At 48.0% G+C, this 133089-nt stretch overlaps 4 protein-coding genes across 15 annotated transcripts; 2 read left to right on the top strand and 2 right to left on the bottom strand.

The window, feature by feature from the left end:
• Positions 1 to 15077: 15077 nt before the first annotated feature.
• On the bottom strand, positions 15078 to 31224 carry AIRE (autoimmune regulator). Its single transcript, XM_039489081.1, has 15 exons — positions 31023 to 31224; positions 30459 to 30770; positions 27797 to 27971; positions 27297 to 27449; positions 26065 to 26136; positions 25038 to 25151; positions 23629 to 23762; positions 23085 to 23162; positions 21853 to 21968; positions 21134 to 21230; positions 19450 to 19641; positions 17741 to 17862; positions 17183 to 17279; positions 15791 to 15859; positions 15078 to 15178 (listed from the first exon to the last, which is right to left on the bottom strand). The coding sequence occupies exons 2-15, from the start codon at positions 30675 to 30677 to the stop codon at positions 15098 to 15100; spliced, it is 1719 nt and encodes a 572-aa protein (XP_039345015.1). The 5' UTR covers positions 30678 to 30770; positions 31023 to 31224; the 3' UTR covers positions 15078 to 15097.
• A 10753-nt stretch (positions 31225 to 41977) lies between these two features.
• LOC120372169 lies at positions 41978 to 48374 on the bottom strand. Of its 3 annotated transcripts, none has more exons than XM_039489014.1 (2): positions 48304 to 48374; positions 41978 to 44459 (listed from the first exon to the last, which is right to left on the bottom strand). In XM_039489014.1, the coding sequence occupies exon 2, from the start codon at positions 44423 to 44425 to the stop codon at positions 43562 to 43564; it is 864 nt and encodes a 287-aa protein (XP_039344948.1). In that variant the 5' UTR covers positions 44426 to 44459; positions 48304 to 48374; the 3' UTR covers positions 41978 to 43561. The 3 variants fall into 3 exon arrangements, with proteins under 3 accessions (XP_039344948.1, XP_039344949.1, XP_039344947.1); XM_039489015.1 differs by having other exon boundaries at positions 48236 to 48311; XM_039489013.1 differs by lacking the exon at positions 48304 to 48374 and adding an exon at positions 47142 to 47171.
• A 50-nt stretch (positions 48375 to 48424) lies between these two features.
• On the top strand, positions 48425 to 71684 carry SCLY (selenocysteine lyase). Of its 6 annotated transcripts, XM_039489006.1 has the most exons (14): positions 48456 to 48555; positions 51916 to 52018; positions 54373 to 54484; positions 54974 to 55086; positions 57561 to 57661; positions 58572 to 58755; positions 59582 to 59709; positions 60384 to 60548; positions 61716 to 61822; positions 63421 to 63457; positions 65600 to 65683; positions 67516 to 67618; positions 68082 to 68157; positions 69651 to 71684. In XM_039489006.1, the coding sequence occupies exons 3-14, from the start codon at positions 54384 to 54386 to the stop codon at positions 69808 to 69810; spliced, it is 1359 nt and encodes a 452-aa protein (XP_039344940.1). In that variant the 5' UTR covers positions 48456 to 48555; positions 51916 to 52018; positions 54373 to 54383; the 3' UTR covers positions 69811 to 71684. The 6 variants fall into 6 exon arrangements, with proteins under 6 accessions (XP_039344945.1, XP_039344940.1, XP_039344946.1 ...); XM_039489011.1 differs by lacking the exon at positions 51916 to 52018 and having other exon boundaries at positions 48425 to 48555; positions 59582 to 59700; XM_039489012.1 differs by lacking the exon at positions 51916 to 52018 and having other exon boundaries at positions 48525 to 48555.
• Positions 71685 to 107708: 36024 nt separating this feature from the next.
• ESPNL (espin like) lies at positions 107709 to 126435 on the top strand. 5 transcript variants are annotated; one of them, XM_039489045.1, is made up of 6 exons: positions 107764 to 107814; positions 117203 to 117376; positions 118660 to 118753; positions 120474 to 120589; positions 122175 to 122372; positions 123505 to 126435. In XM_039489045.1, exons 2-6 carry the CDS (start codon positions 117338 to 117340, stop codon positions 125065 to 125067), a joined length of 2010 nt encoding a protein of 669 aa, XP_039344979.1. In that variant the 5' UTR covers positions 107764 to 107814; positions 117203 to 117337; the 3' UTR covers positions 125068 to 126435. The 5 variants fall into 5 exon arrangements, with proteins under 5 accessions (XP_039344982.1, XP_039344979.1, XP_039344983.1 ...); XM_039489047.1 differs by lacking the exon at positions 107764 to 107814 and adding an exon at positions 112589 to 112672 and having other exon boundaries at positions 117221 to 117376; XM_039489048.1 differs by lacking the exon at positions 117203 to 117376 and having other exon boundaries at positions 107709 to 107814.
• Positions 126436 to 133089: the final 6654 nt, after the last annotated feature.

Below are 133089 nucleotides of genomic sequence, written 5' to 3'. Positions count from 1 at the left end.
GGAATATTCAATGGCTCCTAATTGTACAATTTTGTTTGAAATGAAATACTGGTGGTTTTTTTTTAGCCATCATGGTTGTAGAAATAAACATACACAAACATGAATATAAAGGGACACAGCTGCCTTCTTGAATTTGCAAACAACCTAAAGCAAATGTGCCAAATTCTCCTAATAGACTGTTAATATATTAATGGTCAATTTTAGGTGTGACAAAGTGGGGGGGTTTCTTAGTGTTTTGCTATGTATTTGCTATGTGCTGCATATTTAACGAGGTGGTGGAAGAGGGTGTTCGTTGTTGCAGAGGACCAGGCATGATCTCACCTAGTAGCCTGGATCCCAGACAATGACCTGAATATTATAGAACTTAGCAACCAGAGGCCCAGGGCCAGATTCATTTTTTGTGGGCCCTGCGCCAAACATATTTGTGGGCCTCCTGGGGAATGATTGTAAAAGGGGCTGGGAGCAAAACCACAGTGGGGCGGGAGCTAGGGTTGGTTCCTGGAGCAAGGGAGGGACCGGGGTAAACTGCAAGCACAGCAGGGTTGGGGAGGGGGTAAACAGGATCTACCCCTCCCGCCCACCCCTGCCCACATAGAGCGGGTGCCTACCTGGTTCTAGCCCATTCTCTTCATCTCTCTGTGCACTGAGCTGTCCAGCCCTCTGGGGTGGGTGTTGGGGGAGGGAGGAGAGGAGGCTAATGTGGTTACTCCTATAACCGGACTTTTAGTTTCCAGTCAGCACTGCTAACCCCTCACTCAGGTCCCATTTTCTACTGGAGTTTCCAGTCTAAAACTGGATACCTGGCAACAGGGCTGTCAGAAAAGACTGAGGGGGCGAGCAATCATTTTTTAAAATGAGAGGGCTAAGCCTTACGCAGGCAGGGAGAGAGGGGAAGCAAGTGGTGGGTGGGCTAGGGAGTGGAGAGGAGCTAGTGGGCAAGGCCAGGTCTGCTGTAGGGCCCAGGTAGGTTGGAGACTGGGGGGGATCAGTGGACACAGTATCCCCAGCCCAGGTGACGTGACAGCCAGTGGTGGATTTAGAGTTAGTGGGGCCCCTTGGCCCTGTGCTCAGCTTCATTTTTGGGGCCCCTCCTTGGGACCCAGCCAAGAAAAAGAAGGGGGGGTGTTGTGAGCTGTCAGTCTCCACCCCAAACCCTGCTTTGTCTCCAGCATTTATAATGGTGTAAAATGTATTAAAAAAGTGTTTTTAATTTACACGGGGTCACACTCAGAGGCTTCCTGTGTGAAAGGGGTCACCAGTACAAAAGTTTGAGAACTAGTGATATAGAGCTTCCTTGCTGGGTCTAATGATTGACCAGGGACTGGCTGGTGGAGAACTTTTGTTTTGCTGATGTTCAGAGTTAGCTCTAGACTTTTGTAAGCTTCAGAGAAGCAATTAAGGGTGTTTGATGATCCTCCTTTGAATGTGCAACTATTGCACAAGCATCTGCATACTGGAGTTTGGTTACTGTTGCCAATATTACTTTAGTTCAGGCACAGAGACGAGAAAGGTTGAAGAGGTTGATGTCAATCCTATATTGGATGCCAATGCCCTATGGTAGACTGTCTTGGATTAGTGTTTTCATAGCTGCTAAGTAAATGGAGAAAATGGTGGGTGCCAGTACACAGCCTTGTTTTACGCCAGTTCGAATGACAAAGGGCTCAGAGGTAGAGCCACTGCACAAGATGGAGGCAGTCATCTGGTCATGGAGGAGTCTTACAATGGTGACAAATTTGCTTGGGCAGCCAAACTATGACATGATTTTCCACAGAGGCTCACGGGTGACAGAGTTGAAGGCTTTGGTCAGAGCCATAAAGGCCATATACAGCTCTTGGTGGTGGTCTTGACATTTTTGCTGGATCTGCTTGGCTGCAAAAATCCATGTCGGTTGTGCCTTGTGATGGTCTGAAGCCACACTGGGACTCTAGATGTACTTCCCTTGCAACAGGGAGCAGGCAATTCAATAAGAGTCTAGCAAAAATCTTCCCAGCAATCGAGAGGAGGGCAATGCCTCAATAGTTGCAAAAGACTGGCTCCTAATTGTGTCCCTTTTTGAAAATAGTGACGATATTAGCATTACATAAGTCAGCAGGGATTTCTTCAGTGTGCCAGATTTTGAGGAGCAGCAAGTGAAGCTTGTTAGTTTTTCTTCTCTCATTTTCAGTACTTCAGCTGGCATGCCATCAGGGCCTGGTGATTTATTGTTCTTCATGTGTTTAATTGCTTTGCAGACCTCCTCAGATGTTGGTGGGTTGGCAAGAGTTTCCCAGGGATGGAGTTGATGGTGTTGTCACTCACAGTTGAGTCTCAATTTAGAAGCTTTTGGTAGTGTTCCATCCAGTGCTCTTTGATGGGTTCGTTATCTTTAAGAAAGGTACTACCATCTTGCATATACTTAACACCCTAATAATGATGCTGTCTGTAGTCTTGTACTTCTGGTAGGGTCACCTATGGCAGTGTAACCCTTCTGCCTGTCAGAGTTGGCAGCAACAAGGGCTGGGTTCAGTATCTAGGGGTTCCTTTTCAATAACACAAGGCAAAACCGGCTCGAGCCCCCACCCAGTGACGTGGGACAATTACATACCACTCCCCTGGGTGCCTCTAAGTGGCAATACTTCCCCTTTTGCAAGCACAGAGTCTGAGTGTAGCAAAAACCTTGTTTCGCTCCTTTAGTAAAATGTGGCATTATGTGGGGAAACACCACAAACAAGCTTCATAACAGAAACCATGAGCAAAAGACCCACCCCCAAGTAAGTTTGGAAGTGTCCTTTTCCCCTCAGGGTCTTAAGTCACCCCCCCCTCCAATTTCTGTCCTTGGTCAGTGCAGCCCCAGAGTTCAGAAGTTCATCTGCAGGGTTTACCTCCTAGCCTGAGTGGAAGGGGGGGAGGTATGGGGGCTACTTACATGCTCCATTGCTTGGGTCAACGGCCAACTGCCACGCCTCTCTGCCAGCCATCCTGCTAGCTGCTCACCATGTCTTCAGCCCCCCCCATGCTTAACACATCTCTGAGTGACTTCAGCTTTTAGTAACTTTAACTCTTTAGTGATTTCAGCTGTTAGTAGGGGAGCCTCAGTGCTGGCGCACCCAGAACCACTAGCCCAAAGTATGTCTAATACTTAGACCTAGGAATTAGCCATTTCAGCTTTGCAGCACATAACAAGACTCCTAATAGAGTCAGAATTAGCTCTGTTGTTATACTGTGGAGAGAGGAAGAACCAAAGTGGTGTTTAGGGCCGACCCTACCAGGCGCACATATCCATCCCCAGCTTATCTCTATTCACTGGGCTTTGGAACCCATGTCCCTTGCAGAGTGAGTGCTACTTAGTTGAGGGCGAGTCCCTCCGTCATAAAATGCCAAGTACAGTTCTACTGTCCTTGATTCACATAACCAGGATAACAACACTTCATTACTCCTGCCCCAATAACAAAGAGACTGGGGATCCCGCAGCAGCCAAATTGACCATTTGGGCAAGCAGTCTCATTATGCTAGGCAGGGTGGGTGTGCCCGTGCAAACTTGATCAGCCCCTGAACTCCTTTTCCATAGCTCACCACCAGATGTCAGGGTAGAGCTCATTCTGACTCTCCTTACAGCAGTAAGGTCAAAGGTGAAGTACTAGACAAAGTGCAGCCTAGCACAGCTCAACCCAGTATAAGACCTCAATGTCAGAACAGTTGGATGAAGCAGGATCACCTCTTAATGGCTGCAAAGGCGGACGAAGACTGCAACGGAGGAGAAACCCCCGGTCATCTTGGACCTCCTTGCCACCAGACACAGATGCCTCTTCTGCCAAGATTTGTGTGGCTGCTGGTGCACATCAGCTCTTCCACATTAAACTACTCACGCACAGGCTTCTTTCACGGGAAGAACTTTTTTTCCCACCCCTACCCATAAAAGTCCTGCGGCAATGAGCAAGTGGCGATGGGAACAGGTGAAGTGAGACACACACACAGGCGGTGACCGCAAGATGGTCGTCATCCCTGTACTGGGATGGGGGGCATTTTCAGCAGCAGTGGTCATGACTGAGCAGGCCTTTTTAGGCACCCCTCTGCTCACCCCATATGGAGATGGGACTAAAAAAGGGATATAGGCTATATCCCACGATACCTGACTGGAGAACCATGTCCAGAGGCATCACTTCCCAGTGTGGTCAAAACCAAAAATGTTTCTTGCAACTTGGAATGTCTGTACTCTACTAGATGGATCAAAAAGTGAAAGACCCAAATGCAGATAGAGCAATTGTTGATCGAGAACTCTCGAGGTACTACATTGGCATTGCTGCGCTCAACGAAACAAGACATGCAGATGAAAGCCACTTGAGGGATGAGAGTGGCGGATGTACTTTCTTCTGGAAAGGAAACCAGCAAGCGACAGGTGTCGACTTTGCAATCAAAAACCTGCTAGTCAACCACCTGACTGAGCTCCCTGTTGGCATCAACGAGCGCCTTATGACCCTCAACATCCAATTGGTTAATAAGTCATTTGCCACTATGATCAATGCATATCCACCAACTGTTGATGCTGAAGAAGAACAGAAAGTATCCTTCTAAACTGACCTTGATAACATTTTGTCATCCATTCCAAAAACAGATAAGATAATGCTTTTAGGAGACTTTAATACAAGAGTTGGCTGAGATGCTAACATATGGAGTAGCACCACTGGGAAGGAAGGACAAGACCAGTTCCAATGGCATCCTTCTACTCAGCAAATGTGCACAGCACAACCTTGTGGTCACAAACACAATCTTCAGACAAAGCAACAAGTACAAAACAACTTGGCAACACCCCCACTCAAAACAGTGGCACCTCCTAGACTGTGTCATTGTAAGAACACAGGATTGAAGAGATATCAAAATCACCCATGTCATGGGAAGAGTCGATGATTGCTGGACTGACCACCGCCTGGTGAGGTTAATCATGTACATCAGGATTTCAATGAAATATAGAACCCAGTCCAAATCTCACAGACTGCAATACTACATCCAAAGATTTCACTCCTCAGTGCACCAAGAGAACTTCCAAACACTCCTCAGTGAAAAACTGGCCATATGCACACCTGGAAATGACAGCACAAGTGTCAAAGAAGACTGGGAAGCCCTAAAACAGACCATCCATGAGGTTTGTGAGGAATCCATTGGCCTTGCTACCATCAGGATTGGTTTGACAACAACAACATTAAGATTACAGCCCTTTTGGACCAGAAGAGAAAAGCTTTCTGTGATTCACAAAACCAACCACTATCCAGTCAGAAGCAGCGCTCTTTCCATCAAGTTCAAAGGAGGATCTGAGAAATCAAAAACAAAAGAGTTGGAAAGACTTTGGCCTGCTTGGCCTCCGTAAGGCTGATGAGTGACATCTGGTAAGTTTTGGGCATATGTATAGGAACTTTTATTGTTTTGCATATGCTTTCTCTGAAATGCTTTAACCTTAAGAATAAAGCTGCTTGCTTAGAAAGAGTTGCATAGTAACTTGTAATTGCTGGGAATATGCTGTTCATAGCCATCAGTGATTCAGTTAGGCAGGGTGGCTTGCTGGGGATATCACAGCGTAAGGCAGGCAGCTGGGCAGCTTTAAAAACCTGGTCGTAAGGAAGTGGGACATGGGTACCTTCCCAGAGACTGATGATGGTTGGAGGCAAAGTTCTGCACATTCCACTATCTTGCTCTCTGTTCTCATGTCACAGGGACCAAGGCCAATAGTGTGGTAATGCCAATCAGTTTGACTGAGCCATGTGTTTAAATACTAGATGGATGCCAGTGGAGATGGTTGGATTGCCAGACTCTGAATCAATGAGGGGGTTGAATACAACTGTAAACTACCCAGGTGATGGCTGAGATCCTTGTATGAGCTGACAATGAATCCATCATTGTATATTATTTATTATAAAGGCACTGGGCCATTATGGTACTGCATAGGAATCCCCAGATTTCTATTTAGATAAGGGTGCCATTTGGGTATATATTTTAAAGACTCAGTTGAATAGTGCTATGATTGTACATTCATTGGGCAGCACAAATATGACATGCTGATGAGTGAGCTGATTGGGAAAATAGATTGGAACAGGAGTCTCCCATCTTTTGCATGGCTGTTAATGCTGGACAATCAAGGCATCCAGCCCCCAGTCTCCCACCAAGGGGTTCCCTCTCTGCTTATAACACCTGTAGATCAGTGATGCTGAATTCTGTGGCAGCAGACAGAACTTTTAAAATAGGGATGTTTTGACAGAAATGAATACAAACATGTTGGTTATTTTGATACAAAATTGAAAAGGGCCCGTATCCTGATTGCAATCTCCAATTACTACAATACAAGTCAGTAATAAAAGTACAAAGTGACTACAAAATATGTAACAGGAGTGTGTTTGTGACATTCCTCAGGGTACAATCTGGACAGAAGGACAGCTGCATCCCCTCAAATCTTCTACCTGGGGAGAGCAATCATGCCTGGTCCTGCTCTCACACAGCCTCTAATATGCAAAAATCACTCCCATCTGAATTGTAAGCATGTCATAATATTACATTACAGGGTGACAGTAAATTCCCAGTTCCAGGCTTGTCCCCAGAAAAGTGTATCTTGTACTGCCCAGCTCTTTCCTTCTGTGCATTACGAGCTCATAGAAAGTCTGTCATTTCAATAATAGAAAATGATATGCACAGATCAGGTAACCCCAAATAGAGGTTCCCAAACACTTCACTCCAAACATACAGTGATAAAACAATAAAAAAGTGTATTAACAAGAGAGAGATTTTAAGTGATTACAAGTCAGAAGGCATAAAAGTCAGAATTCATTAAAAAGAAAATAAAATATAAAACACAAACTAATAGCTAATGTAGCAAGCTAAATGAAGTCAAAGCAAAAGCTTTTCTGATCTCATGCTTTTTGCTGAAAGCCTCCCAGTCAGGAGTCCGCCCCAGTTCAGTGTTTCTTCAGGTGGTGTTGCTGCCGTCAGCAGAGAGGAATGGAGGAGATAGGTAATTTGTGTTGAGTGGCCTCTATTCTTATACCTTTCTCTCCTCTTTAAGGATTATCTCCTGGTGGGGTACAGGCGACAGCGTCTATCACACAGGAACCCTCAACTGTTCCCTTGTCTAAAATGTAAATTTCTTGTTCACACCCTACTTCCTGCCACAGGGTGGATGTTTACCCAGGTGATAGTCTATTTGATTATACTGATACCTAGCTGAGGTGCTTTTTGTCTCTGAGGAACTGTTTTGGGCTGTTTTTCTAACATTGGAACATGTCACAGCAATGTTATAGAGTAGAATCTTATAATATTACATACAAAGTTGCCACACATTTTACCAGGACAATAATGTTTAGCAGATTATGAGTTTTCAAATGATACATTTTGTACAAAGTATGCCTTGTGAAGTATCATTGTCTTGTAAACGTGATGAACATGGAGTACAGGCTGTCACAATGTGTGCAAATGTTTGTCTATGCATGCAAAACAGCACTAATTTCATTGTTACAATTAACATATACGTTGTAAATGTCCTAATGGCATGTACGCTTAGAAGTTGGTCTGTGTTTCAGGCAAAGATAGCAAAGGAAGACGCAGGGGCTGTAGGAAATCAAACTCCACTCCTGAGATTTATATTCTGCAGATAAATGTGCTTAAATGAGAGCAGATAAAAATAATAATGTTCAAAAAAATCAGTCCAGTTGGTTTTATTAAGAAAATTATAGCAGAATGGAATTAAGATACAGAGGTAGGAAAGGAAATTAAATCAGTTTCTTTAAATGTAGCCAAAACATAAAATTTCAGTGAGTTTTTGGAAGGAAAACTGTATCTTCAAATAATTAGAAATGTCAGACACTAATGTCTTTGAGTTTCTTGTTTGCTTTTAAAGTATGGATCTTTCATTGAAAACAGGAATTCCCAAACACAAATGTTAAGGTTCAGCATATTTATCAGTAATTCAACCTGAAACACATGGTATAGATGGTGTAGTTATCACAAAAACGAGTTGTCAAGGGTGATCCCCCATTCTGGCACTTCGAGTGCAGGAGGTGGGGGCCCACAAGGATTTTAAAAATTAATGCTGGCCACTCCAGGCTTGTATTAAACTAAAAATAAAATACCTTTTCTCTGACCTTGGCTTGGTAAATGCGGCCACCACCCAAATGCAAACCCCCTCTCAGATCCCAGGAAGGCACACTTGGGAATTCCTGCTTGTGGGGTATCCTCAAGCCCTTGCACACACACACCCCCTCCGGGGAAGAGCTCAGAAACAAAACAAAGGAAATTAGCTGTTGCCACCACGTAATTTAACAACATATGCAACAAACCTCTTAGAACACCAAAAATCCAATCCTGTTCTTAAAAAAGGAAAATTTTATTAAAAACAAAAAGAAAGAAAATACATTTGTAACTTAGGCTTTTATGAGATTTTAAAGGAGCAATTCCAAAAATTAAGCACCCAAAATAGCTCTCTTGAGGTTCAGCTTAAAGGTTACAAGCAAAACAAAAGCATCTGACTGGTTAACCTAGCGAGGAGGGCTTTAAACTAGGTTCAACGGGGACAGGTGAGCAAAGCCCACAGGTAAGTGGGGAACATGGAAACCTGGGAGATGGGTCGGAAACAAGAGGGAGCATGGGCTATAATGGCAGAGAGAAAGGAGGGTCAGGGCAAAACTGGGAGGCAAGATCAAACCAGTATCTTAGATGCCTATATACAAATGCGAGAAGTATGGGTAATAAGCAGGAAGAACTGGAAGTTTTAATAAATAAATACAACTATTACATTGCTGGCATCACTGAAACTTGGTGGGATAATACACATGATTGGAATGTTGGTGTGGATGGGTACAGCTTGCTCTGGAAGGATAGACGGGGAAAAGGGAGGAGGTGTTGCCTTATATATTAAAAATGTACACACTTGGACTGAGGTGGAGATGGACATAGGAGACGGAAGTGTTGAGAGTCTCTGGGTTAGGCTAAAAGGGGTAAAAAAACAAGGGTGATGTCGTGCTAGGAGTCTACTACAGGCCACCTAACCAGGTAGAAGAGGTGGATGAGGCTTTTTTTAAACAACTAATGCCTAACATAGTGAATGCTTATGGAAAGTGGGTAGGTTTAGAAGATAAAATAAAAAAAGAACAAGTTAAAAATCACTTAGAAAAGTTAGATGCCTGCAAGTCACCAGGGCCTGATGAAATGCATCCTAGAATACTCAAGGAGCTAATAGAGGAGGTATCTGAGCCTCTAGCTATTATCTTTGGAAAATCATGGGAGACGGGAGAGATTCCAGAAGACTGGAAAAGGGCAAATATAGTGCCCATCTATAAAAAGGGAAATAAAAACAAACCAGGAAACTACAGACCAGTTAGTTTAACTTCTGTGCCAGGGAAGATAATGGAGCAAGTAATTAAGGAAATCATCTGCAAACACTTGGAAGGTGGTAAGGTGATAGGGAATAGCCAGCATGGATTTGTAAAGAACAAATTGTGTCAAACCAATCTGATAGCTTTCTTTGATAGGATAACAAGTCTTGTGGATAAGGGAGAAGCGGTGGATGTGGTATACCTAGACTTTAGTAAGGCATTTGATATGGTCTCGCATGATATTCTTATCGATAAACTAGGCAAATACAATTTAGATGGGTCTACCATAAGGTGGGTGCATAACTGGCTGGATAACCATACTCAGAGAGTAGTTATTAATGGTTCCCAATCCTGCTGGAAAGGTATAACAAGTGGGGTTCCGCAGGGGTCTGTTTTGGGACCGGCTCTGTTCAATATCTTCATCAATGACTTAGATGTTGGCATAGAAAGTATGCTTATTAAGTTTGCAGATGATACCAAACTGGGAGGGATTGCAACTGCTTTGGAGGACAAGGTCATAATTCAAAATGATCTGGACAAATTGGAGAAATGGTCTGAGGTAAACTGGATGAAGTTTAATAAAGACAAATGCAAAGTGCTCCACTTAGGAAGGAACAATCAGTTTCACGCATACAGAATGAGAAGAGACTGTCTAGGAAGGAGTATGGCAGAAAGGGATCTAGGGGTTATAGTGGACCACAAGCTAAATATGAGTCAACAGTGTGATGCTGTTGCAAAAAAAGCAAACGTGATTCTGGGATGCATTAACAGGTATGTTGTGAGCAAGACACGAGAAGTCATTCTTCCGCTCTACTCTGCGCTGGTTAGGCCTCAACTGGAGTATTGTGTCCAGTTCTGGGCACCGCATTTCAAGAAAGATGTGGATAAACTGGAGAGGGTCCAGAGAAGAGCAACAAGAATGATTAAAGGTCTTGAGAACATGACCTACGAAGGAAGGCTGAAAGAATTGGGTTTGTTTAGTTTGGAAAAGAAAAGATTGAGAAGGGGACATGATAGCATTTTTCAGGTATCTAAAAGGGTGTCATCAGGAGGAAGGAGAAAACTTGTTCACCTTAGCCTCTAATGATAGAACAAGAAGCAATGGACTTAAACTGCAGCAAGGGAGATTTAGGTTGGACATTAGGAAAAAGTTCCCAACTGTCAGGGTGGTTAAACACTGGAATAAATTGCCTAGGGAGGTTGTGGAATCTCCATCTCTGGAGATATTTAAGAGTAGGTTAGATAAATGTCTATCAGGGATGGTCTAGACAGTATTTGGTCCTGCCATGATGGCAGGGGACTGGACTCGATGACCTCTTGAGGTCCCTTCCAGTTCTAGAGTCAGAGTCTATGAATCTGGGGTTAGCACAGAGGAGTCCACAAGCCTTACAGAAAATAAAATAAATAAACCTAATCACATCTATCTAAACATTCCCTGTCCCAATGAATCCTGCTAGGTATGGATGATGATTTTTCATGCCTGGTCCAAACTTTACACGGCATTGCAGCTGCCCCTGTCTCTTCAGCCCGTAGAGAACAACAGAGACAAAGGTGAAGCTTTTCCCCCATTTTAAAAAGTTCTAGCCTTCCTATTTACTCTTTTGGTCAGGTGCCCACTCCCTTTTCTTTACCTGGGGAACTTTTTTAACTCTTTACAGTACAGGTAAAGCAAGCAGCCACCAAGAGGGACTTTGTAGCTAGTTGGCTGGCTGGGTGTCCATAAAAGGGAGCTACCTCCCCACTTCATTTATCACACAAGCAATATATATGCAGGAAACTGTGAGGTGCAGTTAAACTTGAGCAATCCAAAGATGTGAAGGTACACCTGGCCAACCTTCACACTGCAGTGATGCCACAAGACAAATAAAAATGTGTCTTTAAAAATCAGTTACAGCTAATTGGGGACTAAAAGCAAATGCCTTAATCAGACTGATGTTTGCATGGTGTCACTCCAGGACAGAGCTATGGTTATTCGGGTGCCCTAAGACAATACCACATTTGCAATGCTCTTGCAGTTAGGAGCATTAGGCTGCAAATACTCAGGGACATGAATGTGTTGTTGAACAGTGTTGCTTTGCTCTCCAGGTGGCCCAGCTCCCTGTCCTTGAATAGCTCGGTATTCCCCAAGAGGCCTCTCTCACAACATCCTTCACCAACATTTTTGCCACAGACGCAGGTATGCTTGTGGCTAGTCACAGCAGCTCAACTCTCAGGCTCCCCAGTGTCATGTGTGTGGAGGCCACAAGAGAATGTTGACGTCTGTGGTGGAAATGCACCTTAATCATTGCCCTCAGCCCAGCTCAGTGCTTTCCCCTGCTACAGCCCTGCCATGCAGGGAGGAGGGAGAAAATTCCCTCCGAGCAGCAGTGGAACTCCCTTCCCCAGGTGAGGGCACAGTGAATATATGTTTGCATGGGGCGGTTAGTGGAGTGAGGTCTGGGCAAATGAGTAAATGATGGGGTGTCCAAAGCAATGAGAGAAGAGACTGCTAAGGAGACAGACTGAAATAAATTTCCCCTTAGAATCATAGAATATTAGGGTTGGAAGAGACCTCAGGCGGTCATCTAGTCCAATCCCCTGCTCAAAGCAGGACCATCACCAACTAAATCATCCTAGCCAGGGCTTTGTCAAGCCAGGCCTTAAAAACCTCTGAGGATGAAGATTCCACCACCTCCCTAGGTAACACAGTCCAGTGCTTCACCACCCTCCTAGTGAAATAGTGTTTCCTAATATCCAACCCCAACCTCCCCCACTGCAACTTGAGACCATTGCTTCATGTTCTGTCATCTGCTACCACTGAGAACAGCTGATCTCCATCCTCTTTGGAACCCTCCTTCAGGTAGTTGAAGGCTGCTATCAAATCCCCCGTCACTCTTCTCTTCTGCAGACTAAATAACCACAGTTCCCTCATCCTCTCCTCGTAAGTCATGTGCCCCAGCCCCCATATCATTTTCTTTGCCCTCTGCTGGACTCTCTCCAATTTGTCCACATCCCTTCTGTAGTGGGGGGATCAAAACTGGATGCAGTACTCCAGGTGTGGCTTCACCAGTGTTGAATAGAGGGGAATAATCACTTCCCTCGATCTGCTGGCAATGCTCCCACTAATACAGCCCAATATGCCATTGGCCTTCTTGGCAATGAGGGCACACTGCTGACTCATAGCCAGCTTCTCGTCCACTGTAATCCCTAGGTCCTTTTCTGCAGAACTGCTGCTTAGCCAGTCGGTCCCTAGCCTGTAGCGGTGCATGGGATTCTTTCTTCCTAAGTGCAGGACTCTGCACTTGTCCTTGTTGAACCTCATCAGATTTCTTTTGGCCCAATCCTCCAATTTGTCTAGGTCACTCTGGACTCTATCCCTACCCTCCAGTGTCTCTACCTCTCTCCCCAGCTTAGTGTCACCTGCGAACTTGCTGAGGGTGCAATCAATCGCATCATCCAAATCATTAATAAACATGAACAAAACTGGCCCCAGGACTGACTCCTGGGACACTCCGCTTGATACCAGCTGCTAAGTAGACATCGAGCCATTGATCACTAGTGTTGAGCCTGACAATCTAGCCAGCTTTCTATCCACCTTATAGTCTATTCATCCAATCCATATTTCTTTAACTTGCTGGCAAGAATACTGTGGGAGACTGTATCAGAAGCTTTGCTAAAGTCAAGGTATATCACATCTGCCGCTTTCCCCATATCCACAGAGCCAGTTATCTCATATAGAAGGCAATCAGGTTGGTCAGGCATGACTTGCCCTTGGTGAATCCATGTTGACTGTTCCTGATCACCTTCCTCCCCTCCAAGTGCTTCAAAAAAACCCTTGAGCACCTACTCCATGATTTTGCCAGGGACTGAAGTGAGGCTGTAGTTCCCCGGGTTCTCTTTCTTCCCTTTTTAAAATTTGGGCACTAGATTTGCCTTTTTCCAATCATCTGGGACCTCCCCCAATCACCACAAATTTTCAAAGATAATGGCCAATGGCTCTGCAATCGCATCAGCCAATTCCCTCAGCACCCTGGGATGCATTAGATCTGGACCCATGGACTTGTGCATGTCCAGCTTTTCTAAATAGTCTTTAACCTGTTCTTTCACCACTGAGGGCTGCTCACCTCCTTCCCATACTGTGTTGTCCAGTGCAGCAGTCTGGGAGCTGATCTTGTCTGTGAAGACTGAGGCAAAAAAAGCATTGAGTACTTCAGCTTTTTCCACATCTTCTGTCACTATGTTGCCTCCCTCATTTAGTAAGGGTCCCACACTTCCCCTGACCTTCTTGTTGCTAACATACCTGTAGAAACCCTTCTTGTTACCCTTCACATCCCTTGCTAGCTACAACTCCAATTGTGCCTTGGCCTTCCTGATTACACCCCTGCATGCTCTAGCAATATTTTTATACTCCTCCCTTCTCTTGTGTGTTGTCGTGTTCCCAATTACAAAGGACTAAAGAACATGAATGTGTCAGTCACTCTAGATGCCTTTTATTTCAGATTAAGGGGAGCATACAGATTTATTTTAATGGAAAATGAGAACAAATCTACATTCTATACTCAGGAATAAATAAAACTGAAAAATCCTACTAGCTCTTAAACAATTTTCCTGTGAGATAAATCCAATAACATATTAGCAGATAGACTGTGAATACAACAGGGAAAGAAAGGGAAACAAAAATCCAAGGGATGGTATATAATCCTTTGTAGATTAAGGAAGTGAAGTTTTTGAAACCCTTAGACCCTGAATCCCTCATTATATTAATTTGAAACCAGCTTAGCACTGTAATAAAGAGGTAGAAGTGGAAGTAAATGAACAGGGATTCAACTTGGGAGAAGGGTTAAAATCCATGTGCATTTTATATAACAACCTGGTATATGGATTGTGCCAGCTCTTTTTCAGACCCAAAGTCCAGAGTTTGGTCTGAAGACCAAAGGCCTAGCAAATAGTGAATAGCTAAGAGAAAGCTGGGGTAAACAAGATAACATTGCCTTTGCTAAGATATGCTTGGTCAGTAGCAATGCCAGATGTTGAAGCAATAACTGAATAATTATGTTTCATCCAATGTTTCAAATTGAACAAAGGATCCCTGTTCCTATTGTGTTTCTCCTGAAGGGAAACAGTCTTCCCACAGATCCAGCCTTGAGTTTATGAAAAGTTGGCACATGTCAGTATAAAATATGGCATCCTTCTACCTCCCTTCCCAGGGACCAATGCCCTGCCTTAAAACATAAAGGGGACAATCTTTATTGCCATATACTTTCACTGTTTCTTTGCTTTAACCCCTAGGAATGTACCTGTTGGACAATCAAAGGAGTTGCTCCATTTCTATGGACCCCAAATCAGAATTCAACATATATATTTTATACTAATAACATTTTATCAATTTATTAATTAAATGTTAACTTGCTAACTTGAGACCATGGGCGGAGACATTGTGTAACCTTTTAACCATTGGCTAATGTGCTATCTCATCTTGCTGCAAAACCTATCCCGGGGTGTGGAACTGCCTACCCTGTCATTTTCCCCCACACATGGAAAATCTATATATTCTATTGTAATCAATTGATTGACAGTGTCTCTGAGCCTAATAAGCAAGGTGACACTCCGCCTGCACTGTGTGTAATAAACTCCTATGCTTGAAATCTACCTTGTGGATTTATGTCCTTCAATGGGAAAATCCCGTATGTCCCAAGATGTCGGCACGAGACATTTAAAGATGATTAGTGTCAAGTCCAATATATGGAGGGCAGCAAGTCGGCATGACATGTCCACAGTTACAACAGGAGCTAAGAGAAAAATCCGTGAGTATCTGAGAGTGGACGAGACATGTTCTGGAATGCCCACTGCAGGATCCCATCAAAGGAGCTCTGGAAGACAAAACAGAGGCATCAGAGGGGTAGTATGTATTTAGGGCGTCTCAGGAAAGCAAAGGAAGGGCTTCATGAGGGCAGTAAGAAGGTTTTCTCCAAGTGAGAGAGGAAGATTAGGAGAACATGTTCATCTGGCTATATGAGGCACTTGCATGTGCACGCCTTTGCTCTCTGTCCCCCGCTTTAATGGGCATCGATTTCAAACACAGTATACAAAAATAAACCTGCTTTACGCATTATCAGCCTTGTTAATGGGCCTGTTCAGACTCTGACCCTGTCTCAGCCTGTACCCTGGCTCCCCAGGAGCCCTAACCTACACCTTTTGCCAGCAGGGGTTTCTGATGGCACAGCAAGGCTTACAGGGAATACTCATTGACACAGGACTGCCCATTCAGTGCAGTCATATCTGGACTGCTGAAGGTGTTGCAGTATTTCTGTACTTGGACCCAGCTGCTTTTAGGCCTGGATTGGGTGAGAAGCCTTTGCAAACAGAGGTGAATAGAGTGTCTGTGAATTCCATGACCTGTAGGAACTGCTCTGTTCAGATTGTGGACTATTTTCTTGCATAAAATAAAATCGGAGAGATGAGAAGATGAAATGGTTTATTACCTCACCCAGGAGAGAGTCCAGCTCTTCTTTATTCAGGATCGGGTCATTCCCAGTAGATTCTTCCACTGCCTGGAATCAAGAACATGGCCAGACTGCTCAGTTTCCCAACATGAAGGTGAAATGTTAAACACAATGGGTCTGAGTCTCTACCCAGTTACACTAGTTTATGATGGAGTAATACCATTGTCATCAATGGAGTTATACCAACATAAGCCTTCTGTAACCAAGAGGAGAATCAATTCCAGTCAAGCTCATCTGTTACTGAGAATTAAATACACTTGTTGCTCCATGAAGTTTGTTTAGAAGACAGTTGGGAATGGGGAACAAAGTAGTGCTAAACTCACAAGAACCTAAGCCAGAGCAGGGATGTTACACAGATGATTATGCCAGGCATGGCCAAACTGTGGTTTGTGAGCCACCTGTGGCTCTTTTACAGGTAAAGTGTGGCTTGCAGAGCCCTTGCCCCCATTTTCTGCCTACCAGACTGGGCAGGGGGAGGAGGAGAGCTCAGGGCTCAGGTGGGGTAGTGAGACTAGTGGTTTCTATTCTGCAGAGAGGGAGGTCTAAGGGCTTTAGCCCTGTTAGGGGGGATCAGGGCAGAATCCCTACCCTCCAGCAGGTGCTGCCCTTTGGGCCAGATTGTGTGTCTTGTGGCTCTCAAACTTCTGAAGATTATTGGAGGGTCAGTAAATGTGACCACTCCTGGTTATGCTTTCATTACTTGGATTAGCATGGTGGTCCCTTCTGGTCCTGAATGACTAAGGTTCTTGGGAGTGAATATTGGCACGGTGACTGGCTATGTCTTCTCTGCAATTATTAGAGTGGTTAGTAAGTGTGGCAGTGTCTATGAAGTGATATACTGCGATATGTGCTTCTCTGGTAACATTCTCAAAAGGGCTTCTAAAAATTTGACCTCCAGTCTATACCAGGCTGTACGGGGGATTCCCTTAACCAGATGGACTTGGAACTGTGTACTAAGTTCGGGGAACTGTGAATCTTATTACTCTTATGATAAGCATGTTATACTGTAGCGCTAGGCATGTGTATGGTGCTTTACAGAAGACGAGGATCATCTAGGAAGGTTGGGCTTGTGGTTAAAGCACATGACTGTAAGTCATGTGATCTGGATTCTGTTCCCCCACAGATCCAGGTAGAGCACAACTTCTCGCTGCCTCCATTTCATCATTTGTAAAAGAAACTGGAGCTTTCCTACCTCACAAGGCTACTATAAGTATACCTGTATTTGTGAAGTGCTTTGAGAGTCTTTGATGGAAGATGATACAGAAGGGTAAGCATCTGCTGGAAGAGGTTGCTCCCACTGATATGCACTTTGCTAAGTAGCCCTAAAAATGTCATCTAGGACTTCCACATGCACTGCAGAAAAGTACTGACCTTTGCTGCTCTTAGTGCATGGTTATTTGAGGTCACTGTTCCCTCCAGGCCACTGGTTCCAGAGCTGCCAGAGCAGGACTTGCATAGCAAGATTTCACTGGAACAGAAGATAAAGATTATGGATCCTAGTCAAAGCATCACCCTGCAGACTGGAAAAATTAAGGAGAGCCTTTGTATATGTTGCTATTTCGGATCAGAAAAGATAAGTGAGACAGAGTACTATGAAGGATTTAAGACAGTATAGAGAATTTCAGTGCCATCTTTGACAGCAAGCCAGTAGCCTTCAGCTTCTAAAGACTGGCCAGACCCCATAGTGGAATATAGTGTGTGTGCATGGGGTCGGGAACATAGAGCATGAGTGCAAAGTACCAGAGTCATGGGAAGCTACCAGAGATTTGAGAGAATCAAATGTACTTTTCATCTTGAGAAACTGGAGAACAGAGTGTCCAGCGAGTGTAACTTATCCCTTGTAAAATAATAGACAAAATACCTGTTTCTGGATTAAATCAGGTACACCCAGGTGGGAGATGGCAATGACTTTGCAGTCGTGCACCTCACCTGAGCCGCTCTGCTTGGGCAGGGAAGTGGCAGTTGGCGTGGAAGGCCTTGAAGCACTGGGCACAGTAGGTCATGTCTCCTCCTCCCCTGCAGACTCCACATCTCTCACCAACTGTCAGTTTCTGTGGAAAGGAAAGGTGGAGAATTTGGATTTTATACTCAGCCCCACTGTGACATTCTATACCTTGGGGGAGCGTCCTGTAACCCCCATATTCCTCATTTTTATATAATTGTGATCTTACATATAAAGCATGCCTTGTAAGGTATCAAGTTATGATCTGCTGAGTCATTTCTCTGTCTATATATGTATATCATTAATGCGTATAAGTCATGAGAATTGTGTAGTATGGTTGTCACTAAAACATGCTGTAAATTGGGGAATCAGCCAGACATTAGCTCCCCAGAAGCAACAGCAAGAAAAGTAACCAGCACCTGGGCAGGGTTTCAAACAACCCAACAACAACCTTTGTCCAGCAAGGGAACTACAATTCAATGACTCACCTGCATGAGGCCACACCAGGGGAATTGTTCAACCTTGCCGGGAGACTCAGCAATGCTCTCAGACATGCCTGGACTTGTGTTTTCCAAGCACATGGACTGAGGGTATAAAACAGGCAGAGTGGACACATACTGGGCCCTTCTCCTGCCCCCACCCATTCTGCAAGCAACTAAGACACTGAGACGACAAGACTCCAACAGAGGAGATTGGCCCAGATTTCAGGGGTGAAATCTGTATATTAAGGACTGCAATATCCAGTGGGGTGAGAAAAACTGCTTGATCTAGTTGTTGCCCAGTCTAATAGGGTTGAGAGTTTAGACTGCATGATTATTTTATTTCTTTTGGTAACCAACTCTGACTTTTTGCCTATCACTTAAAACCTATCTTTTATAGTCAATAAATTTGTTTTACTGTTTATCTTTACCAGTGAATTTGTATGAAATGTGTGGCAAATCTGCTCAGGTTTGACAAAGCCTTGTGTATATACACTTCCCATTGTTGAAGTGGTGAACCAATTAATAAATTTGCACTGCCCATCTTACAAGACAGTATATTCCTGAGGTACAGTGCTGGGAGCTGGGGGGATTTGCCTCTGGTGCCTTTCTCTGTGTGATTCATGGGTGACTCTGGGAGCATTCATGCAATCTAGTTAGGTAGGGGCGCCACATGCTTTTGTGCTGAGTGATCACAGCACTTGGAGGGGTTTGCTGCTGGTCACTAGCAAAGCATTGTGAGAGACAGCCCAGGCTGGAGAGCGTTAACGGGACACAGCGGTCTCACAGTCCCAGGCTGTACACTGTGTGGGATCCCATCACATTCATATTCTGGCTCAGTCATGGGGCCTGCTGGGTATATGTGCTCTGACCATCCCTACCAGCCCACCTCCTTTTTAGGTGCAGTGCCTCCTCTGCCGCTGGCCCCTTCTCCTTTCCCTGCCTTCTTTCCCCCTACTTTGCAGCAGGCATTGTGCATGCTCTGCTTTACAGGACACACACACTGACCCCACACCTGCTGCTCTGAGCACTGGGGTGGCAACTCCATGGAGTATTTTGGGGTACATTTGTACTGCTGAGGATAAGCTGAATATGCCTTATAGCCAGCTCAGATATGCTGAACATACTCTCTGAATCTGAACTCTGTGCACACCATGGTTTTAAAGGCCCTGTAGAATAAGGTGGTTGAAAATCACATGGAAAGCAGAGCCACAAACTAGCTGTCTCTCCAGGCCCAGACTTGACAGAAGCTGGAGGGTTGAGGCTGGCATTACCACTGGCATTGGTGAGTGGGAAGGCGCAGTGGGCAGAGGTTGTTTGAAGGTGAATGAGGCATCGGAGCCTGGCGTGGGTTCTTTGATAAGAATCCTCTCTCTGTCTCCAGCTGCCCTCTGTCCATACAGACCCTTCTAGGCACAAACAGAAGTGTCGTTAGTTAGTCCCTCCAGAGGAGACACCTCAGGCCCCTGCAGGTGGATCTGCTGATGACAGTTCTGTATAGAGGCACTTCAGTCTCCTGGATGGCTATACTGAGTTAGACCAATGGTCCCTCTAGCCCAGTATGCCAGTACCAGAGCTTCAGGGTGAGTGCACAGAACAGGGTATTTGGAGTGATCCACCCCATCTTCTCTTCCTGGTAGTCAGAGGTTCTGGGTTGTCCCAAGCATGGGGTTGGGTCCCTGACCATCTTGGCTAATAGCTATTGATACCTTATCCTCCATGAACTTATCTAATTATTTTTTTGATCCCAGTTACACTTTTGGCCTTCACAACATCCCCTGGCTATGAAGTCCACAGGTTAATTGTGCATTATATGAAAAAGTACTTCCTCTTGTTTGTATTAAACCTGTTAAGCCTATTCATTTCCTCGAGTGATCCCTGTTTTTTGTATTGGGGGAAAGGGTAAATAGAAGTTTTCTATTCATTGTTTCCTCACCATTCATGATTTTATAGACCTCTGTCATCCCCCCTTAACCATCTCCTTTCTAAACGGAACAGTCCTAATCTTTAGTCTATCCTTGTATGGAAGCCTTTCCATTCCCTTGATCACTTTTGTGCCCTTCTCTGAACTTTTCCAGTTGCACTATAACATTTCTGAGATGGGGAAACCAGAACTGGAAACAGTAACGTGGCATAACATGGATTTATATAATGGCATTATGGTATTTTCTATCCTTTCCTGGTATTTCCTAGCACTCTGTTCACCTTTTTGACTGCTGCTGCGCATTGAGCAGAAGTTTTTAGAGAACTGAACAATGACTTTAAGATCTTGATTGAGTAATAACAGCTAATTTAGAGCCCGTCATTTTATGTGCAGTTGGGATTATTTTTTTCCAATGTGCATTACTTTGCATTTACCAATGTTGAATTTCATCTGCCACTTTGTTGCCCAGTCACCCATTTGTGAAAACTGATCATTTATTCCTATCCTTTGCTTCCTATCTTTTAATCACTTACTGACCCAAAAGAGGACCTTCTCTCTTATCCTATGACCACTTTGCTTCCTTAAGAGCTCTTGGTGAGGGACCTTGTCAAAGGCTTTCTGAAAATCCCAAGTACACTGTGCTGACTGGATCACCCTCCTCCATGTGCTTGTTGACACCCTCAAAGAATTCATCCCAACTGAGGGAAGTGAACCATCCCAACAGACTGGGAAAAAACTCTGAGCAAAATCTTGCCCACCCTTTCTTGTATAAGTAGAAGGGACAGAGGAGGGTGGCCGTAGGGGGGTTCACATGTCACATTACACACAAGGCAGGGTAATCCCAACAGCACCTGGAACATAATCCTCCCATTTTGCCCAATTTCTCTCTAGGGCACAGAAGAAGAGCGGTGTGGGGATATCGATAGAGGAGTGGTTGGACGTGGCTAAGTTTGGTGAAGCAAGGCTCCTAGCTATACCTGTGTCTCAGATGGTGGCTCTCTGGCCCGCTCCTCTTCTATGCGCTGGTCCTGCTTCACTTTCTCAGTTGAGCAGGAGATGCATCTCCATGTCCCGCTGTCCAAAGTCAGACGGTAAAGAAATAGGTCAGCAAATGTTTAGGGGGAACAAAAGAAATGAGAAAGCAAAGCCAACCTGCATTTACTACAATGGTGCTTTCCTATAGATACAATGGATTTTTTCCTGGAGACTCAACTGATTGGTCACAGTTGTGTAAAGCAACAGTACTGGCTAGTGGCCAGTTCTGTGAACAGCAATGAATTACAATGAAGCTATGCTGATTTACACCTGCTAAGGACCTGGCCCTGCATGTAGGCTCCACAAGTACCCAAGGTCTCTGCCTCTGTAGGAATCATAGAATATCAGGGTTGGAAGGGATCTCAGGAGGTCATCTGGTCCAACCCCCTGATCAAAGCAGGACTAATCCCCAACTAAATCCTATGTTTAGGGAAGAAGGAAGCCTTCCTATATTTAGGACAATAAGTTTTGTTTTTTATTTTAAATGTGGTTAAGAAAATCAGGCAAAATAATGCAAAATTATTTCAGCATTTTTTTAGCCCAACACTGAGCACTTTGAAAATCCTGCATCTTCCCCCCACCCTTGGACCAAAGTGAGCCGATGGGGTGATAGAGCAGTAAATACTCTGTGGGGAGTGTGCCTGGGAGTGCTTGTTGTTACCTTGGAATTTCTGTCAGTGGGGGCACGAGGCAGGCCAGATGGAAAGCTTTGGGGCAGCCGTCACAGCAGATCAGCTCCCCACCATCCCTGCACACTGCACATTCATCATCATTCTTCTGACCCAGGGAGGCAAATAGCGCACGATGTAACAGAAAGCAAAAGTACAGAGACTCAAAGCCAACTTCTCCCTCACTATAACTATGGTGATCTGTTACACTAGCGCAGAGCAATCCAGGATACTGCAGGACAAACTGGACTTGGTCTCTTATAAAGGGTCATGTTCCAGCACAGGTGACCAACTGGTGAATCCTTGCTATCAGATGTCACAAAACTAATAACTGGAGCAAAACATTAGTATCCTGGACTTCAGAAAATATCTCTCTCTTCTCCCTACGGGATGACTAAACAGAATACAGAGCTGAGCAGCCAAGGGAGGTGAATGCTCAGGGGACAGCATGTAGTACAGCTGGCTGGCAGATGTAGCATTATAACAGAAGCCTCCTGACTTCTGTAGCCAGGTACTGTCTATGGTATTTCAGAGACATTACACCTGGCAGGTGCTTCCTTGTTGGGGATCTGGCAAGGAATTAAAGCAGTGAATGCTTCATCCTTAATTCCAAGCTCCAGAATCCCACAAATTCAACAGACACTTGTTTCCATTGGGTTATACAACACATCTGACAGTCTGCAGGGAAGCCCTGAACCTCTGAAAACCTTTCCGCATTTTATGCTTTCAACATGTAAGTCTAGTGCCCACACACAGACCATCAGTTAAGCAGGGAGCTCTTGGGCTGGGCAGTGGATGGAAATGGTGGCTGTTTCACTTTGGAATCTTCTGGGGAATTCCAGTTTGCCCGAGGCAGGGGGCTTTTCGCTAGCAAATGTTTGTCCTGACCAAGCCCTTGTGTCTCCCCCTCTCTGGTAGCAAGACTACCAGGCTGAGGAAACCAGAGACTGAGGAAACCAGAGACTTCCAGGAGTCATGTACTAATTCCATGCAGCACCTTGAGGCTCAACAGGAGAATCTCACTCTCACTGAGACAAGGTCGTGCAGCAAAGAGGCACACTGCTATCCACCATGAGAGAATCAATGAAAACAAGATGTGGGCCCTGCACAACATTTGGAAAATTCGCCCTGGAGGAGGAGGAGGAGGGAGTGACACGGGACAGAAACAGTTTGCCTGCTCCTGGCAGAGGGGAAGAGAAGCTCAGCTCCCTAGTAGGGTTTTTACCTGGTGGAGGGTTTGATCCACGGTGTGAACAGGGGTGACATGGAGGCTGCTCTGTGAGTTTATTTTCAGCTCCCCATTCTGCAGAGTGAGATGGACAGGGGGTGAGGCAGGAAATGCTGCTGTGATCAGTCTGGCTGTATAAATGCACATCCCATAGATGCATGTCCTGTCTCAGACAGATGCTAGGTCTAGACTCTAGAGCATCCTGTGTTCTCCTGCAATGGAATCTGACTCGTGCCAACTGGCTGGAGAAGCTGTTGTGCTGCGGGAAGAACACTGCTCTGAGAGCACTTTAGGCCAAGCTGGTTCAGAGAGTAGGGAGAGGTTAGAAAACCACTCACACCTTTCACATTCAGCACAAGGTCTGCCCAACCTGCCCAGGGCCAAGCCAAGCACAAACCTGCTCAATAGTTTATGAAGAAAAAGGACAAGGCTGAGCTGAGCTGTATGGGTGGAACCAGCACAGCGTGTGAAACCCCTTACTGCAAAGGGGACTCAAACAGGACAAAGATGTAAAAACAACTCGTGTTTGCTGAAAGCATACATATTGGGGCCCTTGAAATCCTTTGGCTCGCACACTGGGCTTCAGGCTTCGGCTTTTGTTCTTTCCCCCAGGTTCTTCAAACTTGCTTGGTGCATAAAACTCGCCTCCAACTTTGACACATTTCTTCGAGCCCCCTGGAAGAGAGGATACTCGCTTATGTAAGTTGTGTGCTGGGAGCACACGCACATGCTGCTTGAATGATGCTCGGGTGCAGGGGAAGGTTTCGTTGTTAATGTGGTAAGGACGCAGAACAGATGTAAAAGCATTACATTTTAGAAATGTTTGAAAACCATCTTCTCTGTTTCCCTCCCAGAGCCCAGTTCAGGAGTCAGCACTTCCTCTGAAGCAGCTGATGACACCACGGGCCCCAGAAAATGTTGCAGGCAGAAGTTCAGGTCCCTGTTTAGCTGCTAGCGATGGGATGGACTCTTATCAGGGAACTTAATCCTGAGCCCAAGGCTTGGCAGGTAAATGAAGGATCTGACCTGCAAGGGCTTTGTCAAGAATCATCCACACGATATGCTGACGTTTCAAGGGCCAAATCCTAGTGATAGGGCAGAGAGCACAGCAGGGACAGTGGCTGGTAGCTGCACACCCTGCCATGTGCAGCCTGTTAGTGAGAATCATGGGGCAGGACACCACCTGTCCAGCTGGCCCAGCAAGGTGTAGTGCTGGGTCCTGCTGCCACTTGCTACTTCATGTTGCTGCAAAAATAACTCTTGTGCACCATGGCAGGATGCTACGTACATGCCCACATCACAACAACTACTGCTCACAACTCCACCCTCCTTACACAGGCAGGGGTAGCCAGAAGGCTGTGTTTGTTTATATTCTGCCGTGACTTTTAAAAAATTAAAGACCATCTATGCTAGGAGGAGGGGGTCTCCCAGTCCAGGGTTACAGTACCTCTATACTTTCCACCTGAACCGGGACACCCTTGGGGGTTTCCCCATCCCCCATATCCCATCTCCTCCCCAATGCTGACCCTATCCGTGTCTCTGTTCTTCTTCCCACAGCCATCCACGCTTTCCACCAGTGTATGCTACTTACAGAGCCCTCTGGCTGGTCTGATCTGCTAACTCACCCCCCCAGGCCCACCCTGCCGGCCCCACCATCCACCCTACTAGCCCCTCTGCCAGCAAGCACTGAAATCTTGCCCTACCTATAATTGCCTGGGTGGCTTCTAGCTTCAAGAAGGAGGGTCCTTTCACTCTGATTAACCTGAACTAAATCTGTCCCCTGGAACCAGGCTGTCCTCAGGAAGGGGAAAAACCTGGAATGGAATTGGCCCACATTGTTGTCATGAGCACTGTTCTTGAACTCCCTAGATACTCAGCTGTGTGTCTCATTATAGTCACTACCAGCCCCAAGTTCATGATTTCCTGTCCCAAGAACATTGGCATATCTACCTGACTCAAACACCTGTTTGATGAGAATTCCTTCTACAGCCCCGCAGCTCACTGGTAGTTCACTGGATGACACAGTAACAGCCCTCTGGACTGAGGCAGCCATACTCTGAATGCCTATGGTTTTAAAACAGTCATTATCAATGAAACACGAAGCCTTTGTACATATATTCTCCCAAGGGATGGGGGAGGGCTATGGTTTGAAGTATGTTAAAAACTGGCAAGGCATTAAATACAACCTGATGACCCCAATCGGGGGCTCCCCCAACCCTGATGATTGCATCTCCCTGCAAGGCCCATCCCAATCTCTGCTAGATCACAAGCCCCTGGCTGGCCACTTGATCTGGTCCCATGCCTGGCAGGGCAGTAGAATGCAGACCTCTCTTCCCCACCTGCTGAGATCAGCATCTGGGGAGGTCGGTTTAAATAGGGATTTGATTTCAAATGAAAGGAGATTGGTGGGCTCAGTCTTGTCCCTAGTAAATCATTGGTCATATCACACATTACAGGGCATGACTGAAAGTCTCTGCACACCAGCCAAGCCCAGCTTTGGAGCAAGGTGTGCCCAAGGTGTGTTGGCAGAGCTGTGTAGGGAAGGTCATGCAGTTGATGGGTTTGCTGGGTTTTCTGAATCCATTGCTACTAGTCCTTTAGCTTCACAAACACTAAGAATCCTCCCTTCACCCACTGAACCCTGATCTTTCCCATCTCCTTATACCAGCATGCTGCCACCTAACCCTTTGAGGTGCCTGTGTGGTGCTGCCCTTGTCACCTGGTTCTGGGAGCTGCTGCTTCCCTGAGACATTTAACTTAATCTAATGTTGTGTATGGGAGACGCCAACCCACTAGCACTCACATGGGCCATTGCTATGCAGGGTGATGGATTCTCTTCCCATGCTGAAGGAGGCCCAGTGACACCCAGCTCAGGAATGGTTTTAGCCTGTTCATTGCTGGATGGTGCTAACAACAAAGATTTCTTCAAACAGGGCTGAGAGGAAACCTCACTGATGGGGTAAGACACATCACTCACCATTTCCCAGAGGGAAACGTTGGATCTCCACACCTTCTGGTTTCTTTACAGCTTTTGCCTTTGGCAGGGTCCCTGTGGAATTATAATATGGGTTAGAGACAAGGGTACACATTGGATGTTATTAGAAAGAGCTCTTAATTCGCCTCCTGGTTAGATAATGGAAACCTTACAAGAAACTGGAACAGTAGGCAGGGATGGTGAATGCTCCAACATGAGCAGCCAGATCTAGGTGCTTAGATTGCACCTGCTGGGGTGTAAGAGAAACTATGTCAGCAGTAAGAACTCCTTCTTGAAAGTGGTTACATTCCTTCTTGCATATGCAGTCATGGTGCACACCTCTGGGCACAATGGGCAGCTTTAGAAACTCAGCTGAAGTCCAAAGACCATAAATAAATGATTGCATCTCCCTGCAATGTATATTATAGATTTATATGAACTTTAAAGAGATTTGTAGATTCTAAGGCCAGAGGGGACCATTGTGATCATCCAGTCTGACCCCCTGATCCCCAGAGACCTGTCCCCAAATAAATCCTAGAGCTGAGCTTTTTGAAAAATATCCAATGTGACTTTTCTTACATTTTCTCCAACTCTTTATTCTTTTTCCTCTTCTTCCATCTACCACTTTTCCTTCCTTTCTCTCTCCATTCTGTTAGGTTCTCTCCTTTCAGCTCTCTTTTCCTCTCCTCTATCTCCATTCTTAAAATTCTCAATCTTCATTCTTTTCTCCTCTCTTCTTCCTCTCCTTCCATCCCTTCTTCCAGTCATCCTGGTTCTCCGCTATTCTTTCCATTTCCTTCTTCATTTCTACATTCTCCATCTCATCCTTCCTTACTCCTCCTGCCGCCCCTCCCCCCGACAACTGGCATCTCCCTGCAAGGCCCAGCCAAATCTCTGCCTGATCACAAGCCCCTAGCTGGGACTTTGATCTGCTCCCTTGCCTGGCTGGGCAGCAGAATGCAGACCTCTCTTCCCCACTCCATTTAGATAGCTTCAGAGGGGATGGGGAGCTACTTGAGGCCTACAAGAAGCCAGAATAGAAGCTGTTGGACCCAAGTGGGAAGAGCTGCTTGAAGGTCCAAAACAGGACAGCTGCTCTTTGTTGCCTGTAGAGCCTGGGGGAATTGTGAACGTAAGAAGGGCCTGGTGAGATATTTGCTTGATGGGTTTGGGAGGCTGTGTACCAGCACAGCTCAGGATCCAGCATGGGCCAGGCAGTGAAAGAGGCTCTGTACCAGGATTCGAGTTGCATTTCAGCAAGGGCTGAGCTGACTGGGGAGAGTCCCGTTCCTCTGGTGCTTTCCTCTTCGGCTGCTGTTTGTGCTGCACCAACGTCTTGGGGCTGGGGGGTGGTTTCCTCCCCCGGCGCTGTCTGCTGAGATCCACATCTGGAAAGAATGACAGCAGAGAGATTGGCATCAGGGCAGGGACACTTCAAACTGCCCAGTGCTTTGCTGGGGCTCTAGATTTCTTAAGTTCCCCAGTGATCTGGTGCAAGTTCACCCCTTGGTGCTGATCGTTCCTGAGACAATCACTGCTTGCTTCTCCCCTCCCGCCCTGCTCCCTGTGCACTTCATTGCTGGCCTGATGGCTGTCATTGTGCACCTCTCCTGGGGCTGGAATTGGAGTACGAGAGGCAAAGCTCTTTGTTCCTAAAGAGGAGGGACTCTCATGGAGCAGAGGCCTGCTAGGTAGGGAGTTGTTCTCTTCACAGTCCGTCTGAGCACCCTCCTACCTTTGGGAAAGTTGCTCTGAATAGGCTGGAGCTTGGAGTATCTCTCCAGGTTGTAATCCTTGAAGAGGACCCTCCAGAAGTCCTGGATGGAGGATGAATCCCGGTTCAGTAGCCAGGTCAGCATGGCATGGAAGGCCTTGTGAGAACCCTCCTGCTCCTTCAAACTCAGTGTTTCCTTCAAGAACAAAAAGAGCAGTGTAATCAAATGTTCAGTTCTCAAGGGCATCCCTCCTGTTCCCATGCCTCCCACCACCTTCTCCCCCGATGGTGCCTGGGTGTGCATGAATGGATGCTTTAGTCAGCCATTAAAGGAAAGCATAAAGATCACATGCAATGGGGCGCTGGGGTAAGCCGTGTTGTGTTGTGTGTGGTGGGGGAAGTGAGACCCTAGGATGGACTGAATGAGGCTGAAACCATGTTTGACAAATAGCATAAGATTTGAAATTGTATTGCCTAGAGCTGATGACACAGTCACATTATAAATGTAGCATAAGAGGTGGAGGGGGGTGAGTGATGAAAACAGCAGAGAAAGGGCAGAAAGAAGCCAAGAGTCCATTGTAAGTATAAAAGCAAAGGACTTTAATCAAAGAGCCCCTAAAAAGTACATTAAGTTGACTTACAATGTTCCCTTAACAACCATCATATAAAATAGCCACCACTTCCTAAAAATTGGTGTTAAGGGCAAAAGTGCATCTGACCTGCAATCTGACCAGCACTAAATTCTAATGACTGAGCCTCTAGCACCAGAGATCAGCTTTATAATTACTTGGCTCCACCCCTTTTAGTTTCATCCAATCCGCTCCCCCTTCCTCCTCATGCTGTTTCCCCCTTTTATTTGTGTGTATGTGTTCCCACCATGGAAACACTTTTCACCTGATGTATTCCAGTCAAGAGGATGTAGGGGCCCCCACCAAGAAACCATCCAAACCAAACAAACCAGAATTACAACAAACACACAGAGTATTTAACGTTCCACTCCTTGGAGGGCAGGGGCGCTGCCATGCTGACTTCCTTGCAGTATTGTCAGTTCCGAGTTTACAAAGGCTCCAGTAGCCCATGCTCAGAAGGGGCCCCGCCTGCTCTGCTTGCACTGCGCCCTGAGACCCCGCTGGGTCCCCCTGCCCACCACTTGCTTCTTCTCTGCCTGCCTGCAGGCTCCTCCCAGCTCCCTGGCCCCACCCCCTGCTCCTCTCAGCCCCCTGGCTGGACCCCAGTGCACCTCTGGCTCTGGGCAGTCTCTGCTTCCCACTGCCTGTGGGGCCCCACCTGTCTCCCTGGAGCTGAGCCACCTGGGACTGGTGCAGAAGCCTGGCCAGTCTCAGCCAACTGAAGGGGGAGACAGTGTGGGGGGCTTGGCTGGACCCCTCCAGGCAAGTGCGTCTTGAGGGAGCCCAGCTGGGCAGGCCCTGACCTGGCTGATCACACCTGAGGGGCCAGAACGAGGGGGGGGTGGGTGGGCTGTGTGGTATGGCATGGGCCTGCCCCCCGGGCAGGCCACTGTGCATCTGGCAACTGCCGGTTTGAAAATAGTGCCCTGGCACTGGGCTGAGCGGGGCTTCCCCTGCCATGCCATGCCCCATTGCCTGTGGCTGGCCCCTTGCTCTGGGGACTGACCTCCCCGCGCCATGCTCCATTGCTTCCATGGGGGCCCACAAATATGTTTGATGCCGGGCCCATGAAAGGTTAATCCAGCCCTGATTACACTCCAGACAGAAGGATGTGCTGTGTAAGAATAAAAATAGCAGCATTTCAAAGCCCCACCTAATGACTCTAATAGAGTCCAGCAGCCACCTGCAGGAATTATGGCCTCTGCTGATTCAAGAGAAAACTCCTGAAAACTGCCTCCAGGTAAGACTCAGCAGTCTCCACCTTCTGGGGAGGGCAGCTGAAAAAGGAAGTCAGCTCTGCAGCGTGTATCCTTCAGTTGTTTCTCCTTCCCTATTTTAACCTTAAACATTATATATAACTAACCAGGCAGTTTTACTACAACTACATTTCAAATGTCTCTCCCCACAGGCCCAGCCCTTGGGGTTCCACACTGTCTGCACTAGCTTGTGCCAGTACGATCATCCTTGCTGATAGGCCTCCCAGCTAGCTGCAGTGGGGAAGGGAATCGGAGTGTCAGATACAAACCAAGGAAATACACCTCATCCCTCAGTGGAATATTTCCAGTTTTTCCAATTCCTTTTCAAGAGTATAAACCTGGAGCTCTAGTCAAGCTTTTCATAAGTGCCCAGTGGTTTGGGGTGCTCAGCTTGACACCTGACTTTCAGATGGTGGGTACTCAGGACTTTCTGAAACTCCTGCCCCTTTAAGGGGCACCCATAATCACTAGTTACTTGAAAGTCTTGGTTTATATGCATGCACATGTATACGTACATGTGCACATACAGAGCAGTGCACAATCATTGCCCAGTCCTGAAGGAATGTAGTCATAACCCCAGTAATTCCCAAAGTGAGCTTAAAATATGACACTTTCCTCCACCCCCAAAAGACATTGACAATCCCTTTTACAACTCTCCACACCTCTGAGACCCTTTCTTCCAGATTTACAAGTATCCACATTCAAACTGCTTCTAGGGTTAGAATCCTCACTAGAAAATCGCCTCAGACATTAGACCTGAGGAGGTCACTTAGCATGGAGTGCCAGTGTTCTTCTCACCTTGAACATCTCCTCTGTGACAACGTCATGATCAGCAAGTCCATGAAGCAATGGGAAAACGTCGTCCACAGCCATGGAGATCTCCGTGCGGTATAGCTTCAGTAGCTGCCGCAGGTCCCCTTCTCCCAAGGGCCTGTCAGTGCTGGACATCCTGCAAGGGATCCGTATTTGTGGGGGTTTCAGCTGGAGCGGGAGAATCTCCCCTACAGTCAACACCATTGGGAGAGACTGGAACTGCAGTAACTGAGACACCTGGGCTGCCTATGCTCTTACATCATTCCCTGTGAAGCCTGGTTCTGGGAAAGGCAGGCACTGAAACAGGGAGAAGAATGTGCATCTTATTTAGGACAGGCCTTGCTGTGTCAAGACAGGTGCCAAACTTCCCCTTTAATAGAAATCTAGGTGTCTTGTCACCAATAGCCAGCTCAGCTGTCAATCGCTGGCTATTGAGCTGAACCCAGGAATCCCATTAAGTTCAGTTATTGCATTCACATTTCTATACTCATGCTAACGTCACTTTCCATGAATTTCTTCTCCTGGCTCTCCTCTCTGACTGTTCCTCACCTGTCCCTGGACCGAGACACCACCAGACTGGATGTGCTATGCCTCAAGTGCTGACTCTTTGCCCACGCTGTTCAATAAGGCTGGGTGGTAGGTATTCTCCTCTGTGTGTGTGTACACGAAGATGCAGAAAGGGTGGTTGGTTGGTTGTACATCCACCAGCCACACTGAAATGTGTTAGTAGCTAAGCTTGGTGTCTGTGGAATCCATCCTTTGCCCTTTAGCATGCAACACTTCCTTGAGCTCTTTATACAGGTTAATCTGTGGAGGGAGGGGAAAAAACAAACTACTATTATTGAGGAACCAATTGGGTCCCAAGGATGAACTTCTGAAGCTTGATTGGAGCTGGGAAGGTATCTCTAATTAAGCTCATTTGCTCAGTTTGACTTTATAAGAGTTTGTCGGGGGTTTTTTCCCCTCGCTTCACTTAAACCCTGCAGATTATTTTAAATTGGTGCAAACCAAAATTGCTTAGTTAATTTTAGTGAGATGTAAAACTACGGTAGGTGCATTTTCAGATCCGTAATGCTAGTATAAAATGGTCAATACACATTTTACAAACACTCTGGCAGTTAGTGGCCACAGAGGAGTCTCCAGTTGTCATAGGCCATGTGTGCAGCTTGCTGTATGATTTACTATTTGTGCCAATCAAACAAACAATTTGTGTATTTGATTTTTTAACCAGTATTCACTATGTAGAAATATTTCTGCTTATTCAGCCCCTGTCACATCTGATTTCTGAAGTGTTTAATGTCTGGCTGCTGCTTATACCAGTTGGATGGTTGTCTTTACAAAAGAAAGACAGCTGGATGACACATGACACATATTTACAGGCTTGCTTGATTAGACTACATGTCAGCTTTTTAATAATTCTATTCATTTGATGGCAGTAAACTGTTTGGCAGTACCTGAAATTCTGACCTGCTCATATTGTCAGAATGAAGAGTGTAGTTTCCTGTTCCTCTTAGGAACAGAACCTGCAAAACCTTAAGCACATGCCTAACTTTCCAACCAATTTGAAATCAATACTCATGGGGGTAAAGTTATGCACATGTGTGATTGCAGGATCAGGAAATTAATTTTGAAATTATTAGTTGATACACTTCTGCAGTTTCCACCCAACCTTCAGTTTTTGTTTTGTCAGTGAACCCTTCTAATAATGGATGCTCAACACTTCAAATGCATTTGTATTTCAGCCCATGAGCAGGATGAGAGTGTTTTGAGGCTTGGCTCTGCCACAATTGCTTGTTACACACGCTGCACTCCAACTATTTAGGTGAGTATCCTTCCAACTTCTGTAACTGGAGTCTGTATCTTTTCTATGCGTAAAATCCTGAAAACCGTGTCTCCTGCAGAGGGGAGCCCCACACCAGCTTGTGGTTGGGAGCCAGGCCAGCATGGTATGAAGTGCAAAGTGACTACTAAGAGTGTTGGCTGGGCTCCTCACCCATGGAGCAGCAGGGCATGGTTTGGCATTTAAAATATGACAAGCACCAGTTTGCACAGGGGTTCTGTACAATAAGCAATATATTCACACTGGAAAATGAAACTTTTGTATACAACTGCTGCCTCAGGGATGCTGTATACTATGGGAAACAAACTTTATACTCCACCACCTAGCAGGAAAGGATCCTTTATTTCAGAATAAATGGGAGATCCTGTTCACCATGGTAAAGGTAAGGGTAGGTAAAGGTGGGCATTCCAAAGCCTTTGCGAAGATCTGCTCTATGTGTTTGGGTAACTATTAACTGATCAATGCCAGGTGAAACTTAGAAGCTACAGAATCATTCAGATTTCCAAATGGAATATCTCTGCACCTACGCCATTCAATGGTCAGCACTATTTTCCCTATGAAATATAATCTCTTCCTATAGTGTTCATTAGTGTCAACTGATTGCTAGCTGTAGATAGTTTTGGTTCTATATTAACCTTGATGAGACAAATTCAGAGATTTCAGCTTATACAAGGCAAAAGTAGCCCAACCCTCAGTATATTGGTGTTACTCACAATACCTCTCTTTGTTCTTGTAATGAACTAAGAGTCACCTCAGAATTTATGTACTTTCCAGGGCACCTGTTGTTTTCATCCAGAAACTCTCCTATGTAATTGTATCACCAGTGACCTGTCTCTTAATGTTTCTTCCTGTTCTCAGTGAAGTCATTGGAGTCTTGCCATTGACTTCAGCGAAGGTTGAATCAGGCCTGTATTGCATACAGCCTGTTGTGCTATAAGATGATGGCAGAGAAATTCAGTCTGAGCTGAAAATCTCAGCAGCCCATGTTGGCTCAAATAAACTGTTAAAATGAGAGCAGTAGACTGACATCACACATAGAGACATAATCTAGGAAGAAAAATAAAACTGTTGCTTACTGAGGGCTACAGATTATCACAGGATTGTAGAAAGCACTGTAATTCAGGGCTGAATATAGTCGCTTGCTTATGACTTCTCTTGCCCCTTCAACAATTGACATCTGTTTCCTTACCAACATTTTTTGTTCTTTTCCCATTCCCAGCTCTTCCTCACGCTGCTTTGATACTGTAAGGCTGCTCATCATGTGTGTGCTGAGTTGTTGGCCTCTTCTGAGGAGTAGAAAATATTGTAGGATGCAATTCAGTAACCTAAATGTATAAAGTAAATTGTCTTTTGACAAAGTTTGTAGGCCTAAAACATGACCCTTTAGTCTACCCACCTCACACCTGCTCCACAATCCCTCTGAGCCCTGTCCTTGGCTAAGGACTCAGTAGAATGTGTGTGAGTGCTCTCCACATCAGGAAGACTCCCAGAAAGTTTCTGGGAACAAGCCAGGCCCAGCTCCAGTTCTCTGGTGAAGGGCTTCAGGAAAAGGCTGTAGATGTTTATGGCAGCTCTGCTGATGAGAGCAATTTGACAGTGGTGCAGTCGCACCTCTAGAGTTAAGGCTGCATCCTGACTTCTGTTTAAAGGTTGCCCATTCAAAGTCCTCTAACATCAATGTTCAGTCAGATTCCTTTGCAAATTTGTGTGCCTCAGGAGAGTGCAGGGTGTAGGCTTCAGGCCGCAGATGTGGGGTAACTTGAGTGAGAGTGCTGCAGCAATATAAGCCCTGAAAAAAATGCATTTTCAAACAGTTTCTAGGTGGTTTTTATTTGTGCAGAGCTAGAGATCAAACAATTGATGTAGTGCAGGTCACAATGGGCTCACTCTGGACACATTTCCTCAGGGTAGTGCATAATACACACTAAACCTTTGGAAACCTACATTGAGAATGATTCAAGACAATGTGCATGCCCCAGTTAAAAAAAAAAGGCAGCCAGAGGGTTTCCATTCCTGTTTTATATGCTTTAAAGCTCAACTCTTGTCAGTTCTCTGACATCCAAATGGTTAACCAGATTGCTTCCAAATTTGGTGTGCCTCATGCAGGCAGGGGGCAGCGTTAGTGATCCAAAATCTGGGGCTGTTTGCCCAGAGTATTCCAAGTTATAGGCCCCTGCCAAAAATCAGTTCCCTTCTGCTCCCTTGTACTGTTAAACTGAGAGTTACAAATGACTAGATCAGTGGTTCTCAACCTATTTACCATTATGGGCCACATATGCAGCTCTCAAGTGTTATGTGGGCCATCCACACTATATATATTATACCTTTGTGGCCCTGAGGATGTCATATGGGCTACAAGCAGCCCACAGGTTGAGAACCACTGAATTAGATGAATCACAGAGTGCATAGAGATTGTTGGTTATGAACTTGCCCTTCAATTAACAGAACTAAGGATAAGTTTCTTACAAGCTCCCACCTAAGACATCCTCAGCCACGAAGACCGATGCAAAGAATTCATCTACAGTAGTTTCTCCGCAATGGCCTTATTGTCCTTGAGTGCTCCTTTGGCATCTTGATCAGCCAGTGGTCCCTTTGATTGTTTTAGGAAGTTTCCTGCTTGTGATGTACTTAATTTTTTGATATTTGGCTAGCTGTTCTTCAAATTGTTTTTTGGCCTTCCTAATTATATTTTTACTCTTTGTTTGCCAGAGTTTATGCTCCTTTCTATTTTCCTCACTAGGATTTAACTTCCACTTTTTAAAGGATGCCTTTTTGCCTCTCACTGCTTGTTTTACTTTCTTGTTTAGCCATGGTGGCACTTTTTTGGTTCTCTTACTGTGTTTTTTTTAATTTGGGGTATACGTTTAAGTTGAGCTTCTATTATGGTGTCTTTAAAAAGTTTCCATGCAACTTACAGGGATTTCACTTTTGGTGCTGTACCTTTTAATTTCTGTTTAACTAACTTCCTCATTTTTGTGTAGTCCCCCTTTCTGAAATTAAATAGGCTGCTGTGGTGTTTTCCCCATCACAAGGATGTTACATTTAATTATATTATGGTCACTATTACCAAGTGGTCCAGCTATATTCACCTCTTGGACCAAATCCTGTGCTCCACTTAGGACTAAATCAAGAATTGCCTCTCCTCTGGTGGGTTCCAGGACTAGCTGCTCCAAGAAGCAGTCATTTAAGGCGTCAAGAAACTTTATCTCTGCATCCTCTTCTGAGGTGACATGTACCCCATCAATATGGGGATAGTTGAAATCCCCCATTATTATTGAGGTTTTTCATTTAATAGCCTCTCTAATCTCCCTGAACATTTCACAGTCACTATCACCATCCTGGTCAGATGGTCAGTAATGTATCCCTACTGCTATATGCTTATTATTCAAGCATGGAATAATTCTATGGTACAGTTTGGTTCATTTAAGATTTTTACTTCATTTGATTCTACGCTTTCTTTCACATAAAGTGCCACACCCAACCAGCACGACCTGTTCTGTCCTTCTGATATATTTTGTACCCTGGTATTACCGTGTCCCATTGATTATCCTCATTCCACCAAGTTTCTGTGATGCCTATTATATCAATATTCTTATTTAATATAAGGCACTCTAGTTCACCCATCTTATTAGACTTCTAGCATAGGTATATAAACACTTAAACTTGTCACTTTTTAGCTGTCTGCCATTACATGATGTAATTGAATGGAACTTTTTTTCATTTAACTCTTTCTAATCAGATCTTACCTGTATTTTATCAGCTTTCATCCTTACCTCCTTACTAGGTCATAGAGAAACTCCATTAATAGATCCTCCCCTAAGAGATGTCTCTGTCTGAACCATGTGCTTCTCTGCACCTGTCGGCTTTCTCCCAGACCTTAGTTTAAAAACTGCTCAACGACCCTTTTAATTTTAAGTGCCAGCAATCTAGTTCCATTTTGTTTTAGGTGGAGCCCATCCTTCCTGCATAGGCTCCCCCTTTCCCAAAAGTTTCCCCAGTTCCTAATAAATCAAAACCCCTTCTCCCTACACCATTGTCTCATCCATGCATTGAGACCCTGCAGTTCTGCCAGTCTAACTGGCCCTGCACCTGGAACTGGAAGCATTTCAGAGAATGGAGGTCCTGGACTTCAATCTCTTACCTAGCAGCCTAAATTTGGCCTCCAGGACGTCTCTCCTATCCTTTCCTATGTCATTGGTACCTACATGTACCACAACCACTGGCTCCTCCCCAGCACTACACATAAGTCTATCTAGATGTCTCGAGAGAGCCACAACCTTCGCACCAGGCAGGCAAGTCACCATGCCGTTCTCCTGGTCATCACAAACCCACCTATCTATGTTTCTAATGATCGAATTGCACATTACTAATACCTGTCTCTTCCTAATAACTGGAGTTCCCTCCCCCAGAGAGAGATCCTCACTGTGAGAGGATACCACAACATCATCTGGAAGGAGGGTCCCAAATATGGGATCATTTTCCTCTGCTGCGGTTGGATGTTCTCCTTCCCTGAGACTTTCATTCTCCTCAACAGCACAGAGGCTGTCAGACCAGGGATGGGACTGTTCTACTGTGTCCCGGAAAGTCTCATCTATGTACCTCTGTCTCCCTTAGCTTCTCCAGTTCAGCCACTGTGGTCTCCAAAGCCCGTACATAGTATTTGAGGGCCAGGAACTCCTTGCACTGAATGATGGGCAGGAAATCATACATGCTGCACTGGGTGCAATAAACTGGATAGCCCCCACTCTGTTGCTGGACTTCTGCCTGAATTCTCTTTTTACTCCTGAAGCTTGTTGCTTTATTGCTGTTTTGTTTTTATCACAGGGTGTTTTTAGCTTTAAGGTTAAAGAATGTTAAATTTATCTAGACACTCCTCCCCACACACTTCCGCTCCTGTTTGCTAGCTCCTCTGGTCACTTAGGATCAGGCATTTTAAAGCCCTGGTCTTCCCGAGTAGCCTACCCCCTGGTTAAAGATTGATGAGTGCTAAAGAGCTTAGGGCATGGCTACACTTGCAGATGTAGAGTGCTGTGAGTTAAACCCACCTTCGGAGAGCGCATTAGGGAAAGCGCTGCAGTCTGTCCATACTGACAGCTGCAAAGCACACTGGCGTGGCCACATTTGTGGCACTTGCAGCAGCATTGGGAGCAGTGCATTATGGGCAGCTATCCCACAGAGCACCTCTTCCCACTGTGGCTTGTGGGAAGGGGGCATGGAGTGCGGGGCATTCTGGGTCCCGTCCCAATGCCCCGTGATGCATCAGTTCGCATCCCAGCATTCCCTTTGCTTCCATCCACATTTGGTACCATCTTTCAACGTTTTTTGTATTGCACACTGTCTTCCCTTTTGGTCTGCAGGAATGGAGCCCGAACTACTGAGGAGTATGCTGACAAGTCTTGCCAGCACATCACGTTTGGCAGTCGAGTTTTTCCTTATGATCCAAAGTGACAGTGAGTGCCGACAATATCAACTCGAGTAACACATATGACACGAGTTTGCTTGTGGCATTCACGGGCATGCTCACCACAGCGGAACACCGCTTTTGGGCTTGGGAAACAAGCACTGAGTGGTGGGATCACATTGTCATGCAAGTCTGGAATGACGAGCAGTGGCTGCAGAACTTTCGGATGAGAAAAGCCACTTTCATGGGACTGTGTGAGGAGCTCGCCCCCACCTGTAGCACAAGAACACGAGATTGAGAGCTGCCCTGACAATGGAGAAGTAGGCGGCTATTGCAATCTGGAAGCCAACGAAGCTACGATCCCTTGTTGCGGGTGGTTTTATTTTGTCATCAGGAGAGCTTTCTCTAGGCAACAAAGAGCAGCTACACTGCGTACCTTACAACAATGCGGTTGTAGCAGCACAGCCGCGCCATTGTAAGGTACATAGTGTAGACATAGCGTTAGGCACCCCCACTTTCCCAGTTCCCAGGGCTTGGAGCCCTAGGAACCCAGTTCCTAGGGCTCAAGGTGTAATCTTTTGTGGGCTTGCAGGGCCTTTTACCAGTGAAAGTCTTAGAAGTTAAGTATATTACTGTGTATTTATTAACAGTTACCAAAACACAATACACTTGCTAAGCATACAATGCTCAACACTCCCAATAAGGCAGACAAACTTTTCTTGGTGGCTAGTTAAGATTAGCTCGTTCTGGACTTAAGCTTCTGCACAGTATGATTGGCAGGATGTTGAGGTCTGGCGACTCTGATCTTGGGCTGTGTCCTGGAGTTAGGTTCCAAAGAACTTCCTTTTGGACCCATTTATATAGTTAACACCTGGGTCCTACTTAACCAATCATTTTAAACTGAAGTACTACAAAACTGTATTTTTCACCAATCCTAGCCCATTATGAAACAATTCTTTAACCAATCAGACCCCACCACCTTAGTTGATTTAAATTTTGACAAAAACAAAATTAAAGAACAGACAGTGATAACTATAGGTAAACAAATGAAAGTATTAGAAATTAAAGAACATACAAAAGCAATCAATGGTATCTTTTCAACCAAAACTTCTGGGAAGTGGTTTTGCCAAACAGTGTTACCTTGCAAAGTTCTGTTTACACATTTTAAGATTTGTCTGTTTGGTCACTATTATAAAAAGGTAATAATTGGAGATATACCAATCTCCTAGAACTGGAAGGGACCTTGAAAGGTCATCTAGTCCAGCCCCTGCCTTCACTAGCAGGACCAATTTTTGCTCCAGATCCCTAAGTGGCCTCCTCAAGGATTGAACTCACAACCCTGGGTTTAGCAGGCCAATGCTCAAACCACTCAAATCCCTCCCCCTATTGGCGCTATTAGGGCAGAAATGCTTCTTAACAACCCATTATATTATATTCTTTTGGTGCAGTTTAGATGGGACATCATGTGACTCCCTGCTTCTTAGCTCATGGCTGCTGCTGCTTACTGCAGAAAGCCCTTCACTTGCAACAATCACTCTATAGCTGACCTCTAAGTTCTCATATCAAAGGAAACCTGCAAAACCCCTTGAATAGATGAGCCTGGGAGCTTAAATTCATAACTTAGCTAGACACTAAAAATCATGGACACTTTGTAACCCACTAACCCTCTTTTGTCCTATGACTGCGGAGGTGTTAACTGCACACTTCACTTTGAATAGTCTCTTTGCAATGTGTTTACTCCTTGTCTGCTCCACTGAAGGCAAGTCTACACTTAAAAGGCTGCATTGGTGCAGCTACACCACTGTAGTGCTTTAATGAAGACACTCTAAGCCAGTGGTTTTCCAAACATTTTTTCTAGCAATCCAATTGAAGAAAACTGTTGATGCCCACGACCCAAGAGAGCTGGGGATAAGGGGTAAGAGGGGCTCAGGGCTGGGGCAGAGGATTGGGGCACAGGCTTACCTCGGGTGGCAGTGCAGCGGGGGTGCTAAGGCAGGCTTTCTGCCTGTCCTGGCACCATGCAGACCATGCTGCACCCTGGAAGTGGCCAACAGCAGGTCCAGCTTCTGGGCAGAGGTGCGCAAGCGGATCTGTGCGGCTCTTGCCCGCAGGCATTGGCGCCCTGCCCCCCCGCCCCAGCTCTGGTGCTTGGGGCGGGAGCAGTGCACAGAGCCCCGTAACCCAACTGCAAAGGAGCTGGACCTGCTGCCGGCCACTTCTGGGGTGCAGCGTGGTGTCAGAGCAGGTAGGGACTAACCTGCCTTAGCCGGGCAGCACCGCTGATGGGACTTTTAACAGCCCGGTCGGCGGTGCTAACCAGAGCCGCCGTGACCCAGTGCCTTACATTCCGTGACTCAGTACTGGGTCATTGCCCACAGTATGAAAACCACTGCTCTAAGCTAACAGGAGAGATCCATCTCCACACCGACATAATGCTGTCTACATGGGGGGTTAAGTTGGTATTACTATGTTGCTCGGGGGTATGAAAATGTGGATTTTCACACCCCTGAGCAACATAGTTATACAGATAAAGGTCTGTAGTGTAGACCAGACCTGCGTACCTTTGCCTGACCTGAAGAAGAGCTCTGTATAAGAGCAAAAGCTTGTCTCTTTCACTAACAGAAGCTGGTCCAATAAACAATATTACCTCACCCACCTTGTCCCTCTAATATGCTGGGACCAACATGGCAACAGCAACACTGCAAATGGTAACTAATTGACATATATGAGAATTATTGTGACATAAGTGGGTAATAAACCAATTAGCAGTGGGAACCCTCAAGAGAAGTCGGGTTAAAAATACAGATAAGGAAAAGATGTGAAAACCATTCGAAATACGCGCAAGATAAAGTGGGTGTTAGCATAACACAACAGGCACGAGTGTTCAGAGATGCCATGATAAACACATACTGACTCTTGGGTATCTCCACAAAGGATGGTGTAAGGCAGGGATTCACAACCTTTGGCACACGGCTTGCCAGAGTAAGCACCCTGGCGGGCTGGGCCCATTTGTTTAACTGCCACATCCGCAGGTTTGGCTGATTGCGGCTCCCACTGGCCACGGCTCGCCGTCCCAGGACAACGGGGGCTGCAGGAAGTGGCACAGGCCGAGGGATGTGCTGGCCGCTGCTTCCCGCCGGTGGGAGCCATGATCGGCCAAACCCACGGATGCGGCAGGTAAACAAACCAGCCAGGCCCGCTAGGGTGCTTACCCTGGCGAGCCACGTGCCAAAGGTTGCCGATCCCTGGTGTAAGTAATGCAAGCGCTGGACATCTGGCAGTATCTTCCTATTTTTTGCTCTATTGCAGTGTGTGTATTTTAGAGGGCTGGACCACATGATTTATGAGGCGAGGCTGAGGGAACTGGGATTTAGTCTACAGAAGAGAACGAGGGGATTTGATAGCTGCTTTCAACTACCTGAAAGGGGGTTCCAAAAAGGATGGATCTAGACTGTTCTCAGTGATACCAGATGACAGAACAAGGAGTAATGGTCTCAAATTGCAGTGGGGGAGGTTTAGGCTGGATATTAGAAAAATCTTTTTCACTAGGAGGGTGTGAAGCACTGGAATGGGTTACCTAGGGAGGTGGTGGAATCTCCTTCCTTAGAGGTTTTTAAGGTCAGGCTTGACAAAGCCCTGGCTGGGATGATTTAGTTGGGGAGTGGTCCCGCTTTGAGCAGGGGGTTGGAGTAGATGACCTCCTGAGATCCCTTCCAACCCTCATATTCTATGTTTCTATGATTTTTGCCTGGCTAGCTAATAAAATTAGTATGTAATCAAAGAGTAGTGTGATGTCCCTGCTGTGTATTTTGGGATCCTCATTCTGATGACAAGTTCTCTACAGTAGCTGATCTTGGGGCTGACCCCTACCAGACCACTATATTTTAAATCTGGGGAGATTAACAGATTAAGCTACATACTACCAAGGAAACTGGAGACCTCCAAATTAAGACTGTACGCCTTTCTGTAAGATACACTTTAGTCAAGTTATTGGGCTCTGTAACCAAGTGAAATTTAATGGCCTGTGATTTACAAGGGGTTAGACTAGATCAGGGATCGGCAACCTTTAGCATGTGGCTCGCCAGGGGAAAACACCTTAGCAGCCGGGCTGTTTGTTTACCTGCCGCTCCCTCGGCCTGTGCCGTTTCCCACAGCCCCCATTGGCCTGGGACAGCAAACTGCAGCCAGTGGGAGCCATTGTCAGCCGAACCTGAGGATGCAGCAGGTAAACAAACCAGCCTGACCCTCCAGGGGTCTTCCCCTGGCGAGCTGCGTGCCAAAGGTTGCCGTTCCCTGGACTAGATGATCTAATGGTCCCTTCTAGCCTTAACCTCTACGAACTGGGAATATTATCAAAGCACTATTCAACAGTGTTAAAAACCATATTCAAACCACACTGGGTTTCTGTTTAATACGTTTCAGTTTACATCACTTGCTGTATTTGTAGTGTGAAGTGGGTTTTACAGCAGGGATTGAAAATCATACTGTTCCAAGATCTAAGACTGGCCAAATTCGGTCCCAGACCAGTGCTCAAGCAGTGCTGCTGCTGTGAGTGCCCAGTGACTGGTTTAAGGTCTAATATATCTCAGGTCTTGAAGGCAAGAAAGTTGAAATGTGACACGCAAATCATTAAATTCAATTTCCTTTTAAACTTTGTTAATGATCTTTACTGCACTGAGTTTGGTTAATATTTTGGAATAAATCCTCAAGGGACCTCAGTTATTTATGTGAAAGTTAACTGAGTAACCAATAAGAGACTAAGTATATTATTCAGAGAGGCAGACAGTTACATCCTTTGAGGGAGAGAGATAATGTAGCTACATATACTTGAGCCTGAGAGGCAAGGCCATTGCCTCCTTCACAATACCAGCAGTTCTTCTTTATTCTATATGAATTTGAAATGCAACATTAAAACTACTAATTTAAGTAAGTACTCACTGGGAGTGGGATTTCAAAGCAGTCAAAGGACAAAGGTAATTAGCTAGTTTTACTATTAGTCCCGATTCTAAAAGGTGCCAAACATCCTCAATTCCCACTGAAATTAATGGGAGTTGTGACTGCTCAGCATCTGCACTTTAAATTAGCTTTATCAACAATATTGTATTACTTCCCAGTAGTCAACTAGAATCCTGTTGACACTATTGGCCCACCATTGCTATCACCATGAATTTTCAGATTTAAATAGCTGAAATCATGAAATGTACTATTTAAAAAATCCTATTACTGTGAAATTGACCCAAATGGACCATGAATTTGGTAGGGCCCTAGACATAGTCGTTTTTTGCACTGTTTTTTAAAAATGGTCATGCAAAAATCAAAGTTGGGAGGTTTTCTGTTTATGAATCAGATCACTTCTGAGAATGGAAACGACTCTTCCATTCCTTGTTCTGTTTGCAACGCGATTACGTTATCTCTGTGGACAACAGAGAATCGTGCTAAAACTTTAGCCTTTCACTTCTGGAAATGAAGATTTTATATATTGTCTTAGATGACAAGTGAAAGTATTTGGTACTCTTAACTGTATCCTTAGTGAACATTCATCCAAAAAAGTCTAGTACAGACAGGGCCTTAGATGAAGAGACTTGTACTGCTACATAACCTCCAGATCATCTATCTCTAAGCCTTCATATCATTAGTTAATGACTGCTTTTTCCTTTGGAGTTCATAATCTTTTACAGTTTCTGCCAATCTCATTACTTCAATGCTCTTCCCTCCAAGGTGGATGTTTCTGAATGTTGTTAGAGTATCTACATCAGTGACTTCCAAATGATCATGCTATTTCAAGATCTCCTAAACATCTTGTTGCTAACTTCTACTACAGTAGCTTCAGCTTGAGACCGATGTGTACTAGGAGTTTTTAAACTTGTCAACAGTCTCATAGAACCCAGGCCTAACTTTCCTGATGCTCATACGTATACGTTGACATTCAAGAGGCATACTATCACCAGCTGATGTTGATGAGCTGGCAGTCCACGTAGAATATGGACGCTTTCTTTTCCTCTTAGATGAAAAATCTGGAACACCTTCATCCTCCTCCTCTTCTACAACATATGATTTATTTACACTCATACTGTCATCTGACTTCTCATCAGTTTTGTAAGTCTCTTCTTTGACTTCACTTGTCTCTTTTTTTTCTGCAATTTTTCTCAAGTGCTCCAGGCACTGTAGTTTTCTTCTTTCTATCATCTTAATTTCTTTCTTGTCCATGAAATCTTTATGGTACATTTTTCTCTCACTTCTTTGGTTTTCAAGAAATTTCCACTCAACGTCTGTCATTTTTATACCACTGTATTGTTCCAGCTCATTTCTTATCACGGTGTCTGTACAAAATATGTCAAAGAGCTGTTCTGAACTCCTGTTGAATATGTCTGCCTTCTCTGTAAATGACTGATTTTGTCTCTGCTTTCTGGTTTGATAGAGTTTTGTGAATTCCTCATACATTTTGAGAATATTCTTCTTTATATTTTCTGTTGCTATGGTGTGTAAGTTGCAAAACAACCAGTGTTCCTGCAGAAGTTCAGCAAGCAATTGGGCTGCATCTTCTTTTGACCGTTGTGCTTGCCCAGCTCTTTTGGGTTGCAACAGATACAACATGTTCTGAATGACATCCTTATTTGTAGGCAGAATTCCTTGGGAAAATTCTGATGACTCTACATAGTCAACGTTTCCAAGAGTTTTCTTTGCTTTAGACCCCGTATCCAACGATTCCATCACTACTTTCTTATCGTCTTGTAATTTCGACAACCTGAAAGTAAGATGAAACTCAAAATTAGAATTTTTGCAGCAAGAACAAACATCAGAACAGTCTGAGAAAAGGACAAAGTTTACATGAAAAAAGACATTCTAAGATATTATAGAATACGCAAATACTGTTGGATATCTGCTCCCTTAGATCAGTCCATCTAGATGTCTGCACAATGAAACTGTCCTGCTGATCTGTTTAACTTCTTTATATAAACGTTAATATTTATTATCGGTTAGTTTTGTCACTTTTTGGACTGAATTTCTTAAACATTAGCTTTTCAATATTACAAATGCTCAATCCATTGTGCTTTAACTTTTGAAACACAAAGAAAGAGTGTATCCACACTAGCCACTCTGAAACAGTCTAAGCTTTACCCTGCATCCACACTAGGGCTGCCTTAAACTGATGCAGGTGTAGTGGATGGGCTGTCATCTCAAAGAAGATCCAATCTCCTCACCCCACCCTTTAAAATGCATCCTGGCCGCATCATGCAACAACTGCCCCTAATGTATCCAATCCCCCATACAGCTCAAAATACCCACAGGATCTGGTGCGGAACACTCTAAAGTGACACTGTTGAATCCTTTGCAAAAAATTATTCATTGTCATCAAAAGATGATGTTGCCCTGTTGGACCTGAACTGCTCTGACAAAGCAGAGCCCTAATGAGAGATGGTTGGCACTTCCTTTTGGCCCTGGGGGGCCCAATGGAGGGGGATGAGGCTGCTGTCAATAGAATCCAAGCATCTGCATTATTTGGTTCATCAGGTATAAATCATGATTTGGCACCTGTACTAGCAGCTGGTGAGCCACAGTTGGCTCAGTTTGGGACATCTGGTGGCCAGGACAAGGGGTATGACAGAAGTGGGGGCAGGGCATTTCAGAGATGAGGATGGGGTGGTTCATGGGCAGAGGGGAACATTTAACAGGAGGCCATTGCTAGGAGGGGGACCCCAAAGGGAAATGTGTCAGAGTTCACAGTTAGCTTAGAATGTGTCTATGCAGGAACCATTAGCTGAGCATTTGGAGGGAGTAATCATGAGTGGGGCACCATTTCTGAGGAGAGGACTCTGAGGAAGTAGCGGTTTGAAAGGGGACTCTTAGCTGGCAAACTGAGGTGGTCCACTGGCTGTGAGCTCTAAGCTGTGTCAGTCAGTAATGCACAATTGTGCCAATGTACACACTGGATTGATCTCCAATTGACTGAAGTATTATCCCTAAAAATTTCAGACAGAGTGAGCACTAATTGTTACCTAACACTGCTTGAAGCACCTTGTGTCCATGTACAAAAGTGCTTTTCATCTGATTAAGGGGGCACAATCTACATTAACCCTGGTACATTTTTCTAAAGGTGACAAAACCTGTGTATGGGATAGGGTTGCCAGTTTTCTACTCACACAAAACCAAACAGCCTTGCCCCACCCCCTACCCCGCCCCTCCTCCAAGGCTTCACTCCTGCTCACTCCATCCCCCCTCCCTTGGTCGCTCACTCTCCCTACCCTCACTCACTGGCTCATTTTCACTGGGCTGGGTCAGGGGGTTGGGGTGTGGGAGGGGGTGAGGGCGCCATCTGAGGATGCAGGCTCCAGGGTGGGGCCGGGGGTGAGGGATTTGGAGTGCAGGAAGGGGGTCCAGGCTGGTGAGGGAGGGATCCACGGGGTTCAGAATATGGGAGGGGGCTCTGGGCTGAGGCAGGGGGTTGGAGTGTGGAAGGAGATATGGGCTCTGGGCTGAGGGTGCAGGTTCCGGGGTGGGGCCAGAAATGAGGGGTTCAGGGTGTGAGAGGGGGCTCCGGGCTGGAGTGCAGTGGGGGTGAGGGCTCTGTCTGGGGGTGTGGGCTCTAGTGTGGGGCTGAGGATTTAGGGTGCAGGTCATAGACTTTAAGGTCAGAAGGGACCATTATGATAATCTAGTCTGACCTCCTGCACAACGCAGGCCACAGAATCTAACCCACCCACTCCCGCGACAAACCTCTAACCTATGTTTGAGCCACTGAAGTCCTCAAATCATGGCTTAAAGACTTCAAAGTGCAGAGAATTATCCAACAAGTGACCCATGTCCCACGCTGCAGAGGAAGGCGAAAAACCCCCAGGGCCTCTGCCAATTTGCCCTGGAGGAAAATTCCGTCCCAACCCCAAATATGGCAATCAGTTAAACCCTGAGCACGTGGGCAAGACTCACCAGCCAGACGCTCAGCAAAGAATTCTCTGTAGTAACTCAGATCCCACCCCATCTAACATCCCATCACAAGCCATTGGGCATAGTTACCGCTAATAGTCAAAGGGCAATTAATTGCCAAAATTAGGCTATCCCATCATACCATCCCTTCCATAAACTTATCAAGCTTAATCTTGAAGCCAGATAGGTCTTTTGCCCCCACTACTCCCCTTGGAAGGCTGTTCCAGAACTTCACTCCTCTAATAGTTAGAAACCTTTGTCTAATTTCAAGTCTAAACTTCCTGATGGCCAGTTTATATCCATTTGTTCTTGTGTCAACATTGGTGCTTAACTTAAATAACTCCTCTCCCTCCCTGGTATTTATCCCTCTGATATATTTATAAAGAACAATCATATCTCCCCTCAGCCTTCTTCTGGTTAGGCTAAACAAGCCAAGCTCTTTGAGTCTCCTTTCATAAGAAAGGTTTTCCATTCCTTGGATCATCCTAGTAGCCCTTCTCTGTACCTGTTCCAGTTTGAATTCATCCTTCTTAAACACGGGAGACCAGAACAGCACACAGTATTCCAGATGAGGTCTCACCAATGCCAGGTGGGAGCTCCGGGCTGGGATCGAGGGCAGGAAGGGGATCAGGGCTGGGCAGGGATGCAGGGGGGTCAGGAGTACAGGGTCTGGCCAGCGCTTACCTCAGGCAGCTCCCAGAAGCAACAGCACGTTCCCCCTCCGGCTCCTATGCGGAGGCATGACCAGGCAGCTCTGTGCATTGCCCCAACCACAGGCGCCGCCCCCGCAGCTCCCATTGGTCATGGTTCCCAGCTGGGAACTGGCACTTGGGCAATGCACGGAGCCCGTTGGCTACCCCTATGTCTAGGAGCCAGAGAGGGAACATGCCGCTGCTTCTGGGAGCCGCACAGAGCTGCAGCAGGCAGGGACCCTGCCTTAGCTCTGCTGCGCCGCTGACTGGACTTTTAACAGCCCAGTCGGCAGGGTCCCTTTTCAACCAGGCATTTCGGTTGAAAACCAGACACCTAGCAACCCTAGTGTGGGGGCTGGGAGGGAAGAGAGAAAGGGTCAGCTGCCCTGCGGTTGGTGGAACGAGGAGTGTAAATAGGACCCCCCTCGCTACACAAACATTATTAGCAACTACTGCAAGTTTAGTACAAGTTTTGTGCTTTTTGAAGTCCATAAAGCCCCACCCCCTGGACTCTGGTGATTCCAGGAGAACCTGCGTTCGTTACACACCAAGAACCGTTGTAGAGTGCAACATGCAGAGAAAATCTGCCAGGGGGGAAACAAACCCATTTGTTACTAACATCCATCTCCTGACCTCAGACACCTGGGAACTGGCCCTACGGGAGATAGGTCAGTCGGGGGGGGGGGGGGGAGGAGAAAGGCCCAGGGCCCCTGGAGGCGGGACTCAGGGCAGCCCCATGCCCCTGCCACCCAAAACCTGCCCAGCGCGGCCCTGACACCTCCCCCGCGGCTGCTCAGCCCGGACCCCGGAGGACGCTGGGGGCTCGAACTGTCACAGCCCCCGAAGTTCCTAGGCCCGAGCCGCGCGTCCCCGACCCACCCCAGTCCAGCCCCTCGGCGGATCTCACCGCCATCTTGGAGGGGGCCCTGTGGAGTTTGCGCAGCTCCGGGGAGAGAGGGCCGAGAGCAGCGTTACCTGCGCCATCTTGGAGATGGGCAGCGCGTCCTTCCGGGAGTTCCGTCCTCCAGCCGGCCTAGCCTGGCCGCTCTGTGGCCTACACCGGAACTGCCTCTCTTGCTGCGTCTCCGCCTATAGCGTCTGCCCGGCTTGTCTTTCCGCCCGCCCGACTCTATGACCGGGGTGGATAGAGCCTCTAGTCCAACGTGCGCGAGTAATAACGGCCTCCTGCGGCAGCTCGGCCCAGGCCGCCTTCGGCGGGAGGTGCAGGTAAGGGGGAGAGCAGCCCCTGCCCCTAGACAAGGCGATGATTGGTCGGTGCCTGGGTATTAACTGTTGGTAACCAATGGCCACTCCCCAATCAACTCACTGTTGAGTTGATTGGTCAGTGCCTGGGTATTAGTACAAGTAACCAAGGGCTGAAGGACAAAGAGCTGATTGGTTGGTGCTTGGGTATTAATAGTTGGTAACCAGTTACTGCAGCCTAAGGGTCAGTGTGCTGATTGGCCTGTGGCTGAGTATTAGTGCCGGTAACCAATGGCTGTCCTCTGAAGCATTGGGTGGGCGGGTTCCAGTAATACCTGCTGATGAACCAGTGTTGAGCTGGTGTCTAATGGAGCAGGTGGCTGGGAGGAGTTGAACTGAATGAACTGCCCCTGAGCTGGGACCTGGGTAGGGTGACCAGACCTCCCGATTTTATCAGGACTGTCCAGATATTTACTTGTTTGTCCTGCGTCCCAACCGAACATCGGTTGAGATGCAAATTGTCCCGATATTTTACCCTCCTGCGCACAGGCAGAGGGGGCTCATGCCCCCCTGCCCCAACTCTACCCCGGCCCCACCCCAACTCCGCCCTTCCCCGCATTGGATTCCTCCCCAAATCCCTGCCCCGTCCCCATCCCCCAGCTCCGCCCCCTCACTGCCCTATTGGATCTCTCCCCAAATCCCCGCCCTGCCCCCAGCCCTGCCCCCTCACTGCCCTATTGGATCTCCCCCCAAATCCCCGCCCTGCCCCCATCCCCCAGCCCTGCCCCCTCATTGCCCTATTGGATCTCTCCCCAAATCCCCGCCCTGGCCCCACTTCTTTCCCAATCATTCCTGCTCCTCACTCCTCCTTCCCTCCCAGGCTTACATGAACCGGTTGTGTGGCAGTGCAAGCGCTGGCGGGAGGGGGGAGAAGCAGGACGCGGCAGCCAGCTCAGGGGAGGTGGAGGCAGAGTGATGGCAAGCTGGTGCGGGGGGCGGGGCGAGGCAGGGAGCTGCCGGTGGGTTCTCAGCCCCCACCAATTTTTCCTATGCCCCGGCGGCTCTTGTTTTTGTTTTTTCCTTGGCTGCCGGATCTTGGGGTTTTGTTTGTTTGTTTGTTTTTGTTGTTGTTGCTCCTCTGGCACTCACCCCCCCTTCCCCCTCTGCGTCCCCATATTTCACATCTCTCATCTGGTCACCCTAGCCTAGACCAAGGACTTGCTCCTTCAGGTCTTTACAGTGGGCTCAGCTGGGCACATGCAGCTCTCCCTCACTACACTGTGCTCAGACCCGGTCAGAGGGTAGGATTTAACAACTGGTAGCCATATGGCTCATTGCAGCAGCAATAGCGGTGGTTGGTATCAGCATAGGCGCCAACTCCGTGGGTGCTCCAGGGCTGACTCTGGCGCCGACTCCGTGGATGCACCGTTCCAATTAAACATGTGAGCAATCAGAGAGTTCTCTTCTGATCAGGGCTGTCAAACGACTGAAAAAAAAATGATCACAATCACAAGATTAAAAAAATAGTTACAATTAATTGCTGCTTTAATTGCACTGTTAAACAATAATAGAATACCAATGTAAGTTTATTATAAATATTTTGGATGTTTTACTACATTTTCAGATATATTGATTTTAATTACAACATGGGATACAAAGTGTACAGTGCTCTCTTTATACTATTATTTTTTATTACAAATATTTGCACTGTAAAAAAATAAAAGAAATAGTATTAAGGTTTAAGAATCTGAAGTGCCTTCCAAAATCTGAGAGAGACAAGGTGTGGAATATATTGTCAGAAGTCTTAAAAGAGCAACACTCCAATGCGGAAACTAAAGAACCCAAATCATCAAAAAAGAAAATCAACCTTCTGTTGGTGGCATCTGACTCAGAGGATGAAAATGAAGGTGCGTAAGTCCACATTGCTTTGGATTGTCATCAGCATGGAATCATGTCCTCTAGAATGGTGGTCGAAGCATGAAGGGGCATGGGCGGCGGATATAATAGGCCAGAGGAGGCTCCGCCTCCTGTGGTGCTGCTGCGGCTGCTGGGAAAAAGTGCCATGTGAACTGTTCTCATTTTCAGATGACATTGTAAATCAGAAGCAGGCAGCGTTATTTCATTCATTCACATAGTCTTCTCTGGGCCATATTCTAGCTGCTGTAGCTGGTTCCTAGTTTTTTTTTTTTTTTTGAAGCTCAACCTGCCAGCCATTTCTTCTTTTTTTCTTCTTTTTCTCCTCCCTCATGGTCCTCTCTCTCTCCATGTGCTCATGGTAATCCCCTGGCCTGCAAGAAGGTGTCAAGGTGGCTTCCTCTTGCTGGCTCACACCCCCACCCCCCAGCAGCGTCATTGATCTTTTTTTCTTTTTCTTTTTCAAGGCTTCTCTCTCTTGTAACTCTATGTTTGGCGTTCTGTAGCTTTTTTTTTTTTTGGAGTTGGAGCCCCCGGCCCCCCCCCTCCCTCCCTCCCCCTGACTTGGGACAGGCAGATGGCCCCAAAGGACCTATCTGGTGGAGTTAGCGTTATTTCCCATAATGTATATAAACATGTTTGTTTAGTGATTGGCTGAACAAGAAATAGACTGACTGGACTTTTAGGCTCTAAAATTTTCCAATGTTTTGTTTTTTGAGTGCAGTTATGTTAAAAACAAACAAAAAAACTACATTTGTAAGTTTCATTTTTTACATAAAAGATTTCACTATAATACTTATATCAGGTGAATTGAAAAATACTATTTTTTATCTTTTTTTACAGTGCAAATATTTGTAATAACATAATATAAAGTGAGCACTGTGCACTTTGTAATTGAAATCAGTATATTTGAAAATGTAGAAAAACATCCACAAATATTTATAATAAATTTAAATTGGTATTGTATAATTGTTTAACAGTGCAATTAAAACTGCGAGCAGCCACCGCTCTCCAGCTGTCCAGCTCTGAAGACAGCGCTGCCACCAGCAGCAGCACAGAAGTAAGGGTAGCAGTACCACAATTCCCCTACAATAACCTTGCGACTCCCCCCACCTCTCTCCCCCAACTTCTTTTTGGGTCAGGACTAGGATGACCAGGTGTCCGGTTTTCGAGCGGAAAACCCAGTCAAAAAGGGAACCTGTTAAAAGTCCGGTCAGCGGTGCTGCGACGCTAAGGCAGGCTAGGCCCTACCTGTCCTGGGGCACCACGCTGCGCCCCAGAAGTGGCCAGCAGATCCAGCTTCTAGACGGGGAAGTCATGGGGCTCGGCGTCTTGCTCCCACTCCGAGCACTGGCTCCAGGGTCCCATTGGCTGGGAACTGGCCAATGGGAGCTTGGGGAGGGGGGGCGGTGCCTGCGAACAAGAGCAGTGCGCGCCACGGAACCTCTTGTCCCTTCCTTCCCCACCTAGGAGACTGACCTGCTGGTCTCTTCTGGGGCGCAGCACAGAACCAGGACAGACAGGGACTAGCCTGCCTTAGCCCTGCTGCTCCACTGACTGGGAGCTGCCTGAGGTAAGCCCAAGCCACTGCCCCAGCCCTGAGCCCCCCCCCGAACCCGGAGCCCCCCCCCGAACCCGGAGCTCCCCAAACTCCTCATCCTCAACCCCACCCCAGAGCCCACACCTCCAGCCCAGAGCCCTCACTCCCCCTGAACCCCAACCGCCTGCCCCACCCCAGAGCCCTCCCACATCCCAACCACCTGCCTAAACCCACAGCCCCCTCCCACATTCTGAATCCCTTGGCCCCACCCCGCAGCCTGGAGCTCCCTCCTGCACCCCAAACTCCTCATCCCCATTCCCAACTCCACCTTAAAGCCCACATCCCCAGCTGGAGCCCTCACCCCCTCCCTCACCCCAACTCCCTGCCCTCCTGCACTTGAACCCCTCGTTTCTGGCCCCATTCCAGAGCCTGCACCCCCATTTAGAGTCCTCACAGCCTCTCGCACCCCACCCCTCTGCCCCAGCCCAGTGAAAGTGAGTGAGGGTGGGGGAGAGTGAGCCACCAAAGGAGGGGGAATGTAGTGAGCAGGGGGTGGGGCCTCAGGGAAGGGGCAGGAAGGTGTTCAGTTTTGTGCCAATAGAAAGTTGGCAACCCTAGTCAGGACCCCTACAATTAGAACACTACGAAATTTCAGATTTAAATAGCTGAAATCATGAAATGTACTATTTAAAAAAATCCTATTACTGTGAAATTGACCAAAATGGACTGTGAATTTGGTAGGGTCCTAGACATAGTCATTTATCGCACTGTTTTTTAAAAATGGCCATGCAAAAATCAAAGTTGGAAGATTTTTTGTTTATGAATCAGATCACTTCTGAGAATGGAAATGACTCTTCCATTCCTTGTTCTGTTTGCAACACGATTACGTTATCTCTGTGGACAACAAAGAATCGTGCTAAAACTTTAGCCTTTCACTTCTGGAAATGAAGATTTTATATATTGTCTTAGATGACAAGTGAAAGTATTTGGTACTCTTAACTGTATGCTTAGTGAGCATTCATATCCTCGCTCATTTTGCTTTAATCACTTCCTGTCTTAATCCTGTCATTTCTCTTTTTTATATTCAAGTACACCTCAGTGAGCCCATGATATTATGGTGGCCAGACTATTCTCTTATTTAAAAAAACCCAGGATCACTCACTCTCTGATATCTCATTCAGATTTGTCCCTTGAAGTGTTTAACTGGTCTTGGGACAGATTCAGCTGCTACAGAAAGGAAGCTTTCATGTTTTAAAGAAAAAACTTCTGGTCCTTATGGTTATGAATAGAACTTGCCAAACATGAACCAAGTGTAATAGTTCTCAAAGTGATCTTGGAATCTGCAGGCAGCCTGAATCAAAGCTCTGAGAGGTGTGAACTGTCCCAGTCAACTCAGTGGCATTTTAACTCTTAAGACTGATGCCCCTTTAGCAGCCAGATTTTAAAACAGTGTAGGTGTGCAGTTGCATGCTTAATTTGCACAATCACTGCAATTGCCTGCATCAAGAAATTGTAGACAAGTGAGTAGCCTGATAAACGAAGAACAGGTATACCAGATACTTTTAGGGTCACTGCTATCGTGTTTTCCTACTGAGTGATGCTGAATGCAACAGTAACTTTACTAACTAGAATCTGAGGTACATAAAACTCATATTCTACTCTAATCTTGGTACAAGTTTCCAGTTGTGATTGGTGGGAACTCTGCTGTAGACAGAGCAGTGTATGGCCCTTGTTGTGCAGACTTGGCTTACAGAGAATCCTTAAAAATATAGTTTAGCCTTCTGTATAGAATGAGAAGACATCCTTATTTTGGTTGAACTCTGGTGCGTAGGTAGGTATTGCGCTGCCCCACACCACAGACAAGGCTGCTACAGAGTGAAGAATCAGTGGATCGCAGAGTTTGGTAGAAGGTCTCAAAGAATTGTGGGAAAGAATCATAACCACTTTAGGAGGTGAGTATATTTTCACAGATGATATAGGAGAGATGTAGAATGAGAGGGAAGAGAGAGGGTTCCTGATAAAATCCTCCCCAGTCCTTTCTACTAGAGCATTCCTGAATATACACATCATGCGCAAAGTATAAACAAGCCTCTGAACCGTTTTATTAACACTTCACTGGAAAGGAGAGGCATAAATAGTAGGCAGAAATGTTACAGTAGAAATACGTTTACTAAGTTACTAGAGAGAGTCACCATTCAGCATTTCACCATCTCATCAAGAATTCAGTGATTACTATAAGTTTGCATAGAAACTAAAAAATGTTTAGGGAAGAATGAAACAAACTGTAGACACTTGTGTTTTATGTAGAAATCATAATATGATCAGGAAACTCACGTGTGTGTTTGTCAAGCTTAAACTTTTACTGTTCATACTGATCTTGTATGTAGATTTCTGCAGAATGGAGGGGGACCAAGTGGAAAAAATGGTGCTAACAAAAGATGGGAGAAAAACTGCTGTGGATAAGGAGTGTGATGGGGAAGAAAATAAGTCAGTGGAAAGGTGAGTGAGTGGCTTCTCTATTTTTCCTGGTTTGGAGGGGTGAGAGGAGAGAGAGAGCATTTTTATAAAACTTAGAAGGTTGAAATTTTTCTGAGTTGCTGGGAAATCTATTCTTAAAATTCATAAGAACAATAACAGGTCTTAGGCCTAGATATTCATGCAGGTCATGATTAAGACTCAGCTCAAAATGTCTGACTTAAGATCCAGTTGTGATCTCTTCTTACATGATGATGATCAGGGCTGGGATCGCTCAGGTTTTTTTTTTGGAGGTGGGGAGGTGATCATTCTGCTCTAGTGCTATGATCTTATTTGAGAGGGGAAGAGGGTAATGCTGGCTCCACATGAAACCTGGTTAAAGCTCTATTTTAGTGTAAAGAAGAGCTGTGCTCTCTGTGAAGTGGTAACATTCATTGTTTGATCCTGCTGACAGCTGACTCTCTTCCTCCTCTCCTATTCTGACTCTCTCTCTCTCTGCTTCCTTACCTACAGCAAGGTTTACATGGATTACAATGCAACCACCCCAATGGCACCAGAGGTGATCCAAACTGTAACAGAGGCCATGCATGAGGCCTGGGGTAACCCCAGCAGTTCTTACACAGCAGGTAAGAGCAGCTCTTGAAGGAAGGGAAAGAGGTAATCTCAGGAAGGAGCAGGGGAATTGGGTTCACAGGCAGTCCTGATCATTATGAATAGAACATTCCACTAGCCGCATAGGCACCGACTCTGTGGGTGGTCCGGGGCTGGAGCACCCACAGGGAAAAATTGGTGGATGCTTAGCACCCACCGGCAGCTCCCCGCCCCACCTCCCCAGCCCAGCTCACCTCCACCTCTGTTCTGCCTCCTCCCCTGAGTGCGCCACCATGTCCTTCTTCTCCCCTCTCCCTCCCAGCCTTGTACCACAAAACTTCACGCGGCAAGGGAGGGAGAGAGGAGGAGGGGGAATGCGGTGCACTTGGGGGGGAAGAGGCAGGGCCGGGGCGGGGATTTGGGGAGGGAGGGAGTGGAGTTGGGGGGGGTGCGAGCACCCACTGGCGCCAACTAGCCGTAAACCTCTTTGAGACTACTCGTGTGCAAATGTTTGCAGGATTAAAGCCTATCATTGTAGCAAATTCATAGTTACAAATCTGAGCATATGCAGACAAGAATTTGAATGCTTTATACATTCTAACGTATGTAAGATTTATGTTCACATTTGGCTAGTGGTACACACTACATTGAAGCTTACAGCTAGGGACGTCTGGAAGACAAGAATTCCATTTTGTGAAAAATTTCAAAGTTTCGATATTTGCTTCCATTCCAGTGCAGAATGAAACCAAGACTGTTCTAAGTTTTTTGTGGGGGGACAAAAACAGAAAGAGAGAATAGCCAGAATAGTGAAAAGTCTCCAAAGCAGGGATTTGACATTGGGTATGCTGATAAGTACCCTAAACATCAGGGTATTGGCTGTCTGGGGTGGGTTGGTTCTCTCTCTCTCTGGCTTTCATCAGAAATTCCATCCTGGACCTGAGAAACCTTCCTGTCACAACTGATATGCTTCCACGACAGGTTTCAGTTTTGATAAATCAGCATTTTCTGACAAAAAAATCTTTTGTTGAAAAGTTTCTGACCAACTCTAATTGGAGCCAGGCCAAAAGTAAATGTTCTGCCATTTTTTAGTTATTTGCCAACAAAAACTTAGAATGTAAACTTTTCAGGGTGGGAACTGTCTAGCACAGTGGAGACCCTCGATGCTAATGCAATGCAAATAAATAATCATACTAATAATTAGTAATAAAGGCTGGACACTTTTTAAAAAGCTGATGCAGTGTAATTTAACCCACTCCTCTAAATGGAAAAATGGCAGAATTGATTGAATTCAATCACCCTAAAGAGAATTTCACCTTGGACTGAGGCCAAGAATGATGAGTTTCATATAAAAATTAAAGTTTTTGACAGTCTGCATGAATAGTAGAAAAAAGGGTCATTTAAGAAAAAAAAGCTCACCTCAAAAGTCCAGGATTTTCAAAAATGGGTGCCTAAAGATAGGCTCCTAAATTTATATTTAGTTATCTAAATAAACGTCCTGACTCTCAAAAAACAAACAAAGAACAGTGCTTTCAGCAAGTCTCGTTGGTGCTCAGCACTATTAAAAGTCTGGCCACTTTTTTAGGTGCCTTAATATGGACTTCAGAGTCTAAACGTTAGGCATCCACTTTTGAAAATCTTGGCCCCTAGCTACGGAGTTCATGACCCAGTAAAATTAATAAAAATAAACTTCTAAATAAAAGGAAACTTTCTTACTCTTTCAGATTGGAAAATCAGAGAGTTACAGCCTCTGTTTGGGTGTTCAGTGTAGGTGCTGTTAGGACACCCCTTAGTGAGAAATATAAAGTTCAGGAGGACATTTAAACTTCAGCTGAAAAAAACCAAACCAACTTTCAAGAAGACTTCCAGGGAAAGAATTTCACCTACTGTGCTATCTGACTCTGACTCTGATACATTCTAGATACCTCCTTTGTCTTTTCTCTCCCTGCTCCTGTCTGCTAACTCATTCTGTTTGAACTGTGATTTATTTTTAGTTCGTTTATATTTTCAGCTATTGAGCAACTGCACTGAACTTGCATAGGGTGGGGGGAAGAGCTTCCTCATATGTCCCATGATGGATACATGAGCAAGTGGATGTATGAAAGGAATATGTCTGCAGAAAGAAGTACATGCAATTTCAAGAGACAATCCTTTCTTGCTGAGTGCAGGTTCTAACTGCAAATGATGGGGATTTCCTGTGTTTGTGATTGGGAATCGTTTATGTCATCTGTATGAAAGTGATTTTTGTTTGCTATCACTGTCACCCAAGGACACTCTCTTCTAAACACTTTATTACTTCTTGACCTTTTTATCTTACAGAGAGAAAATCAAATAAATATGGACAAGAATCCACCTTATACATTAAATCAAACATCTGTGGAAATACATTAAATACCTTTTAAACGAACCTCTAGTACAGGAATAAACATCCAGTGTTGCGTCCTTTCTACAGTTTTCTACTATAAATATGTAATAAACACAACTTGATCAACTGCATACATTGATCCTGCAGGTAGAAAGGCCAAGGAGATCATAAATAAAGCTCGGGAGAGCCTGGCCCGGATGGTGGGAGGAAGGCCCCAGGATATCATTTTCACCTCAGGGGGCACAGAGGTGAGTGCATAAATCCCAGCCTCATCCTCCCTGAACAGGACGAGTGCTTATATTGTGGTGTTTGAGAGAATAGACGGTAACGCCTCCTCTACATGTGGTGATGCATCCTGCAGAGGGGTGGGGAGTGGCATACTTTCTTAAGTGCACTAAAGTGCTCATTAATTGATCCATGTAGAAAGTGCTGGTGCACAATAATGATTCCGTAGTACAGTTTAACATAGAAAATCGGGACATCTGGTCACTCCAGAACAGGACTCGGCAGCCTCTGGTACACGGCTCGCCCTGGTAAGTACCCTGGCTGGCTGGGCCAGTTTGTTTACCTGCCGCGTCCGCAGGTTCAGCTGATCACAGCTGCCAATAGCCGCAGTTCGCTGCTCCAGGCCAATGGGGGCTGCGGGAAGCAGCACGGGCCAAGGGATGTGGTGGCCATGGCTTCCCGCCGCCCCCATTGACCTGGAGCAGCGAACCACAGCCAGTGGGAGCGGCGATCAGCCGAACCTGCAGATGCAGCAGGTAAACAAACTGGCCCAGCCCACCAGGGTGCTTACCCTGGTGAGCCGCATGCCAGAGGTTGCCGACTCCTGTTCTGGAGTGACCAGATGTCCCGATTTTCTAGGGACAGTCCCGATATTCAGCGTGTGAAAACTGTTACCCAGAGATGATGAGCACAAATGACCCCTCCTCTCACAGTCTGAAGATGACCCAACACCCCTGGTTAAAGGACCTGTTAGAGGAGTTCATTTCCCATTGACATTTTCAATCTGCCCTAACGGTTATGTTTTCACAAAAAGCATTTTAAGCTGTTACTTGCATGCAGATAAGTGAGAAATTGAAAGTAAGGGATTCTGTGCCCTACCCAGTGCCGTTGGTTATACTCTGCTCTGACAGTTTCCCTCTTACCTCTCTGCAGGCAAATAATTTAGTTATCCACACGGCACTGAGGCATTTTAGAGAGAGTCAGGTGCTGGGACAGGATGGGCCTCGTGAGGATCACAAAAGGGCAGCCGGGGCCACTCCTCATTTCATTACATCAAATGTGGAACATGACTCGGTCCGTTTGCCATTGGAGCACCTTGTGAAAGAGCACATGGCAGGTGAGTACATGTGGATTATAGGGGGTTGCAAGGGAGTGTCATTGATATATACTCCCCATCTACAGGCCCTCTGTTGAGCTGCTTTTCACAGGCGCTTTTGTTTCAAAATAATAAATACAAGTCTCCTTTCTTTGCACACTGCACTTTTCCCAGTTCATGAAATGGAAGGTTCTGAATGGGGTGCTTGCAAAAGCAATCTCAACTAGCGTAATCACTGCAGTTACTTTGTCAGATGATTATGATCAAGGTCCTGCAGGGAACACAGAGTTTGAGGTGCTGATGGTAGCACCAAGGTAATTTTCTCTTTTTTTTAAACTACAGTGGAAAAGTCCAATGTTTTGTGCTGTTTTCTCCAGCCCTCAGTGAAGGGTACATAGCACTCTCCCTCTGACCTGACCAAGTGTTGCTTTCCCTGGTCAGTAAATGCACTATTTTAGTGGCAGCTCTGAAGGCTTTAGCTCAACAATCTGGGCCTCTTGCCCCCTTTTCTCTTTGTCCTCTCTATCCTGCATCCACTGTGTATGGTCAGGAAGGCAAGCAGCCACCACGTCTGCAAGGACATTCCTCATGTGGCCACTAGCTGGTGTTCTAACATGTGTATTTCACCCATTGCTTAAAAGCTGGGGGCATTATCCTCACATCTAGTCAAGTGTCTCCTTCCTCAAGGTATGACAAGACCCTAAGTAGTTTCTGACATTCCACCTGCCCTACGCAATATGCAACCACAGTTTTATCAAGCCAGCTGCTAGACTATACTCTAAGTTCTTGTTGCCTATGAGGTATTAGTCTGTATGATGAATCTAATTGCTCGTGTCTTGCCATGCAGAAGCCACCTTTGTCCCAGTGTCCAAGATCACTGGGCAAGTGGAAGTTGATGATACCATTGCAGCAATCCGTCCAACCACGTGCCTGGTTTCCATCATGCTGGCCAATAATGAGACTGGGGTAATCATGGTTAGTTGGACCCTGGGTTTTATTTACCATGGATTAGAGGGAAGGGGGATCAAATCTGTGCTACATTCTCTGTTTAACATTTGTTATTTTGGCATCTTCTGTGCACTGAGGTGCTTCCTCTGCCTGGTCTTTTGTCCTGGGCTCTCTTTCCCTATCTCTCTTTTATTTTCTCCCTCTTTGTTACCCCATTCTCATGTCCCTATCTTCTTTTTTCTCCCCTTCTGTCTGTCAGCCTAAAACAGTGGTTCCCAGATTGTGGTAGCTGGAACATTTTTTGGTGGCCTTCAAAGATTTGGCTGGTCACTTGCTGCTGGCTTCTCCTCCACTGGCTACACTTCACGTTAGACAAACACTTGTCAGGGTTGGTTTAGATATACTTAATCCTGGCTCAGCCAGGGGATGGACTAGATAACATCTTGAGGATCCTTCCAGTCCTACATTTCTATGATTCTTTTATTAGAAAAGTATTTAAGGTCACTTTTCCATGCAAGGTCTTTCTTTAGGGGGATGTTATGTAATAGCGAATGGAGGGAAGGTGGCCGGCAGGATAGTGAATAGGAAGGGAGGCAGTCACAAATGGGAGGGGAGGTGTTCATGAGACATTCTAACAAGATGTGTTACACAGTGTGAAGAGTTTGAGACCCCAATCACCTGAGAGTGTTCTGTCCCACCAGCCCATCTCAGAGCTCAGCCAGCGGATTCAGATCCTGAATCAGAACAGAATGGCATTAGGGCTGCCCAGGATTTTGATGCACACAGACGCAGCCCAGATGATAGGGAAGGGGCAAGTGGATGGGCAGGATCTGGGAGTGGATTACCTCACCATTGTGGGACACAAGGTATGCCTCTATTCTCCTTCGATTTCTCTCTTCATGTCACACTGGAGCTGACCATATATTTAAATCACCTTTCAATACAAGAACCTTCTCTTCTGAATTATTGCATCTTCTGAGTAGAATTCTTTGTATTCTCTGCCTTAGGGCTAGCCAAAGAATGGCTGCTGATAGAAAGCGGTTTTCTAATTTTTTGCAAAAGGGAAAGGAAAAGCCAACTTTCTTAGTATAAGTCTGGAGGACAAAAAACATCCTTCAGAGAAGCCTGCATCAGGGCTAGAACATGTTACCCCAACCAGTGTTGTGGCAGGGGCTTTGGGAATCCAAATGCTGTCCGCTCGCTCTCTGCTTTTCTGACTCCAAACGAGGCATGTGGGTGAATGTTCTTCTCTTGTTAAGGTAGTAACTCAGGATTTGGGTTGATCTACTTGTGTATGGCTCACATACAGAGCATCCTCATCTCCCTGTGGCACAGAGAGAGAGGGAATAAGGCAGTCCAGCCAGTCGCTCTTTCTACTTTGGAGGATTTAATGCATTAGACTTTTGTTCAAGTATTAAAGCTTCTCACTAGATGGCACTCTGGAAATAGTCTTTACTGTACCCAGCTGTGTTTTGTTCGTGTGTATATATACAGTGTGTGCACACAGGTGGTACAGTGATGTGAGGACATGGACAATGGACAGCCAGTTATACAGTACTTTACTTTTCTTAAACACTCTGCAACCCTATGACAGACTTGTGTCTGCACAGCTATCCTCAGAGCAAGATGGTACAAAAGATGAGAGGGTTCCATGGTTCCTAGGCCATCAGTAAGATGAAGATGGAGGATAAGGCTTTTATTCTTGTTCTGGAGGTATCCTGTTGGCAAAAGAACCACAGAGAAGGAGGAACTGGAGCTTGCAATAGTAGGGAATTGACTAGGACTGTGCAGGGCTGTTGTGAGGACTAACTGGAGAGAGAGAATAAATTGCTTGGAATGGGAAAATAATAGAGTATAGGGTAAGTGTTGAGTATTATTATTATAAATTGTTGGGAAAGTGAAAGTGGGAAGGATCAGGATCAGAATGGGTAGAATCCAGAAACCCTCTCCAAGAGGTGCCAAGTGAAGTGGGAAGGGGGAATTACGATGTTTCCTTGAGTTCCCTTTCTTAGAGGTGGTGGTTTTCATTGCAGTTCTATGCCCCACGGATTGGAGCACTGTATGTTCGAGGGCCTGGGGTCACCACTCCTCTGCATCCCATGCTGTTTGGAGGGGGACAGGAGCGGAATTTCCGTCCTGGGTAAGGTGAATGGCCGGATGGGTGAGCAGATGTTTCACTGGGTCAGTACATTTCGAGGACTGGCTAAGTGAGCAGATGGCTGTACTATTTAGTGAATGCGCCCTGTGAGAAGCTCTGGAGTACTCACTTCCATTGGTCTTTCTGGGGTGACAAGTTGTAAGATGCTTAGAGAAAAAATGAGTTAGTTTGTTAATTGCACTGAAGATGTCAAGTGTCATATAAATACTAAACGCAAAATTGTAAGCATTGAAGGCCATCCAGGATTCCATCACTGTGCTCCACACCACAGTTAGAGCCTCACAGCACCAATGGGGCTAGAACCCAGAACCCCCTGATCCTGCACTTGAGCTGAGAAACTCTGTTACTTGTTAGTTGTGTGGGGCCTGAGGCTCAGCTGAGCAATTCTAATCCCTTCCAGTAGAGGGCGAAATGTCAGATACATGTAGCTACATCCTGCATGAAAGGCAGGCTGCATCCACACTCAGGGCGGTATGTACCTACACAGAGCCGTGAAAGGGAGCTGCTGGAGCCTTTCCCCACTGCCTCTTTCCTCCCAGATCCTTTTCCTGCTGCTGGAGCCTTTCACTGTGGAGAGGAAAGGTGCTGGCGGAGGGCTGCCGGTGGCTTTCTCTGCTTAAACAAAAGGCTCCGAGCCCTTTCCCATTGCCTTTCCCGCTGTTGGAGCCTTTCACTGCAACAGGGAGGTAATGGGACACTACACTGCTAAATATAACAATGTAGATGTGGGAGGCACTGCTTGGGCGTGTAGATAGCCTTGTAGGTATACACCCTAGGATTCAGGCGTGTAGGGCACTCTGCTTGCCTAAACTGTGCCTCAGCATCTACATTGCTGTTTATACCTGTGCTAGCTGGGCATGTGGTGTCTGTACTCTACATGCCACTGCATCAGTAGATGTACCCTAAAAGTCTGCGTGGTTGGAAGTCTCTCCCCATTGGAAGGAACAGTCTGATCAGCCAGCCAGATGTAGGGCATAATTAGATTGATAATCAAACACATTTCATTTTATTCCCAGCCTGTCTCTCCTGTAAGAACTGTACAAAGGACAGTAAGGTTTCTTCTGGGTGTGGGAGAAGAACTCTGCTGCTGGTGTATACACATTGGTGTCTGTTATGCTCTTGACTAAATGCATTCTGAATACAGTATCACTGACTTTGAGTAAGCCACATGTCAAATTTAGTTGGATTCACAAAGAGAAGACCATTTTGAAGTTCTCCTGGATTCCTAAAAGCCATCTGCAGACTTCTCAGTGACAGCTTCAAGCTAGTCACTGATTTTTGCAGCCAGAGGTAGAGTTTTCCATGTAGGAAAAAGCAACATTGATTCTCTTGACTAACTGAAAAATATCAGTTTCCTTTACCACAGCTGTGAACAAATAGGGAGTTAAGCACCTAACTGGCCACTTGTGCACACAGTTGTTTGTTGTGGTAATTACCCCACATGTTGCCTTGCAGTTGTGCTCACATTACCTGTGTATGCAAGTGAGGCTACTGCCTTTTAAAAATGGGGCTCTCAGCACCCATTAATTTCCTGGGGAAGATGGAAATAAATAATTTCTGTACAAATGTTTCTCTTTCAGGACAGAGAATACGCCAATGATTGCTGGCCTTGGCAAGGTGAGTTCAGAAGGAATCAAGGGAGAAAAAGGAGTGTGAGTCAAACATTAATGGTGCCTGACAGATAAGTAACTAACTTGTCTGCTGTGCTCCAAGCTCTTAAAAAAAAACAACACCCTAACTAAAAAAGAAAAGTCAACTTGTAGCAAAACAAGACTACAGTGTAAACCCTTGTTTTCTGTTATTAGCCAAAGGAAATTTTTTTAAGTGATTCTGGGAGATTTAGCTGAACAACTTCCCATGCTAGTAATGGGAGTCACCCAGCTAAATCTGCACAATGCTTTGAGGATGTTGGGATAAGTGTGTATGTCACAGGAAGAGGGGTGTGTGGCGGATATGAGTCTAAGGCTACGTCTATACTACCCGCCCGGGTCGGCGGGTAGCGTTCGACTTCTCGGAGTTCGATATATCGCGTCTCATCTAGACGCGATATATCGAACTCCGAACGCGCTCCCATCGACTCCGGAACTCCACCACCGCGAACGGCGGTGGCGGAGTCGACAGGGGAGCCGCGGACTTCGATCCCGCGGCGTCTGGATGGGTGAGTAGTTCGAACTAAGGTAGTTCGAGTTCAGCTACGCTATTCGCGTAACTGAACTTGCGTACCTTAGTTCGACTCCCCCCCCAAGTGTAGACCAGGCCTTAGAGTACAGACACCACATGCCCAGCTAGCACAGGTATGAACAGCAGTGTAGATGCTGAGGCACAGCTTAGGCAAGCAGAGTGCCCTACACTCCTGAATCGTAGGGTGTATACCTACAAGGCTATCTACATGCCCAAGCCGTGCCTCCCACGTCTGCATTGTTATTTTTAGAAGTGTAGTCTTGATCTTGAAAAATGGCCTTTGTAATTCATGAAAGATCTGTAATAAAGCACAGCATGATCTACTATTCCTTCTACTTCCCCCTCCTTTCCCCTTCTGTGACCTGTACAGTTCTGTTCCCCAGCACTCAAGCCAAAGTTTGGGGGAAGACTGCTACATGTTTGCATTCACTTGTGGAATAATAGCACATTTGAAAACTATATCACCAAGAAGAGATTTGTTTATAAAGAGGCCAAAACTACATAGGGGTTTCTGGTGCACAGAGCTCTGATTAGGAAAAGTTAGAGGTAGGGGACTTCTCCACCCCCTGTGGCTCTCTAGACCAAGTTTGTGAGAGGGGCTGGGGAAGGCGGATAGCCCATGCACGGTTTGATATCCGGGAAGCATTCTTCAGAGCAGGTGAACAAACTGCACAGTGCCTATCACTGGTTTGGCAAGTCACCAGGAATCTGAACGCTGCACCGAATTGTCCTATAAATGTGCCAAACTAAGGCCAGGACTTTGTAAGGAGCTTAGCTCCTGTTTAGGCATCGAAATAAGGGGACAGATTTCTGAAGTGCTCAGTGTGCTGAATGCACAGCTGTTGTGAAATCTGGCCCCACACCACACAAATGTACTGGTACTTGGGTTCTAAAAGTGCCCCTTGGAGGAGAAATGCTGTGAGGGCCCAGAGCATGTGGAGTTTGGGCTTCATTTCACCAGACTAGGATTTGTGCGCCACTGATGGTACCAGCATCCCCCTTGAGGTGGCTTCCTTCTCCGGATTGGGGGCTAGGCACTTTAAGAACATAAGAACAGCCATACTAGGTTCAACCAAAGGTCCGTCTAGCCTAGTATCCTGTCTTCCGACAGTGGCCAATGCAAATTCCACCTTGGTGGAATTAGTTCATGTATAAGCTCTTCCACCCCCAAGTGTGCCTCCTATTAGGTCAGAAAAGTTGGCTTATATACAGGTACATGAGGCAGATGAAATGATTCCATTCTGATTGGTTGTTAGTACTTGTACACCCATATCCATAGTTCCTGGTAAAGGCAAAACATATGCCTACCTCGACTTAGACTCAGAAGCTGAGAGTGAATGACAGGGGATGGATCACTCGATGATTGCCTGTTCTGTTCATTCCCTCTGAAGCACCTGGAATTGGCCACTGTCGGAAGACAGGATACTGGGCTAGATGGACCATTGGTCTGATTCAGTATGGCTGTTTTTATGGTACATTTCCAGGGGATTATTGTTCTTCTGACATGATTGTGACCAGGTCTTGTGTTACAGTTGCTGAGAAATATAGCATCCGATTTGTTTTCTTCCCCGCCTTCAGGCTGCTGAGCTGGTAAACAAAAACTGTGAGGATTATGAGGCTCACATGAAGGAGGTTCGGGATTACTTGGAGGAGAGGCTAGAAGTGAGCACACCTCGTTCCTATTACGTTTATGCTCCTGCTGGAGTCCCTGATCTCTGGGCGGTCTGTACAGCAAGCTTCTTAGAGGAGGAGGAGGAGAAAAGAGCGTGTTTTTCAAGAGCATCAGCAATTTGGAAGGACTGTGACAAAAGCATCTGGCAGGGAGACACACAGCGCACAACATCAGTGGGCACTGAAATGGGGGAAGGAAGTAGTTGAGATGTAGTAAGCTGAGCAGGGGTGTGCATATATGATCATGAAGAAAGAGGGAGGAGGAAATGGACTGAGAAGGATAGAGGGAAGAAGGGTAGGTGGTCACACACTACATGGGCCAGGTAAGTACCTAGATAAGGGGTGGGCAAACTTTTTGGTCCGAGGGCCACATCGGAGTTCTAAAACTGTATGGAGGGCTGGGTAGGGAAGGCTTTGCCTTCTCAAACAGCCTGGCCCCCGCCGTCTCCCACTTCCCATCCCCTGACTGCCCCCCTCAGAACCTCCTACCCACCCTATCCCCCCGCTCCTTGTCCCCTGATCACCCCTTCCTGGGACCCCTGCCCCAACCTCCCCCCGAGACCCCCCACCATCCAACCCTCCCCCACTCCCTCTCCCCTCACTGCCCCTGCCTCAGAACCTCCACCCCATCCAACTGCCCCTGTTCCCTGACTGCCCTCCGGGACCCCTCGCCCCATATCCATCCCTCGTTCCCCCCCCCCTGACCGCCCCCCCCCAGAACCTCCGCCCCATCCAACTGCCCTCTGTTCCCTGTCCCCTGACTGCCTCTTATCCATCTCTCGCTCCCCACCCCCTGACTGCCCCCCCAGAACCTCTGCCCCATCCAGCCCCCCCACTTCTCGCCCCCTTACTATGCTGCTCAGAGCGGCAGGAGCTCGCAGCCCTGCCACCCAGCCAGAGCCAGCCACGCTAGCTGCACTGCCCGGCAGGAGCGGCAGGCTAGAGCGCTGGCGGCATGGCACTGTGTGGGAGGCGGAACGGTTGGGGAGAGGTCAGGGGCTAGCCTTCCCGGCCGGGAGCTCCAGGGCCGGGCAGGACGGTCCTGCGGGCCGGATATGGCCCATGGGCCGTAGTTTGCCCACCTCTGACCTAGATAATAGATAAAAAAGGGGGTGAAATGGAACTCCCCCCGCTTTCAGATTGTTCGGCTCCTCAGCCAACACTGGCCCTCCCCAGCTTTCTTGTAGAAGGAAGTGGCAACCCTTCTCACTGGCTTTCTGTTTGTGGCCATGACTCCTCCTGATTCAGTGGCATGCATCCCCCCTATACAGAGATGCTGGATGCTGTTTTGCCCCTGATGCCCCTAACTTGTAGTCCTTCTGCATTGGCCCTTAGGGCCCTCTGACGGGGTGCAGGAATCATGGGGAGGCAGGATTGGCCAGGTCACTTCCACAACATGCTACTCACCCACCCTGGAACTCTCCCTGCAGCAGAGCCTCTTGCAATGGCCGTGAGTGTAGAGTCAGCAGAGCAGGGTCTGCAACTTCCTTAGGGTGACTCCTACACTGGTTTATTTTCTGTGGGGGCCTTGGAGTCCCCTTGCACCAGTGAAGCCAGAGCAAAGTGACCATGGCACAGTGGTGAATTCCCCAGAAACAGTCTAGAGCTTGTATGTCCCAATCTGCCAGCTCAATGTTCAAATCACCAATCAGCCTGGGCTGTGTATGTGTCAAGTCCCCAGGAGGTCTCCCCAAAGCCCTAGTGGTGCGTGGGGATGAAGGCTTATAGGGGCTTTAGGGTGAGTTCCTCCTGCCCAGCCGCATCCTACCCAGGGCAGAGCAGTTTGCATTCATGGAGCTGTTAATGTTTATTTTATTTTCCAGGCTTCATTTGGAAAGCAGAGACTCCACTTTAACAGTCAGTTTCCAGGTGCCAAGCGGCTCTGCAACACTTGTAACTTTTCTATTTGGGGGCCAGGGCTGCAAGGTATCTCTCTTCTATCCTAGCGACGGTCATCCTTTACATCTCTGTCTGGGCCCCCAATTCCCCTTCACTCTAGCCCGCTGCTCCTCCTTTTGTGCTATCAGACAAGAAGACGTATTGCATGGCCACCTCAGCCATGGAGCAGGATGCCAAAGACCTGCACAAGCCTGAGAGCAGCGGCTCATTGATCTTGTGGGAGGATGCCAGGCATAGGGCTGAATCACCAGAGTCCCCTCATCTGTGCAGAAGCATATCAGGCCTGCCAGGGCCAGGCATGGACCTCTTACCCTGAGCAGAGAGGAAAATGACCCTGCCAAAACATTGCTCAGAGGTTGTGCTGAAAGGGTTGTTTGAAGTGTAGGTTGGTCATTTGTGTATGGGAGGTTTAAAGAAGGGTCCCTGTGCTGTCATTCAGCTTGGTAAGTATCCTGTGCTGAGCGGGGCCTGTGCTTTGTCTCTTCTGCAGGGCGGATGGTGCTGTCCCACTGCAAGACTCTACTCGCCAGTGTTGGTGCTGCATGCCATTCGGAGAAGGGTGATCAGTAAGTAATCCATGTTGTGATACTGAGTTGAAGGGGACTGAGTTTGCACCTTTATGAAATAGTTTCTCATAAATAATTGCTCCTTCAAACAGCTCCTTGGGGATCACACAAGAAGATTAGTCCTTTCCACATGGTCCCAAGTAACCCCCAGGAGTAGGTTGAGGATGTACAGTAAACACAATTGAGTCACTGAGTAACAGGGATTAGTGTGACATTGGGTAGTTTCTCACTGAATAGACAGGGCAGTGAGATGCTCAGGTGGTGGCTCGCTCTCCTGCTGTTGTGTGCCACGTCACAGATGGTATGCAGAGAGCACGTGGAAATCAGGGAAGCTGACCTGAGGAGCTCAGCATTTGCAGGGTCAGAATGAGAGCAGTCAGACTGGAAAGATAGGGCACCTCAAGACCAGCTGAGCCATGAGGCTAGAAGAGTCCAGATTGTTCAGAGCCCAAAATTTGAGCAAGAAACCTTGGTGTTTTAATAGAATCATAGAGATCGAGTACCCTGAGTGTCTTTATTTTTAGTGCTATAGACTGTCATGTGGAATGGGTCACTGGCTTACGCCTGGCTGGCTGAAATACTGCAGGCCAAAAGTACTGTGGAATCAGCGTGTTTAGCTCCAGTGGGCAGGGGCAAGGGCAAGTATTTCACATCACTGTCTTGACACCTCCAGCTGATTAGATTGAACAGCACTGACCAACTCCTAGAAGAATCCGGTGCCTTTCAGCCAGAATGAGGGGGAGAGTGTATAGACTTGAAATTAGTTTAGACTTGAAATTAGACGAAGGTTCTAACCATTAGAGGAGTGAAGTTCTGGAACAGCCTTCCAAGGGGAGTAGTGGGGGCAAAAGACATATCTGGCTTCAAGACTAAGCTTGATAAGTTTATGGAAGGGATGGTATGATGGGATAGCCTAATTTTGGCAATTAATTTGGCAATTGATCTTTGATTAGGTAAGTATGCCCAGTGGTCTGTGATGGGATGTTAGATGGGGTGGGATCTGAGTTACTACAGCGAATTCTTTCCTGGGTGTCTGGCTGGTGAGTCTTGCCCACATGTTCAGGGTTTAACTGATCGCCATATTTGGGGTCGGGAAGGAATTTTCCTCCAGGGCAGATTGGCAGAGGCCCTGGAGGTTTTTTGCCTTCCTCTGCAGCATGGGGCACGGGTTACTTGCTGGAGGATTCTCTGCAGCTTGAGGTCTTCAAACCACAATTTGAGGACTTCAATAACTCAGAAATAGGTTAGGGGTTTGTTACAGGAGTAGATGGGTGAGATTCTGTGGCCTGCATTGTGCAGGAGGTTAGACTAGATGATCATAATGGTCCCTTCTGACCTTAAAGTCTATGAGTCTATAATCTGCTTGGAGGAGGGGACTGCTACTCTCAGACAATTATACTTGTTTTCATTATCATAGTGAATTTTACAGGGGAGGAATGTGTTTCCTTGATGTTTAAAGGGTTAAACCCTGCTTTCATTGTGTTGTTTTCCAGGCCCTCCTCTATACTGCTCAGCTGTGGGATTCCCTATGAAGTGGCTCAGAATGCCCTGCGGCTCAGTGTGGGGCGGGACACCACCAAGGAAGATGTGGACATAATAGTGGAAGATCTGAAGCAGTCTGTGGCTCAGCTGGAACAGAACAGAGACACTTAGAGATTAGGGATCAGGACGGGGAACTAAGAGGAGAGATCTCCTTGAAAGAAACAGATTCCTGGAGCATGATTCTCCCCTGCCCTGTACCTGGTGTGTCATTTAAGGGGTGTGACAAGCTGTCCAGTCAGAACAGTAGTGTTTTACACCTGCCTTGGTTTGGTGTAAATGGCTGCAGAAGGTGCAGGGCAATGAAGAATCAGACCTTTAGACTCTTCCCATTCCTGAAGAACTGGCTGTCCTGTGCTGGGAGAACTGCAGCTGTTATTACATGTTCATTCCTTTAGGACATCGGAGTGTGGCAAGTAATATCACTGCTTAAGTTTGGGAAACTTTTGAACGCTCACTTGTTCTACTGAGAAGTTAAAAACTCTGGGTTTGGGGACTGTGCATTTGGGTCTTGGGGGGAGGGGGAGTGTTAATGTATTCAGCTATGTTTGTATCCAGGGGAGCGGCTGTAATTGTGCACAGGTGTGCCTGGGCTAGCACAGAGGAATGAGAGTAGGAGTTTGCATTCAGGAGCACTCTATGAGGGATTAGGAAGGCATGTATGTGTTCCTGGGATACCTGTATTTGCACATAGGAGGCTGTGTGAGAATGCCTGCATTTATGCATAGGATGGTGTATGTATGTCTTAAGGGTGCCAATCTTAGAATGTGTGTGTGCAATCAGGAGGTGGTTGGGCTAGTGTACAGGATGTGTGTGCATTCAGAGGAAGAGTTAGCATGCATGCGTCATTTTGTCACATCTGGCCAGTCCCACCTTTCTGAGCATCAGAATTGTAGAATCTGTGATGCGCGCACACACACTCTACGTGCACATAGCTATGAGCATTAAAGATCTTCGCTCTGACTTCCCCATGAAGGAAACAGGCTTTCCAGGACTCATGGAAATTAGGAAAACTTTTGTTTCAAATCAGTGTCTTTCCAGGAAAGGAGGTTGCCAGACAAGGCTGTTATTGGTATCTCTCAAAGGCAGGAATATAACATTTACTGTACCACATTAGATCCTTGGTACCTTGGCTGGTACCTTGCCTCCGACTGGCCAATACCTGATGTTTCAGAGGATTTGTTGGTACTGAAGGAACTAGAATACTACTTTTAAGTATTCCTCAAACTCTTTTATGATCGTCCTTATAACACCTGCACTGGTTACTCTTGTTGGTGTTGACAGTGCATTCTTCCTATTACTTTTCCTGCCAGGGAGCAGGTCCTACATTCAGCTGTGAATTCTTTGAAGGGAATGCACTGTCTATTATGCACCTGCTCCTGTGGAGAACAGAACTTGGCCACTCAAGTGGCTCTTTTATTCCTACTGCTAATCAATGGATTAGAAATAAACTGATAAAGCAGTAACTCATCATGGGAGAACAGCCTGGCAGGGTGAAGTGAGGAGATGGGGAAGGACTAATATGTCTGTGTTTTCACAGATAGTAAAAGATATCTCTGTTAAACTGAAACATTTTAATTAAAAGCACATTTTCCTTCAGAAGTTTCTGTTTTATGTTGGGGACCTAGGAGTTCATGAGACAGTTAGGCTGGCAAATATCATGGTGAAAGGAGGTGGAAGAGACAACTCTGATTGAGAGCATTTCAAAGGCTGCCATGTCTCTTCACATATGACATGATAAGGGTCTGGGGAAAGTATGCATGCCCTTCCAGGTGTGGTTACATGTTGATAGATGTTTAGCTGCATGTGCGTGTTCCCTCTGTGTGCCACCCCAGCACGGCAGACCTCAAGCGAACTAACCAATGACCACAAGATCCATTAAGAGACGAAGGCACCCAGCCAGGTTTATTGTCAATGAAGCATGATACCAGTATCCCACAGACTCTACCAGACCACTAATAAATGTATGCCCATAACAATGGACCAGCTCAGTGAACGGTGTGACTTTCCATTCCTCCCGTGGCCAGACAAAGATGCTCCCTCTGAGATACATCTTTATACCCTGATACAAACAAGTTAGTACTGCCCCTCTGACATAGTTACTGTAGTTACTGCCCCCTGACATGGCTAGTTTTCACTCATCCTTGTACATATAGGTTCGATTAAAACATCTCTATTACATACTGTCAGCCTGACCTTATCTTTTAGGAGGGATCACTTGGGGAAAGTTTTTGTACCGTCCTTGGTATCGGGATGTTCAGGTACCACTTGATTCTGGGATGTGTTCACGTGAGTACTCTGTGACTAGCATTCCTTAGGAATGTGTATTTCTGCAATATTAGCCCTGTTCTTGCCAGATTCTGTGAACCAGTCCTGCCTCATACCAGGCCTCTGATACAAGGACTTACATCTCAGGCTCTCTTCCTACTACACCAGGTCTACACATTTCAGCTTACAGCTGCCAACATTTTTGAGAGGGATAACGTGAAGTGAGGGTGGCTGTTTCCATCCAACTGTGGAATATTAAGGGCAAAGGTCCCTTCTGAGCCATATACTCTCCCTTTGGAATTGCTGTGAGATGACTCTGAATTGGACATAAATCAGCCATATGTGAATGTATCCATTCCAGCATGCACCAGCAGCCATAAACCTCCATGCAAGTTGTGTTTGAATGTAAGATTCATCACTCAGACTCCTCCTAAACCGCTTAATTACAAAATTAGACTGGAATGAAGTATTTACCGAGTGACTGCAGATTAGATCTGAGCATCCTGATAACATTTATCCCCCTGTGCTGATAACATTACTGGTGTCCTGTTTAATTACTATGATTTTATAAGCTTGTGAAAGAAATCATAGAAACTTTGTGAAACTGTGCAATATGTTAAAAATCCTGCCCCCATTCCTAAGGCCGCTTCTTGCTGCTGTGGAGTTCTGTGTCAAATACTACAGGGCCATAGTTGCATTCTGGGTCCCTGATCCTGCTGCTATTGAAATCAGTGGCCAAAATTCCATTGACTTCATTTGATCAGGATCGGGGTCAGGAAGGAGCTTGTTATCTGTCCTCTGGGGGAGCTGTAAGAGAGATCAGGTGGCCTCCTAATGCCTGGAAAAGAGACAAAGGCCGGAGGAGGGAGTGTCAGTGCCTGTGCGGACTTCTGGGAAGTGCACGGTGTGGAAGGGAATGCTGTGATGCTTTGGAACAACTCCATACAAAGCCAGTCAGGACTCTGGGGGAGCCTCCTCTCTCTGAGCATACTGTTGCCAGGGCAAGAAGCTTACACAGAAGCTTGGGGAAGCCAGAGGGCCTGCACCCCAATTCTGCAGTCAGATGTGACTCTCAGCTAGTGTAAAACAGAAGGTTTATTAGTTGAAAGGAACACAATGTAGGACAGAACTTATTAGCACAGAAATCAGTGACTTTCAGCCAAGTCCATCTTGGGGAGTCCTGGGCCAGAAGCCCTAGACTCCCCCTCTTCCAGTGCCCCCAAGCAGACTGCCAGCTTCCAGCAACCTGACCTCAGACACCCCGTTGCTCCTCCTCCTTGTTTTTATCTTGCTTCCTGGACAAAGAGTCACCTGGTCATCACTTAGGGTATGTCTTCACTACCCTCCATATCGGCGGGTAGCAGTCGATTTCTCGGAGTTCGATATATCGCGTCTCATCTAGACACGATATATCGAACTCCGAACGCGCTCCCGTCGATTCCGGAACTCCACCACCGCGAACGGCGGTGGCGGAGTCAATGGGGGAGCCGCGGACGTCGATCCTGCGCTGTGAGGAAGGGTAAGTAATTCGAACTAAGGTACTTCGACTTCAGCTACCGTAGCTGAAGTTGCGTACCTTAGATCGAACCCCCGCCCTAGTGTAGACCAGGCCTTAGTTGTATCCCCCTTCTATGTCTCAGGTTACGAAGAGCATTGGTCATAGCATATGTATTCATGCAAAACAGTAAAACTCACATAGGCTCAAGAGTAAGACTCACATACAACATAACAAGGGAAAATCCCTACTTCATCATATCTCTCTTCCCTTTGAGACTGAACAGAACGGAGTCACTTTAGCCAATGGCCTGGGGAAGTTCGGGCCCCCCTCTCCGGGACAAAGCATCAGCTATAACATTTGCACTCCCTTTAACATGGACCACCTCCATCTCATACTCCTGGAGGGATGGAGTCCACCTCAGAAGCTTGACATTGGCTCCTTGCATCTGGTGCAGCCACGGCAGGGCAAGTGGTCAGTGCACACAGTGAAGTGGCGTCCAAATAGATCTGGCAGCAGCCTTTTAAGAGCCCACCCCAGGGCCAGGCGGGCATTCCTTCTCTATGGCCACATAGCTCTGCTCCTGGGGCAACAACTTCCTGCTCAGGTACATGATAGGGTGTTTCTCCCCTTGCTTCAGTGTGCATCAGCACCACACCCAGCCCTGTGTCTGAGGCATCAGTGAACACCATAAAGGGCTTGTCAAAGTCTGGGTTTCCCAGAACCAGGCCCTTGACCAGATCCTCCTTCAGTGTGCAGAGAGCCCTCTGGCACTGCCTCATCCAGACCAGCTTGTCTGGCTCACCCTTCTTGCATAGCTCAGTGATGGGAGCTGACGCAGAGCTAAAGTGGGGCACAAACCTCTGGTAAGCCCTGCCATCCCAGTAAAGGCATGGGCCTGTTTCTTACTCTGGGGAGCAGGCCAATCTCTGATTGCCTCTGCCTTGGCCGAATCTGCCTTTAGGCAGCCGCCCCTCACCCTGTGGTCCAAGTACAACACCTCTGCCATCCCCACCTTGCACTTGCCAGCTTTTATAGTCAGTCCTGCATCCTGGAGGCAACCCAGACCCCTCTTTATCTATGACATATGGTCCTCCCAGTTCTGGCTAATGACACAAATATAATCAATGTCCACTAGGGTAAAACTCTCCATCCCCCTCAGTAAATGATCCCCCTGGTGCTGGCAGGTGACCAGCACCTCCTTGAGGCCAAAAGGTAGGACCAGGGATTTGTACAGCTCCAAAGGGGTGACAAAAGCAGGTTTCAACCTGGCATCTGGATCCAAAGGCACCTGCCAGAAGCCTTTGGTGAGATCCCTGGTTGTGGGGTACTGAGTCCCCCGCAACTTGTCAAGGATCTCATCAGGCCTAGTCATGGGGCAGGCCTCAGGCATGGTGATGGCATTGAGCTTCCAATAGGCCACACAGAATCGGATCGACTCATCTTTCCTGGGGACCAGCACCACAGAAGAGGCCCTGGAACTGGTGGATGGCTGGATCACCCATAAAGCCAACATGTCTCTGACCTCTTTCTCCAGGGTGTGTTCCCAGTTTCTCTGAATGAGGAACACCTGATGAGAGGGCCGGCTCCCATCTCCACCCAGTGGACAGCTCAATTATTGAGCCCAGGCTGGTTGGAAAACAGCTGTTGGCAAGAATCTCTGCTTGCTGGGCAGGGGTTAGCTAGTCAGAGAGGGGAATTGATTCCAGCAAGGGGCTGGCTCCTGTCTGAGGGAAGAGACCCACCAGGGGATCTTCCCCCTTCTCCCACTGGCCACACACAGCCAGTACCAGCCTCTCTATGTCACAGTACGGCTCCATCATATCGACCTGGTACCCTCGGTCGCTGTGAGCCAGGTTGGACAGTTCCACCACATCGTTCTCCTCATTCAGCTGCTTGATGACCTTGAAGGGCCTCTGCCAGGCAGCTTGCAGCTTATTCTTCCTCACCAGGATGAGAACCCTCACCTGGTCCCTGGTGCCATAGGCTGAGCGGTCGTACCAGACCTTCTGCCTCTCTTGGGCCCTGGGTAGGTTCTCCCTGGCCAGACCCATGAGCTCAGCGAGCTTTTCTCAGAAAGTCAGTACATATTCCACCACTGATTCTCCATTGGGGGAGGCCTTCCCCTACCATCCGTCCTTCACCAAGTCCAGGGCCACCTTCTGAAAAGGCTCCTCTATGACAGGCAGGTATCTCAAGGCTGCTTTACCCTTGTCCAGGGCCTTTTGCACCTCTGGACAAGGCAGCCCTGGTTGGCAGCTGTCCCGCCCTGGCCGTGGTTCCCCACACTCTGCTGGGGTCTCTGATCCCCCTGGACTCAGCTTTGTCCCTGCTGTCCCAGCCCTGGTCTACACTACAAATTTAGCAGCGTTAAATCGATTTAACCCTGCACCCATCCACACGATGAAGCCGTTATTTTCGATTTAAAGGGCTGTTAAAATCGATTTTGGTACTCCTCCCCCGACGAGAGGATTAGCACTGAAATTGACCTTGCTGGGTCGAATTTGGGTTAGTGTGGTTGCAATTTGATGGTATTGGCCTCCGGGAGCTATCCCAGAGTGCTCCATTGTGACTGCTCTGGACAGTGCTCTCAACTCTGATATACTGGCTGGGTAGAAATGACACATTTCCTGTTTGGCCAGTGTGGTGATCTGCAGGGGAGTGCAGAGCTCATCAGCAGAGGTGACCATGATGGAGTCCCAGAATCACAAAAGAGCCCCAGCATGGACCGAACAGGAGGTATGGGATCTGATCGCTGTATGGGGAGACGAATCCATGCTAACAGAACTCTGTTCCAAAAGACGAAATGCCCAAACATTTGAAAAAATCTCCAAGGGCATGAAGGACAGAAGCTATAACAGGGACCCGCAGCAGTGCTGCATGAAACTTAAGGAGCTGAGGCAAGCCTACCAAAACACCAGAGAGGCAAACGGCCGCTCCGGGTCAGAGCCCCAGACATGCCGCTTCTATGATGAGCTGCATGCCATGCTAGGGGGTGCAGCCACCACTACCCCACCCCTGTGCTTTGACTCCGTTAATGGAGTAACACGCAACAGGGATGTGGGTTTTGGGAACGAGGAAGATGATATGGAGGAAGTTGAAGATAGCTCACAGCAAGGAAGCGGAGAAACTGTTTTCCCCAACAGCCAGGAACTGTTTCTCACCCTGGACCTGGAGTCAGTACCCCTTGAACCCACCCAAGGCTGCCTCTCGGTCCTGCCAGGCAGAGAAGGGACCTCTGGTGAGTGTACCTTTGTAAATATTATACACAGTTTAAAAGCAAGCGTGTTTAATGATTAATTTTCCCTGGTATTCGCAGCCAGTACAGCTACTGGAAAAGTCTGTTAACGTGTCTGGGGATGGAGCGGAAATCCTCCAAGGACATCTCCACGAAGCTCTCCTGGATGTACTCCCAAAGCCTTTGCAAAAGGTTTCTGGGGAGGGCGACCTTATTCTATCCGCCATGGTAGAACACTTTACCACCCCAGGCCAGTAGCACGTAGTCGGGAATCATTGCATAACAAAGCATGGCAGCGTAAGGTCCCGGTGTTTGCTGGCATTCAAACAGCATCTGTTCTTTATCTCTCTGTGTTATCCTCAGGAGAGTGATATCATTCCTGGACAACTGGTTGAAATAGGGTGATTTTATTAAGGGGACATTCAGAGGTGCCCATTCCTGCTGGGCTGTTTGCCTGTGGCTGAACAGAAATGTTCCCCGCTGTTAGTCACGCAGTGTGGGGAGGGGTGAAGTGATCATCCCAGAGAATTGTGGGGGGGGGGAGGTTAGTTGGGTTTGTGCTGCACGTTACCCTGAAAACCTCAGCCCCACCTCCTTTTAAATGGCCAACCCATTTTAAATGGCCAACCCAATGGCTGCTTGGTATGGGAAATGAGGCCACTGCTGTTTAAAACCATTCCCATATGTTATGAAGGTTAAAGAAGCCAAGAGACTCTGGCTTACCATGGCTGCCTGCAAGCCAAATTTTGTTGCCTGGCCCTGTGTGAAAGATCTCTCACACCAAACTGGCATACCCTCAATAAGAGGCAAAATGTGACCTTGTACCGAAAGCACGTGTGCTATGTAATGTTAACAGCAAGGTTTACCGTGAAAGAGTCTACCAATTGTTCTCTAAAATGTGTCTTTTAAACTACCACTCTCCCTTTTTTTTCCTCCACCAGCTGCAAATGTTTCAATGCTCACTCTATCTTCTCCTTCCCAGAGTTAGCGAAGATTAGAAGGTGATAAAAACCACACTTGTTAAGAGATGTTCTCTGAGCTCATGCAGTCCTCCCACACTGAAAGAGCCCAGCAGAATGCATGGAGGAAGACAATGTCAGAATCCAGGAAAGCACAATATGAACGCAAGGACAGGTGGCGGGCTAAAGATAATAAGTGGCGGGCAGAAGATGGTAGGTGGTGTCAGCTTGGTGACAGAAGGCAAGAGGCAATGCTGAGGCTACTGGAGGAACAAACTAATATGCTCTGGCGTATGGTTGAGGTTCAGGAAAGGCAGCTTGAGCACAGACCGCCGCTACAGCCCCTGTGTAACCAACCACCCTCCTCCCCAAGTTCCATAGCCTCCTCACCCAGACGCCCAAGAATGCGGTGGGGGGGGCCTCCGGGCACCCAACCACTCCACCCCAGAGGACTGCCCAAGCAACAGGAAGCTGGCATTCAATAAGTTTTAAAGTACAGTGTGGCCTTGTCCTTCCCTCCTCCCCACCTCAACCGGTGCTTTCCTCCTCCCTCACCCCTCCCAGGCTACCTTGGCAGTTATCCCCCTATTTGTGTGATGAATTAATAAAGAATGCATGAATATGAAGCAACAATGACTTTATTGCCTCTGCAAGCGGTGATCGAAGAGGGGAGGGGAGGGTGGTTAGCTTACAGGGAAGTAGAGTGAACCAAGGGGGTGGGGGTCATCAAGGAAAAACAAACAGAACTTTCACACCATAGCCTGGCCAGTCATGAAACTGGTTTTCAAAGCTTCTCTGATGCACAGCGCATCCTGCTGTGCTCTTCTAACCACCCTGGTGTCTGGCTGCGCGTAATCAGCGGCCAGGAGATTTGCCTCAACCTCCCACCCCATCATAAACGTCTCCCCCTTACTCTGTGGAGTGCACAGCAAGCGGTAATAACAATGGGAATATTGGTTTCGCTGAGGTCTATCCAAGTCAGTAAACTGCGCCAGCGCGCTTTTAAACATCCAAATGCACATTCTTCCACCATTCTGCACTTGTTCAGCCTATAGTTGAACAGCTCCTGACTACTGTCCAGGCTGCCTGTGTATGGCTTCATGAGCCATGGCATTAAGGGGTAGGCTGGGTCCCCAAGGATAACTATAGGCATTTCAACATCCCCAACGGTTATTTTCTGGTCTGGGAAGAAAGTCCCTTGCTGCAGCTTTTAAAACAGGCCAGAGTTCCTGAAGATGTGAGCGGCATGTACCTTTCCCAGCCATCCCACGTTGATGTTGGTGAAACATCCCTTGTGATCCACCGGTGCTTGCAGCAGCATTGAAAAGTACCCCTTACGGTTTATGTACTTGCTGGCTTGGTGCTCCAGTGTCAAGATAGGGATATGGGTTCTGTCTATTGCCCCACCACAGTTAGGGAATCCCATTGCAGCAAAGCCATCTACTATGACCTGCACATTTCCCAGAGTCACTACCTTTCGTAGCAGCAGCTCTTTGACTGCACTGGCTACTTGGATCACAGCAGCCCCCACAGTAAATTTGCCCACTCCAAATTGATGCCCAACTGACCGGTAGCTGTCTGGCATTGCAAGCTTCCAGAGGGCTATCACAACTCGCTTGTGAACTGTGAGGGCTGCTCTCTCCTTGGTATTCTTGCACTTCAGGGCAGGGGAAAGCAAGACAAAGTTCCATGAAAGTGTCCTTACGCACATAGGCGGCAGGTTTGTATAATTTTTGGTGGGGCCCAAAATGGTGGTGCCCCCCCGCTCCCGCCCTGTAAGCCGATATAAAATGAAGCTATAACGCGTCAGTGCCACAAGATTACAAGGGTCAATTAAAAGTGGAAAGTCAGAAGCAGCACTTGCCTACTTCAATATACAGTATTATATTTTGTTGCACTTGTTGTGATGAAGCGGGAATGTTAATATTTTCTCTGAATACTGTGTGGGTGCCTCAGTTTCCCCTGCAAGATGCCAACTGAAGGTGTTGGGGACAAAGAGATCAGGTGGCCTCCTTGTCCGGAAGAGACACAGAGGCCAGAGGAGGGAGTGTCAGTTTGGAGCTGGCTGGGGAAATGGGGAGAGACCCAGAACTTGGTTCTGGGCTCCCCACCCCCTAAGATAGACCTGACAGAGGGGTTCTGTTTTCTGTACCAACAAGCTCTGTTTAAACTGTGTTCCCGTCATCTCATAGACTCATAGACTTTAAGGTCAGAAGGGACCATTATGATCATCTAGTCTGACCTCCTGCACAATACAGCCCACAGAATCTCACCCACCCACTCCTGTAACAAACCTCTAACCTATGTCTTAGTTATTGAAGTCCTCAAATCGTGGTTTAAAGACCTCAAGGTGCAGAGAATCCTCCAGCAAGTGACCAGTGCCCCACGCTGCAGAGGAAGGCAACAAACCTCCAGGACCTCTGCCAATCTGCCCTGGAAGAAAATTCCTTCCCGACCCCAAATATGGTGATCAGTTAAACCCTGAGCATGTGGGCAAGACTCACCAGCCAGCACCCAAGAAAGAATTCTGTAGTAACTCAGATCTCATCCCAGACCATTGGGCATATTTACCTGCAAACCTTCTGTTTTACTGTCTGGCTGAGAGTCACATCTGACTGCGGAGTTGGGGTGCAGGGACCTCTGGTTGCCCCAGGACCCGCCTGGGCAGACTTGCTGTGGAAAGTGCATGATGTGGAAGGGCTGAATGCTCTGAGGTCAGACCCAGGAAGGTGTAAGCTTCTTGCCCTGGAGACAGTATGCTCCGAGAGAGGAGGCTCCCCCAGAGTCCTGACTGGCTTTGTATGGAGTTGTTCCAAAGCATCACAGCATCCCCTTCCACACCATGCACTTCCCAGAAGTCCGCACAGGCACTGACACTCCCTCCTCTGGCCTTTGTCTCTTTTCCAGGCATTAGAAGGCCACCCGATCTCTCTGTTTTCCAACACCTTCAGTTGGCACCTTGCAGGGGAAACTGATTTGGGAGAAATGAAGTAAAAGCTGCCCAAACGGAGCTTGAATTTTGAGGTGTTCAAATCTGGAAGGCAGGTGCTGGGGGTGGGAGAGGGCTGTGGGCTCCATGGGGGAGCATGGCAGCAACTGTCTGGAGCTGCATGGAGCCAGACACGCTGGTCTGAGTGGCACAGTAAGCAGTTTGGGGGTTGGAGAAGGGGTAGGAAGTTCCGGGGGGGGGCAGTCAAGGGACAAGGAGCAGGGGGGGTTGGATGGGGCACAGGTTCGGAGGGGCAGTCAGGGGACAGGCAGCAATTGGATAGGCATGGGAGTCCAGGAAGTTTATCAGGGGACAGGTAGGGGGTGCGGTCCTGGGGGGAAGTTGGGTGGAGTCTCAGGAGGGGGCTGTTGGGGACAAGGAGAAGGGAGGCTTAGATAGGGGCTGGGGTCCCAAGGGGCAGTTAGGGGCAGGGGTCTCGGGAGGGTAATCGGGGACAAGGACCAGTGGTGCTTAGATAGGGGTGGGGTCCTGAGGGGCAATTGGGGCAGGGGTCTGGGGAGGGGGCAATCAGCGGCCAGGGGCTGGGATTCAAAGGGCTCTGGGCTGCAGGCAGCCGCGGGGAGTCCTGAGCCCTTTAAATCCCAGCCGCCGCCGCAAAGCCTGCGGGCAGCGCAGAGCCGTCTGACTCCCGGCCGCGGCTGGGATTTAAAGGACTCAGGGCTCCCCGCGGCTGCCCGCAGCCCAGAGCCCTTTGAATCCCCGCCCCTGGCTGCTGATTGCCCTCCCCAGACCCCTGCCCCAATTGCCCTCAGGACCCCACCCCTATCTAAGCACCACTGGTCCTTGTCCCCGATTACCCCCTCCCAGACAACTGCCCCTTGGAACCCCAGCCCCTATCTAAGTCTCCTTCCCTTGTCCCCAACTGCCCCCTCCTGAGACCCCACCCAACTTCCCCAGGACCCCACCCCCTAACTGTCCCCTGATAAACCCCCTGGACTCCCATGCCTATCCAATTGCTGCCTGTCCCCTGACTGCCCCTCTGAACCTCTGCCCCATCCAACCCCCCCTGCTCCTTGTCCCTTGACTGCCCCCCGGAACCTCCTACCCCTTCTCCAACCCCCAAACCGCTTACTATGCCACTCAGACCAGCATGTCTGGCTCCGTGCAGCTCCAGACAGTTGCTGCCATGCTCCCCCATGGAGCCCACAGCCCTCTTCCACCCCCAGCACCTGCCTTCCAGATTTGAACACCTCAAAATTCAGGAGTGCTCAAGCTCCGTTTGGGCAGCTTTTACTTCATTTCTCCCAAATCAAATATACTGATCCACTGTAACTTGCTGTAGAAAAAGTAGGATAAAATTGAGCAAGAAATGCTTATTAGCACTGGAATTGCTACTTTCAACAGCCATTGCCTTTTTGTTTGTTTGAAAGGAAGACAGTGAGATTGCATTGGCAAATTCCCCATAGAAAGAAAGAGTGGAACAAAAGAATAATAAAGGCTCCTCAACTTTTCCTCATTTATGGAGGACAGTCTTATAATATGCATCCAGATATCCTCCAATCACACAAGCTGAAAATTGTCCCACTTTACTGCAGCTCTGTAAGCATATGGGAACCAATCCTGTCTGTGTTTTGTGCACATCCAAAATTCTGGCTGAACAACCCACCCTGGGAGCGAGTTACCAGTGACCCAGGGCTGGGGCGGAAGGAGGTGTGGGGGGGGCACTGGTGTGGGGAGCCCAGGGCTAGGGCAGCAGCAGGGTGGAGGGAGGGCACTGGTGGGGAGGAAAGGGGGAAGCCCAGCACTGGGGTGACAGGGGGTGTGTGTGGGTGGGGGGAGAGCCCAGGACTGGGGCAGCAGGAGGGTACGGGGGGAGCCCAGGGCTGGGAAGGGGGACAGCAAAAAACCTAGAGCTGGACCTGCCCACAACCCCCAGCTGTGTCCTTGTGTGTGTCTGTCTCCATCATCCCTGGCTGTGTCTGTCTGTCCCACAACCCCCTGGCTGTGTCCGTGTGTGTGTCTGTCCCACAGGCCCCCCCCCCCAAGCTGTGTGTGTGTGTGTCTGGCTGCCCCCAGAGCTCACCGGCTGTGTCTGTCTGACAGTGACAGACCCTGCTGCTGCTCTGCCCAGCGCTGAGAGCCGCTGCCTGTGGCTACCTCCCCCTCCCTGCTGTGGAGGCGTGGCCAGGCAGCTCCGGCACCGCCCCCGGCAGCTCCCATTGGCTGGGGTACCCGGCCAATGGGCTGTGAGCCAAGTCAGCCCCTGAGCCTCTCCGGGGCTGGGGAGAGCTGCCGCTGCGGTGAGAGCGCCCACATTGCTGGCGCGGGGACCCCCGCAGCACAGGGCCTGGGGCCCAAACATTGGTGGAGCTGGGCCCACCCTCGGGATTATTGGTGGGGCCTGGGCTCCATGGGCCCATAGAACTCGCCGCCTATGCTTACGCATGCAAAAGTTTCACAGCCACTGGGAATCGTCCCAGACATGCAACACTCTGTGGTCCCACCAGTCTGTGCTTGTTTCCTGGGCCCAGAATCGGCGTTCCACAGCATGAACCTGCCCCATTACCACCATGATGTCCACATTGCCGGGGCCCGTACTTTTAGAGAAGTCTGTGTCCATGTCTATGTCCCCATCACTCTTGTCACCGCGCTGCCGTCGCCTCCTTGCCTGGTTTTGCTTTTGCAGGTTCTGGTTCTGCATATACTGCAGGATAATGTGCATGGTATTTACAGTGCTCATAATTGCAGCGGTGATCTGAGAGGCTCCATGCTTGCCGTGCTATGGCGTCTGTGCTGAAAAAAAGCGTGAGACGATTGTCTGCTGTTGGTCTGATGGAGGGAGGGGGGGAACAAATGAATACAAAACAAATCTGGTCTCTTTCTTGTTTTGATCCACTCCATCTCTCTTATACATCTTAGGCTGGCAGCAGACGGTGCAGTATGACTGCTAGTCATCGTCATCTTGCTGCTCGCCAGAAGATGGTGCAGTATGACTGCTGGCCATCGTCATCTCCCATTTATGTCCAGGTGCCCCCAACCGACCTCACCAAGGTCAGCTAAAAGAGCACCCAGGAGATGACTACGATGGCTACCAATCATAATGCACCATCTGCTGCCAAAAGGCAATGAGCTGCTGCAGTGTAGCAATGCAGTACCACCTCTGCCAGCACCCAGGAGACATACGGTGATGGTGAGCTAAGCGATCTCCATGCTTGCCATGGTATGTCATCTGCACGGGTAACCCAGGAAAAAAGGCGAGAAACAATTTATTGCCATTGCTTTCGTGGAGGGATGACATGTACCTAAAACCACCTGTGACAATGTTTTTGCCTCATCAGGCATTGGGGGCTCAACCCAGAATTCCAATGAGCGGTGGAGACTGCGGGAACTGTGGGATAGCTACCCACAGTGCAATGCTCCAAAAGTCGACACTAGCCTCAGTACTGTGGACGCACTCCGCCAACTTAATGCGCTTAATGGAGACACACACAATTGACTGTATAAAATTGATTTCTAAAAAATCGACTTCTATAAAATCAACCTAATTTCATAGTGTAGACATACTCAGAGAATCCCATTGGCTCACCTTTGTGTCTGAGCAGGAATTAATGTCAAGAACAACCAGGTACTTACCTGTTAAGGCCACCAGCTGGGTGATAAGTATCAGTTTGCCATGGTGCAAACCTAGATGACAAATTGGGTAATTCAGGATCATTGTTTTGCAGCCAATATATTTCTCTGTTTTCTCTTTCTCTTTGTGAATGCAGGACTGAGGGAAGAAGAGGCATTCCACAGCGCCTCCACTTTAAGCACTATGTCCTTTTCCATCATGGCCCTTGAGATCTGCCCATAGGTATTGTAATTCCTACGGCTGGAGTGCAGTTGGGACTGGACAGCTTCCTCCCCCCAAACACTGATGAGGTCCAGCACCTCGCCATTGCTCCATACTGGGAATCGCCTGGCGCATGGAGGCATGTCACCTGGAAAGATGCACTGAGAGCACTCCATGCCTTGCTGAGCAAACATGAAGGGGAATTTCAAAATTCCCAGAGAATGTAAAGGGCGGGTCTGGCGGTTGGTCACCCGAGGGCAGGGCAGTAGAGTTCAAAGTGATGACCAGAGTGGCTAAAACAGGCATTGTGGGACACTTCTGAAGGCTGATCAGAGTGCATTAATAGACCAGGGTGTCCACACTGGCACCATGGAGCTCCAGCCAGGGCACAGCAAGCTTTATGCTTCTCATGGAGGTGGATTACCAGAAGCACTCCAGCCGCGGAGTCTAGGTGCTCTACATGTGCCTTGCCAGTGTGGACATCTCAGGAGTTAGGGTGCCTGGGGCTGATTTAATGCGCTCTAACTTGCAAGTGTAGACAAGGCCTAAGATAGGACAAAATATGCCCAAGTGTGTCAGTGGTGTGGGGTTACCTTGGTGTCTTGTTACCAAGCAGCTGCATGTCACAAGTGTTTGTGTTGTCCGTGAATATGAAATCCCCCTGCAGAGGTGTACAAGCTCACAGTGCCCTGACACCTCCCAGCAGAGTTCTGTACAGGGTTCTCCCCTGGGGACCCTGCTACACTCTGCCTCGCATCAAGAGGTTGGCATTCACCTGGGAACCTGGGTCTAGTATCCACCTAGGAAAGGATTGCTGTTGAAGCAAAGGGGCTTACAATTAATTACATATTCCTGGAGCCCTGGACACCAATCACAATTCAGTACAAAAGGGGCAGCCACTTCAACCCTCACCCCTGTAACAATTCCCTTCAGGAGCCCTCGGTCTCCTGTTCCACACAGCATCTACCCTGGACCTTCACTCCCGATAGCCACCAGCACTCAAGCTGTTAAGTGTGCTTCCCCGTGGATAGAGCAGAGAGGAGACAGGATGGGCAGGTGATGGCAGGGGTCAGCTCAGCCCTGCAGTGAGGGAGGTCAGAGGTAGGTCTGCGAGATGATGGCCGGGGGGATTTGGACATAGAATGAGGGATAGATGAGAGAGGGATGGCAGCGATGAGATGGCAGGGGAGTGCTGCATAGGCGTGAAGTTAGACCTGCAGTAGATATCCTTTTCCTGTCAGATGAGAAGTACAGTACCCAGGTCTACAGTCCCAAGAAAATCAATGCAAGTCTGCCATCTGCTGGCACCAATATAATTTACACTCCCCAAAGATACCAATATTGTGAGCAAACCCATTAGGTGAGATTTAAAAATAAATAAATACATACATAAATAAATAAAAGCCTACGGGAGCTCAATCCTCAAATTCCACTGGAATTCATGGACAGTGACACCAAGAGAGAGGATGGGCCAGTGTTTGGGGCACTAGCCTAGGACTTGGGAGAACCTGGATTTGATTCCCTGCTCTGCCAGGCAGTCTGTGGCAAGTCACTCAGCCTCTCTGTGCCTCAGTTCCCCACCTGTATAATGGGAAAACAGCCCTCCCCTGCCTCACAGGGGTGCTGTGAGGACCAGTGCATTAAAAGAGATTGGGAGGCCCTCAGATACTATAGGAATGAGGGCTAGATATGGGCCTAAGGGTGCCTTTAGAAATCCCAGCCATTTTCCATCTCTCATGCTCTGGTCATAGTGAGCTCTCTCCTTCCACACATTTATCGTTTTGTCTACAACAAAAATAAGACCTTTCTGAATATGTCCAGTTTTAAGGCTCTGGGGCTAAGCAATGGCCCTGGACAATGGTGCTTGTAATGTTTCCCATAGGTCTGAGTGCCCCTGTATCTCACCTATTCCCCATCCATTAGAGGGGAACAGCACTGGAGTGGCCTCCCCATTGCCCCATCCCTCCCACATACAGGTCTGCCAAAAGTTGCCCCAGGGAGCTGCTCAGAGTCAGTGATAGACTAGGGCTGCCTGAGTGGCCAGGAAGCTCAAGCAAACCTGCTCAGGGTTTGGAGGTTTTAAAAGACCACAACAGCAGGTGAGTTTTCCTTGGTGTTGCAGGGCAAGTACACCCCATCCCTCTTTGGGGTGGGGCAAGGGTGCCACGGTTAAGTCCTCCTGCCTGCCCTTAGCCTGAGGGCAGTACAGCCCAATGGCTAGAGTCAATGTGTTCGCCCTTGTCGTCAGGGAAGTATGGCCTAATACCCAGAGTCTATACATAGAATCATAGAATATCAGGGTTGGAAGGGACCTCAGGAGGTCATCTAGTTCAATCCCCTGCTCAAAACAGAACCAACAACAACTAAATCATCCCAGCCAGGGCTTTGTCAAGCCTGACCTTAAAAACCTCCAAGGAAGGAGATTCCACCCCCCACCCCAGGTAACCCATTCCAGTGCTTCCCCATCCTCCCAGTGAAAACGTTTTTCCTAACATCCAACCTAAACCTCCCCCTCTGCAACTTGAGACCATTGCTCCTTGTTCTGTCATCAGGTACCACTGAGAACAGTCTAGATCCATCCTCTTTGGAATCCCCTTTCAGGTAGTTGAAAGCAGCTATCAAATCCCCCCTCATTCTTCTCTTCTACAGACTAAACAATCCCAGTTCCCCCAGCTTCTCCTCATAAGTCATGTGCTCCAGCCCCCTGATCATTTTTGTTGCCCTCTGCTGGACTTTTTCCAATTTTCCACATCCTTCTTGTAGCGTGGGGCCCAAAAGTGGACTCATAGACTTTAAGGTCAGAAGGGACCATTATGATCATCTAGTCTGACCTCCTGCGGGCCACAGACTCTCACCCACCCACTCCTGTGACAAACCCCTAACCTATGTCTGAGTTATTGAAGTCCTCAAATCGTGGTTTAAAGACCTCAAGGTGCAGAGAATCCTCCAGCAAGTGACCCATGCCCCACGTTGCAGAGGCAGGCAAAAAACCTCCAGGGCCTTTGACAATCTGCCCTAGAGAAAAATTCCTTCCTGACCTCAAATATGGCAATCAGCTAAACCCTGAGCATGTGGGTAAGACTCACCAGCCAGCACCCAGGAAAGAATTCTCTGTAGTAACTCAAATCCCGCCCCATCTAACATCCCATCACAGGCCACTGGGCATATTTACCTTTAATAATCTCCAGATGAGGCCTCATCAATGCCAAATAGAGGTGAATGATCATGTCCCTCGATCTGCTGGCATGCTCCTACTTATACAACCCAAAATGCCGTTAGCCTTCTTGGCAACAAGGGCACACTGTTGACTCATAGCCAGCTTCTCATCCACTGTAACCCCTAGGTCCTTTTCTGCAGAACTGCTGCCTAGCCACTCGATCCCTAGTCTGTAGCAGTGCATGGGATTCTTCCGTCCTAAGTACAGGACTCTGCACTTGTCCTTGTTTAACCTCATCAGATTTCTTTTGGCCCAATCCTCCAATTCGTCTAGGTCCCTCTGTATCCTATCCCTACCCTCCAGTGTATCTACCACTCCTCTCAGTTTAGTGTCATCTGCAAACTTGCTGAGGGTGCAGTCCACATCCTCCTCCTGATCATTAATGAAGATATTGAACAAAACCGGCCCCAGGACTAACCTTTGGGGCACTCTGCTTGAAACTGGCTGCCAACTGCGGTACTGACATCAGCTCTTGGCTGCTGCTGGGTCTCTGTTCCAAGCCGGGTTGCTACGCCCCACTCCCCATAGGGAGCCCTGCTGCCCCCCAGTGTCCTGGCTCCCCACTCCTGGCAGGGAGCCCGATGCTTGGAGCCCAACTGCCCCCCTGACTCTCAGTTCCCCGCTGAGAGCAAAAGAGCCAACCAGACTCTGGGTGCGAGAGGCCCCACATGGCTTCTGCCCCACTCTCTCACTCCTGGCTGGGAGCAAGAAGGCAAGAAGCCCAGGGGAACAGCCTCTCAGGCCTCTCCTCCCGCCTCCCCCGCTTCAGTCAGTGGAAGTGCTCCTGGTGAGGACACGCACCACCGACAGAAGGAGGACAGTGTGGGTATCAGCCACCACAGTAATTACTGTGGTGGCTGTAAGTCAACTTAACCTAGATCGACTTAAGACTGTAGTGCAGACAGGCCCATAAGTCTGAGGCTACTGCTCTAACCCTGAGCCCTCTTTTCCCTCTAATGTACCTCCTGGCCCTATCTGCTATGTATTATTATTGTTACCAAGAGCTAGAACAATGCTAACCAATCAGATTCCATATGAGTTTATCTGCTGACATCCAGTTCTGGGGAACGCCTAGCATCATGGGTTCCTGGCCTCCAGAGGCTCCGAGGCACTACCACCATACAAACAAGTAACAGTACCTACTTCTTATACAGCACTACTCATCAGTAGTTCTTACAAAGCATTTTACAGTATATTGTGCAGCTAGAGAAACAGAGGCATACAGCTGCAATGTAACTTGTCCCAGGTCATCCAGCAGGCTAGGGGTGAATCTGGGAACAGAGCCCAGATCTGTGAGTCCTACTTGGGTGATCTATCCACTAGGCAATGCTGCCCAGTTAAATACATAATAATATCAAGATGTATTGACAAAAAGGGTATTTGATAGTCTTCAACTATCTGAAGGGGGGGTTCCAAAGAGGATGGAGCTAAGTTCTTCAAAGTGGTGGGGGAGGTCTGGGTTGGATATTAGGAAAAACTATATCACTATGGGGGTGGTGAAGCACTGGAATGGGTTACCTAGGGAGGTGGTGGAATCTCCTTCCTTAGAGGTTTTTAAGGCCCAGCTTGACAAAGCCCTGGCTGGGATAATTTAATTGGTCCTGCTTTGAGCAGGAAGTTGGACTAGATGACCTCCTGAGGTCTCTTCCAACCCTAATCTATGATTCTATGAAGAGGTCAATTTTGGCCTCATAATCACCTTGGTCACTATTTACCTTCTGGATCGAGATACTATCAAAAGTGCTAAATACTGGAATCTGATCCCCCCCCCCCCCCCCCGTTATTTGAAATATAATTTTAGATAGCTCGGTAGATAGCTCCTTTTGGTCTTTGGAAACATGATCCAAAATAACCCTGGCTATGGGATAATACTGCTACACCATTAAAAGGAAGCAGAAAGCTGATAAGGCCAGGAATACATTAGCCAAAGATGTTTTCCCCAGCCCTCCAGGTCCTCACTTGCTGTTTTCATGGGGGTTATTTAATCTTTTACACAGGGTGGTTAAATGAACTGTGTCCGCAGTCAGTAGCTTGATGCTACTGCAAGGGAAGAGGATAGAGGCGTCCAAATGGAGAGTCCCTGTGATTTCCATCTCCTCTCTAACCTGTAGGTACTGCTTGTACCGTGTGCAGTAACATGATGGGGAGCACCCAGTTGCCATGAATGGGGCCCAGGCTTCAGGAGGATGCAGCATGACCCTCCCCAAGTGAACATCCATCTCTGATAGCCAGCATCAGCCCGTATTTAACCCACCAACTGTTCTTCTTGCACAGGCAACTTTCACCGACATTGGCCTCGCCACACAGGATGCCAAGGGAGGCACTGCACTGCACTGCACTTTGCAGCCAGAAGCGGCCACGCTGCCATTCTGGACAGACTTCCCCTAATAGAGATTGCAATAGTGAAGGACCACTGGGGAGGAACCCCCTGCATGATGCTGCTTAGAATGGGCAGCTGGAGGTAAGATATGGGGTTAGGAACAAGAGGGCTTGCTTAGCGACCATCCAAACTCCTGGGCTGTTAGGGACCCTGGGGGAAGGAGGGGTGTGTGTGGCAGAGGGGTTACTTTGTTCTGAAACTTTTTTCCTTTCTGGAAATAGATGAGTGTCTCCTATAGGCAATGCGCTCCCAAGTATCCTGGGGCTTCCCTGATTTTCAGGGCGTCTCCCTGGCCTGTCTAGACTGGAGGTGGTGGCCCTGCCATAACTTGAGTGAACTGATTGCCAATTAACAGGTGTTAACTAACATGATGTCAACACTGATCTAGACATTCCACAAAGCATTCCAGGACATAAACATTCAGGATCTGAGTTAGTTAACGTGTTAATTGGCAAGCAGCTCACCCTCTAGTTACAGTAGGACCAAAAAGGCTAGTCTAGACAAGGCCGCTGAACAGAAAGAGTCTCCATTCTTTTTATTTTTTCTTATGCATATTTCTCAAGTGTCTTACTAAAAAACCTCCCAATGTCCAAACTTCCTAAGGGATTTAAAGGGGACAGCTGGGATTTTATCCAGGGGGGGACAGAAATTGGGCCTCAAGAATCTTGAGTCTCTGAAATAAATCCAGTGAGAGGACAGTTGTGCTCCCGTAATGAGTGGACAAGGGGAAGGGGGTAATTCTGTCAAGTGAAATTTGGATTAAGTAAAGTTAGCTTGGAACATTAGGAAAGTTTAATACAAGTATTGGAGATGATGTAAAACGAGAGGAAGCGAAAAGCAGCATTGCTGGCCCAGGCATTCAAAAATCAAGTCAGGCTCCAAAACATGAGTGACATAATAACTCACGAGATTTAAAGTGTGCATTTGCCTTCAAGTCTTTGAACCACAAGGGCAAGAAATTAACTTTTAAAGAATATGGAAGCTGAGAGTTTCACATAATCACATGATTCCAGGAGCTAGGGATTTAAGAAGAAAAAGCCCAAATATCACAAGATGTGATAAAAACACAAGAGTTGGCAATGCTGGGAAATGGGGAATGAGAGAACAAAAATACAAATACAGTTTGCTTCATGTGCTAGAGACAGGAGAGCTCACCAGGGGGCAAAAATGTTAAAAAAAAAAAAAGCCGCAGGCTGTCTGAGCGGCTAGAGTGCTCAGCTGCCATATTTCTGTCTCCTCGCTGTGACTCCTGGGCAGCAGCTTCGGGCGTGGCATTACCTGCACTCAGCACCTCCTGTTGTTCTGCAGCAACATGTCTGGCCTGGCTGTAGCAAGAAGAGTGTTGATAGGCCCTTGAGGGAGCCATTGCAGTAGTCCTCGGCTCCTCACAAGACACTGAGATTTGCAGTATGTTAAAGGCTGCTGTAACAATTTTTGTAGAACTTGCCACTTTGCACAGTGATACTGTGTGACCCATTGTCCCCACCAGCACAGCATGAGCCCTGAGCCCAAGAGGACAGGACAGAATGACAAGCATGCAGCAGACAGCAGCAGCAGAGCACCGAGACAGCCAGGAGCAGTACATGAGCAGATGAGGTGCCGCAGAGCAGGAATGGAGGGGAAAGATCCAGGGCCAAGAGCTGCAGGTAGAAACCTGCAGAGAGAAACCTGGAGGAGCTGCAAAGAATGGCAAGCAAGCAATGAAGGGAACGAAGCAACGCAAGGGGCAAGGGGGAAGCAAGGGCTAAAGGGGCCAGGGGGGAAGGGAGAGGGCAGAGGGTGAAGGTGTGTGTGCCAAGTGAGGAGGAGGCAGTGGAGAGAAAAAGAGAGCAGTGAGAGGGGGGAGATAGAGCTAGAGAACAGGGAAGAAGGGAAGAGGAATGAGGTGAGGAGACAGGTAGGGAGGAGGTTGGGAGAGGGTGAAAGTACAAGTGGCCAGAGAAGGCCAAGGAGAGGGGAGAAGATGGAGAGTCTCAGGAGAGGGCAGGGGAGGTTACAGGATGGCTGGAGGGGGAACATGGAGGGATAAGATAGGAATGGAAGGAATGGAAGGGCAGGGGGGGGGACAGGGATACAGGGGGCACAGGGCCCAGGCCCCAGGGCGCAGGTCTACGTGATTGGGGATTCCATGGGGTGGAAGGGTGGGATAGGCCTGTGACCAGGGCCGATCCGAAAAACAGGAAGTGGTGTGGGTGTGCTGGGGCGCTAAAACTACGGATTGGGAAAAAAGGTTGGGAAGAGGAGAGAGTAAGAGGAGAAGAACCCTTTGATCATTCTTCATGGGATATGGGAGGAGAATGAGAACTAGCAGATTCTAGGGAGAGGGGAGAGCCAGGAGGGGTAAGACGCTCAAGAAAGACGCTCAGGTCAGATGATCTTCAGTGGGATCCCTGGGATCCTACCTGTTGGAAAAGGGGGTGAGAAAAGAAGTGAGAAGATAGTGACGTTGGCTGAGGGTGAGGAGTGGTAGGGAGGGAGGGCTGGGATGATGGGCACTGGGAGGCTTTGGGGACAGACAACTGTTTCTCGGATGGGCTCTCCACCTAAGGGAAGGAAGGAAGTAGACTTAGGAGGGAGGCTGGCTCACCTGATTAAAAGAGCTTGACACTGAGGAGGGGGTTGGGAGGGCGGTTGGGCTCCAGGCTGGTGATTTACATACAAACACGAAAACGAGAACAACAAAGAGAAGGCAGGCAGGGGTAAGGGAGAGGGCAGGTGGAAGGAAGAGGGGACAGGTCATGCTGGTAGTACTGTGCCCTACCGGGTGTGTCCCTGAAAAGAGGTGAAAAGAGTGAGGAAAGCCAGGCAAAAAATTAGGATGTTGTTCACCAATGTAAGAAAATGGAGGAACTGGAGCTCTTGGTGAACTGATTGAGAATGGTCCGAGAATTGAATATAATGGTGGAATGGAAAACAAGTGGAGATGTAGTGAGTATATGTGGAGTACAGGTATGAAGTTTTAGGAAAGTTTAAAAAAAAAGGTAGGGGGAGGTAATGCATTATCAATAATGAGTGAAAAAAAATGTAAGAAAAAAATATGCAAATAATGCAATGGATATGGATGAGCTGGTCTGTCTGGTCAATGGGGAAGAAGAAGAGAAGAAAACTAGCCCGGGATAGTGATTGGGGTGTGCTATAGATAGATACTACCCTAGAGACGGACGAGTAGAGAATTTTTTTTTTTTTTAGGTAAACACTAATAGGAACTGCTTGATCATGGGGGGGATTTAACCCTGATATGATATAGATTGAAAAAAATGTAGTAACAAATAATAGGCTCAGCTTTCCCCTAGACGATAGCTGATGAATTCCTTCATCAAGTGATTGCTGAACCGACGAGGGGGATGCAGATCTGGTTTGGTTGAGGAAATAGTTGCTTGGGACAACCTTGTGAGTGATCATGATGAGAGCTCAAGTGATCAAAGCTAATGAGAGGATAATCAATAGTGCATCTGAGACTAGGGTTTATGATTTGATTTAGTTTTTGATTTAACTACTAAAACTACTTACTAAACTAGACAGACTAGTTAAGTAGTAGACTGGCCTAAGATCTATGATGGATGGGCAGGATGATTTGGGGTAGGTTCCAGTTTGAGTTGCAGGAGATATCATCCCAAAAGGAAAGAAAAAGGGTAGTAGTTAGTTTAGACCGAGCTGGATGAGCAAGCGTCTCAGAGCAGAGACAGAAAAAACAGAAAAAAAGAAAGGACTGGGACTGGAGGGGGAGGGATCAGCAAAGAAACTTGAGGAGGAGAGGGAGGGAAGCAGTGAGAGAGAAAAAAACGGGGTGGTGGAGATGACTTAATAAGGGGATAAAAAAAATAGCAAAAGGTTTTTTATAGCCATATAGGAAGAAAACCAGGAAAGAAAGAAGTGGGACCTTAAAAACTTTGAACGGAGGAGATTAGGGATAATCTGAAAATGGCACAATATCTGACGAATATTTTGCCTCGGTCTTCAATGAGGCTGAATATTAATAAGGGAATTTTAATATATCTCAGTTATTTATGGATTGAGATTAGCTAATGTAATTCCTGGACTGGAGAATTCAAAAAGTGAAAAATCTCTAGTAGTAGCAAAAGGCCTTTCTGTTTAACATCTGTAGTAGGCAAATTATAAAGAAAAGAAAAAAAAGAGAAGTCATGGAAAAAAGGAGGGCAAGATTGCACACAGCATGGATAATGCATGGGTAAATCGTACTTAGAGTGAAACCAACCTAGATTAAATGAGAAAGTTCTTAAAAGTAACAGATGATTTCAGAAAAATCTAATATATCTAGATTTGTATATTTAATCTAGATTTCAGTGGATTGGAAATGGTTTGATTGATTAAATTTGGGGGGATTGAAATGAATGGGATTGGAATGAAATGGAAGGTGGTAAGGAGAGACTGGTGGGGGTAGTGGCAGGGAAGGAACTGTCAGGGGGGAGGGGGTTGGGAGTTAGGGAAGGGGTTGGGTTTGGGTTTTATTTATCAAGTTTATTTTATTCAATCTTAGGATTGCTGGGGAAGGAACCTGTTAAGTGGGCTGATAAGTAAGGACCAAGTTGGGACACCAGGAAGGGAGCTGAAGGAGGAGGGGATATCAAAGGAGGAGGATATCCTCCAGGGAGATTTGGATGACCTGGTTATTAGGAGAGAGAGTAAGTTATGTAAGAAGAGATGGTTATTAGAATAGGTTATAATTTTAGGGATGTTTAACAAGAATTTTAGACCAGAGGCAAAGGAGGAGAGAGGGAGGACTGAGGAGTCCTGGTTGATGGGAGCAGGCACAATGATGAGGCCGTTAATGAAGCTGTTGCTGTACCAGGATGCATAATATGAGGTATTTTAGTAGTTTCTAGTAGGGGAGGGATAAAGGGAAGTGCTGTTTATATAGAATTATTGGAGAGATTATGGTGAGACCTTTGGTCTCCCATTTAGTCTCCCATTTTTTGAAGGAGGATTCAAAACAAAACAGGTAGGCCACTAGAATGGTCCTGGAGAAAAAAGGAGTGGAATGATGAAGGAGGAGAGAGGAGAGCTGTTTTTTTTTTCTGTTGTTTGTCCTTAAAAGGAAGAGAAGATGAAGAATGATATTATATCAGATAATATAAATAAGGAAGAAATACCAAGGAGAGGAGAAGTAAGAATGTGGACACTAATGTGGACATGTGGAAGACAATGGAATGGAAATAAATTGTAGATTAGGAGAAGTTTTTTTTAACTATCAGAGGAGTGCACTACAGGACAAGTGCAATAGGAAACACAGGGAGAGGAAGGAACCTCCAGGACTTAAGAAGACTTAGCTCTTAAAGATGGAGAGATAATGGAGAGAGATAGATGATAGGAGGGTCAGTTATTTAATTATTTTAATCTGGTAAATATAAATAGTACAATGGGTCATATATATATCTTAACCTTTTTTTCCAGGGGTATAGCTGGAGAGTCTTGCCCGCATGCTCGGTTGTTCAGACCGCGCCATTTGGGGGGGAAGGAGGAATTTCTCCAGGTAGATTGGCTGTGGCCCTGAGGTTTTTCATGGGGGGGGGCTAATGCCAATGGAGTGAGATCGAAATGGCCCCTGCATCTTGCAGGAGGTCAGACTAGATGATCATATTGGTCCCTTCTGATCTATGATTCTATGATTCTATGATTTGTCTGGTCAGAGAAATGCACAGCAGTGGCAACCCTACCTGCTCAGTCCTGAACTAGAAGGATAGCAACAATGACTTAGGGTCTGAAGGTAAACCTAGGAAGAGACTCAAGTCTTGGAGAAGGGTCTGGGGAACCTAGAGGGGCAGGTGTGAGAAGGCAACACCAAATAACTCCATCTGTGACTCATTTCAGGGATTTTGTGCATCACACATTTCCCCGTGGCATTCCTGAGTGTTCCTTCAGGGCAGCAAGGGAGTGTTACAATAAAGGGAATGTCTGGGTGAAATCACTGATCAGAGTGCCCAGTTCATGCCTGAGTCTTGTTCTTGTCCTGAGTTTCGAGAGCTGTATCAGCTCGGGCTGACTTCTTGCTGAATCCCAATAAATAGGAGTGGCCGGATCAGCACTTGAGCTGATATTTTTGAAGACAGACCCTGTGGAAGTTGCAGTATGCCCCCTGGTGGCCACCATTGTTTAATCCAATTGAAGGGATCAGGTGGACTTAACAGAACTAAGCAGAGGGTGCTGGCAGAAATGTGTTTCAGGTCCCTCCTAGGTCCTGGGCACTATGTAAAGCTATGATGTTGTTGTTTATCTGCTTGCAGTGCTGTCAGACTTTGATTTCCCACCGAACAGACCCAAGTCGCTGGGATGGGGATGGCTCCTTCCCTCTCCCTCAGCTCTTCCGTTAACCCTGACTCCCCCAAGCCTGTGCACTGCTTTTGACAGGTGCAGGGAATACAATTCTGTATTGTAATTTAAATGAATTACACAAAGTTCTGTATTAATATGCCTCATAAGGAATCTATTTGTCAAAAAAAATTTACCAGAATCTTTTTTATTTTTGGTCTGTATTGTTACAGACATACTTGCTGGCAGATATTTTGAAATAAATTACCAAAATAATTGTTACTGGCATGATTATATTGTGTTATTTTGATAAAATATGCAAAATTTTGCAGAATTTTCAAATATGATAATTTTTTTTTTGGCACAGAATTCCCCCAGGAGTAAGAGCTGCTCAGACTGTGGGACACCCACAGGGTTAGGTTGCCAGACTCCCTGAATGCTGCAAAAAGACAAGGAGGACAGCCTCCATGCCCATGGCATGATCGGAGTGAAACCTCAGAGTGACTCGTTAGCTACACAGGCTTGTCCTTTGCAATTCATTGTGTCCAACCCCCAGGCTTTTCTATGACATTTTCATTATTTTTCATATTATTTACTAATCTCCAAAGAAAATTAACTCAAATAATATCATGGGCTCAAGCGATCCATTTGGGTCTAAGGTAATCATCATTGAGTCTAGGGATCATCCTCAAACCCAGCACACAGTCCATGTGCCAGCATCAGAGGGGGACCAGTTTTAGAAGCAATCACCATCAATGGAATTCTGCTCACAGAAGCGTCTGGGAGTCTTCCCTGGTGGCCATTAATGAGTAAAATCGTGCATTTTAGTAAGTAGATTTTAACCTGCACATGAAGCTGATATTGGAGTTAAACTTGGAATTTCTATATTTATCAATTTCTGAATAATGACCCTCTTTTTTTTTTAAAGGAACCATAAAGGGGCTGGGGGGGGAGAGGAATGACCCTTCATGGTATTGTTTAAATTATGCCTTTTTAAATTAAATTCTGCATAACTTAACAAGGAAGGAGGATGGAGATGGTGGGGTTGTTTCTAAAGATAAGCGAATTGTATTGTCTGTATTGATAGTAAGCATGGGAAAGGTTTTCTACACAAAAAACACTGGGGTGTGTGTGTGGAGGGGTGATCCATAGCACCCCATCAGGGTGCAAGATTGTGTAGGTCCACCTCCAATACAGAGAGGGAAAGGGGACTGAATACAATAACAATGTACTAGCCCTGAAGCCTGTGTGGGTTTTTCCTGCCTCTTTCCTTTCCCCATCTTTCGCCTCCTCCTCCCTCCACAAGCTCCAAATCTTTCTTTTTCCTCAGGGTTTCCCCACATCTCCTTGTACAGGTTTCCTCTTCAGCCCCTCTTTTCATCTCCACCCTGGAGCATTAGCACATTGCCTGGGTTTGGCATGCATGTGGACACCGTCTCGTCTCCCTCCCTGAGCCATCACCGGCACCTGGCATCTTTGCATAGCCAGAGATAGGTGCTTGTGTGGGGGGCTGAGCCAAAGCCCAGGGAAGTCAATGGAACAACTCATATGGATTCTGGGTCAGCCTTGCACAGCACAAGATCTAGGAGGCAGGATTTGATCAGAAAGGGAGACAGTCTGCCTCCTTCCCAACACATGCTGGAACCCACATTGTCAGCCAGGGCTGCCAGGGTACCCCATTGTGCCTGGGGGTTGCAAGAGCTGTCACAGGTGGTGTCTAGCATATTTGAGGTCATGTGGCTGATTTTTCAGCTTATTTTAATGGTTATTTGAGCCCTCAAAACATGTTTTGTTCCCTGTTTGGTTGCCCCCAAAAGGGAAAAAACTGTCTGAGGCCGAGTCTATATCAGTTTGAACCCATGAGATATCTCCCTTCCTCTCTCTCCCAGGATTTAGAGAATATCCCCCCTCCTTCCTCCCTATGCAGCTCTTTAATCTGGAAGCAGCATTTTTGGGCGGGGCTGGAAATGTGAGTGGCCTGACAGTGGGAATTCTAGCAAAGCCTGCTCTCCCAAAACATGGATGAAATCAGTGCTTACAGTGAGGCTGTCTGAGAGTGAACTGGGGAGTGGAGCTGAGTTTTCATCCCAGCCACTGCTAGCCTGTAGGTGGGAAAAGGAATGAGGGGAGCCTCAATGGGCTGTGAATGGGCGGGGTTTGGGGAACTCCTATTTATGATCTATGCATGGAATGTTTGCAGTGACCGCAGTGTGTGGGGAGACAGAGATGTGCCATGGGGATAGGAAGGGAGGGGTGATACAATAAAGAGAAAACGAGGAATGGGTGTGGGGGAGTTTGGATGGCAAGGACATTGGGTTTCGGCATAACCCCCATCACCTGCAAGGCAAAGGAAAGGACCCAAATAGCCATGCTCTGCACCTGGAGGAGAGTAACAAATTGCCTTCTGGACAAAGGAGGCAGCATTAAGCCCTGGACTGAGGGGGGAGACTGCAAAGAAGACCGGTTTCCCAGCGGGAGAGGAGTCCTGAGCTAGGGCCAACAAGGGAAAGGCAGTTGAAGTCGAGCCCCTGAAAAGCAGAGAACCTTTTATGTGGAACTGAATCCTGGAAGGGGACCAAACTCTTGTGTGACATGGCCAGAGGGCTGAGCCACAGGAAACCCAGCGAGGGACTCCAGAGGAGGGACCAGCTGGTGCTGACGATCGCAGTCAAGGAAGTGGCCACCAGAGGGAGTGTGAGGCAAAGTCCTCTGCAACGCTGTGTTCAGGCACAAGGGAGCACCCTAGAGGTAAGGCTTACCTCTTACAGGGTGTTGCCTCAGGATACAGGACAGTTTGATAGCAAAGAGGGGTTTGTGCCTTGGAATGTATGGGTGGATCAGTCAGTGGGGAGGAGTTTGATTAGGAACATTTGCCACTTTGTGTGGGGGCTGTGCAATGACCTTTGTGTGGGGGTGTATGCAATGACCTTTGTGTGGGTGTGTGTGCAATGACCTTTCCTCCCCACCCTGGGCATCCATTAGGGTTCCAGTCTCCCTCCTCTGACACCCCAGTCCCTTCCATCTCTCCAACCACTAGCCCCAGCCATGAAATGGCAATGCGCCAGTCACATGTTTACTGTCCTTACTACCATCAGGGGCCAGAGGAAGATGGCAGTGCCAGCCAGCTAGGTGAATTTGCTGCCCCACCTGGTACCCAGCCACAGAAATTCCTTGTCCTCTCCCTCCCTTGGCTTGCTATTAATAGATGGGAACACTTTGGTGTCTGTCCCTGGCCAGAGGCAGGGGATGGGATGGCTGGGTAGACATCTGCTGGTGCATGTTCCATCTATCACTGCCTCAGGTGGTGATACAGGTACCCAGGGAGCCATGCTGATACAGAGCTGACAAGAAGCCTTTCTGGAGGAGTTGGTGTCACAATGGAGGGTGAAAATGCTCAGCTGAAGCTCTCATTTTGCACACGTTTACATGGGCAGCAGGAGAGAATGGTAGCTGCAGAACTGGCATTATGATCTCACAGCAAGCGACCTGAGAAGCCAGGTCTGAATTCCTGAGTGGGCTCTCAAGTTTCCTTTAAATAGTTCCCTGAACAAAGTGTGGTAAATACTTGCCATGGCCCAAGATTTGTAGTGGGCACTTCTGAAACCGGAGCCCTCTGTCACCGCTGAATTTCGAGCTGAAATATTGATGGGAAAAATCTCTCCACCAAACTCTCCAGCACTGGCTGATTAACACTGTGCTATCCACATGCCCCTGCCTGGGCCTGGCTTCAAGGACTCTGGCTCACTGTAGCTTTCCTCCTCTTCTCCCTCTTGCTCACGCTGTATAACAGCAAACTACAAAGCCTTGCATTTGATCCAAGACTGGCTCACCCAACTCCTACTTTAATCAGGTTGTGCTGATTCCTTCGCTCCGGAGCCCTTCCTGCTGGCTGAGGGTCATTCCTTACAGCGTAACCAGGAGAGTGAGCTGCCTTACCCCAGACACACCTCAATACTGCTTTGTAAATTGGCCAATAGGAGGCACCTTTCCAACAAAGAGCTGTCACCTTCCAGTCTCCTCTTCACCTGGCCACGTAGAGCTGACGCATGTTACTCTTGCAATGCAGTACATCGGACAAAGGCTTTCTCCAAGCTGCAATTGGAAAACAAAACACTTTGTTAGAAAGAATTAAGGTTGAAAGTGAAGTCCAGTGAAAATGCAAAACACAAGGGCCTTTATCAAGCTTCTACCCCAAGCACCAGAGGTCAGGTGTCCAGCCAGTCTCCTCAAGCCATTTGGGCAGTGTGAAGGGCTATGGAACTCTGGCTTGTAATGGGGAACTAGCTTCAACCTTAATAACTATGGGAACATTCCATAATAAACAGGTGTTTCTTCTTCAAGTAGTATCCTTGTGGGTGCTCCACTGTATGTGTGCTTGCCTCCCTGTGTTGTTGATAGGAGAACTTTGGTAGCAGTGTCCATTGGGCCCACAGATGCACTGTCTCTCCTCGTGTTGTGTCACAAGGCTAGCTGGCACGTGCGGACTAACTCACCTCGGTTCCTTCTGAATCGCCGTGGCTAGAGATGGAGCCCCTTGCAGTCCATTGGGATCATTGCTCTATTTGCATTTGTATAGTTAGTTAGTCTGTTAGTATAGTATAATTATAGTTTTAGTCTTTACCCCTTTTGTTCTTCATCCAAAACAATTTAAAAAAATATATTTTTCCAATTTTCTTCCTCATCAGGGACCCTTCCTCCCCCTGCAATGGGGTATGCCCAGTTCACTGGGCTTCAAGAAGTGCCTCACTTGCAAGGAGGCGATCCTGATTGCAGACAAGCATTTCCAGTGCATTCACTGCATCAGGGAAGACCACATCCAGCAGAACTGTGATTTCTGCCAGCAACTCTGGCCACAATCCCATAAGGACAGAGAGCACCAGCAGAAGATTATCTTCATGGGGGCATATCTCAGGCCCTCACAGGACCTGCGCTATGAGTCACCTGGCAAACACGAGTCTTCCCTACAGCCCCCTACATCTAAAGGCTTTGGGTCAAAGAAACAGATAGCTTGTGAGAGGGGTGAGCAATCTAAGAAGAGAGCGGGAAGTCCCCATAATGAGCCCTGAGATAGCCGTAAGTGGTCTCCATCTTGCTCGGTATCTTCAACACTGTTGGCACCGAGACCATCTCAGTCCAGTAGCCATGGCTCATGTAAACTGGCAGCAGCTGATACCACTGGCATTTCCATGGACCTGATTGGCACGGGTGCTGAGTCATCGGCAATGAGGGTTAGGAGTAAGCACTCTGCTAAAAAGGCACTGTCAGTATGCAAGTCTTCATAGGTACCATCACTGATGTTTCATCTATTTCTCCTACTTTTGAAGGTCCTGATGAAAATAAAAAGAGATGGAGCCCAGGGCATTCTGATTGCTCCTACTTGGCCAAGACAGACCTGGTACTCTTACCTGTCACAGCTCGCGACATGTCCACCGATCTTTCTCCCGGACATTTCACACCTCCTTTCACAGAACAGAGGACATGCCCTGCCTCCAAACTTGGGGATTCTCCACCTTAAGGCATGGCTTCTCCTTGATTCCAACACCTAGAAAGCTCCTGTTCAAGGGAGGTCCAAGAGATTCTGTTGCACAGTAGAGAGTCTTGAACTTGACGTACCTTTACCAGCAAAAATGGACCAGGTTGCAGATTTGGAATTCTTCCCAACAAATCTCCCCAACTTCCACAACTCTTCCATATATTCTAGACTATTGATTCTCAAACTTTTGTACTGGTGACCCCTTTCACACAGCAAGCCTCTGAGTGCGACCTCCCCCCTTATAAATTAAAAACACTTTTTAATATATTTAACGCTATTATAAATGCTGGAGGCAAAGTGGAGTTTGGGGTGGAGGCTGACAGCTTGCAACCCCCCATGTAATAACCTTATGACCCCCTGAGGGGTCACAAACCCCAGTTTTAGAACCCCTGTTCTAGACTATGCATTGACCCTAAAGAGACTGGGTCTATCTCTAAGCTCTCTCAGGGTCCACCTAGCAGCTATTACAGCTTTTCACCTGTGACGGGTTTGGTCACAGAGACCCCGTTGGGACTGTCACCTGACGTGCTGAGATTACCTCTCAGCCCATTTTCCCTGACAGCTTGGGACTCCAGAACCATGGCTTTTGAGCCAGACATGATAGCCTGCTGCAACACAGACCCAGAGTCTGGTCCATGCCCCCTCAGCCTGCGCTGCTTCCAGCAGCTCCCATTGGCCTGGAGCAGCGATCCGCGGCCAGTGGGAGCTGCGATCGGCCAGACCTGCAGACGGGGCAGGTAAACACACCGGCCCGGCCTACCAGGGGCTTTCCCTACACAAGCAGTGACTTCTGTTTGAGAAATCCTGAGCTAGATGACAGGATGGATTGCACCCTCAGCAAGTTTGAAGATGACACTAAGCTGGGGGGGGGAGAGGTAGATACATTGGAGGGTATGGATAGGATCCAGAGCGACCTAGACAAATTGGAGGATTGGGCCAAAAGAAATCTGATGAGGTTCAACAAGGACAAGTGCAGAGTCCTGCACTTAGGACGGAAGAATCCCATGCACCACTACAAGCTGGGGACTGACTGGCTAAGCAGTAGTTCTGCAGAAAAGGACCTGGAGATTACAATGGATGAGAAGCTGGATATGAGTCAGCAGCGTGCCCTTGCTGCCAAGAAGGCTAATGGCATATTGGACTGCATTAGTAGGAGCATTGCCAGCAGATCGAGGGAAGTGATTATTCCCCTCTATTTGGCACTGGTGAGGCCACATCTGGAGTATTGCATCCAGTTTTGGGACCCCCACTAGAGAAAGGATGTGGACAAATTAGAGAGAATCCAGCAGAGGGCAACAAAAATGATTGGGGGTCTGGGGCACATAACTTAAGAGGAGAGGCTGAGGGAACTGGGCTTGTTTAGTCTGTAGAAGAGAAGAGTGAGGGGGGATCTGATAGCAGCCTTCAATTACCTGAAGCGGGGTTCCAAAGAGTATGGATCTAGGCTTTTCTCAGTGGTGGCAGATGACAGAACAAGAAGCAATGGTCTCAAGTTGCAGTGGGGGAGGTCTAGGCTGGATATTAGGAAACACTATTTCACTAGGAGGGTGGTGAAGCACTGGAATGTGTTACCTAGGGAGATGGTGGAATCTCCATCCTTAGAGGTTTTAAGGCCCGGTTTTACAAAGCCCTGGCTGGGATGATTTAGTTGGTGTTGGTCCTGCTTTGAGCTGGGTGTTGGACTAGATGATCTCCTGAGGTCTCTTCCAACCCTAATATTCTATGGTTCTATGACTATATGTTCAGTCTGACGGGTGCTATTGATGAAGATCTCTGATCCCAGGTGCAGGGGGCATTGCGTCTCCTACAGTGAAGCACCCACAGGGACACAGCTCGAAGAACCTCAGTTACTGCACAGGCTGAGTAACCCTCTCATCTTGTGCCAGCATTGCCCTTTACTTAAATAACTCCTCTGGAGTTTATCCCTCTGATGTACTTATATAGAGCAATCATATCTTGCCTCAGCCTTCCTTTAGAAGGCTAAACAAGCCAAGCTCCTTAAGGCAGGTGCTCAGCATCTTTGAAAATCAAGTCATTTGTTTAGATGCCAGCCTTTAGGAACATAAGTTTCAAAATGTTGGCCGTGGTTCCCCATCAGCCCCTCTGATCATATCACCAGCATTTTGTGGAACATGTTTTTATTCACAGTATGTTTGCTGTGCGGGAATCATGAACCAGTTGAGATGTGCAGGCTCCTGGAGGGGACTCTGGCTGTCTCACTCCTCAGTGTAAATGGATAGTTACTGGTATCACTGTTGCTGTCACTGTCCCAAAAAGTATTGGACAGCACACCCATGCTTGGCCAAGCTCCAGCTGAGTAAGGACGACAGGATAGAGCCCAAGGAGCTGGGGTACCAGCTGATCTTTCCAAACAGAGCCATGGAGCGTTTAACTTTCATCTGGAGATGTGGGGACAAATGGGTGATGGCACCCTGCCCGATCACTGCATTGTTACTAAAGATCACAAAGTCTGGGCATGGGAAGTGCCAACCGCTGGTGCCACACACACATCTGTGGTGGTTTTGCTTGCAGGTTTTAGGGCATTTGTCTCCATCCTGTACTACTTGGAAGCACCAGCAATAATAATAAATAATAACAATATCTAGGTCTTGTCAAATGCTGTGGACCTGCATGTGACTGGAATGTCTGGGCCAGCAGCTACTGGCATGTACTCTGTAAATGTAGGGTGGAGTGAAGAGAGCTTCCCAAGCAGCAGTCTAGGTAGCTCAGTGACAAGCTGTGCACTGGCAGGTAGCTGCTGTGTGGCTGTTGTGCCCTGCTCTCTGGCCTTGCTGTAATTAGACCCGCAGGACATATGTGTCTGTGTGTACTGACAGGATTGTTCACCAGCCTCCTGTGCTAGAATTACATGTTCTTTTCAGTACCTTTGGCACCCTCTTCCCTCCTGTTTCCTCTTTGCTGGCACTGTCTTTGTTCCACTATGTGCCATTTATTTCCTATGTATTTATAAAGCCTTCTCAGCCAGCCCTCAGGCACCATCCCTTACCATCATGTCTGAACTGGCAGACTGTGGCACGAGGTGGTTTGGGTGCCAGCTGCAGCCAGCTTTCCTATGCTATTCCCTAGAGCAGCTCCTTCCAGAGGTGCAGGAACAGTTTGTATGGTGGGGGTGCTGAGAGCCATTGAACCAAATTGTAAACCCTGTATAGGATGGAAACCACTTCAAGCCAGAGGGTGCTGCAGCACCCCTCGCACCCTTAGTTCCAGCACCTATGGCTCCTTCAGGCTGAGAATTTGGGACTAGAGTTATAGTGAATGGCCTAGCATGCCCCCTGCTGGGCTGTCTGAGGCCTTGGCCTTGTCATATGATTTCTAATCCTGATGTCTAATGCACTGCTCAGCCTTCTAGCGTATTTTCTCTAGTGCTATTAGTGTTTCCAGACTGGAATATGAATGAAAGATCTGGGGGTTGGAAGGAAGGAAGGGAGGCTTTAAGCCATCATTTACACTCCCTCACTCCTGGAGCTGGCAAGGGGAGCAGCCAGAGGGGGGCAATCCAGGCCTCAGCATAAATTAGAACAGTCTCCAGGCTATAGGAAGAACATAAGAATGGCCCTACTGGGTCAGACCAATGGTCCATCTAGCCCAGTATCCTGTCTTCCGACAGTGGCTGGTGCCAGATGCTTCAAAGGGAATGAACAGAACAGGCAATTATTGAGTGATCCATCCCGTTGTCTAGTCCTAGAAGCTGACAGTCAGAGGTTTAGGGACATCTAAAGCATGGGGTTGTGTCCATGACCATCTTGGCTAATAGCCATTGATGGATCTATCCTCCGTGAACTTATCTAGTTCTTTTTTGAACCCTGCTATAGTCTTGGCCTTCACAACATTCCCTGGCAATGAGTTCCACAGATTGACTGTGCATTGCGTGAAGAAATACTTCCTTTTGTTTGTTTTAAACCTGCTGCCTATTAATTTCATTGGGTGACCCCTAGTTCTTGTGTTATGAGAAGGAGTAAATAACACTTCCTTATTCACTTTCTCCACACCAGTCATGATTGTGTAGACCCTGTCATATCACCCCTTAGTTGTCTCCTTTCCAAGCTGAAAAGTATCAGTCTTATTAATCTCTCCTCATATGGAAGCTGTTCCACACCCCTAGTCATTTCTGTTGCCCTTCCCTGTACCTTTTCCAGTTCTAACGTATCTTTTTGGAGATGAGGCCATTCCAGCAACCGGGAAGCAGCTGGGGGTGAAGGGATAGCCTAGCCATGCCACCACTGGCCTGGCCACTTCCCCTTGTGTGGGGGCTGAGAAGGAATGTATAAGAGCAGGAAGGTGCCTCTAAGCCACCCAACGATTTCTCCAAACAGGGAGCATCCTCAGGGATCTGGAGCCATGTGCTTTCTAGCTGCTTGAACAGCACAAGGCAGCTGGGACTTGGATCTGGCCCCTCATCTCAAACTACCTTTGTTCTTTACATACTCTCTTTGATGTAGTGCAAACATCCCAATCTCTGTGATTGAAGAACACCACTCCTGCTAACATACTAAGAGTTCTGTGCAAAGGGAGTGGAGCAGAGTCTTCTGCTAGAATAATGCTGTAAAAGCATTAACCTGTGGCAGGGAGGAGAAAGGTTGGTACCTGAATCTGTAATTGAATCTCAGCATGCTGATAATTGCTCTGAGTACTTTGATCTCATGGGTCATGATTGTACCCTAACCTCTCGATTGAATTACACATTTGTAACCTATCTCTGCACATCCATTATATCCATGTATAATGTATGGAGGCCTGAAGAAGAGGCACAGAGTAGCAGTAACAAAAGGCAAACACTGTAGGACAGTGATAATGCCAATTTCACTATTGTCCTGGGCCATGGGGAGATTTTCAAAGGCACAAATGGGAGTCAACACTCATTGACTTTTAATGGGAGCTGGGTGCCTAACTCCCTTGGGTTCTTTTGAAAATGCCAACCAGCACATATAACCCTCTGATGAAATAGCAATGGATACAGTTCCAGAATGATGGGAACCTTGTAGGGGGCTGATCCTGCCAGCCAGGGCCGGCTCCAGACCCCAGCGCGACAAGCACGCGCGTGGGGCGGCAGTTGTTGTCAGGGGCGGCAGATTGGGCCGGCGGACCTGCCGCAGTCATGCCTGTGGGAGGTCCGCCGGAGCCCCGGGACGACCGGACCTGCCGCAGGCATGACTGCGGCAGCTCAACCGGAGCCGCCAGACCAGCCAACCGTCCGCAGCTGCGGGAGGTCCAGCCGAGCCGCGCGACTAGCGGACCCTCACCAGTCAAGCCAGCAGAAGGTCCGCTGCTCCCGGGGCTCCGGGGCGTCTCCCGCGCATGACTGCTTGGGGCGGCCGAATATGTAGAGCCGGCCCTGCTGCCAGCATTCACACATGTAAGTAATGTGATACAGGGGAGAGCTCTCCTTGAGGTCAATACGGCTACTTCTGTGATTGAAGTTACTCCTGTGTGTATGTAGGAGCAGGACTCAGGTAAGCAGGCAGCTCCAGTTCAGTGAGCATTGTTAGGGGAAAGGCCCTCTGTAACGGGTCGGTGTGGCTCCCCTCCTCCCCTGGGAGGGTTGAGCCCCGGACACCGGAAGGGGTGGGGCTACAGAGCAGTGAGCCCGCCCCTCAGAGGGTCAGGCGGCGACCCAGAAGTATAAAAGCCGGCCATCCTAGCTCAGTCAGGGCCCAGCCACCGCCGGGAGCGGACCTGCCCAAGAGAGCTTGGGGCTGGGAAGCCGCCGGGGCCCAGAGCAGTTGCCCGGACTGGCCGGAGCTCCCCCTCGCTCGCTACTGGGAGGACCCACCGGAGCTTCCCCGCACCACATACGAGGAGGAGCCGCCAGAGACTTCCCCGCTCCCTTGTTGTTACCCCGAGGAACCCCCGGAACAGAATTGGCCGGACTTCCCCGAGGAACTGCCGGATCTACCCCCCAGTCCGGGCTGCAAGGAGCCCATGCAGTTAGACTTCCCGGGAGTGGACACCGCGGACCAGGTAGGCCCCGAGGGGGAAATTGGAAGTGGCCCGGGGGCAGCTGACCTCAGTCAGGCTGCTGATCAAACAATGCCCATGTCAGTGTGTTGCGGTCAGGATCCCCACTGACCGTCAGCAGTCATAGCCGCTGCCTAGGGCCCCGGGCCGGGACGCAGTGGAGTGGGTGGGCCTGCGTCCCCCCTGCCACCCCACTTGCGGGTGGCAGTTTTCCCCCTCACCCCAGTGCTCAGCCCCTGCACCTACGTGCCTGAGCCCTAATTGTTGTTGCCCCGCCCTAATCCAGGGCCTGGGCCTTCCTAAATTATTTACTGCTCAGCCCCTGCACCAAAGGGCCTGAGCCACTTTGTACTGTTTGCTGCTCAGCCCCTGCCACCAAGGGCCTGACCTTCCTGACTGTTTGTTTACTGCTCAGCCTCTGCTACAAAGGGCCTGAGCTCCCTGAACTATATTGTTGCTCAGCCTTGCAGCAGAGGGCCTGAGCCCTGATTGACTCTTGCATTGTTGCTCAGCCTTAAAGGAACAGGGCAGAACCCGCGTAAGAACCACGGGCTGGTGTGGCTCCCCTCCTCTCCGTGGAGGGTTGAGCCCCAGACCCACATGTTTACACCCTCCAAGAATCCTGCACTGAGGGGGACAAGGAATAAAAGCAGTTTTGTCTCAAAGGGCATGATTCTGCTCCCAGTAACATCATTCTTTATGTTCTATTGTATTGGCAAAACGCCCACTGATGGCAGTGTGAGCAAAGCTGGACCTGGCATTACTCAGATAGGCAAATATCACGCCGAGTTAAAGTTCCAGATACAGAGATGTCAGCTCTGATTTCCTAAGTGTGTGTCATTTGGTCACAGGTGTTCTCCAAGTTCTTGTGTTAACCTATAATAATAGCCTCTGGGATTGTACCATTTTAGGGGGTTGGGTTCTGAAGCAGCAAATTGGCAGGCAACATCTTTCTAAAAGGCATACTGGAGTTCAACAAGCAGCTATGGGCTTGATGCACAAATTACTGGGTGAGGTTCTCTGGCCTGGGTCAGACTAGATTATCATAATGGTCTCATCTGATCTTAACACCTGAGAATCTGCAGTATAAAGCAAAAAGCAGCATAACTTCCATCTCTGATGGGTATTTTCAGTGCAAAGCAAGAGAGGCAGAACCTCTGTGGTGAAGCAGAGAAAGAGAGAGGGGCCATAGGGAGAACACTGTTACCCTTATTCTAACAATGTTCCTTGTTCAGTGTTAGAAGAAAGTGACTGTGTGATTCTTTTCCATTGTTACCTGCCAGCATTGGTTTGGGCTTTCTGCAGCTCATTCCTTCCTCAGGACAAAATTATGCTCCTGCAAGTGCGAGGTGCTCTTCAGGGGGAGCAGAGCAGCAATAGGGAAGTCTATCCCCTATCCTGCATCTGTAGGGCAGGATGGCTCAGGGGGCTAAGAGACCAACATCCTGCAACACTCTTCACTGCTGCTCTATGTGTTCCTCCTTTGTGCCAACTGCCAGAGACAGGATGTCCACTGGGGGCTACCCTCCATAGCCAGGTGAACATGTCCTCCAAAGGCTCTGGAATGATGAGGAGTGTAGCTATACTGCAGATCAAGAGAACCTTCCTCTCAGCTTCCACCCATGCTGCCAAATCCCACCCTAAAGAGTTGTCCAGAGAGTTCAATCATGTCATCAATCCCAAGTGGCTATAGCCTGCAACAGAACCCAGCAAAAAGCATCATGGATCTGCTCCCCCTCTAAACCCACCAAGCAACCAGAGTTCAGCACGTTCAAGCAGTCCTGGGTATGCTAAAGGAGTCTCAACCCAACACCTGTGAATCTGACCCATTCCTTTCCTGGCTGGTGAAAGTTATAAGCAAGGCTACGATTTAGTCACGGGTCACAGGCAATAAACAAAAAGTCATGGCCTGTCCATGACTTTTACTAAAAATACCCCTAATTAAGTCTTAGATACTGGGGGGAAGCACGCCCACAGACACTGCTGCTCCTGGATGGGAGGCTCCAGTGGATGCTGCTGCTCCTGGTGGGGGAGGTGGCCTGGGGCCCTGCCACCGCTGCTCCGGGTGTGGGGTGGCCTGGGGCTCCGCTGCTGCTCCTGGACCGCTGCTCTGGGACAGTGCCTAGGATCAGCTGCCTGGGGCCACCCAAGCAGTGACTGGTACAGCTGGCCCCGGGGCCGCCCCAGCAACTCAGGCAGCCCTGGGGTCTGCTGCACCAGCTGCTACAGAAGGCACAGAGGTCCCGGAAAGTCACAGAATCCATGACTTACGTGAAAGACTCGCAGCCTTAGTTAAAAGCAGTTGATGCCACTTCTGAAGAAATGGCCAACACATCATTCAGGGAGGGACTCTTCCCTTCCTCCTTCAAACAGACAGTAGTCCGACCATCACCAAAGAAATCTGGTCACATTGATTCTAGCCAACTGCCTCGCAGTGTCAAACCTCTCATTCCTCAGCATGCTCATAGAGAAGCTAGCAAAAGGCCAGCAGCAAGCCAATCTAATTGAGGCCAACATTCTAGCCAACACACACTCTGGATTCAGGCTGGGACATGGGATGGGAACAGCTCTAATGGCACTGATGAATGATCTCCTGCTGTCAATGGAGAAAGGGAACCATCCATTCTCACCCTCCAGGATATCTCTGCAGCATTCGATACTGTTGACTATGAGATACTGATGTCCTGCCTGAGAGAGGTGGCAGACATCCAGGAGTTTAAGCATGGGCAGCAGGTGAAGCTTCCCCTCGGAGGCTAGCTCCCCATCCTGCCTCTTCCAACGCACGGCCCTGCCCACACTACACCCCCACTCAGCCCCAGCAGCAACCCAGGCCCCACGTCCTCCCCTACTCAGTTCCCTCCCTGCTCACCACGTGTCCCTCCTCTCCTTCCCCTCTCCTTACTCAGCCCTCAGCCACCGCTCGCCACATCCCTACTCAGTCCTTGTCTTCAAAGTGTTGGGCCCAGGATATCAAAAACAACCTAGAGTTTCAGGATGGGGAGTGTGGGCAACAACTCAGCTTCTCTAGCACAAAGGATCTTTCCACCTTTATGGTAAAGCAGAAGATGGAACTTTCTCACAAGCCGATCTCACACTGTGGAACAGATCTAAGGCCCATCACATGCACCACAAACACAAGGTGCATTCTTTGACCTGCTTTCTCTAGTCTGTTTGTGTTAGTGTGTGCATTTAAAACCACAAACCAACCCTGGTGAAATAAAACACTCCATTGCATGCCCAGTTCTCCCCCTGGGGAGAGAATGAGAGCACAAACATGAGAGAGATGTTAGTCGCCTCGCTTAGTGCCCAGCTGGAAATGAGAATAGAATAGGTATGTTAGCTGGGCCTGCTGCTTGAGTGCTAGGTCTGTATCCTGCCCCATGTTGGCCCCTTGTGTGCTGTGGGAGGGAGAGCACCCTCTGACTTCCCTCCCCACAGATGATCAACACACAGCAGGTCTGAATTTTGCAGTAAACAGATGATCTGGTGTCACAGTGCCCTTTGCTCCTCACTGAAAAGTTTGTGGTCAGACTGGAAGCCAGTGCAATATTGTTAAAGCAAATGGCAAGATTTGGGTGCATGTTGAAATCTGACATTGGGACAGTGATCAAGGGCAAAGTCAACAGCGATGGTCAGATGAAGAATTGAGACTGCAGCTGGTGCATGGCTGGGGCAAAGCAAACGGGGGAATCAGCACCAGGGACAGGACAGGTTACCAGCCTGTTTCCTTTGAGAGGTGCCCCTGCAGATCCCCACTCTTTGGATTAGTGCACCCAAGTATGCAAATTCAGCATCTTCTGGAAAGCAGCGGCCTTGCCATCACTCGCCCTTGCCCTCACACAGGGTTCTGGGCAGGCCCGGCTCCAGCTTTTTTGTCACGGGAAGCGGGGGAAAAAAAAAAAGATAAAGCCGTGATTGGCGGCACTTGAGCGGCAGCTTTACCGCGCTGCTTCTTTCTTCGGTGGCAATTCGGTGGCAGGTCCTTCCCTCTGAGAGGGACTGAGGGACCGGCCACCAAATTGCCTCCCAAGACCCGGACGTGCCGCCCCTTTTCATTGGCTGCCCCAAGCACCTGCTTGGTTCGCTGTTGCCTGGAGCCGGGCCGGGTTCTGGGGTATAAACAGGGCACATGGCCCCAGCTGTCCTTCACTTCTTGCTGATAGCCAAAGGTGTATTGAGCCCAGAGCTCGCCTCTGACCTCAGCATTCCCTCCATGCTTTGCTCCTCTGTTCTGCCCCTTAGGTTGCTATTTTTCTTTGTTTTAGATTTTTGTTAAAGAACCAACATCCCCCAAGTGTTGGTGCCTGTGCCTGGAGCCCAGCCCTCTTGGCTGCTCCCTCTTTTCCAAATATCGGTCCTGTTAGGCTGACTTCGCATTGCTGCTCTCCCTGTCTTGGATCTACTGAGCCGGCAGCCAGCATGGCTGAGCAGCGCTGCCTCCCTTCATAGAGTCAGTAGCTTTCAGAAATAGCAGTGGGGAGCCAGAGGGGAGGGAGTGGAGGCAGCCAAGCAAATCTTTCCCATAATGGCCTCAGGTAAAAGATCCAGGCCCCTCCCATCCCAAGCTGCTTGCCACTTGACTCCTAACCTTCAAATATTAATGCAATGCTAATTGTGACGCTCTGACCTCCCCTCCTGCCACCTCCTCTTGCTGCACAATACAGTCTCTGACTGTCTCCAAGCTAAAGGGCTGGGAGCTCCAGTTTCTCCTGTCAGGAAGCCACCTGGGACCAGCAATGATTCCTTGGCCATCCCAATTCTGAGCTTCCAAAGCTCTGGATCCACAGCAGAATTTTACCCTCTCCTCCCCTGTGGAGGGTGCTTCAGATGAACGCTGGACAGGACTGGAGGGGTGGCACTGGTATGTATACTCTCATACAGATTTAGTTTTAGGCTGTAGTTTTGGCTCATGGGGCCTCACTAAACCAGACTCCTCTTTATCTCTGTTGCCATGGTGCCCCCTATTGGTTCAGTGAGACTGCATTCCTGCCATTAGCTTGCCCCAGGGAGAAGGGAAATCTTGCCAACCCACCCATGGACAGAGGTAGAGCCTTGACTGCTTGCCTCTGTACTTCAGCCTAAGCAGGTTGTGTGTGAATGTGGTCTTTGTGCTCCAGGATCCAGACATGAATCACTGATATCAGGAGATGTGGTTTCAGTTCTCAACCTGAAAACACAGTGGAGAATAGAAGCATGTTCTTGTCAGGACTAGTATCTTCAGGGCTTTTTCTGTACTCCAAAGAGTCTCACTCCTGCTAAATCTCTCCTAGTTGATCAGTAAAGGATAGTAACTGGCAGAGAGTTTCATAATCCAGCAGTTCACAGGACCTTGCTCCTCCATCTCTACCTTCTAAATTCAGTGACATGCTGCAAACATGAAGGAGTAACTAAGCTGCTCTGGGCTTACTGGGAGCTGAGCTCCAGAACGGCTGGATGTCTTTCTAGAAGAGTTGCTCTAGCTGAATGAGAAAGTAATGGGCTTGGTACAGGAATCACAGGATGACGTTTGATGGACTGGGTCAACAAGGGCTCAGACTAGATGATCGTAACAGTCCCTTCTGGCCTTGAATTCTCTGAATCTTGGAGCTGAGACCTAATGTTACCTAAAAAGTTCATACTGATTCCTTTGCAACAAGAACAAAATGCTCCAAAGCTGACAGGATGAAATAGAAAGTAAAAAGAAAGAAGGAAAGACAGCAGCTAGTTGATCAAGCTGAGCTTGTGCTGGATTAGTCTTCTATTCAGCATAGTTTTCTGTGCTCTGCCCGTCAGCTCACAGCTCTGGACTCTACAAACACTCCAAATGCTAGCCTAAAAGGGAGTCTAATCAGAACGCTGTACAGTGTGTGCATACATGCACACAATTCCCAGCAGAGATAAACTGCATAGAGGAGTGGGAGGGGGCACTCAGCATACTATGTTAGGAATTGATCTCCCAGTCCTTTTGGGATAATCATGCTTCTCCAATAGATTGTAAAGAGTTGATGATGAAGCAATGTAAATACTGATCCCCAAGTAAGGGCTAGTGCCCTAGAAAAGAGCAGGCTGCATGCTTACATGTTTCGTTCATTGTAAGGGTTATTATGAATATTCCTTGTCAATCATATAGTTAATGAGTTTACTGACCTAGTACAGTAGTGCATCATTTTGACTGACACTACAGGACTCTTATCAGAGAGATCTCTGCTGCTACAAAAACTCAGGTGAGTTACAAGCTCAGTCTAATACATTTGTCAAATAATGATTCATGTCTTTTAAAATGTCTGTAACTGCATTGCTCAGGACCTAGCTATGAGGATGGATCACTTTTTGCCAATTTTATTTAGACAGGAAGTATATTTAGCCTGGCCAGTGCTGCCTGGGACACTATCCTGAGTTCATACAGGACCTGACAGATATGTAATCCCACTGTACTGAACGTATCATGCATTAGTCGCTTCCTGAGCTGGGCTGGCACCAGCCCAAGCAGGTCACCCCAGAGATGTAGTGAACCAGTGCAACTTCCAGGCAGTGTCAGTATGGGGTGCTCCTGTGGTGTCCCAGGCATAAATTCCCAGTGGAATGGCCAGAGAATGGCAGAGGGTGAATTCTACCCTTCTGTTAGAACTTCCCTGCTGGTGCAGGAGGGTGCAGATTGCAGCCCCTGCAGCACTGGAAGGAGTCAAACCCATAATGTCCTACCTCAGAGGGTTACTACACTAGCAGATAATAGATCATGGTTTGGAGCACTCCTGATACAGGTGGTGTATTCTCCTAAGGGCTTCATTGGTGTAGCAGAACTGTATGTGTGTTACAATCAAACAGTTCACTTGATCAAATTAACAATTCACGCTGAGACCTGGCCAGAAGACTGAAACTTCTAGGCATTCGATTGACTGAAAATGAGGACCAAACATTTGTTCAAAACCCTACATTTACTTCCTGAATTAAACACACTTTATTGCATTGTGTCAATTGCCCAGAGAGTCTATTGGCCGGTAGGTACATTAGTAAGGCACTGTGGTTGGTATCACTCTGTGCTAAGCAGCCAGTGTGATGAGACTTTGTTTTACAGTCTTTCCACTTTTTGCTATGACTCAGGTGCCTACTGCTCTTTCCCTGAGGTTGGCTTACCTTTCTTGGAGGATGGCTCATCCCCAGGTGCTTCTTCTAGCTAACACTTAGATGGGCTCTTACATCACTACTTAGAACCTGGGGTAATAGAAATGAATATTCTGTGCAAAAAAATCTGTGCAAGGTAATCCCTTGACCTTAATGTGCCACTGATGGAGCCCATTGGCAACTGCTATGCAAAGGGTTGCAAGGCTTCTGCAATTTGTACTTCTGTGTACCAGCCAGTCAGTGTCCTTCGTACCCTCTGCTCCTCCCATTTCCCTCAATGAGAGTCCCAGTAGGAGCTGGGGTCGGTGCCCGTGGCCTAAAACACTGCACAGCTGGTAGAAAAGGTAAATTAGAACAGCAGAGAGATTCAAGTAGCGATTTACGGTGCCCTCCAAAGCTCTACTGTGCATGGTCATGCACTTAGGGTCTAATAAGAATTTATGCTACATGCTGGGGTTTCATCAGTTGGGAGTGACCGCGGAGGAGACAAACCTGGGTGTGGGGGTCCATCACCACCAATGTGATGCAGCTGTAAAAAAGGCAAATGGGGTATCAGGTAAGACATTCCAGTCGAGATAGGGAAGTAGTAATGCCACAGTATACGGCATTGGGGATACCTCATTTGGAATACTATGAACTGTTCTGGTCACACAGTTTCAATCCATCTTTTGTGATGGTAGAACAGATGCAGAGAAGAGCTACTAGATGATCAAGGGAACAGAGGATCTATCATCTGAGAGGAGACTGAAAGAGCTTGTCTTGTTTAGTCTCACAAAAAGGAGGCTGAGAAGGGATACGATTGCTTTCTATAAATTCATTGTAGAGTAAATACCAGGGAGAGTGAAGCTCATTTAAGCTAAAGGGTAATGTTGGCACAAGAACAAAGTGGTATAAACTGGCCACAAATAAATTTATGCTGGAAATTAGAAGAAGGCTTCTAACCATCAGAGAGGTGAGGTTCTGGAACAGCATCCCAGTAGGAGTTGTGTGGACAAACAACTTAACTAGTTTTGAGAGAGACCTGGACAAATGTATGAGTGCAATTGCATGATGGGATTGTTTGTTATGGTGCAAGGCAGGGCTTGGCAGCCCTGGGGGGCGGGGTCACTTCCAATTTATGCCTTATGTTCCTAAAGCTCATGTTTCAGGACTTCTGCCAGCCACCTGCAGGAGTCAGGAAGGGATTCCCCCCCACCCCGCCCCATGTATTCTGGGAGAGTTTTTTATCTTCTTCCTCTGAAGCATTAAGTACAGCCACAGCTGGAGATGGGACACTTGGTGGAATGGGCCAGGGCTCTGTGGAGACACCCAGTATTCTCTCTCTCAGCTGCATGGCTGGCTGGTTCTTGATCACATGCTCAGGGTCTAACTGATCGCCATGTGTGGGGTCAGGAAGAAATTTCACCCCAGCTCAGACTGGCCTTGACCTTAGAGGTTTTCATCTTCCTCAGCAGCGTGTGGGTGCAGGTCACTTGCTAGATTATCTGGGTGTATCTCACTTAATCATTTCCCTGCACTGTGGGGTCCTCTGGCACTGGGACACCTCCTGTTCTCTGCCTGTGGCATGTAATAGTCTGGTCTCCTAGGGGCTGTGAGACTTTGGTCTCATTTTGGTTGTCTGGTCCAGTGTGTAGGTGCTGGGTGGTGCTGATGGCCTGTGCCATACGGAGCTCAGGCTGGATGAGTTGAAGGGACCACTAGAGCAATGACTCTATATTCATTTGGGCTGTAGTCAGTGACAGGCTAGTGCCTAAACCTACTGGCACTGATGATGTGAAGGGACATGGGTAACGGCGTGTGTCTCTGTGTCTGTTACCATGTTCCGTTTGGTATCAGAGCTTTGGAACATCCCCCCACATCCCTCCCACCCCTCTCAAAAAACCTGCCATCTTGCCCTGTTGTGCTGCATGCTGAAATCAGTCAGAGTTACAGTGTGGTGCAGGGTCCTTTCTTTATGCAGGTGATCACTGTTGCTGAGCAGGAGGTCCTCTGCTACTCCATCTCTGTGGCTTCTTTTTTTAATAACAGTCCTTCCAAATGAGGACGAGCAGGATTAGAACCAATTTCCATGTGGCATTATTGTGACAGGTGCACTGGTTCCTTCCCCTGAGGAGAATGAGATCTGTCTCACAGCAGTAACCTATGGTTTAAGGGAGGCCACTGTGGAAGAGGCCAAACTAACAGACCGATCACTCCCAAACTCCTCCCTGGGGGATAATTGTTCATTCCCCCCTGCACTGGGCAAATGGACGGTCAGGTGTTGTGCTTCCCTGTGCTTCCTCTTTCATAGTTGTCTGTGTCCCAGTAGTCTGCTCAGTGGAGGACTTCTAGTAGCCAGGAGGGTCAAGTGGCCAAGATCCCAGTAATAAAGAGCCAGCACACTGGTGACTACTACCGACCAGAGAGTGGACAAGCACGCCTCAGAATGTCAAGTGAGGCCATCACCATGATGGAGAATGGCAAGGTACCCTACTGCCTGCTGGGGGGTTGGTGTAAGACAGAGCTCGTCTTTGCTTCTTTGGAAGGTTCCTGGAGGAGATCAACTTTCCCGTTGTTTGATTGTGTCAAAATAAAATAGGTATGTCTCTGGCACATGACTGGAAAAATGAATAGTGGAAAGGTATCTTAAAAGAAACTGCTTAACTAGAGCTGGGAAAATTCTGCAAACATTTATTTGAATGTCAACACTAGACCTGATTTTCCTCTTGCTTATGTCTGTTTTACACTGGCACGGCTCCCTGAACTTCCGGTGTAAATGACAGCAGACTCTAGCCCCATGAATTTCCTTCCATAGTATTCACAACCTTTTATCAGAGGGGTAGTTGTGTTAGTCTGGATCTGTAAAAAGCAACAGAGAGTCCTGTGGCACCTTTAAGACTAACAGATGTATTGGAGCATAAGCTTTCGTCTGACAAAGTGGGTATTCATCCACGAAAGCTTATGCTCCAATACATCTGTTTTCCATGTGGCATTAAAGGTGCCACAGGACTCTCTGTTGCTTTTTACAACCTTTTATATTTGTCTTTCCTGAACATTTTTGTAGGGAATTTTCTTCCCAAGAACATTTGTGGAACAGGAGAGTTTCACAAATACTTGTGCCAATACGTATTGGCGCAACTGCTTGAGCTGAAACTGAAAAGAAGTAGCTGAGGGATTGGCAAATATCCAATCAGGTCACAGGAACAATAGCAAGTAACTCAGGACATGTGAGCGAATTACAAATGGCAAATACCAGAAGTCTCATCCAGTAATTTACAAGGAATCTTTAAGTTGAAACACATAATTCAACACATAATTTCAGATAATGAAACACATTTGTAAAAATCTAAGTCTGTTCAGGGATAATTTGGGAACAGAAAAAGGGGCAAAAACATCAAAGAAGTGCAGGTTGTTTGTTGTTTTTCTGTGAGTAGTCCACTCAAGTCCTGAATCTCCCAGTAAGGAGCAGTGGGGAATCTCACCTGTCTGGAATCTGCAGTGCTGTGTGGGTATGCATAACCCCTAACATTGGCAGGGCTATGTATGCTTGATGCCAGCTGACATTGGGAAGGCAAGAGCTGTGGGGACACTCACAGTGCTGCTGTGCTAACTGGCACTACCAGTAAGTGGCCATGAAGCTGCTCTAATTGGTGGAGTCAAAAGGAAAAGCAGTAGAAAGACCCGATGTTATATTGGAAGATGTAGACACTGAAAGGTGTTTCACATTTTCAGAGGTGAAAGAGCCCTTCCTTCTCTGTGTCTTTCTAGGCTCTGGCATCAGTGAATCCTCTGCCAATGGGAGTAAGCCACACGCTAGCCATGGTGAAAGAAGGAATTATCCACACACACCAGAACATAGCCAGTGAGTACAGGCTCTCGTATTTCTTCTGAAACTCTCAGCAACAGATGTGAGTGTCAGAGCTTCCTGGCTGTTCTGCTGTTAAATGGCCAGGGGCAATCCTGTAGTATTTCAGTGGTACATACTAGTGACTATCCGTGTTCACAGGAACTGTAAAATAGCAAATACATATGCACTGTATGGGTCAAATCCTCAGCTGGTGTCAACTGTCCTCAAGCCATTAACTTCATTAAAACTGAAAATTGACTTCCATGGAACTGTATCATCTACACCAGCTGAAGACTGCCCCAAAGTGTTTGTATTATATTTTCAAACATTTTACAGTGAAATTGGAAATTGCTGTAAATGTTGTAATCATTTAAAATGTGTTCTCTAGGGTGACTGAGTTTTGCTGGAGGGCTAATGGAGTATTGACTTCCCTTGCTGATGAATACCATCACTCAGTCTGTATTCTTAATCATGCAAATCACTGTAATGCTAAAGCGAAATACCCCCTTCAAATTGTTCTCACTAGCTCTCTGTCCCCAAGCATACAGCCCGTAAAGGGCAGGGTCGCCATTCGATGGAGAACTGCATCCCCTACTCTTCCCATTGCCCTGAAACTCTTTTACATAAGCCTGAGCTTTCGTGGGTGAATACCCACTTCATCGGATGCATGTAGTGGAAATTTCCAGAGACCGGTATAAATATGCCAGCAAGAATCAGGCTACAGATAATGAGGTTAGTTCAATCAGGGAGGATGAGGCCCTCTTCTAGCAGTTGAGGGGTGAACACCAAGGGAGGAGAAACTGCTTTTGTAGTTGGCTAGTTAAATGAACTGAAGCTCAGCAGTTTCTCTTTGAAGTCTGGTCCTGAAATTTGATCTACAACCTATCCTGGACAACGATCCCTCACTTTCACAGGCCTGGGTTGGCAGGCCAGTCCTCGCCCACAGACAACCCGCCAACCTGAAGCATATTCTCACCAGCAACTACACCACACGATAGCAACTCTAACTCAGGAACCAATCCATGCAACAAACCTCAATGCCAACTCTGCCCACATATCTACACCAGTGACACCATCACAGGACCTAACCAGATCAGCCACACCATCACTGGTTCATTCACCTGCACGTCCACCAATGTAATATATGCCAGCAATGCCCCTCTGCTATGTACATCAACCAAACTGGACAGTCCCTACGTAAAAGGATAAATGGACACAAATCAGATATTAGGAATGGCAATATACAAAAACCTATAGGAGAAAACTTCAATCTCCTTAGACATATAATAGCAGATTTAAAGGTAGCCATCCCGCAGCAAAAGAACGTCAGGACCAGACTTCAAAGAGAAACTGCTGAGCTTCAGTTCATCTGCAAATTTGACACCATCAGCTCAGGATTAAACAAAGACTGTGAATGGCTAGCCAACTACAAAAGCAGTTTCTCCTCCCTTGGTGTTCACATCTCAGCTGCAAGAAGAGGGCCTCATCCTCCCTGACTGAACTAACCTCGTTATCTCTAGCTGATTCTTGCTTGCATATTTATACCTGCCTCTGGAAATTTCCACTGCATTGCATCCGATGAAGTGGATATTCACCCACGAAAGCTCATGCTCCAATATGTCTGTTAGTTAATCTATAAGGTGCCACAGAACTTTTTGCTGCTTTTACAGATCCAGACTAACACGGCTACCCCTCTGATATTTTAATAAGCCTGTATTTCTTCTCTCCCTTCCAGCCACAAGGTCCTCCAACATGCTGAAACCCAGCGAGCCCAGCAAACCACTCATAGCAGAGCCGAAGCTCAGCAAATCCCTGCAGAAGGCCAGGATCACAGCCTTGTTTGCACACTCTGTATGTCGCTCACTCATCCCCACAGCTCCCTTTGGATTTTCTCTCCCTTTCTGTCTATTTCTACTTGGCCTCTCCTTTGCTCTTCAGGGATGCCTCTTCAGCAGAACTTACCAGGTTTCTGATCAGTTCTCAAGGCAACAATCCCCATTCAGCTACAATTTGTTGTCTGTAGCAACACCACCCATCTTTCCTGAGTTGGATACTCCCTTTCTCCCAGCCACAGCCACTCTGCTGGCTGCAGGCTGGGGAGTGGTGTAGAAGCCATTATGGTGGCGCTATACCACCAGAGGATTCTGCCAAAAGAGGGTAGATCTTCCAGCAGCTGCATAGACTGGCTGTGGAATAGCACAAAGCCACACTAACATCCCATTATAGTTACCACTGCTGCAATCTGTGTCAGCAGCCAACAGAACAAACCCCAGGGGCCAGTGCTGGCAAGGTATTTACTCAGGTTCCTTGCCTCTCCCCCCACGCCTCCAAAGCCATTTGGATTGCTTCTAGAAATCAGGAGAATGGGTGAAGTTGTGGCATGTGAGACGTTTGTCCTTTCAACAGTCAACATGTTTCACAAACATTTTTGTGCCCCATTCAATATTTTATTTTCAAAATTTGTGTTAAGAAAATGATCAAAACCATTACTGGCCATTTCCATCCCCCCAAACCCTGGTTGTCACAGCACATCAGAGGGCTGACTTGCTGACAAGGATATAGCTGGTGCCAAGGCCTGGTGCCGGGAGTTTGGCACCTAACTCCCGCCGGCCCTTGTGAACATCTGTGCTCAAGCATTACGTTAGTGGCTGCTGTGCTGCTGAAGGTGCTGCCCTGCTCTGAACACACCCAAACGTGGCTGGAGAAGATGCTTTGCCCCTGAGGCTCCTGTCCCTCACAACCTGAGCATGTTCCATCTGCCAGGGCCTCTGGATGGTGCTAGTGCATGTCACAGCCTTGCCCGTTAGTTATCTGCACACACTCCAGCTCTCAGCAATTCAGCCTGGCAGTAGGTGGGCACTCCATACCCTGGGCTCCCAGCCTGCAGTGCTGATGGGTGGCTGGAAGGGTTGGGTGTGGAAACACACACTCATTGTGTGAAATTCAGAGCGCAAATTTCTCCAAGACATACTCTTGGAATTGGATCTTGGGCTAGAGCCCCAAATCTTGCTGAGCTGTGCTGAGGGGGCAAGGTGGTGTCTTAAAGCCCTCTAGATCCCTGTCAGTCAGGAGTGCACATAGAGGTCAGTTTGACCCTCAGAGTATCTTAGAGCAGCCTCGAGGCCAGTCTAAGCTATGGTGGCTGGAACAGCTCCTAATGGCTGGAACAGCTCCTGGTGGCCGCTCTGCTGGTCCAGAATTGAAATACGCTCCAGACATAGTCCCTTCCATCCCAGGCCACCCCCTGACCTACCCTAGCACCTCTCCCCTACACAAAGCTGCTTTGCCTGTCTGAGCAGAGCAACCCAGCCAGCATCGGCAGGAGGGTCTGACCCTATGTGCTCCTACCTCACCTCCCTTTGGTACATTGCATGAAGTCCTCTTAAAAACCAGCTGTACTGGAAAAACATGAGCAGTGACTCCTATCATTGCGCAGGGCGAGAAGACTGCACCAGCAGATCCTGTGCAGAGCAGTTGCATCTCCCCAACACTGGATGAGCCGTACCCATCAGACCTAGATGCCCTGGTGCCCACCCATGATGAACAAGGCCACTTGATTCCCGAGTGGAAGCGGCAGGTGATGGTGAGGAAGCTGCAGGCTCGGCTGGAAGCAGAAGAGGGCAAGGGCAGGAAGGTATGGTACTGCACTGAACGAAGGAGAACTGGCTGTTTTAGGCTGGGTTAAAAGTCTTTATAGGCTTCTCTTTGCTTTGCTTGTTCCTCTTGCTTCTTCCCAGCTCACTCCCTAACTTTCTGTCAGCTATGTCATGCCTTACTTCAGTCCTGAATTCTAATGTCATGAGATCATTGCACTCCTGGTTTTCCATCACTGGTACAGTCACTTCAGTAGAACTACATGAGGGTCCAACCCACAGTCCCAGGGCAGGGCAGGGTTCAGGCCTTTGTCTATTCTTGAAGCTCAGTGCAGACAAAGGCCTCGCAAAATTTTGGTTCGAGGGGGGCCCGAACCAACATTTCTAAGGAAAATTCCAGTTCAATTCAAACCAAAATCTTTCTTTCCCCAAAGTTTTTTCAAAATGAAAATTCAAGTAAAAGAGTTGTTTTAGTTGACTTGAGATGTTTAGAGTCAACTTGAAGTGATTTTTGTTTGTTTGTGCTTTGAATCAGTCGTTTTTGAAGTGTTTCACCCTTTTTTTTGTCAATTCAAAAAGCCCTTTCAAATTGAAGAGTCGAAATGAAACATTTTGATACAAAACGGTCACAAACTTTTCAATTCTTTCGGAAAAAAAAAATTCAACCAAAATCTTTCACTGAATTTGACTCCAACTTGACAAATACGTTTCAGGACTCGAAAATGCTAGTTTTTTTTTTTTTCATTGAAATAATCAGTCAAAACCATGTTGTCCAGCTCCAGTGCAGACCCAATGAAAGCTACGTGGTGCCAGAGCAAGGACTGTGCACTCAGACAATGCCAATGACTTTCAAGCCAACGTGCCCCTTAGAACAATAGACACAGAGACCTTCTCAAAGCAAGGGGGAGCCCTGGACCTGTGTGTTAGGGAGCCTGTGTGGACCTGTGTGTTGAGGAGCCTTCTCTGTTCTTTAGCAGTCACAACCTCTCTAATCACCAGTCGTAGAAGCTGTGGGAGCCAAATCCTGTGCACGTTCATCATATTGCTGGGGTGTCAGTGCGCTTGTGTCACACCAGTGTGTGCGTGTGTAGGGGGGGTCACCTGAAGCCCTGGCTCTAGCAGATTACATTAATGACCTCCTGCAGTCTCTCACTTTCTGTCTCCCGCATGCAGAGCAGTGGAGGCAGTTCGGTGGAGATGGGGGACTGGAGGTATTCACAGGCCCACAATGGTATCCTGGGCCCCTTCGGGGAGCTGCTGACCGAGGACGACCTATTTTACTTGGAGAAGCAGATTGAGAATCTGCAGCTGAGGAAGAGATGTCAGGAGTGTGAAAGAGAGCTGGGGCGCCTGGTGGAGGAGCTGCAGACCATCCTTCCTGCCCCCATTGTCCATATCACCGTCAACAGCCAACTCCTGCACCAGGATGGCCAGGCGCTCCCTATCTGGTGCAGCCGCATCTCTGGCATGGTGAAAAGCATGTCCGTGCTGCTCACTAATGTAAACGGCCTGAGGAAGGAGGCGGAGATGCCATCCCCTAAAGAACCATCCAGGCCTGGTGAAGGGAAGTACCCTCCTGGAGGCAGTGCAGAGAGGGAGATCCTGGAGTGTGGCGTCTCTGTCAGGAAGCTGAGAGGTAATTTTGAGAAACATGTTCTCCCAGGACAAAGAATGGCCTTGGAGCTCCGAGGGGTGGAGGCCACGCCTTGGGAACACTCAGGAAGGTGCTGGTCAGGTGAGGATCTTATTTCTCAAAAGCAGTGGAGCACCAGTAAGAGCCAGAGAAAACTAGTCTGTGAAGAACATGCATGTGGAGATATGGAGAATGCCAGTGTCTCTGGGATCAGCTGCAAAGAGGCTTCCTCAGATGTGAGCAGGTCTCTTGTTCCAATGGCAGAGCCCACTAGCCTCAGGAAAGAACGAATAGTGATGCTCTTTCTGAGCCACTGGAAGAAATCTGCTTACATGCCTTCCTTGAAAATCACAGCCAGGAAAACACTTGAGTCCCAGAGAGTCAGGAAAATAAGAGAGGTGAAGGCTGCTGCAGAGGTCAGAAAGGAACAGATTCCTGAGGAGAAGCCGGTGGTGGAAATGAGCAAACTGGGCTATTTAATTCAGCAAAGGAGCACCATCAAGAACCTGATTGGCAACTGGAAGGACATCATCTCTCAGGTGCCCTCACAACAGATCCGGCGCCTGAACCGCCAGCAGGCTATCTATTCCCCAGAGCAGTTCCTGCCCCATGTCAATGGGGTGCCCACCGATTACAACAGCCTGACCCTTGACCTCTTTATGCTTGGCTACTTCCACATCCTAGAGCTGGACCTTCCTCAGGAGGAACGGAAAATGAGGCACCTCCTCTGCTTTGAGGTGTTTGACCACTTGGGCAGATACCCCTGGGAGACTGTGCGAGCCTTCCACAAGGCAGTGACTGATGAAATCAGTGCTGGCAAGCGAGGCTGGAAAGACAGTTTTGAGGACATTAAGTTCAGGTTTTTTGGTAACACCAAGGACCCAGCCAGGGAGCTGGAACCAAGCAGAGCATCAGCAGAAAGCACTCTAAAGCCAGTGCCCAGAGTTAGGGTTCGGAGCACTGCTCTTGAACAGGCTGGATATGATCCAGGAAACTGTTCTGAGCTAGGCAGCTTCAACAATGATGAGATCTGCAGGTACATTGACCGCAGCTTTGCCTTCTGGAAGGAGAAAGAAGCCGAGATCTTCAACTTTGAGGAGTGAGTTCTTTTGGCCATGTTGGAACTGCCTTCCCTTGGCCTTGTGTGAGTGGGAGTTTGGGGGTTGGATTGCTCCTGGGATGCTGGTTCCTCCTCCTCCCCATCTCTCAGATACTGCAAGGAATATGCCTAGAAGGGTTCAGAAATTTTTCATGAAGCAGGTTGCCTGTCCTGAGGAAGAAATTTCAGAACCATCAGGAAGATTTTCCAAGGCACAAATGGGAATTCAGCACCCAGCTCTCATTGTGCCTTTGACAGTCTACTCCAAGATTCTTCCTCTCTGCCTTTTCAGCGGTTAAGATGTGGGATGCCTCTTCTTTTCAAGCCAGCTGCCATCTCTTAAACAAGACTGCTCTCCACCCCAGCCCACCCTCCTTTGCTGTGCGAACAGGTGAGGATTAGCTATTTCATCTCTGGCAGGAGAATCTCCATGATTCTTTGTCTGCATAGCATGACTTTAAACACTATGGAAAGATCCAGGTGGAGCTGAACCTGTCAATGGGCTGCCCTCTGCACAAACACGCACAGACCCTGGTACCATGGGATGGCTTTGATGGTACAGGGAGTATCGAACGACAAATACAAGTGCAACCAGCAATGGAAGCTAAGGAAATGATTGGCAGCAGTAAAAGGCCAGCAGCCTGCTGGAAACTGATGGCCCTGCATATGTCACCCTTGCCCTCGCCTGACCAGTGCAGAGACTGACATGGACTGCACAGGGAGGTACATGTGGAGTGTCTGAGCCGAGGGAAAGTGTTGTGAGGAGCTCAGGAGAGGAGCTGTGGGATATTAAAGCTGAGCAATGCTCTGGCTTGGGGTGGACCTGTGGTGGTCAGCAGGCAGAGGCAGGGAATTCCAGGGAGGAAGGGGAGGGAAGGGCTCAGGTCATCTCTGGCTCGTGCTTGGAACATCATTGTTGGGCTCAAGAAGGAGCTCCCCTCACCTTTTAGTGACTGGATTGTGCATCATCTCAACAAGAGTCCCAAAGGGGGAAAGTAAATGGCAGCGTGCCACAAGTCAAAGATTACAAATAAGGCAATGGACGGGTGATTGTGAGCCAATGCCAGGACTGAGCCTGATTGTTCTTTCACTTACATGTAACTGCAGGGATTTCAGTGGGGTGACTCCTGATTTACACCACAGCGAGAGAGGAGAAACCTGGCACTTTGTGACCATTTCACCTCCATAGCCTGCATGAGTTGGAGTTCTGTAAAGATCAAAAATCCCCAGTGAACACCTAAGTGATTCGTTAACGTTCAAAAGTAGTTAAATAGCAAACAGAAAACGCTACTGATTTACTATAATTCTCCAAAAGAAAGAATCTTTCTTCCTTGGTACAGCATCTCCTGTTATGATTACAGACTGAATCATATTTTCATTTTATAATTGTTTCTTTAAAAAAAGCTCACACTTTTTCTTTGTATAAACTTTTAAATAGTATTGATTTTCCCATGGGCTGAGGCTTAATAAACAGTTTTCTGTCTCACTGAAATCATCGGTTTTTCTTGACAATTCATTGAATTGGGTTCATTACCTTGGGAATCACTCGTCAAAGGGTTGGGCACATTCTGCACCACCTGGAGTCTTTAGAGACTGGAAGTCTTTCGAAAGGATATGATTGAGCCCAAAACCAAGTTCTCGGTGAAGTTCTCTGGCCTGTGTTGTGCAGGAGGTCAGACTAGATGATTACAATAGCCGCAAAATCTCTGGATCTATGAAATTCTGAGGTTTCACTGTTACAGCCCAGGGATGAAGGAGGAAAAAGCTGCCCATGTGTACTGGGATGTGAGTAGATATCAATGAGCACCCAGAAGAGTCCCAAAGGTAAGGCTGTAGGCAGGGTCTCTACTCCCCAGACAGCTCTGGGCACTCTGAGGAAGCAGCACCTGATTGTGCTCACACTCTCATCGGTCCTACACTGTTGTACTGTCTCTCCACTTTCCCCTGCTACATGTGACCCTAGAATCAGGCTCCCTGCTGAGGGTGGGAAAGCTACAGATCTTGGTTCCAGTGTCACTGCTCTCTTGATGTATTTGTGGACATTCCTGCGGGAGGGGTATGGAGCCACTTAAAGGCCTCCAATCTAAGGAGCGAGATAAGTAGCATATCATACTATATTTAGCCAAGAGTAATGCAAATGGTAGATAGGAGAGGAGAAAATATATTCACTGGCACAGAGTTATTGACTGTTTAGAATGGGGGTCGGCAACCTTTCAGAAGTGCTGTGCCGAGTCGTAATTTATAAACTTTAATTTAAGGTTTCGTGTGCCGGTAATACATTTTAATGTTTTTTAGAAGGTCTCTCTCTATAAGTCTATATATTATATAACTAAACTAGTGTTGTAAAATAAACAAGGTTTTCAAAATGTTTAAGAAGCTTCATTTAAAATTAAATTAAAATGCTGATCTTACGCCACTGGCCCACTCAGCCCTCTGCTGGTCTGGGCTTCTCTTCACTAGGCCAGCAGCAGCTGGGCGGGGCCTGCGGCCGGGACCCCGGCTGGCAAGGGTCCGGCAGCTAGAACCCCAGACTGGCAGCGGGCTGTGCGGGGCCAGCGGCTGGGACCCCAGACCAGCAGTGGGCTCAGCCCACTGCCACTCAGGGGTTCCATCTGCCGGCTCCTGCCTGCCGGGATCCTGGATGCCAGACCCGCTCAGCCCGCTGCCAGTCTGGGGTCCTGGCCCTGCCCACATACAGTGGGTACCTACCTTCTCCCTGGGTTCTGGCCCATTCTCTTCCTCTCTCTGCACTGAGCTGAGGGTGGGAGTGCACTGAGCACAGGGCTGGGGGTGAAGGGTCTGGCCAGGAGCTAGAATGAGGGAGGGGGCTCAGGGTTGGGGCAGGAGATTTGGGTGTGGGGCACTTACCAGGGCAGCTCCAATTTGGTGCAAGGGGTGAAGGTGGGAATGTGGGGTGTGTGTGTGCAGGAGCTCCCGTTTGGTGCTCAGGGCGGGGGTGGGGATCTGGGGGTGTGTGCATGGGGTGTGGGGGGGCTGGGTATGTGGGGGGGTGCAAGATTCAGGGCTGGGGTCGTGGGGGGTGGTGAAGGAGTCAAGCAGAGGGCTGGGTGTGCATGAGTGGGGTACAGGGCTCAGGGCAGGGGCCTGGGGTGTGTGCGGGGCAGAGGGCTCAGGGCATGGGTGTGCAGGGCTGCGGGGCTCAGGGAAGAGGGCTCTGTATGTGTGTGGGGGGGGTCAGGGCAGGGGGCTGGAGGGGATATGCCCCTATTCCACCCACCCATCACTTCCCTAAGGCCCTGCCCCCGCTTCTTCTCTGCCTCCACCAGGAGCAGCGAGCACGCTGACTCTGCTCCTTCCGGACCCCCTCCCTCACAAGGGCCATCAGCTGATCGGCCAGCAGGGAGGGAGGGAGGCAGGCGGTGCAACCATTTAGGCAACCTAAGTGGTCGCCTAGGACACTAGGATTTGGGGGGGCAGCATTTTCTTCGGCAGCAACCACGGCAGCCAGATCTTCGGCCACCCTGGTAGCTGCTGGCATTTAGGCAGAGGGAGCTGGGGCAGGGGAACACGGGGAGGGCCGCCTGCAGCAAGTAAGGGGGGGCGGCATGCAGGGGACAGAGAGGCGGAGGAAGGGCAGGAACCCAGCACACTACGGGAAGAGGCAGGGGAGCTGGCAGGACCAAGTTTTTGCCCATAGGCGTGCACAACACATTTGATTAGGGTGTGCACCCAGGGAGCCCTGCCCTAGCCCTGCCCCTGCCATGCCCTAGCCCTACCCCCGCCCTGCCCCATCCACTCCCTCCTACTTCCCGCCCCCTGACTTCCCCCCTCAGAACCCAGAACCCCCCCCAGCTCCTTGTCCCCTGACTACCCCCTCCTGGGACCCCTGCCTCTAACTGCCCCCCCAGGACCCCACCCCCTATCTAAGCCTCCCTGCTCCTTGTCCCCTGACTGCCCCCCTAGGACTCCACCCCCTAACTGTCCCCTGACTGCCCTGACCCTTATCTACACCCCCGCCCCCAGACAGACCCCTGGGACTCCCATGCCTATCCAACCACTCCCCGCCCCCTAACAGGACCCCAGAACTCCTGACCCATACAACGCCCCCTGCTCCCTACTGCCCCAACCCCTCTCCACACCCCTGCCTCCTGACAGCCCCCAAACTCCTGAATCATCCAACCCCCAACTCCTAGTCCCCTGACCACCCTGTCCAGAGACCCCCACCCTAACTGCCCCCAGGACCCTCCTTGCTCCCTGTCCCCTGACTGCCCTGACTCCTATCCACCCCCACCCCCTGACAGACCCCGGGACTCCCATGCCTCATCCAGCCCCCCTGCTCCCTGACTGCCCCCTCCAGGGACCCCCGCCCCTCCTGGGATCCCACCCCTATCCAACCCACCCTGCTCCCTGTCCCCTGACTGCCCCCACCCCTTATCCAAACCCCTAGCCCCGGACCCCTTACCATGAGACTCCTAGCAGCATGTTCTGCTCCACGCAGAGCCAAACACGCTGCCCCGTGGGAGCGCGCAGCCCTACCCCTCAGAGTGCTGTGCATGCAGCGGCATGGCTCCAGGGGAAGGCAGGGGAGGGGCCAGCGGCTTGCTGCACTTGGCATTTTGGCTTGGGAGTGTGGACCCCACGGCTTGCCGCGCTGGGAGAGTGGGGCCATTTGCCTACCCCTGCATTAGAGTGTGCCTGGGCACACCCAGTGCGCACGTTTATGCTTCTGATCCCTGCCCCTGCGGGGATGGGGGGGCAGAGAAGAGTGGGCCGGGCCAGGCCTGGCTGGATTTTTAATGGCACGCTGCTGCCATTAAAAATCGGCTCGCGTGCCATAGGTTGCCGACCCCCTGGTTTAGAACGAGGGGAATAGATTGTGTTGAAAGGGATCATTCCCTTCCTCCTCTGCATGCAGACTCAAACCACTGATCTGTTGAGCTATTTTGAATTGAATGATAGTTTTTCTTCTAATGTTCTCTGCATATTTCCACTCTTGGGATGTGCCCATCAGTGCAGATACCTTGATCCCACAAGTGGGACTATGCAGAGTCCATCTTGAAGAACTCCAGTTAGAGGTAAGTTACCTCTATTTAACAGAGCTGACCCAGAGATCTAGACCACCCCTTATCTGTATTTCAGTGCAGCGAAACAAATATGATTTGGGGGCTGGAGGAACTGACTTACAAGTTGAGGTTAAAATAGCTCAAGGGGGACTTTCAAAGTCCCTCAGCATTGACTGCCATTGAAGTCAATAGTAAAACTGCTGGCGACTTTAAGAGGAGCAAAGTTAGGCCAACACTAAGCATTTTAGAACTCCCACCCTAAATGTGTAGCTTGGCTAAATCATAGCTAAAGGGGACTGTGGTGGTGAACTTCAAATGCCTGAAGAGCGTGAGCAACAGGGCAGGGGGGAATTACTTAACATGAAAAGGGTATAACCCAGAATGATGGTATGAACCATAGCAAGGGGAAATTTAGGTTGAATATCATGAAAAAAAAAATCCCATGGTGCGATGTACCTGGCTGCGGAAGTGCTGGAAACCCAATTGCTAGGGGATCTTAGCAACAGGCTGAACAAAGCAGTAGAAAACGTCCTGTTGGGGCCAGTCTGGCCCAGGCAAGGAGATGGAGTGGTGGATTAGACAGGTCTTCTCCAGCTTTGGATTCTAGAATTCAGTGACCCCCTTGCTGCCTTCCTTACAATCAACTTTTTAATTTAGGAAATGTACAAAGGACTTGCTTACGCACACACGAATGCAGCATAAATGTCTAAAGGGGTAAATCAATCCCTGAGTAGAGTAGAATTGGTATGATCATGGATTAGTAATAGACGGGTGACTGAGAGACCTGTTTGGGTACAGCTGGAATAATGCTGGATATCGTGTTCAGGCTGTCCTCAAAAGAGAGCGAACACATGGAAGGGTTTGAAGTGGAAATACTTTAAATTATACTACCATAAAAAGCAAAGCAATAGCAACCAATGCGCTCTAAAGTGTGAGACTCCAGGCTGTGTGGCAGCATTGCTGTTGCTGTGAGTATCCTTGTTAGAAACAGGAGATAAGTGTCCTCCAGTTTCTGTGCCACTCATGACAAGCCTGGCGCTGCAGTGAGCTCATTCAGCAGTCTATTACTGGAGTCAGGAGCACAGAGTCATTTGCAACACCAATTAAATCAAGAGTGAAAGACAAATTGCTTTGCTGTGTCACAGAGCACTCCACCTGGGGCACTATCAAGTGTCAGAGACTCAGAACATTTAGGGCTGAATGACCAGCATAGATCAACAGGTTCAACCCACCAGCCCCAAACCTAGGGCTGTGTCCAGGGACACAGCATGCAGCTGGAATAGTGTCTTGTGCACTGGGTAGCATCCTGGGAGCACGAGAGGATGAACTCCCAGGCTAGAGGGGTTGCAGAGATTTCCATTGAGGCTTCCCACAGGGTCCTGCTCCACCCCCTATTCTGTTCTGCCGTGGAAAGGCTGGGAGAAGAGCTAGGAAGAAGTGGGGAGCTGGGGTATTTTCAGAGTGCTGATGTCACAGCTCTGTGTCTGTTCATTTTGTCCAACCCTGCTGAAGGGATTGAGTGATTGGTCCATGAATAAAAGCATGGGGGTGAAAGCTCAATCCAGAGGAGTGTGCCGTGATATTGGCAGGTTGAAGGAGCTGCCAGAGCACATCATAAAGATTCTGTTGACCCTAATGTAGAGGGGTGTCTGCTGTTCGCCAGCTGAGTTTGATATGTGGTGGTCTTGTTAGACTTCCAGCTGCTGTTAGGGAATCATATTATAGAAGTGACCAGGACAGCTTTTTCCAGGTTATAACCCTGCCTCCTCCCTGCATGTGCATCTTGCTGGTCTCACCCTTGCAGTCCAGGATTACACTAGTGCAATGGGGACATGCCTTAAATCAGTGGTTCTCAACCAGGGGTCCAGGGCCTCCTGGGGGGAGCCACAAGCAGCTTTCAAGGGGTCCACCACACAGGGCTGGCATCAGACTTGCTGGGACCCAGGGCAGAAAGCCAAAGCACCACTGCATGGAGCTGAAGCCCAGGGACCCGAGGCCCACACCCAGGGCTGAAGCCAAAGCTCAGCAACTTAGCTTCACAGGGCCTCCTGTGGTGTGGGACCCTGGGCAATTCCCCTGCTTGCCAACCCCTTATGTTGGCCCTGGCTTTTATATGCAGAAAAACAGTTGTTGTGGCACAAGTGGGCTGTGGAGTTTTTATAGCATGTTGGGGGGAACCCCTGCCTTAAATCAACCGAATGCTAAATCAGGGGCAGCCTGGTGAGCAGCTCACCATCAGCACTTAATAGCAGGGCTCCAGAATCTGCCTCCCTGCCTGCCCGCCCAGGGATTTCCAGGTGGAGTTTAAGGTGCTGACTCAGGACCTGCCTATCTGAGAGGCCTCTCTCCTGTCCCGTGACACTGCTGCAGGTTTGCTGCTATGCCCTTGGTACAGAAGAGGTGGGGCTGGTAGGAGATTTTGGGAAGGGCTGAAGAGATCTGTGCGGGGGTTGGCTGGAGGTTTGGATTTGTGGCAAGACCAGGGTTTGGTGGGAAATTTGGTGGCTTCTCTTGGGCAGAGAGCTGTGGGTTTGCTGCTGGGTGGCAGTGCCTTGGTTGCATTGGTAACTATTGGGCTCCTGGGGTCTGGCTTAGGCCTTCTATTACTTTTTATTTGGTGAAGTAAAAAAAAAACCACATCTACTCTGTAATGATCAAAGTGGAGCAGTTCAAGGCACCAGCGGGTCCCACACCATGCCTAAGGTGATTGTTGGGATTCTCCCATGCAAGAACAACAGCAGAGGTCAGAGTTATTGCATGTGGTACAGAGACAAACACACACTGATTCCAAAAGGGGCTAAGCTTTCAACCTTGTCAGTGTCAGTGAGGGTCGGTGTTTTAGTCTAGTGTTTTAGTCTTTGGCATGCAGCTTGCCAGCAAGCCCAGGCGATCCTGGGGCGAGTGCTCTGTCCCCCTGAGCTCATGGAGGAGACTTCCCCTGGGGAGGGAGGGGGCCTGCACCAGAGCTGGTCTGGGGACAAAGAAGTCATTTACCTGGCGAG

The sequence above is a fragment of the Mauremys reevesii genome, linkage group 9, assembly GCF_016161935.1.
Source record: "Mauremys reevesii isolate NIE-2019 linkage group 9, ASM1616193v1, whole genome shotgun sequence".
In the NCBI taxonomy this organism is placed as follows: domain Eukaryota; kingdom Metazoa; phylum Chordata; order Testudines; family Geoemydidae; genus Mauremys; species Mauremys reevesii.
This window is presented reverse-complemented; position numbering and strand designations above follow the sequence as displayed.

Bases quoted from the DNA above. Each gene is read 5' to 3' on its own strand.
- SCLY (XM_039489006.1), top strand. From the start codon at position 54,384: ATGGAGGGGGACCAAGTGGAAAAAATGGTGCTAACAAAAGATGGGAGA. The intron at 57,662-58,571 runs GTGAGTGCATAA...ACCTCTCTGCAG, and splicing joins TCACCTCAGGGGGCACAGAG to GCAAATAATTTAGTTATCCA. The intron at 68,158-69,650 runs GTAAGTAATCCA...GTTGTTTTCCAG, and splicing joins CATTCGGAGAAGGGTGATCA to GCCCTCCTCTATACTGCTCA.
- ESPNL (XM_039489048.1), top strand. From the start codon at position 107,776: ATGCAGTTAGACTTCCCGGGAGTGGACACCGCGGACCAG. The intron at 107,815-118,659 runs GTAGGCCCCGAG...GTGTCTTTCTAG, and splicing joins GAGTGGACACCGCGGACCAG to GCTCTGGCATCAGTGAATCC. The intron at 118,754-120,473 runs GTGAGTACAGGC...TCTCCCTTCCAG, and splicing joins CACACACCAGAACATAGCCA to CCACAAGGTCCTCCAACATG.
- LOC120372169 (XM_039489013.1), bottom strand. From the start codon at position 47,161: ATGAATTCAAACTGGAACAG. The intron at 44,460-47,141 runs GTACAGAGAAGG...TCTTACTTTCAG, and splicing joins ATGAATTCAAACTGGAACAG to GTTGTCGAAATTACAAGACG.
- AIRE (XM_039489081.1), bottom strand. From the start codon at position 30,677: ATGGTGTTGACTGTAGGGGAGATTCTCCCGCTCCAGCTGAAACCCCCA. The intron at 21,231-21,852 runs GTAACAACAAGC...GACTTTGGACAG, and splicing joins CCACTGACAGAAATTCCAAG to CGGGACATGGAGATGCATCT. The intron at 15,860-17,182 runs GTCAGTACTTTT...TCTTGATTCCAG, and splicing joins ATGCACTAAGAGCAGCAAAG to GCAGTGGAAGAATCTACTGG.